Raw genomic sequence first — 144179 nt, 5'->3', positions numbered from 1 at the left:
AAAAGCACATACAATTAAATAAGATATCTCAATAATTACAAAACAATGCAAGCATTATATATAAAGAAACCATAACATGCAAATGTCAAACAAATAAATGATTGCTGTAAACAATAATATTTTCAGATGCTGGTGAAGATTCTCAGTCATCCAGGTCATGGTCATTCCAAAAAAAGGTAAAAAACAAAGCAACTGGACTTGTTTTCTGTAGTTGAAGACGTTTCGCTTCCTCTCCCGGAAGCTTTCTCAATGGGGTACCGCCAACGAGCTATTTTTAGAAACGTAACGTCACGATGACGTCACATCACGTGGTACGCAGTGGGGCAAACTCCGGAAACCCGCCGCTGTTTTGCTTTAAAAGAGACGTGCGTTAGCCTAGGTTTTACTCGTTAAAACGACTGCTTTTTCCAAATCTAAGACCATGGTTTTTAAACATTGTTGCTATGGAACGTGCAACAGCGACTCGAGGTACGCTGATCGGCCGCATATGAAGGATGTTTTCTTCATTACTTTCCCGAAATTCAAGACTGCCAAGGAGAAATGTGTGCGCTTGGTACACCGGTGCGGTCGGCCTACATATGTAGCAAGCATTTTGTCGGAGGAAAGGGCACAACCGAAGAACATCCTGACCCAATTCCAGCGACATCAAGTCAAGGTAAGAGTATTTTGTTGGCCGACATGTTAATAAAGAAGCGCCTGCTACCATGATCGCATATAGGCTATCATGGTAGCAGGCGCTAACATGATAGCCTGCTACCAGGATAGCCTACTCAAAAACATTTCAAATGAGACAAACATTAAACATATACCGATTCCTGCACGGTGATTGCAAACAAAAAAAACGGCCGACGCCGCCATTTGCGCCGCGCAGGAAAAAAAACAAAGCTTACCGTTCATCAACTCGGTTCGTTTTCCGATTTTTTAAGCCCTCGACACTCAAGCCATCGTTTGAGCTGAAGGTTGATGTGTTCTTCGACAGTGCGACCAGTAAACCGTGCGCCTGGGACATCGTCTAGGGAAAGTTTAACGGCTATAAAGTCGGTCATATCGCTGGTTCTGTTGCGCTTGTAATAGCTGGGTACTCCGTGCGTTCTCTCCTGTATGTGCCCTACCTAAGCGGCAAAAGGGCCGTTACTCTTGAGTCGGTGACGTCACGTGTGCGGTACCCCATTCAAAAAGTCTGGAGTAACGATGAGTAACAAGCTTTATACCATTACCAAACAAAGGCCTGTAATGGCTTAGATAACATGCAAATTCAATCGAAACAGGTCCACCCCTTAGTAATGGGCGGTCGTTAAAGCTGGCTTAATGGCTTTAACGACCGCCCATTACTAAGGGGTGGACCTGTTTCGATTGAATTTGCATGTTATCTAAGCCATTACAGGCCTTTGTTTGGTAATGGTATAAAGCTTGTTACTCATCATTACTCCAGACTTTTTGAATTGAGAAAGCTTCCGGGAGAGGAAGCGAAACGTCTTCAACTACGGAAAACAAGTCCAGTTGCTTTGTTTTTTACCTTTTTTTGGAATATTTTCAGATCAACTCTTGGCTTTAAACAAGCCGACAGTTTCTGTAGGTCTCAGGCAGGGCTGCACCTATGCCAGGCCTCTGAAAAGTATATCCATATGCACTTAGTAGATGGTTGGGTCTCTCTTGCATGAATAAATGTGCCATCAGCCTGTGGTTCTGCGTAGGTTAAGTGGAAGCCCAGATTTCTTTGATTGCTGCCTTCTGGTTATCTGCCTAGTTGGGTATGGTGTCTCTAATCTTCCTTCTGACAACAGCCCAGAGATTGTCTACGTGTTTCAGGTCAGGGGAGTTTGCTGGCCAATCAAGAACAGGAACAACCATGGTCTTTGAACCAGCTTTTGGCACTTTTGGCAGTGTGGGCAGGTACCAAGTCCTGCTGGAAAATAAATTCACCATCTCCATACAGCTTGTCTACAGAGGGAAGCATGAAGGGCTCTATGATTTCCTGGTAGATGGCTGCATTGACTGTGAACTTCAGAAAGCCCAGTGGACCAACACTAGCAGACAACATGGCACACCAAACTACCACTGACTGTGGAAACTTCACACTAGACTTCAAGCAATGTGGAGACTGTCCCTCTCCATTCCTCCAGACTCTGGGACCTTGATTTCCAAATGAAATGCAGAGTTTACCTTCATCTGAAAATGGGCCTTTGGACCATTGAGCAGGTCCAGTTCATTTTTCTCCTTAGCCCAGGTATGCCTTCGTACTTCTGTCATAAAATCTAAAAGTGAATATGAACTTATGGTCTTTTCAGATATCTTTCTTTAATAAGAAAAGTTTTAAGATCTTGCCAACACTGCATTTCTATTCACAAGTGGAAATAAAGTTCTCAGAACTCATATTTAGTGCTTGTTTCCTTTTTAACAAGGAATCTGAAAGCAAATATCAGAAAAAAGTACTTCTCTGCTGATCAGACAGGACACGGTCATGGATGGAAGGTGGTTATATAATCTAGAAATACAGTGTTTCATGAAAAGACCAGGCAACACAGCAGTTTGGAATGCCTTAACCAATAATACCAAAGCCTTTCGCTAAAGAGTCAAAGGGTTATCAATGTCAGCATTGCTTTTCTGTGCAGTTCGTTCATATATTCCGTAGGGCTTCTTTTTTTTTTTTTTTATCAATTTTAAAGTCTGACTGAAATTGTGACATATGAACACAGCTCTGGTAGCAGCTACGGTCTTGGGATGTGCTCACCATTTGTGAGCTTGAGTATAAAGAGTGATGTAGAGAAGAGCTGCTTGTACACCAATGGTGACTTATCAATAGAGGGCGCTCAGGCTCTGCCCCCATAACCAGTGCAGGAAGAAAAATGTGTAGACAGTGAAATAAAATCCTTAAAAATTACATCTGTTCTCATAAAACATGTCTGACTTAGTTTTTTATTTTTTGTGCAGGCCTCCTAATTTTAACACTATGGATCAAAATGGAGGAGACAAAAACAAAAAATAAGAAAATAGAAGTTTTCTGCAACAGGCAAGTGATGAGCAGATGGTATAGAGTTCATCATCATATCAAACCTCTTGGTGTTTAGGGCTAAGACTATCTGATGCATTTCAAAACCTTTCTGCTAAGGCAGTAACCTCTACTGCTGACCGCTGATGAACTGATATCTCTGTCAAAACTTTCTGACTCAGTTCTGCTGCAGCAGCATGTCCAGCAGTCTGACATATTTCATTGTGCAGTGACTGCAGTTACTATCATTTTGAGCATGTGTGAGATCTTCAACTCCGGTAGGACTCAAGTTGCCGTTGTTATGATGGTGACTCTGTAATACAGATATGTGTTTTACCAGGATAGTCAGAGAAAGAAATATTGTAATACCTTAGAGATCATGCAGATATTAAATCAAACAGCTCCACCAATGGAGCCTTGAGGAATCCCACATGTGATCTGTTTTTAGTCAGGTTTAAAATGTCTAAATGAAACAAGTGCAATCTCAGTGTTGCAGTGTGGTGTAGTGTGGTCAACCCATTGTGAGAATTGATTTGTATAATAAATTGGCAAATGTTTTAATAAACTGGTGGAAGAACACCCTTCTTTACAGTACAGAACTGTTCTATCAGACATAAACATTTCCAGGGTTGAAGACTGTCTGGATGCACTGAAGCTTCTGGAGAGCTACTGGATTACCAGACATGGAGCCGTGCACTGTTTGACCTACCACCTGAATGTTACCAGTGAAAATATCTGCAAAGTCACGGCAAGACTTGCTGGACAAGAGATCAGGAGGGGAAGGAGGTGACTGTCAGACTTGCAGCAACAGCACATAAGTTGCATGCATGTTTGGTGTTTTTATTGATTCCTTTTTTGTAGAAAGGTGTGATGAACGTTTAGAAATGTCAGCCCAGTTTATGTCTTTTGCTTATACCAGAAGTGATAGGCATAGTTAGTTTTGAGGGCTTCTTTTAAACCACCGCTTTAACACGTTTCAAAGGTTTATATGCCGTGGTGCTGCAGAAGCCAAGTTTTGAGAGTTATCTAACAATGCAGGTGTGAAAACAGCTGCCTCAAACACGTTTTATGTTTACCTTTTGTTTCCAGCATAGAGCACACTGCTATATGTTGAATATGTATAACTAATCTGTATTAGAACAACTTTAGCCATGACCGTTTGCATTATATGGTTTAATGGCAGCTGCAGAAAATGTACATTTCCCCTAAAAAGTGCTGCCTTTTCTGTTCCTCATGGTTAATGAAGGGTCCCCTCCTGGGGCCGGATGTTGCCACGGCAGCTGCGATACTTCCTCTCCATAATACCAACAAGCTACTGGGTGCGTTTCTGTCCAAAATAAAGATTCACGTTACTGCTTTCATTTGGCAATAAAATCATGTGGTCTGAATGGCCATTCAGAAAGTGTCTCTACATGGAAAGGAAACGAAAGGAAGAATTTAGACTCTATCTTTGTGCGTTACACAATTCTCCAGTAGAAAGTTGTTTCTAAATTTAGTTCAAGTTTAATGACTGAGAGGTTCTTGAAGGAAGGTTTTTCATCTAAAAGCTTTGCTATACACAGGAAGGTGGAGACAAGACCTCACTAACAGTGTCAGGAAGTTTTATCTAAACCTTTAATAACCTTTTTTTCCCGGGAATTAAGGGGAAGTGCTTTGGCAAGGCCTGGCTGTGATCAGCAAGTGCATAACATAAACCAGGTCGTGGAAAGATTTCTGCAATAACAGGCACAGGCCTGCTGACAGCACCCTGGGAAGTAGGGGTGGGAGAGGATCTTTAATTACACCACGTTTTGCATTTAGGGCGCAACAGTCTATAGCTGAGGGAGCTCTCCAGTTCTGCAACTTCGTAATGCACGGGGTGGCAGATACAGTCCAACAACAATGGTTTTTATGTCAAAGCCCATCTGTTTAAAACTGTATGGCTTGGGTCAAAAAAATTTTATATCCCTTCTGCAGATAGTTTGTATTAATTTTGGTCCAATCAGAATTAATTTCTATGACTTTCTCTCTCTCTCTCTCTCTCTCTCTCTCTCTCTCTCTCTCTCTCTCTCTAACACACCCACACACACACGTCCTTGTTTTAAAGTAGGGGCTGTGCCTTAACTTCAATTCATTTTCAACCCTTTCTATGGCCTAATTCTAACCTTTATCAGTAGATAACTAATCCTAATGTTAGCCTATACCTACTTCTCCCTCTTTGGAGAAACTAAACCTAATTGACACCTTAGTCATAAACCTAACCCCAGCCAAAAAAAGTGATTACCAAAAAATTTTCTCTCTTTACATCAAAGTCCTCACTTACTGGAAAAATGAGCAAAACGTTTTCTCATGCAACTTCAAGTACAAGTACAGACACACACACACAAACCTCACATATGCAATTGTGAATAGAAATATGGTGTTTACAAAATGTTAAAATTTCACTAGAAAACAAAGACGTCAAACTGTAATAAAAAGAGTGTAAAGACCATTGACTTCATGTCCACTTTTAGATTTTATGAGAGGAGTACAAAGGCAGCACCAGACCTCCAATAAACGCTGTTTAAACAAAATGGCAACATATGCAAAGCCGCAGCTTTCCTAACCTCATTCAAGGTACAGTTGTACAGAAATTAACTTAAAATTGCAAAATAAGTTGCAGAAACTTCCCAAAATCCATTTCAGACTATGTTAAAGGAAACAGGCACAGGGAACTAAAGTCTGGTTTCTCTGAGTGGAAAGACCCAGTTGAAGGAGGAATGGGCGATATTCCACCACTAGGTGGTGCTCAAGCTCTGTCTGTAGACCAAAACAAAGCCCAGCCCCTCTTTTCCATACTCACGCATAGCCTTCTATGTGTATATTTATAAAGGACAAAAACACAGCAAAACAGCCTCACCTTTCAGTAGAACATTTCAAGTGAAGAAGTAACTCATAACTTTATAATGCTGTCAGCAAGAGAGCATTTTGATCTGCTGGGGTGCTCTCCACCATGTTGCTCCAATGCTGCGCCGCTCTTACGGTGATATTTTAGGGCAGAGAGGGGCTAAGCCCTGAGTGGCAACTGTTCACATGCACATACATGCACGCATGTGCACGTACACGCACGGTCTGCTATATAAACAAGAGACTGGACAACAACGCAGAGAGCTGCAGTGTGACATCATGCCATAGTCCATCTGAAATATTACTTTCAGTTCTTCACATCATTATGTTTTAGTTCTTTATATCTAAAATATTGAAATTTTGTCATTTTATTAGGTTCTGCTCAGTTTAGTCCACATTACACTTCCTTTGTGTGTGGTTCATTAACTTCTTTCCACATTTGTCCTGAAACATGCAGCATCCTATGGAGGAAAGACATCTTTATTTGCCAATGCAATTGTACATTCCAATGAAATGTGTCTTCTGCATTTAACCCATCCCTTAGGGAGCTGTGGCCAGCTTGCAGCACCCAGGGAGCAAAACTGGGGCTAAAGGTCTTTCTTAGGGACCCAGTCTGTGGGGTTCAAACCGGGTACTTGCAGCTTTCTCAGAACACATGTGTGCTGCTCTAACCACTAGGCCCCCAGTCACCCCTACAATGGATTACAATTAGCTGCAATTAAACTGCTTATAAACAGCTGAAAAATCCGTACTGCTCTGTCACAGTCCTGCATCACTCCATATCTGCCCTGACTGCTACTCCGGTAAGTCAGAACATTGAGACCCCAACAGGCTGCTAATAATGAGGATTTTCAGGTAGGCCATCCACTGATGGTGCAGAGAAGATTCAAATAGACAATCCAACTTCCTATCTTTTCCGTACAGAGTTCAAGTCCCTATGGCGCATGCAAACTGCACTATACTTTGTAGCCATTGTGCTTTGTTGTGCCTCTATATTGCTAACAGTATAAGATAGCACATGGTGGAAATTACTGAGACCTATTTGTCATGGTTTGGAGTCATGTTCTGGATATGCTTGTTTACCTGTTGTCTGAGTTGTAGATCATCCAGCTGGGGGCGTGGTCTGGCCAGTGTTGCAGTCGCACCTGTTTGCTATCTCCTAACTCGTCTCAGCGTTTATAGGGAGTTGTCTGATGAGCCCTTGATGCGTGATGGTCAACCATGCTGGTTAGAACTTGAGCCGTCTCTAAAGCTTCTTTGAGCATTCCAATGTTCTCTTCCCAGAGCAAAGATCTGAGGAAAGACTCCCCTGATCGTCCCTCAGCTTCCCCGAACAATTGTTCCCTCTGAAGCCTCAGGTCTAAGACACTTAACTTATTGAGACATCTTTGGATTTTCTGATCCTCCAGAGTACCTCCTCTGTTTTCTCTGTCATTTGCTGCAGCTCCTTCACTTCTTAGTCCTCTCCCTGCCCGCTCTCCCTTTTCCCTGCAACCATGGAACACTCTTCTCCCTGGAAAGTGTGCAGCACCTCACCTCCAAGGCACAACTTCTCCCTATGATCCCTGCAGACACAGTAATCCTTAGTATGTCCACCTACCTTAGCATCTCCTACAGGTAGCCATGTGTTTTCCTGAGCAATAAACTGGACTTGAGTTCAAATGAGGAGGGGCTAGGCAGAAATGCTTACAATTCATATTTTCCAAATTCCAACATTAAGTCTTTTAAGTGGATACATCCATATCCATGATATAAAAAATGCATTGATATTCTGGTAAGAATCCACCTCCTTATTTCTCATATTTCAGTACTTTGAGCTGTCAGCGGTCAAACCAGCTCACTATCACCCCTATGAGGCTGTAATAACTTATTACATTGTTGGCAATCTGTTATTTAGTTTTATGACATTGGCCACAACTACAATATTGGTTGCTACATTCTTCTCTCCTGGGATAAAAACATGCAATTTGCATTTCTTTGCAGCTGTTTTGTGCTGCAACAGTGATGCTGTGTGAAAAGAAAAAGAAAAGGACAGGTTGTTGAGATAAGATCAATGTTTTCAAAACTGAATTAGTCTTCCAACACTATCAGCTAATGGGTTCTTAAGAAACTGCAAGCAAACATTAGAAAAGAGATTTCCCAAGCCTTTTCTATCTTTAATTTAAAATGTTTCCATGGGAACTAGAAACCCATTGAGCACACCTTGGGTTGTGACATGGGATATAAATGTACTGTACGATCACTGGTGTGTAACAGGAAGCTGTGCTGATGTTTTGAAGCTATGTCACTAAAGACTATGCAGATGGAAACCATGAAATGGTGAATCACAAGTTCCATAGCCGAAAGCGCTGCAGTTCTAAATGTGTCCACACAGCAGGCCTGCTGTCTGCTGTCTGGCCCGGGCCCGGGAGATCATCCTGATGGACCCCATCCACGCCATGCTCTGATCAGTAGAAAACTGACGAATGTTTAACATTTAAAGAAATTGTTGAGAAAGTCTTCTGCCTCCTTTTCCTCCCCATCCATCTCTTCCTGACTCCTCCTCCCGATTTCCACCTCCTGTCTGCTCCATTCTTATTATTTCTTTATTTTTCCTCCTTGCAACAGATGATGGTCCTGACATAGACGGCTAAAAGGGACACAAAATCAATAGGTTATAAAATACTTTCTCTACATAATTTCACAAAAGTCAGATCCGGTGTGCGTCAGTGAGGATACACCTGGTGGTAACATTAACCCACACAGACATCAATGTTTATCAGCCTAAGCTATCAAACCTGTTCTAATAATAACTTCAACCAGCAAAAATATACAGCATGTCTCTTACAGCATTTGAGCAGAGGACGCAAAGATGAAGGTGACTTTATCTATGCCTTGACGCTGATACAAGCTATATACTTGAGTCGTTTTGGCAAGATGAATTTATGATAGAATATTTTAAATGTGTCTAACAATAACTTTTCCACAATGAATATGAGTTTACTGTAACCTGGATGTTTTCTGTGTTTACTGTGTCTGGATGGCCCAACAAACCCAGAGTGAATATTACTCAGCTGTACTTGGCTGACTCTCAAGAAACACAAATCCTTCCTTCCTCCAAACACATCAAGGAGCAAATATTACAAGCTGTGTATATTTCAAAAATGAAGAAGGCTCCAGGAAAAGGAACACTAATCATGATGTCCCGCCAGTAAAACATGGTTTTCATTATGTGTCCAGTGTGAGCACACCATGTTCTCACCCTCTGCACAAAATTAATGTGGAAGAGATGAACAGACGCCACCAGCCCTCTGCAGTTTTAGTGCCTTGCAAAAGTATTCAGACCTCTGGACCACTTCCACATTCTACCAAAAACCTCTGAGGATTTTCCTTATTTCATATATTTTATATTTTATGTTATATGTAAATGAATCAGTGCATTTTTGAGAAGTGGAAGAGAAGTCATTGATGGTTTTCCACGTTGAAAAGTGAGACGTTTCTTTAAATTAAAGGAGAAGTCCGGTGAGCAAGGAATAATCAATGGATCACTATCTAGACCTAAAACTAATGTGTTTGCGGTGATTTAATGAATTTAGCGTTAATGAGTAAAAAAAATAAAAGTATTAATTTTCGTCGCGATCACTGAGTCTGGGAGCGGCCATTAATGACCAAATATGGTAACACCTCACTCCTGACGTCTTCTGGAAGGGACGTCACGGGGTGGTAAGCTGAGGGCCATTCTCCACGCTTTACAAGCTAATTTATACACATCTGCGATCAACAACAATTATTTGGGATTTCCAGAGGACTTCATCATGGAAATTTGCGAGAGCAATAGCGTACCGCGCACGTGACGTCACCGTCTCAAGAGCAACGCCCCTTTTGCCACTTAGGTAGGACATACGGGTAGAGAACGCCCGTAGCAACCAGCTATTACACGCGCAACAGAACCAGCGATATGACCGACTTTGCAGCCATTAAACTTTCCCAAGACGATGTCCAAGGCGCACGGATTACTGGTCGCACTGTAGAAGAACACACCAACCTTCAGCTCAAACGATAGCTTGAGGTTCGAGGGCTTAAAAAGACTGGAAAACTGGCCGAGTTGATGAACGGTAAGCTTTGTTTTTTTTTTTCCTGCGCGGCGGTCATGGCGTCGTCGGCCGTTTTTTTGTTTGTAATCACCATCCAGGGATCGGTATATGTTTAATGTTTGTCTTATTTGAAATGTTTTTGAGTAAGCTATCCTGGTAGCAGGGTATCATGTTAGCGCCTGCTACCATGATAGCCTATATGCTATCATGGTAGCAGGCGCTTCATTATTAACATGTCGGCCACCAAAATACTCTTACCTGTTCACTACTTGATGTCGCTGGAATTGGGTCAGGATGTTCTTCGGTTGTGCCCTTTCCTCCAACAAAATGCTTGCTACATATGTACGTGAATTTGGTAACTTTTTCCGGTTTGAACTGTTGTGTAGGCTGACCCCACCGGTGTACCCAGCGCACACATTTCTCCTTGGCAGTCTTGAAGAAAACATCCTTCATATGCGGCCGATCAGCGTACCTCGAGTCGCTGTTGCACGTTCCATAGCAACAGTGTTTAAAAACCATGGTCTTAGATTTGGAAAAAGCAGTCGTTTTACGAGTAAAACCAAGGGTAACGCACGTCTCTTTTACAGCGAAACAGCGACGGACTATGCAAGTTTGCCCTACTGCGTACCACATGATGTGACGTCATCGTGACGTTACGTTTCTAAAAATAGCTCGCTTGCGGTACGCTATTGTTAAAGCAACAATGCCCACATGCATGGTAGTTGGATGTTGCAATTGGGTAAAAGTGAAAAAACATTAGTTATTTCACCTTTCCGCTACACCACAGCACAGCCGCAGCAGACAGATTCAACTCACATCGTCTCTTTTTGGTCTCCTAGGCTCAAACTGCTATGGCTGTATTTCGTGAAAAGTCAGGTTGCGATCAAGAAAGTTTTCCATATATTCCAAATCGCTATCAAATGATGACGATAAATCCATGGAACTCCCATCGCTGTCGCTATTAAATCCATTACGTTCTGCTTCGCATACTGCACTAGTCGTCGCCATGTTGGATAATAGCACATTGTGACAAACACCAGATACAGCATTGGGACTTGCTTTTCAGCTGATATCGCACCATGACGTCACAAACTGGGAGGTGGCAGTACAGTTCTTTGACCAACATGGATGCCTCCAGTAAAGCACATTCAAATGAAAATTACTCTTAATTAAAATAACTTATTTATTGAACAGTATGTAATAATTTGATATTTAAAGTACTTTCAGAAGTTCGATTTCTGAATATGGCTGGACTTCTCCTTTAAGCCCCACGACCCTACCCCAAGCACAATAAGTCAGAATATTTCACAATATTATTTTATTTCCACTTCACAGAGATCGTTTTGCAAAGAACTATACATAGGAGTTATCCGTCTGTGCTGTAGAAGACCCCCTGAAGGGATATGGAGGAGTTCGGTCTCATATTTTCAACTATATGGACTATAAAGTCCAGCTGTTTCGGAGGTTGATGAAGGCTTTGTGGAGTCAAGCGGGGCTGAGCCTTGTCAGCTCGAGCCTGAAGCCGGCGCTGCCGAGGCAGTGGATGACACAATGGGTGCAGTTTCTCAGTGGTAAAGGCATGTTAGCAGTGTCATTGCTAACATAGGCTAATGTTCAAAGCAGGAACAAATGCTAAATACTATTGATCAATGCTCGTGATTCCAACTCTTGAGTCTGACTCTCCATGGAGGGCAAGTCTGGCTGAAATGCATTTACACCTGAACGCTGGGCTATGATGGCAAAAGTATGTATTGTTTAAACCAGGAAGATTCAACTGCAATAGCCACCGTACAACCATAGGAGGATTGCACTAAGACGATTTAAGACAAATTTTGCAGAAATGCACAAGTTAACATGGGAATCTAAAAACAAAAAGGCACAGTAACATTAAAGCAGCACCCTTAGGCCCAGGTTATACAGTTTATCAACAAGAAATTGGGGGCCTTCTAAATCCTGCTAAATGTGAAAACAGCACCATCTGCTGTTTGATCTGTACCTGCAGTCAGCATGAGTTGCAAGGGATTCTGGGTAAGCCTCAGAACAATGGTTTCACCGCATTGAAGTAGCTTAGCTAGGAATGTCTGTGGATGTATAATATTAATAAACTCCTGAAACAGTATAAAACCTAATGTAACTGTAGATTGTCTTTAATTTAAATGACTTGATAATATTTTCAGTATATCTTCAACTTATTGTCTATTCTAGGTCTCTGTATTTTGTTGATGATATTCCAGAGAGAGAACGTGCTGTTTGGTTTCATCTTTTGTTTTGACTGTAGGGAAGTGTGGGGGTAAAAACTTTTTTTTATCCCTTTTATAGTTTATAAAATGTGGCAATGGTGAACACGTCTAGTTGTTATAAACCATTTTATAGAATACTTGTTATAAAAAAATGAAAGGGATTCTGGGTAATATTCAGGGCCACGGCTTCAATGCATTGAGAGAAAACAACAAAAGTTACATTTTAAAGGCGTGAAGTTTTTTCATTCTTCAAAGGGGGGTGCAACAGAAAACATTAGTACCACTGTGTTACACAAACCCAGCACCATATTTATTGTTGTAAATCTTTGTTTTATTGTTGTAATAGATCAGAGATGTTTATGCAGAATTAAATTTTTTTAAAAGCTTAAATCTGAGTATTTATTGTACTTTGATGAGCAGAATAAAAAGTATTACTCATTCAATCTCTAATTGCCCACATCTGTCTTCACCAATCCCAAGAGTTAGTGTGACGCCACTGAAACCGGACAATGCTGGATTTCAGATTTACTTGTTTAGATTTCCCGACGAACGTCTGGGAAAGAAAACATTTCATTTTCACTATGGAAGAAGATAAAAGGGCCGTCTTTAATCACAGGCAGTGTCAGGGGATCTGCTTTATATGCCTTGCCTAAACCTATACTGTTGCTGTATGTTTAGCAAGCACAAACAGCATTCCTGTGTTAGGAGGACCCCACGTTTACATGATCCGAATCCTCTTCCAGACCACCCCAGAATTCAGAGAGCATCTGCATCTGCATGAGTTACAATACTTCCTGCGTTCTGTGACACGTCACTCTTCTGTTGCAACAAACAAGACAGTATTTATTCTAGTGCATTTTATTGCTTTTTATTAGTTATAATTCATATCGCTTTTGTCATGTTTCTGGTTACGCATCGGGGCAAAAAGTGCTGTCTCAGCGAGTGTTTCTGGCACCCCTTTTCTCTACTGACAAGGCACTATGTTCCAGCTTTTGTCTTGGTTGCATTACATTATGTAATTCCACATTTTTACACTGATATGAACTCTAAATGTTGATCAGGATACATAAACAAAGTCATATCAACACTAAAAAAGATTGATCAACCACAACGAAAGAAGAAATCCAATTTATTATAAACAAACATTTTGGCTTATGCTGTCATAAGTCACTTGTCACTAATCACTAGCCTGCTGCTGGATTTTCCAGGCTGGTCTGTCTGGTTTAAATTTCTTTATCCACTTTTTATGCCTAATGAACTCATCACTTTGTTAATGAATGACCCCATTTTCTTTCGCTTCACTTTTTTCTCCAGTCATTTATTATGGTTGTAATCTGACTTTTCTATTTGCAACCTTATCCACATGTGGCATTCACATCTCTAAGCAGCCAGGGCATGGGCATTTGATTGACAGGAATGAATTAATCTGATTGGATGAAAAATGACACAAAAAGCTCTGATTGACCATGGGCACAGAGGGCTACGTCCAGGGGGAAATCTCTAAGTATCCCATTTGAGACTGATATGAAGTCACATGCAAGCCGAAAGCTTCAGAAAATACACATGCATTAATGTGTTTGGTATCCCTCGCCATTAACAATATGGACATAGGCTAACAAAAAGTAATCCTAAATAAACCCAAAATAGAAAACTGAAAAATTTAAAGTCAGACAGATTTAATGACAGAACAGTTACTTTTCACTTATATTTACAGTGTCTATACTTATTTCCTGATATTTTGAATGGGGATGGTGCCCTGTTGTCAAGCCATCACTTGTCACAAGTAAAACTTGGGGCCATCCCTGTTATCACACGACGGCCGACAGCAAACAAAAACCAAAGTGTCCGAACCTGAAGCTGTAGCAGCAGAAAACAGAATTCATTGTTGTTACTGCATCACATACAGTGATTAACCATTAACCGTTTTACTAGCCTCACCCAGGGTGGTAGGATCAGAAAACCACTTATAAAAGCTGCTTGATCACATGAAGTAGGCTGAAAAAAGCTCATTAAGCAGTACATCGTGCCCCGATTTAAAGATAGTCAAGAACAGATGAGACATTGAAATGAATTATTCTGAAAAGAGCTACAAAGCCATTTTTAGGCTTTTGGACTCTATGGAGCTACACTCTTAAAACAGACAAGTTAAAAACACCTGATGTATTAAATTTTAACAAATGTGCCAAATTAGCTCAAGGATAACATGTCTTTTATGATAATTAATATTGTTGTGTTTTTAACATAACATGTTAGTTACTCAAGTAACATCTAAATTGAAAATGCACCCTTTTAAAACCCTTACTCCCTGTATAACAATTTTTTTTTATTCTCTTATGAAATACATGTACAACTCATAAAGGAGCTATTCATAAACAGCTGCCATGCCATCTTCAACATCCATCTGCTTTTCAATGGCAACATGTTTTACAGTGCAGTGCAGTCATCCAACAAGATAAAGGATTTTGTATCTTGGGTTCAGATACAGCACCTTGGTACCAAAAGTTGTACTAACATCAAAAGGATGCTAATGATGAACTTACAGAAGCGAGATCAGTTCATATCCTGTTGTTCTTCATACTATAAAAATAACCAAACTACAGAATATAAATTACTTCACCAAATGAGGGCAAAGTTCTGTGATCTGTTCTCAAAGCCAGAATGGAGCCGAGCCTGTACTGTAGACATGGCAACAGTGTGAAATAGATTTTACTACTAGCAGTGTGCGCATTGGTCATACTGATTTTCTTGGAGATAATAAAGTTATGATTATAGTTGTAGGTTTGTTATACCCATTTTAAAAAAAAAAAAAAAAAGCTAATGGCTCTGAAACATCTTTAAAGTTATTTCCTTGGATTTATGGGGACATATCATGCCTTTAAATCCTTCCTTTTAACAGCCATTTGGTGCTGGTCTGTATAAAGTGGAATTGCAAAGCTTTATTCAGAATTCCTTGTTATCGTTGCCCCACAGCCCCTCTTTTAACCCTTTGCAAGGTTTGTTTGACAGCAAGTCATATTCAAATACAAATGAAGTACTTCACACCCCGTCCCCTCCAAGTCGCAGATAGTGCCACTCTACCCCGTTCAGCCATTTTTGTAGTCTGATGGAGGACAGTGTAATGAATTATGTGGATTAGTACACATAACAACCAAAGATTTTAACTCATCCACTTGTAGCTTCAGCATCCTTGTATGTGAACAACAAAATCCCTGTGAGAATTTTTTTTTCCAGATTCGCAAAATTGGCGATCCCCATGAAGAGCAGAAGAGCAAGGTAAGACGGTCTTGTGCATGCACAGTTATTCAAAAAGGGACTTGGGAAAACTTCAGGAAAAATCGCTGACTCTACCTTTAAAGGACTTCCTGCTGTGCCTAATGGGTCGCAGCTGTGGGAGGCTGCACCCGCTGGGAGACAACAGCCCCCAAGATTGAACAACGAGAAAGAACAATAAATGCGAAACAATAGGATTCATGAGAGACTTGTAAAGCCAAAACTACTGCTCACCAACAAAAACACTAACACGGTCTTATATTTGGCAAAAACATCTTGATGATCTCCAAATTTTTTAGAAAACATTCTGTGGAACCACGAGGCAAAAGCGTTTTGGAAAAAGAACACCATACAAACAGTAACAGTAGTGCCTTAACTCTTTATGGTGTCATGACCTGAATGACTTGCTGTAGTTGATGGAACTATGAATACTATCTTCTTACAGAATATACTGTAGGAATAATTAGTTTTGGATCTGAAGCACCTCAAGCTCCCTTGGGTTATGCAGCCAAACAATTATACAATCCTAACCAGCAAGTCCACCTCTGAATGAGTTAATAACAAAATGTTTTTGATTTCAGTGGCCTAGTCAAAGCCTATGCATAAATCTGGTTAAAATGTTTTTGTGTGACTCTGAAATATGCCAGTCCAGGACTGATTAGGTTTAGGGGGTAAATATTCTTTCAGGAAGGTCCAGGTTGGATTTAATTGTTTTTTCCCCCTGAATTAATGAAACTATCATTTGGAAACTGCTGTTTATATACATTTGGCTACATCACATCACTGAGACTCAACTGGTAAACGTTTGAAACTGCATCAGTGATGCATCAAAAACCTCTGACTTGGTGTGGAGTTCAGTAATGCAATTGACAGTTGATTGGTCAAGGTCTTGCAGGAGTACTTTTTTTCTTCTGGCAAATATAAATCTGAGAAAACTAAGATCACAACAAGGTCCCTCAAGGCTCCATCCTCTAACCACAAACGTTCATCTACTTTCACTTGCCCAGATTATGAATTTGTAGGGTGAACCATCCTCTAAAGCAGCACAGTTAAATTTTGATCCATATATTAGCTCAATTTCAAATATAATAAATAATTATTCAGGTCAATATGTAGCACTTGCCAAGTATAGATTTTCCATGTGGGCTGCCCTTCTCAAAAAGACTAACCTATGTAACGTAAGATGGGTCATGAAGCTCTCTAGGTCACATGACCCATTCTAGGTTTTTCACAATACAACAAAACATATATTATACTTACCTGATCAGACATATTTTTGGTTCTCTGGTGGCGGATTTAATCTAGAGGGGTGAATGTGACTTTCTTTACAAGTAACTCCATGACTTCTCAATCTGCTGGTCCTAAGTGGTCTGCTATCAGATTCCAAAATATTGAGGGAGACTGCTTAATTTTGTGCAGTGTTGCCAGTGGCCTTTAGGGGCACTAAAGCGGAAGTTACAGGTCTGGTACCCCTAGTGGCTAAAGGTTACACGATGCTGCTTTAATTTGGACTCTTTGCTGTCTTACCAGCTTTAGCTAGCCAACTAAATTTGATTATTTAGTCAGGGCTGGGGAGAGTTCAGGTTGAATGGAGGGTCAGTAAATCACTGTACAATAAACGAAAGCATTCCTAGTAATCAATTTTGTTGCACAACATGCCAATCCATGTAGTCATTAACTATATTACATTTGTCCTGTTAAGAGTTAAGAGCACCCAGAGGCAACTCAAATATCCACTGAGAAAATGTGTAAAATTCAGAAACAAAGGCGCCTTTCAGGACTGAAGATTGAGGTAGCATGGCTAACCAAAAACACCATGTAACTCCTTCCAGAAGCCATTGTTTCATATTGTACCCATAATAAAAAAAAGGCCTTGTATTTGTAGCAAATTAATAGTTTTAAACAATAATTTCACTAATAATAAGGTTTTCTCTCCTAAATCCAACCAGAGTTTAATCTGAGCCATATGCTCTATTATTGGTTATACTGTATATAAGAGTACTAAGAAATCATGTGTATCAACCTATAATGGGTGTCACTAAGAAGTAATTCATAGTAGAAACATGTCAGAGTGTATGTTTGTACATGAGTGACCACCAACTGCTTGTGACTAACCAAATAACCAAACAGAACCTAAGCAACAAAAAGGATAGCTTTTACATTTGTAAACATTTCACAGTTTCATCCCTCCATCCATCCATTTTCTAATGCGTCTATCCCTTGTGGGGTCACGAGGGGTGCTGGTGCCTAGCTCCGTCCTGGACAGGTCGCCAGTCTATCGCAGGGCAAGTTAACAGTTTTATTTTCCAATCATCAGTTTTTCAGGAGAAGTCTGAAATTTTTAATTGGGGAATATTTAGTTTGAGGGTGTGAGGTGAGGTCACAATTAAAGGTTGACTCTCATCCAGTGTTTGGTGAGAGCTCCATCCTCAGGGATGGTCAGGGAATAAATCTCATGAGATCAAGTGTTCCATCGCTGTGACTGTCTGTTATCAATTCATGGAAATTCTCAGCAGTCATTGGGATCGACTCACCATTAGTCACAGGTGTTTGACATACACCACCATTCATAAGTTTGGACACACCTTTTCATTCAGTGGTGTGTCTTTATTCTTATCACTACCTCTGGGAACTCCTTCAGGACAGTTGGAAAGTCCTTTCAGTTGACTAACCTCATGAGGCTTACGAGAGCAGGCCAGGAGGGACCAAAGCAGTAATCAAAACAGGGGAGGGGGTTAAGTCCTTTTATGTTTCCTGTCTGGAAGTGTATCACTAAGAATTGCTTTCCTAATGCCATAGAGAGCCCAACAGATTTACTTTCATGAGTGCGGCTTTACTGTTTACTGTTTTTGTTATAGTGTTCCAATTAATATTCATGCAAAAAAAAAGCTTTATTGGATATTATTTTTGGGATCCTTTCAAATTCAATACACAGAAAGTGAAAGGGAAAAGAGAAAGAAAGGAAGGGAAAAGGATGAGACAAAATGTTAAAAGGAAGAGAAGGTGACAAAAACAGAGTGGAGGAAAACGAGAACACAATATAACGCCCTCTGAGACTGCTTCTACACCTGCAGAAAGAGAATTAGAGAAACAACTAAACCAACAGAAAAAGTATCACAGGTACAAAAAAAAACAACTTCTGATAACATCACTGAAAAATATGCCGTATTATTTAATACAAGATGTAGGCTAATTAGTGACAGGCAAAGCTAACTATATGGTTTATCTGTATATAAGTGTATCTGTAAACACCTGGATCCAAGTACTTGTGGGTGTTTGGAGAGTACGTATATGTAAGGTTTGTCCATAAGAAAAATGCTCAATAGTGGTTGTGAGGAGCCAAAAAAAAAAACCAGGGTGCCAAGGCAGATACCGGGGAAACCAGAACCCCAGACCCCCGAAAGGACTTCAAAAAGGACAGGAGCCCAAGAAGGATCAACACAGGGATAGCTGCATCCTCCATCCCAGAGAAAAGCAGAGGAGAGCTCCAGAACAAAACCTGTGTCAACCCAGTCCATACCACAGCACCAACCCCCCACCCCAAATCCATCCATCCAGAGACAGGGCCAGCACAATTTGAATGAGTCAGCCAACCAACCTGAGGCCACCCCATTAACTACTCATAGTTTTTGGTGTTTTCACTTTGTATTAGTAGAAAGTCATAAAAATAAGGAAAAGCCATTGAATGACAAAGATGAGTCCAAACATTTGACTGGTAGCATAATAGTATCATTATTTTAATTTCATGCTATTTTCCACAGCAACATGATCTCATGTGTTGTTATACTCCATACAATTACAGTACATGTAATTTCCTACACAATTAGCACACCAGCGGATATTCATCTTGAAGCCATTCAAACATCGTCCTTATGAACATATGCTTGTACTCAGTACACTGAGATCATTCAAGCTCACATTGATGAAGGTCTCAAACTGTCATTTGCAGCTGTTTTAGGATTTTACAATGGAATCAATCAACAACAAAAAATTGCTAGCTGTTTTTTTTTTTGTCTTGCTGAGAACTAAGGTAACATTTCCTTATCCAACAATACAGTATTGAAATGACTGCTAAGATGTCCCAAAAGTCTGAACGATTTAGAGAGAACAATGAGTATTTCTTTCTTTTTCTTTATTAAGTCCTTGATGTAATATCTCTTTATTCTAAATATGCAAAATAATCTCTGGCAACCAAGTTTAAAACACTGTTTTGATTACCTTAAGTCACTGGCAAATGCCAATGTCTTCCCATCCATTTTACAGTGCTGCAGAAATTAAGACATTTACTTTTTCATGGCACAGTAACTGTGTTGCAGGTCAATTCAACACATCTTTAGTGATGTATCCTGAGATCATTGGGTGCTTCGAGTCTCATTCTCCCCTTAGCGACCCAGCCAGGATTGATCAGATGGTTTGTGTCTGAATAGCTGGCGATGGCCCTCGGATACCCCTGCTTGATCCACGGCCATGATGATACCTTTTCAGCAGCTTCTGTGACGTGTTTAGTTGCTCATCTGATGTAAAGTCCTTTCGCTCCAAAAGTTTCAAGTGCACTTATGAGTGACCGGCTGTTGAATTCTCTAAACCCCACCTCAGTGGGAGAGAGTCCTCCACCTCTTTATACATACATACATTGCCCTCTTCCTCTCAAAGGAGACCAAATGGAGGAGGCCATCAACGCAGTATAACTAGCTTTTATGTTTCCAACGGCAGAAAAATCTCTGTGAGGAACCAACACGTTGGAACAGTACATATCAGATGCTTTCAAGGCTACACGAAGGAACCAGTGTGGGTATCTCTTGCCTCACTAAAAACTGACATCTCCACTTACAGCTGATGAGTTTACCATCATAGGAGAAACACTTGTGCTTGCTCCTTTTCATTAAGCTACAGTGGAGTTGTCTGTGGAGAAGAGTTTCAGGATCAAAGGTCATCCCCATAATTCAATTCAATTCAATTTTATTTATATAGCGTCAAATCATGAAACATAATAATAAAATCCATGATAAGGCATTTTAATAATAATAAAAATGCCTTATCATGGACTTGAGTGTAACGCTTCACACCTGCACACACACAGGCAACAATAGACCTCCATGACCAACTTAGGCAACAAGTCACTGACACGGCTTGCAATCTGGAGTCTTTAAGTGTGTTGACTTTATCAACACTTCTAGACCCCAGATTTAAATCACTTGGCTCTGATAGTTCCTCCAAATGCAGTGAACCAGTCAATAGACTGAAAATGGAATGTGCTGCCGTAATTGGGCGCACATTGACTGAGCCACAGCCTGGACCTTCTTCTCAGCAGTTGACACCCACTTAAGGCAAGGTATTTGTTTTATAGGTTTATTCGTGCTTTTATTTGGTTGCTAAGCATGTACTGATTTGTAAAAGATGACTATAACTAAAATGCCTTTTTTTTAGATAACCTGTGGCAGCCGCTGGATGATGGAGTCAGCAGGCACACCACCAATGCCACATCTGACATCATCATAAGAGTCCAGATATACCTGACAGAGAGTTTTCTCCCAAGAGCCCACGATCCTTAAAAATATTGGGAGAGCCAAAAACAAACTATCCCGAACTTCTTCCATCTGTCCCTATATCATTTTCATGATCACCAGCCGCTTCTGTTCCATGTGAGCGTGTGTTCTCAGAAGCTGAAGAAATTGTCTAAAAAAAAAAAAAAAAAAAAACAGCAAGGCTTTGGAAACAATTTTTTTTGCAATAAAAATCTTTAATAGAAAATCTCTTTGAATCGGTTACAATTCAATAAACAACATCACATCCACAAAACCTTCACTTCAGTTTTCACATTGCTATATATTTTAAAAACATCAAAGACAGTTTAAACTTAGACTGACATAAAATAATAAAACATGACATACAATAACTTAGATACCATTATATTACTGTATATGCTAGGTCATCGAATAAGTGTGTCAGATGTGTTTCACCTAAGTAGCCTGCAATGGTGTTTTAAATCCAGCAGGAAAAGTCGAATGTCTTCCTTAGGGTTTTTAACTGTTGTTAAAGGAAAATTGCTCCTAAAATAAATCAATAGAATTCATGCATACTTTAAATTATTTTAGGCAACTGAAAGTTTTTTGTTGTTTTTTTCTTTATCTCAGCATTGTGTGTTGTCTTGTGTGTTGGAGGTAATAATATAATGGATGGTTTTGTTAGTTTTTAGGAGTGTGTCCAGAATGTTTTTCATGATGGTTTGCTTCAGTTTTGGACTGGATTGTGGACTGTTTACTCCGGTGCACTAAAAGATTTCTTCATAAAGTGATTTTGGCATAAAAGGAACACAGAGAAGAAGGAAAACCATTGGCAGTTGTCTCTGTTTTTCTGTCTGAACAGAGCTTGTGAACCATGGATCCAATTGTAAAGTTACCTTTAACACAAAGTTGGCAGAAAACAATAAATGAGGCGGTTATCCTATGAAAGCCAAGGAAATATAAAAAATATCCCCATTAGGGTGAGCTTGGAAGCTGTAACTTCACAAGTCTTTTTTTTTTTTTTTTTAGCTTTCTCAGGAAGAAATTAAGTTTTGTTAGAACAATGAATGCAACGCGTTTTCTCTGGATGGTTGATGTCATTATACTGAATACATTTTACACAATATGGGGAAATGTACATAAAATAAAACAACTTAAAACAACAGCTGGATCTTCCATCCATTCATCCATCCATTTTCCGTCACGCTAATCCCTATTGGGGTCGCGAGGGATAAGCTGGTGCATATGCCCAGCTGTCAATGGGCAAGAGGCGGGGTACACCCTGGACTGGTTGCTAGTCTATCGCAGGGCAACACAGAGACAAACACCTAAGGAGAATTTAGAGAGGCCAATTAACCTAACAGTCATGTTTTTGGACAGTGGGAGGAAGCCAGAGTACCCAGAGAGAACCCACACATACACAGGGAGAACATACAAACTCCATGCAGAGAGACCCAGGGTCGGATTCAAACCCAGAACCTTCTTGCTGCACTGTGCCACTGTGCAGCCCTAACTGGATCTTAGTTGTTAGAAAGGACAGGGACTTCAAAGAAGAAAGCCTTGTTCTTTGTAAGGAAGGTCTTTAATAAGAACAAGTGTCTGAATAAGACAGGTAGGAGGAACAGTGGAGCTCCAAGGAGCAGAGCTGCTAAAGGTGGATGAGTTTGAGTATCTAGAGTTGATCATCTCGAAGCTGGGTGGAGTGTTTATCCAGAAGTATCTATCACTACAACCACTATCACTATAGTGGTTGATTTATAGACAGAGTTAAAGGTATCAAAGCTGAAGATTTGATACTCTTGTCAAAGTAAGGTCTGACTTGCATTACCTTAGATAAATAACACTCCAGCATAGCTTTTCTGTACATTCAAGATTGTAACATACTTTCCTTTTGTCATAGTGGTCTTTATTCACAATTAGACAGGAAATGGGCAGAGAAAAGGTGGAAAGACATGCAGTGAAAGGTCCAAAGGAATGTGAATAGAACCACGGATGGGCGTATCAGTGACTAATAGTTTTTATAAATGGTCCACCCGCTCTGCTGGCATGCCACACATAGGCTACTTTAAATCTTTTTTATGAGGTCAAAGTACTGAGTGCTTTAGCTTTCACACATCTTGTATTTCACATATGTGTGCTACACAAACCAGCGCAACTGCTACTATGGGGCTATAACAAGGCTTGATGTTCCACTGTTTCAGACCTGAATAACAACTGGTATTCAATATGCCAACGTACAAGGCAGGATAAGAAACACTGTGACACGGTGACAGCAGCCTTGGGATTTCATTGTACTGATCAGAATGAATTGGATTTGAAATTAAGTTTAGCATTTTGGAGACAGAGAAGCAAGATGTGGAGTGCTAAATAAGGAACTATTAAGCAGAAGGAAAATATGAAGACTGTAAAGAAAGTACAGTACATAGGGGTAGAAAAAGAAAAATCATTTCAACTATAACAATAAGGTTAGTTTGTACTGTTTAAATTAGGCTTTTTACAGGGCAAGTTTACTGATAAAGCACTTTTCAGTAATAAGATGATTCAAAGTGCTGCACGTGAACAGAAAAACAAACAGAGGAAAGAAAGCATTACGGAGACAGAGGAAAAACATTACAGAAGCAGGCACATTGCATTGGAACAGTAGCAGCATGTCTGATACAGTGTAAGACAAGTTGGACTAAAAACTTCAACACTGAAATTTAAAGGCAACTCCATACAAATAGGTTTTTAACCTTGATTTAAAGGAACTAAGGGTTTCAGCACCTTTACAGTCTTCTGGGTGTTTGTTCCAGATAAGTGGAGCATAACACCTAAATGCTGGTTCTCCGTGTTTGGTTCTGGTTATAGGTAGACCTGAGTCAGAAGACCTTAGTGGTCTGGAGGGTTGATACACTGATAACAAGTCTGTTATGTATTTAGGTGCTAAGCCATTCAGGGATTTATAGACTAACAGAAGTATTTTAAAGTCTATTCTCTGAGATACAGGGAGCCAGTGTAAGGACTTTAGAACTGGGGTGATATGCTCTACTTTCTTAGTCTTAGTGAGGACATAGGCAGCAGTGTTCTGGATCAGCTGCAGTTGTCTGATCCACTTTTAGGCAGACCTGTAAAAACACCGTTGCAGTAATTGATTTGACTAAAATTAAACTCATGGATTTGTTTTTTAAAATCCTGCTGAGACTTTAGTCCTTTAATCCTGGAAATGTTCTTCAGGTGATAGAAAGCCCACGTTGTAATTGTGTTTAGATGCTTTTGAAGGTTGAAGTCAGAGTCCATCACTACACCGAGATTCCGGGCCTGATTGGTGGTTTCTAGCTGAAGCAGCTGAAACTGTGTGCTAACTTTTGATCGCTCGTCTATAGGTTAAAAAATTATTACTTCACTTTTGTTTTTATTCAACTGAATTATTTTTTGGCACATCCATGCACTGATTTCTTCTAAGAATTTTTTCAATGAATGAATGGGTCCATAGTCACCTGGTGACATGGTGATGTAGAGCTGTGTGTCATTGCATAGTTATAGTAGCTGATGATGTTTTTTTTATGATCGGACCTAGAGTGAGCATGTAGATATAGGAGGGGACCCAGGATGGACCCTTGGGGAACCCCACATGTGATTTTTGTCATCTCTGATGTAAAGTTCCTTACTGACACAAAAAAGTCCCTGTCCTTTAAGTGGATTTCCAAGTTTCTTTAGATAGAAAAGTTTTTTAACCAACACAAATGATAAACTGAACCTGACTGCATTGTTTGATCATGAGAATCAACTTTGAATGTGTCTAACTAACTTGGAATCTGTATGTATGATTAGGTAGACTTTTTTGGTAAAATGCCTTTTCTCACTTTGGATATTTCTATTCTATAGTTTGTTTTTTGTAAAAAAAAAAAAAAAAAAAAAATATGCTTGAGACAGCATGTGTTGTGAATGTTTGACAAAATATAAACTGAATTGAAATTGAACTGAATTGGTGAACACAGAGCAGAAGCATCTCATGGCCATGAGAGAATTGTGATCAGATTGTGCGGATTTATGAAATAAAGTTCGATTAGAGTCCGATTTTATCCTTGTAGTTATTTTTTTGCTTCAGTTGAGGAATTGTTTCATTGCTGTTTGTGTGATGTGCTAACCTCATATAAAACCTTTGAAACACAACCTAATGTTTTAAATAAAATCCTGACAAATAATTCTCTATATGTTAACAGCTTGCCTATAATTCCCTCTAAGTGATCATTAACACAGTGGGAATGCTGCCAGATGTTCTGTGGTGACTACAAAGCATACTTAGTCAGCAGCCCTTCCAAAGAAGTGTGTTACACTCAAATTAAGTTTTGCTCTTATTGACTGCTTAGCTCTTTCCCCCATTTTTGCCCTTCAGACACATTTATTACACCATCATGGTATGTTTAACAGCAATGATCCCTTTGTGACTTATGTGCTTTTTAGGATATTTAGGTTGCAAGAGTGTCTTCAGCATTATTATACTGTCCTGCTGGTTCACAGATGTTGCTGGATAAATTACAGGAAAAAAAACATTGCATGCGTATTTGCCAAATGATAAAATAAGTGACCTCACTGTGTTGAAAACCTCAACAGTGAAGTTCAGCCCTGCTGGGTCTTATGACAGCACACCGATTAACTAGAATGAGTGTATTGTTTAACTTCTATCACATTATGAGATTACGTCACAAAACTTCAGTTTAATTTATTATAAACAAAGGTCAGCTGTTATGGACGTCATATATACCATATTTTCTCTCACTGTTAAACAGTGTAACTCGCCAAAGGAAATGTTAGTTTTCTCTGAGAATAACATACTGGAATTTGAGTAATTGAATTATTAATTTGGTTTTGATCCAGTTAATACAGGGAAATGTCAGGCAGTGTGACAGGTCATTCTGGTTGGTTCTTCAAAGGCACTGAATTCTGTGTTATGTTGAACTAATAACTGTTCTTTATGAATATCTGATGTCTACATTCATAACTATTACATACATCCCATAACCTTGTTATCTGACAAAGGTTTCTGTGTTTTTTTAATCAATGTATTTTTTGTGCTTCCTTCTTGTCCTTTCAGTTCTGTTCCAGAGGATGGCTTCTCATACTGAGGGTACTGCTGAAGGTTTCTTTCTGCTAAAAAGGAATCTTTACCGTCCACCATCACCATATGCTTGCTCGTGAGAAAAGTCAAGACAAGACAATGACCTGATGCAATGGGCTGGGCCTTCTTGAAGATATACCCTTTCTAAAATAATATTTAGAATTTAAACTGAACTGGAATTTATGTCTTTAGATATAAATCTGACTACACGATTGGGTTTGAAGTGCACTGATTTGAATTGAGTTTAGAGTGAATTAGATTCTATGTACCAGGACATGAAGTGGCTCCGCTTGCCTTTGAAAGTGTCACTTTTAACATTTGTTGTGAATTACTCAATTATCCAAGCTAAAAAACAAAACAATGAGCTGAAACTAAAGAGACAAAGCAAAAGGGACAGCTGTTTTTGTAGTTGTCAGACTGTTCCAATATGGCTTTACTGCACACAGAATGCTTTGCCTATTCATGTTGCTGGGTAAACTTGGGCTCTATCCGAATTCCCTTAATAATAGCTTGCAGTTCCTGTTCCTTGACCTTTCATGGGGTCAACAGTAAGAACTCTATCATGGAGAGGAAAGGAGCTTTAGCCTTCTGTGCCGAATTCAGACAGCAATTAACTCCAACGTCATTACATGACAGAAACGCACATGGATGATGGGAGTCGAATCTGGGCCAGCAGCCTTCTGTAAATGAACCACAACATGAGCTATTTTTTGTTGATTTATGTGAGGGGGCTGTGCTGATACGTCATGTCACGCAAAGAATTGTGCAATACCTTAAGGCTTCTTAGCGCCAGAAAGGGATGTTGCGGGTTTCCTAGGGGAAACTATCTGCGGGAGGAAACATACAGGCTTCTTTTGCTATCTCCTTCCTTACTGACTGTACTATTCAGACAGCAGTTATCATGGCGACAGCTGACGCACTTCAGCTTTGCCTGAAGAGTCCTTATTCTGTAAGGGTATTCAGATGGAGCCTTGTTCTGAATATCAGCACATAGTGTCCCGTTTCATCATTATACAGTTTTAAGATAACTAAAGGTAAAATGGCCAGTTTTAGACTGATGTTTAACTGAAATAAATCAAAATCGGGAGATCCCTATTCTAACTCTAACCCCCAGATTCCACATACTCTGTGCTTGCTCTGTTCACGTCCAACCGACGGAGCAACTATGTTGGTTATGTTAATTAATGAGAACGCTTCCACATTCTCCATGATCTCTCCAGATGTCACCATCGACAAACGCACTCTCCGTTGTTCACCATCAAATTACAGAACAACAACAATTTTCTGTTCTGGCCCGTCAGGTTCCATGTGGGTCTAGCTATACAATTCCAATCATAGCAACATCCGGTTTGTCAAAGTTAAATAATGTAAATAAAGATGGTTATCCACACTTTAAAAAAATGTTTTTTTAAATATTTGCGATAAAATTAACAGTTTTATTCAAATATCAGATGCAAACCACTCTTTTTGCACCAAATAAGGAAGCAGATTTTTCATGTCAACAATTAATTTGAAACGCAGCAATCCTCTCCAAATAGATGTGCATTCTACTTATCGCACATGCTCTCTTCGGGCTCCAAGGAACTAGTTGGAGTAAACGTGGATGTAGTAGGCTTTGCTTTTCACTGACTCAGTGCAGGCTGGAACGGATCGGACACCTACAGCAGCGGAGGATGTGGATTTATGGAGTAACTCCTCCGGCTGGTTCTCCTGTCGAGGGTGTGGCCACCCTGGCAGTAGGTTCACAGAGAAGGTCCTTTCCTACCTGATGATCATTATGGTTAAAGACAAAGGACCAAACTGGACCAAAAGATAAACGGTTATCTGTAGAGAAGAGCAGAGAGAGAAAGGTTAGTGAGCCCAGGTGGCTCCAATTAACTGAGGCCCACATCAGCCTGCAGTAACGGTTTCTTCTGCAGGACAGAGGAGGCCGTGACACCCCCTCCTTAAAATGAGGTCCCCCCCCCCCACAGCTTAACTTTGGCTCACAATCAAACAAATTAAATATTCCCCAAAATACACAATACAACTCCTGGCTTCAAGGGTGTGCTCTGTATTCTATGGCCAACTGTCCATCTCTCCAACTCAGCAGCCCTAGTACCTAGAGAGCAATTTAAAAGTAGGGAGACTGGACAGGCAGCAGGGGAGAGCAAAACAAAACAGATGTTAGTTCAAAGGAGCATCAGCAATAACAGTGTTTCTACCACTGTTATTGCTGTCTAATATTAACATAATAAGGTGGTAAAAACAAAGCCCAATATATAAGGCATTGGTTTGGGTTCTGCAGAGGCTTTAGGAATGTGAGGGGGTTCTGTTCTGGTCAGTGATGACTGTCAGGGGAACCAAACCAGAGCCAACATAGACTTTGAAGTGCTGTAAAGCCCAAATGAAACCTAATGCCTCCTTGTTGTTGATATTTATTGAATTTCTGGGAGAAGAATCTAACAGGTCACTCAACTCCCTCACATTTTTCCTGCAATAAAACTGCCTCAGACCCTATTTAACTGGCATCCACCAGTGATGGAGTCAAGGCCAGTTCTTCCGAGGCAAAGAACCAAGACTTTGCCCCCGAGGCCAAGGCCGAGACCAAGACCGAATCTTTAGAATTATGCTGCGTTCAGACCAAACGCTTTTTTAAGCATCAAAAAGCCATCCAATGTCTCAAGTTGGACACTCGTGCAAAGTCTGTCAAGTCCGTCAGAGTGTTGAGGCTCATTGGGAAGAAGTACCCTGTTCTTTTCCTCTGCTAGACTCTTTGTAAAATTGCGGATGAAATCAAAAGAGTGGCTTGACTTTATTTACTGAATAAAATTAAAGAAACCTCGTCGTTGGACGCTTCTGCGCTGTGTCTGGATTCACCACATAATTCAGAGGCGTTTTGAGTTTTATGAGTTTCACCACATACTGCAGGAGCTGCATCTAGATGAGTGTCGCTTTCAGTGCTATTTACATCTCACCTGAGTCCAATTTGACAACCTGCTGACCGGTACCGGTGCCCTTATCTCCAGCTAGGACAACTACAGGTACCCTATTTCAGCTGAAGAGCGTCTGTCCATCTGTCTCAGATTAGTGGCCATCATTCAGGAGGCGTGATGTTAACATTTATCAGTGATATGAGGTAAAATATGCCAATATGTAACATAACGGAGTCTCTCTGATTGTAATTGAAACCTGATACCCTTGATGCTCAAAAGGCGTTTGGTCTGAATGCAGAATTAGACTTTGGGACACTGTTTGGTTTTTTCAGCTAAAACTACTTCTGGGTATTAAATAATCCTCATCAAAAAAACTAACTGAGGGTCAGGGAGGAGCTTTCCAGTTCTTTTATTGTTTGAATGCCTGAATGCATGAACCTATGAATAAATTGTGTAATCTACCATATTTAGGATGCAGTAACTCTTTTCTGTAAAATCCCAGAACTGATTCAGATGGAAACTCAGTAGCTTCAAATCTTTTGTAGTCGGCGGTTTTTAATGCAGCACTTACTGTAGTTATGGTTTTATTTAGTCTTGTAATGTTTTTATTTTTTATGTTTTTAACATTGAATTATTGTCGTAATGTGTCATTTATGTCTGCAGCACTTTAAACATCAGCAATTCTTTTTAAAAGTGCTGTGAATAAATGAAATCTGATTACAAAACAATTATCTTTCACATCTGGGAAAGTCAACAGGCACAGGGGAGCCCACTTTGGGGTCCTTCACAATTTTCAGTAATGTAATGCATCAAACCTTGTCTACTATGTAGAAAACATACCTTAAAAAATAATATATGGATAACCTATATAACTCACAATCGCATGCAGTGTTTTATGACATATGTGGATTAGTGGTATAGCATCCCATTGCATTAAATGCACCACTCATCAAGCAACTGCTGTTTTGGAAGTCGATGCACATGTACACTTGTTTTCTGAGGGAACTTTAGCTAAGCAGAAAGCCAAGAGGCAGTTCTGACTGCGTTCAGGTGTCATGCCACAGTTATCCTCGGACAGTATTTCTACACCATGTGTCAGGACGCAGGAAGAGAGGCACTGCAATCAATGCATGCTGTAATGTAAATTAGTCTAACGGAGCATAAATCATCAGTTTTGCGAGCCATACTGATTCTCACCTTATGTAGGCACAATGTGCTATGAATCAAGGGGGGGGGGACGCATTTAGTTTGTTTGCTTGTTTTCTTGTGACGTGCATTTGCGGCGGAGATCAAAGGGAGGGAAAAATGTACATGGGTCTCGGACCGGCCTCAACCAAATTTTTTGAGACCCAACAGTACGAAGGCGAGCCCAAGACCGAGGCATTTCATTCCGAGACCGCAACCAAGACTGAGACTGGGGAAAAACAGCCTCGAGGCCTTTCCGGAGACCTCCATCCCTGGCATCCACTTGTAGTTTAAAGGCTGGCTAAAACAGAGTGCTGCCAAGACAGGAGCTGTACACAAAGGCCCTTTGTGTTCAGTGTCCCCACTGATGGGTTGGTCAGTGGAGACACTCAACACAAAGGGCCTTTCTGTTCAGCTCCTGTACACACGCCCGCTGACAGGGGGGCAAACGGGTCAATTGTTCCGGGCCCAGGACAGAGGGGGGGGGGGGGGGGGGGGGCAAAAACTGACACTCTGATCATTAAAATGGTGAGAGTGTTAGTCAGCGTGCTATTTAACGTTTTCTCTCTGGTGTTTCAGTGGAAACACAACTAATTTATCTTAGCACGTGAAAACCCATGAGCAACAAAACGACGAGCCACAGAAACGGAGAGAGGAGACAAAAGTTCTCTCATTGCCCTGACAGACTCACAGACTGACATCACTGACTGAGGCGTTTCAGTCCTCCAGAGAACATCCAGGTAGATAAGAGTGGTCATCTTCAGCAGCAGTTCATGTTACCTTTCAAAGTAGATATTATCAATCATATGTTACTGGAGCCCACACAGAAAATGTAATTAACACCTTGAAAGAACCCAGTACATATATCCTATTAAAAAGTGTTATTTAAGATAAGATAACATTAGCTAATCCTTTATTTATCCCACAACGGGGAAATTTATAGGATTAAAGCAACAGGCAGGTACACACAACAAAGAAAAAATTACATAAGAATTGAAAGATATAAGAGGTGGATAAGGAAAAAAACACTATGAACCTAACATCATTATTATTATTGTTTGATTGTAATAATAATATAAAAATCACAAAACCTGAAAGGTCAACAGTTTCATGATACATCAAGCTTAAATGTCAAAAGTATGGGTATCGTATCGATAGCGCCGATACTCACCCCATATTTACTTCGGATCGGATTGATTAAAAATTCCCGATATCGCACACCTCTAGCGGGGAGCTGGGGGAGGGGGGAAGGGGAGGTGGGACCCAGCGTGTGTTCGAGGAGGAGACAGAGAGAGCCATCCCTAGCGATAACAGAGACAGTGCAGGTGGAGGGGCTTACTGACCGATTGGATAGTTTGAGCATAGTCGCTCAGAGATTGATCACAGCGTTAATTTCAATGAGCCTGCGTTATGGCCAACAAAACTGACTGACTCTGATCGAATGAATGTTGTGCGTTTAATTGCAAAAAGGAAGCCTTTCTCAGAGATTCAGAGGGCAGAGAATTCCCAAAGTATTAAACATATTCTACTTCCTGCAATGGAAGGGAAAAAAAATTGTTAGGGACTGGTTAATATACAGCAGGTCCAAAAAGGCCATATTTTGGCTGCAGGATGTGCTTGCTGTTCTCTTATGAAGAAAAGATCAACTAGTACACTAAATTCAATAGATGGGTTGAAAATATCCAGTATAAAATACAGAGATTTCCAGGGCATGAAGTATACAGTTAAGTTGACTTTTTTTTGGTGTGTGTGTGTGTGTGTGTGTGTGTGTGTGTGTGTGTGTGTGCGTGCGTGCGTGCGTGCGTGCGTGCGTGCGAGCGAGCGTGCGTGCGTGCGTGCGTGCGTGCGTGCGTGCGTGCGTGTGTGTGTGTGTGTGTGTGTGTGTGTGTGTGTGGTGGCGGCAGGTGTATAGGGGGGGCCCAAAAGACTGTGTTGTCCCGGGCCCTATCAAAGCTGTCAGCTGGCCTGTACACATAGTATGGAGCCTCCTCTTCTTTAAAATATGTGATAAATTGTCAGCTTTTGTGGGATTCCTTTTTTATTTATTAGACAGGAGCATGATCACTGGCAGCAATAGGATGTATTACAGCATCTGAAATGTCAGACAGCAGCGAGCTGCTGATTAAGAAATAGTCCAAACAAGAGTAGAAATGATGGGCATTTGAAAAGTAAGTATATTCCTTACTTTTAGGATGAAGAGATTGCCATGCATCGCAAAGACCATAATCACTCATGTATTGTTTGACTACATTTAATGATTTCCAACTCTGCTGAGTCCCTGTTGGATTCAACCTATTTGCTCATTTAAACCAAAGCTGAAGTCCACTCCTACAAATAGAGAGCAATCCAGGTATTTTGAAAGTGCATAGAATAGTTAGAGAAAAAATGAGGGGTCATCAACATTTGGACCATATATACTGACAATATATAACTTTTGGTTATAGATATTTTTATTATTACGAATCTGCCCTCTGGATCTGTAATTTTGTCTAATACTGTAAAATTAAGGTTTTTGTGGATTAAAACTGCTACTCCTCTTTGTCTAGAGTTACAGCAGGCAACACAAACACATTGGGAAACGCAGGTGAGTTTAGATCACTTACAGTTGTAGCTGATTTATGAATTGCCTTTAATCTTTTAAGCTGGTTAAAACTATTGAACGTTTTCTCTCTGGTGCCAGCTTCATGCACATTTCATGTCACAAACTTTAGATTCACCATAGATGTGAGTGGGAAGCTGAAGTTGCAAATTGCATGTCAATATAGATATACATCTACATAGAGCCATGTGACATCATATAAAGTGCTTGCTATTGTCTGATCAACAGGAAAGAAGCAGAAGAATAAGATGAAAAAAGACAGAGAATTAGGAAAGTGCAGAGTTAGAAGGGGTAAGAGATAAACAATTACATTATGAAGTATATCTGTGTGTGTTTGTGGATGTGAGTGACAGTGTGTGTTAGTGTGAAAAGAGATTGAAACAGAAACCCATAAGAAACAGAAACCCATAAGCCAATCGTGACTTGACCTACATACAGTGCAAACGTCCTGCTGAGCTGTGCATACATTAAATGTATCGCTGTGTCCAGCTCTGTTCTCTTTTAACCAGTGTCACATGCTTTAAATTCACCTGTTGTGCTGCTATTAAAGCCATGGAGTGACCTCCTGATCCCTGAACAGCTGCCGGTGAACGCGATTTTTAACCTCATCACCTGAGAGCTTCAGCTGCTGTCGGAGAAACTCACTGTCACTTCGGCGTCCTTGCTTTGCCACTCTGGGATACCGGCGAAGACAAGGTTATCCCTCATACTTCTTGCCCGTATATCCAGAATGACCTCCCTCCTCTTCCTAGTTTCTCCAGACAGCTGCATCTTTCCATCGGTAAGTTTCCTGATGTCTTCCCTCACCGTTTGGTTCTCGCTGTGAGTGAAGCTAGATTTCTGGCGAATCCATTGACTCCCTCAGAGCTGGAAATTTCTTGTGGAGGACTTCTACCAAGGCAAGACAGGCATCCAAGCTCGTTAGCGTCTTCTCAATGGATTCCAGGACATCAGTGTAGCTTTTCTCGGGAGATATCAGAGCGCTGTTCAAGCTTTCTGAACGAGTGCGCGTTGATGATGGTATGTTTGTGTTTGTGGAACATTTCAGCTTTGTCAAAACACTCATTCACAAAGCTCTCCAGACTGGTTAAGGTCTCCTCGTCCAGTTTGTTTTATTGGGAAATATGAGACAATAGTTAATATTTAGACGTTACAAAGTTTTTTACGTAAATTTATTGGCTTGTTTTTACCTGAGTAGATTGAATTGTTTTACAAATATACCGTCATGTTACTTACATACAGCTCTGACGAGATCACACCCGCTCATCTCAGTCAGCCACCGTAAAGCTAACCAAACAAAGAGAACACATGCTCACTGCTCTCTCCTGCCAAAATGACCTAACCAACAAGTCCCCTCAACATAAGTTTGGTAACTCGCATCAAAATAAACAAAATCACCAAAACTAGGAAAACACAGCTTAACCACTAAACCAACCCATCAATGTAAAACAACAGATGCCGGCTAAAATTTAACGACCCCCCAACTTGTCATGTACTGAATGCTGAAGTGCTCAAAATGAAGTAAATAGATAAAACATTATGAAATTATTATTTACTTGAATAAATAAGAGGTACATATACAAAGTCCGTCCGTCCGTCTTCTTCCGCTTATCCGGGGTCGGGTCGCGGGGGCAGCAGCTTCAGTAGGGAGGCCCAGACGACCCTCTCCCCAGCCACTTGGGCCAGCTCCTCAGGAGGAATCCCAAGGCGTTCCCAGGCCAGCCGGGAGACATAGTCCCTCCAGCGTGTCCTGGGTCTCCCTCTGGGTCTCCTCCCGGTGGGACGGGCCCGGAACACCTCACCAGGGAGGCGTCCAGGAGGCATCCTTACCAGATGCCCGAGCCACCTCAACTGGCTCCTCTCGACGTGGAGGAGCAGCGGCTCTACTCTGAGTCCTCCCCGGATGACTGAGCTCCTCACCCTATCTCTAAGGGAGAGCCCAGACACACTACGGAGAAAACTCATTTCAGCCGCTTGTATCCGTGATCTCGTTCTTTCGGTCACGACCCAAAGCTCGTGACCATAGATGAGGGTAGGAACGTAGATCGACCGGTAAATCGAGAGCTTCGCCTTTTGGCTCAGCTCTCTCTTCACCACAACGGATCGGTACAGCGCCCGCTTCACAGCAGACGCTGCACCAATCCGCCTGTCGATCTCCCGCTCCATCCTCCCATATACAAAGTGAAAATGAAATTGTGAAATAGCTGAATGCTTAGAAAATTATCACCTCATTACTATGAAACATTTTTCATTCTTCTTTAAAATGTGCATGATAATACAAAAAGGTATGTCACATATTTTTTCACATTAAGATTATTATTAAGGCATTATTATTTAATTCCAGCAGTTTTTATTTAAACGTTTCATTTCATAATGTTGTTTACCCTAATGGCTTATTTATTTCAAAATGATAATTTTCAGAAGAATCGCTTCGCTTGCCAATCAATGTCCAGGGGTTGGACCGGCACCCCCATTGGCTGATCCTTAAAAAGTGATAGTTTTTCCTGGGTGCTCCTTAAATAGATTATATTGAGTGTATTTTGGGCTGCATCCTTCAAAGGTCGTATTTGTAGGGTGATTAGGTCACAGCGGGTGATGCAGACTGTAAATGCAACTGGGTGAAGAAGCAGCCAATCGTACAGCTCTCCCTGCCCTATTTTAATTGATTGGCAGGCGAAGGGTTTTTGTTGAAAAGTGTCATTATGAAAAAAATCTGCCATTAGGACAAACACCCTTATAAAAGATGTTTTATTTTAAAAATGACATTTTGAAATAAAAACTGTTTGGAGAAAAAAATTGGAAATAAAATTTATATAATTAAACACATTTTTAAATAATGAATTACATTTCACGATAATGAGGTGCTAATTTCATAAGCATTCATTAGTTTCACAATTTCATGTTCACTTTGTATGTTTATCTCTTTTTATTCAATTAGATCATGATTTCATAATGTTTTATTTATTTAATTCTGAGCACTTTGGTATTCCATAGCCACAGGCCAGCTCATAGCCCATGACATGGATGAGGGGAGATGAATTTTCAGGCAAGCAGATTGATTTATTGTAAACAACATATACCTACAAACAACTAAAATAACTAAGAAGAAATGCAGGGGCCCATTCTTCGTACGTTGCTTAAAACATCCAATGTCAAATGACACATTAAAGATGATATCATCGGACTAATCATGATCCGGCTAACTTGGTTCTTCGAACACCAAAAACTAAACCATGACAGAACACACCAGTTGTTTATGAGTAGTATGGCTGGATTGAGTTATCTGAGATAACTGCGTGTTCATATGTTTGTTTAAAAGGGGAAAGGTATCGATAGTAGAAACAATGATCAGCAACGCTGCTATTGGCTGTTCAGCATGGCCAAAGAACGCCCACAGTTTTTCTCCCAAGCAGAAGACGAGCTTTTAATGGAAGGTTATGCCGAATTTGAGTCATTAATTAAAACGACAGGGAACACCTCAAAGTCTGCTAAAGCCAGGAGAGAGGGCTGGCAGAAAGTAGCAGACAAATTAATGCATAAATACTGTCCATGGTAGATGTCACTTTTTGCATTTTAATAATTTCATATTTACTTTGTTTTTTTATATCAGAGCCTCCACAGGACCCACTAGAACATGGGAACAAGTAAAAGTGAAATACAAGAATATTCTACAAAATGGTAGCCTTTAATTATTATACTTTATTTTAAAAAGGCACTTGTTATGGCAACAGATCCAATATCGGTGTCATTCCTTAGACACTGAAAGTAAAGGACACGTGCAAACTGGGAATTTTAACAACAAAAAAATTCTTTATCTATAAAAAATGATGTTCTTCCTTTTCCAAGTCATACACAGTTTACACGGTAAAACTGTATTGCTCCGTGTCTAGATAATCCATCCATAGTTTTTTCTAATACAATATACGGCTCGACAGGAAGCAAGCCTTTCAAAGTAAAACTAAACTTCACAATAAAATGGCCTGAACAAATCTTCTTACTGAATATGATAAAAATAAAAAGCAAACCATCATACAAATAACTTAAATATTTTCTATTTATGGTTCTAACACCACTTTTTCCTCTTTAAAAGCCACTGTTTACTGATGTGTTTGTCTGTTTATAACAGCCACCAAGAAAAATCTCTCTACAATTACGCTGTCGCGCTGCGCTAAAGGATCCTGTCTATTGCGCAATAAGCGATTAATTCGAAAAACTCTGAAATTATTCTTCCACCTTCCGCAACAGGTTGCTGTCGTAAAAATGGACGACATGGCTACGGCAGACTTCCCTATCTCCTCCGCCTATAAAGCTGCGATCTAATCCTGTTTACATGAAATAAGCCTGCTCTCGAGCAGGTTTAAGCTTGCGTACATGTTTCTATGACACCAAGTCCAGGATGAGTTTTGAAGAACCAAACGATCCAAGATCATGCCAAATCGTCAACAATCCAATCCAGCTAACTGAGTTAGCGACGTATGAAGAACGGACCCCAGGTATGTAAAGATGTTGTGTGTGTGGATGAGTGAACCTTTGTATATAAATATGACGGAGTTTTCAACAAAGGACCAAACGGGAACAAAAGATTAACTGTTAACTGTAGAGGAGAGCAGAGAGAGAAAAAGGTTAGTGAACCACTGCTTAACAAGCGAGCCCAGGTGGCTCTGATTAACCGAGACCCACCCCTGCCTGCAGCAACGGTTTGTTCAGAGGAGAGACAGAGGAGGCCGCGGCAGTAACACCAAATAATAGAAAAACACTATTTATAGAAAACATGCTATTGGTGGGATAAATGATGAGATGACAGACAGTATGTTGAAAGAAGTGGAATTAGGTGAGACTAAACCCAGCAAAGGGGAAGCGCGCTGAGCTGCATGCAGTGGTCATGACTTTGAGAGGGTGTAAGTAAGTGAAAGCAGATGACGGCATGCTTGCATGCTAAAACGGCCCTGTCAGACACTTCAGTATATCTGCAATGCCAGGAAAACGGCCCGCGTGTGAGTGGGGGAATTTATGATGGGCTGACAGGGGAGCTTCTCTCTTATCAGGCAAAGAAATGTGGATTGTAAATAAGTTTGTTCAAGACCATTCTTCGGCCCAAATCATGTTACCGTATGCATATGTGGTGGGATTGCTTAAAGTGCATGAAAGTTTTGTTGTTCTTTTGTTGAAAATAACAAAATACCTCACGGATACTTTCTCAGCTAAATGGAAAACAAATGTGGAGTTGAAGAGTTTTCAAAACTTGCCTGAACCAAAAAAAAAGGTTTTGAAAAGAAGTCTCATTTAACTGTGAGGATTCCTTTCACCAGTGACATTGGAAATTTGCAGATTGTTAAATTGGTGCAGGAACAGTCAGCTTCAAGAGAAAAAGCCAAATGTTCCAGAGCCTCGTTTGCCTCTCAGCACAATATGTCTGAATGTGTAACAGCCTTTAAAGTCAGGGGTTCCCAAACTTTTCAGCCTAAGACCCCCCAAAATAATAGTGCCAGAGGCTTTGCTGAGGGGATTTTTTTTTTGTCTTCTTTTTTTTTTTTTGGAAATTCTGAGAATAAGATTGTAAAGTTACAACAATAAAGTCATCATTTTTGTAAGAATTGTTAAAATAAACTGTAGCCTTCACCCTGCAGTCTATATACAGCGATTTCAAAAGGTCTGCAAGCCCCTGTTAAAATGTTTGGTTTCTGCCACTTAATAAAAGACCATGAAGATCTTTTTCCTCCTTTAATGTTACATTTGTCCTGTACAGTATCAGTGAAATGGCTAACAAATCTCTTGAAGGGAAAAATTAAAAGTGTGCAACATCCCGCGCAGCCTCAAACCAATACTTTAATGCACCTGTTAAGTCAGTTTTAAAATTCTGTATATTTTAGTTCCCATCTAACATCAGTTAGAGCTTTACTAGGGCATAACAGAAAAATATGTTAAATTACAGACTAACAATGAGCCAATGTCATGTGTCCAGGTCATTAATAGAAAACAGTTAAACAAGACATGAATTGGTTTTTGTTTTAGTTTGGTTGGAATTTGTTTGTTTTCTGGGCGTGTCTTCACCTGCGGTGGAGGGACCTCATCCTGGCATGTCACTGTCAGGTGTGCAGACAAAACAGTCCCCAGGGATTTGCACACAGTTTATTGGTTCCTGGTATGGCTCAAACTAAGAGGCAGATTAAAGAGGGGTGATACTAGCCAGAGTAGATTTTTCTGCTGATACAGATTTTCCAGTAATTATTGGAATGGGTTTAAGATATTTTCAGTTTGTAAATATATTGTTTTGTTTGCTCTTTGTCTAGTGTAAAAAGTGTTGTAATTTTCCATTTTTATTTGATGCAACCCTAACAATAGTTTTTCCCAGTTTAGGTTAATTTGTATTTAAGCTGTTGTCATTCGTTCTTCATTGGTGGGTGCTGTTGGTTCTGTTGGTTAACCTGCTGGCTACAAAATAAAAAATACAAGAAGCATCCACGGATGTCACATTGCATTGTTTGTGACTGCCGTTTGGGTCCCACTTCCATGGCCGCTCGACCAGTTTGACAAGCACGTCACACAGACATTAAAGGTATAAAATAAATAAATAGTTCAAACAGGTCATCAGTCAGATTGTTGGATTGAAAGGTCCAGTAAACAGTTAAAGCTTCAGTCCTGATTTAAAGGAATCAACAGTTTCTGCACATCTCCCTGCAGATGAGGAGCATGAAAACTAAATGCTTCCTTCGGTGTTTAGTTCCTGCCCAGGAACACAGAGTAGACAGGTCTGCGATGGCCTGGTGGGTCTGCATGGGTCACACTTGACAACTCAGTGTACTTCAGCACAAAACCACCTCAAAGGAGTCTACAGAGAAGAGCCTGCCCCTTTTCACATTGTTGACACTGCTACCATGGAGCCGAAGGAGCCGTCCTTCTCCAGGTGCCTGTTGTAGGGAATGATAACAGTGATAACAGGTGAATGACAAACCTGTGTTTGTCATTCACCTTCAAATCAGTGCAAATCGAGCTGCAATCCTAATGTGGTTCCAACAAAAGCATTTTGTGAATTAGGCTAAAGTCACTGACCTGCATCCCCAGCACCATTACCACTTCCTTTATTTGTTCTGTTTGGCTGCAATCCTGCTCCAGGCATCTTTTTGGTTAAATTACAACAACTAAAAACTCCATCTAAGAATTTTTGCCTCACTCACAAAACTGCTGCAATGTTTGGTTCCAATGACCTTAGTGCCGACTTTAAGCTCCATCTGCCAGGGAAGAGAAGTAACTAGAAGGAACTGCTGAAGCTATAAACTGGACTCTGCACCACATTCGCATATTTGCACATTTGCATCATTGCATCCTTATCTAGCATTACAAATGCTGCCGAACTCCTGTTTCTAAAATGCATTCTTGCACAAATGCCCTTTGCACAATCATTTCTGCACATCCAAATAATTTAAAAAAATACTCACCTGTACACTGTGATCGCACAGTCTCTTTTTTTTGCATTGTTTACATTTCAATTGTTTACTGTTAAATCACTGCTGCACTTTATCCTGTAATTTACTGTAATTTACTGTAATTTTCAAGCTGTATGCAAACGAAATTTCATTCTGTACGCACTCTGTGCATACAAAATGACAAATAAAGTTGTCTAAGTCTAAGAAAACAGGTAACCTCCATTTTTTGTCTGTTTCCTTCCTTGTCTGTTTCCTTCCTTGTCTGTTTCCTTCCCTGCCACCAAAACAGCACCAGTCACAACCCGGCACCCTTTGATTTTGCTGTCATGTACCTAAATATACAGAAATAAGGTCATATTTTCCCCTAAATCATCCAGATTGCCTCATTGAAAGGGAAAAAAAATCAAAGCGCTCTCTCCTCAGTTGTGTTATTTTAAGGCTGGTTTTCCTTTGTGTGCTGTTTGAAAGTTCAAACATACACAGAAGTTTTGGTTGTTGCACATTTATCATGTACAGTTTGTGTTTTTTCCTAAAGACAAAAAAAAACAAAAAAACATGCAAACACTCTGGCATCTGAGGACAATTTGAGTCATCAACCTAACCTGGCCGTCTTTTTGGACTGTGGGAAGAAGCCAGAGAAGCAGAGGACAATGCCCAGCATGCCATCTTCTCATCCAAAGGCCTCACTAAAGGCAGGCCACCACCATTTACTTTCCCTTTTCCAAGATAAAGAAGAAAATAGACTCTTGTGCTCCATACAACAAATACTGTCGACCAGCTCGAGTTAGCATACAAATACAGACATTTCCTGCACATATTCCAGTATTAGTGAATGAATAAAATGCAGCCGAAATAGAGAAATAAAACCTTTCATATGTTGGCCCTGTAGATATTGGACTCACACATACCAAAACATCCACTGGGTGAAGTACAGTGCTATAAGACAGTACATACAGACATTGACAACATTGTCGGTACAACTAAAACCTCCACAGGTCTGAGACACCCATGGCCAGATGCACAAAAGCAGCCAAAGAACATGTAATCATTTAATTTTGATGATTATGATTTGATTAAAGAGACCCCAACATTCAGTGTCTCAGAAAATTTAAATATCACATTCAACCGAAGGACAGACGAATGTTTTCAGCACAAATGTCAGGCTTCTGAGAAGTATGTCCATTTCTATGCACTCAATACTTAGTTCGGCCTCTTCTTGCATGAATTCCTGCATCAATGCGCCGTGGCATGGAGGAGATCATCATGTAGTACTGTGTAGTTGTAATGGAATCCCAGATTGCTTTGACAGATGTCTTTGGGTCTGGTGTCTCTCATGTTCCTCTTGACAACAGCCCAGAGATTTTCTATTGGGTTCTGGTCAATCAATTGCTGGCCAATCGAGAACAGGAAGACCATGGTCATTGAAGCCACTTTTTGGTACCTTTGGCAGTGTGGGCAGGTACCAGGTTCTGCTGGGAAGTAAAATCGGCATCTCCATACAGCTTGTCATCAGAGGGAAGAATGATGTGCTCTAGAATTTCCTGGTGGATGATAGCATTGCCTGTGGACTTCGGAGAACCCAGTAGACCAACACCAGCAGATGATGTGGTACGCCAAACCATCACTGATTGTGGATACAACTTAAAGCAACGTGAATTCTGCCCCTCTGCATTCCTCCAGACTCTGAGGCTTTGATTTCCTAATAAAATGCAGAATTTACTTTATCAAGCCACAGTCCAGTTGATTTTCTCCTCAGCACAGGTAAGACACATGTAGCCCATGTGTATAGTAGCTTTTGAGGCACCGAGCCTCAATCCACTCCCCCAAATGCTTGAATGGATTTCACTTGAAAATCCTCTCAAGGCTGCGATGCTCTATGTTGCTGGTGCACCTTTTCCTACAACACTTCTTCCTTCCACTCAATCTTTTGTTAATATGCTTAGATACAGCACTCTCTGAACAAACAGCTTCTTCTGCAATGGCCTTTTGTGACTTCTTCCCCTTGTGGAGGGTGTCAATGACCGTCTTCTGGACATCTGTCCAGTCAACATTCTTCCCTATGCCTGCGTCGCCTACTGACCCAGACTGAGAGACCATTTAGAAGCTCAGGAAACATTTAGAGGTGTTCTGCGTTAAATAGCTGATCAGGGCGTGACACCATGAGTTTCACATAATGAACTTTTTAACAATATTCTAATATTCTGAGACACTGTATTTTGGGTTTTTATTAACTGTAAGCCAATTAGAGGAAACAGGCTAAGAATAAATAATTCTATGTGTAATCTATATAATACATGAGTTTCACTTTCTGAGATAGCTGGCAAAAATATATAGCTGGGTCATTAACGTGTGATATTAAAGTCTCACTGAGTTTAAATGCATCTGGAACAACTTGGAGGTTTTGATCCAAAAGAACCAAACAAGACTTTTGGATGGGAAAGAGTTTGGCGCACTGATAGCGCCCATCAACTGCAAGCAGACACATGTTGCTCCCACAGCAGTAGAACCACATGAGATGGAATCCAATAGACTGGTCAGCTTTAAGTCACCCTGTTGAAATCTGGATCCACCCTTTCACATGAGGTTGACCACCGTTAATTCTGCTTCCAATCAAAGTGCTGCAAAGAGCCAAGAAATGTGGCTATGTTGTCATTAGTATTTAAAGTTAGTAAACATAAGCTTTATTTAAAATAATACACAAAAATTGCAGATTTATTATGTAGGCTATTCATTATTTCTATGATCAACAGCAAACTGAGCTTTGAGGAGTTAATTTGTTTGTTGGCACATCTGAAAGCCACGTTGACGAGCCGGGACACTGTGAACGGAAGCTCCACATCTGGTTTTAATGCCGCTTGGATCATGCCTGTTGATTTGGCCCCAGCACTAAGCCAGCCTTTGCCGAGTGCCACGAAGGGGAGGAAGGGAACTGTTGGAAAAACAAGTGGAGTGTGATTCATGGAACTGGGACAGAAGAACAGGAAGATTTTATAAACACGGGTAAACGATGGTGGCAGATCTTGAAGGATCGTGAACACTTTTGGAAACAACATTGGAGAAACAGCGTTATTTTCTAGTCACAGTTGTCATGGTGTCAGACTGCTGGTCATGTTCTGTTGCTCTGCCAACCATTCTTGTTCTTTTAACAACACTCCTGCCACGCTGTAACAGTCTTCCAGTCCGAGTCTGATGGAGCCAATGGGGAGGCAGACACGCCCTGGATGGACGTCACGCATTGCCAGACTAACATGCAGCTTTTTCAGGTCACAGTCATGGAGTCCAGAATCCGAAATGTCACCACTGAAATGACCATACGCTGGTGGGACAGATGATCCCCTTCAATAGTGGGGGAGGTAGAGGTGCATATCATTAACCCGTACAGGCTTGCTGTTGGATCGTTGTGCTCTCTGCCTCCTCAGTCCCATCTGAAAGGGGATTCTCCAAAGTCAAAGATGTTGTTTCCAAATAGTGGAACCTACCATGTCCAAATATTGTTTCTGAATAAAAGATTAATAAAGTCACCATCCCCATAGTGTTCCTCATTTTAAAAAAAAAAACATGATTGTTTTAACATAAACTTGACCTGTTACCCAGACATTTAAGCACAGATTAGATCACTAACAATTGTCTGTTATTGTGAACGTGAATCAGAAACGATACCTCATTCATGTGCTGCATGGAAATGTATTCTGGCTGATTTCACTACTTGTATCTGCCTTCTATATATATATATATAGAAGGCAGATACAAGATACATATATATATGTATATAAACATTGTGGTCTTCATTATTTCATAAAACCGTGTCAGATGTGAACCTTTAGGAACAAACTTTTTGGGGGAGTATTGAAGAGATAAAATTAATAATATGAGAAAAAAAAGTCGTAGGTCAATAAAGTGAAAAAAAAAACACAAAAGTGATAATGGTTTGAGAAAAACGTCATATTATGAGAATTAAGAGGGAACATTTCCAGAATAGTCACAGTTTGCAGAATTATTTCACTCCTGGAGTAATATGGCCAGGTTAGATTATTTTAAATATTTTTATTCTTTAGTAGAATAAATTCAGGAGAATGAAGCTAAAGGGATACGAAAATAAACTTGTAATATTACAAAAACAAAAATACTACGAATACAAAGTATATTCAGAGATTAAAGTCCCTCTGATACTGTTTAAGTGACTGAGTAACTGCAGATTTGCCACATTTAAGATGGCGGACGCTCTGACGCATCGCAGCATAGGCAGAACCCGCCCAACCACGCGTCTACGTGTATAATGTCTATGTTAAGAGTGACTAACTCCAATGTATTATTTTCAGAGAAATAATTACATAATATTAAGAATCAACTGTCCTAAAAGTCATTGTTTTAAAATTGGTAAATCATCCCCTAAAACTCTATTTTTTTAAATAATATTTTATCTAACTTTTTGAGTTGCATTGTGGTTGTTCTAAAACCATTTAAAGCTAATCTGACCTCATTCCAAATTCTTTCACATGAACTTTGGTTCTCAAAGATCCTGGGGTGTACTACGACGGCACAGGGGTAGAGAGCACGACCCACAGACGTTGACCTTAGTCCTCAGCGCAGCTGCCCTGGGTTTGATTCCGGCCTGAGGTCCTTCGCCGCATGTCTTCCCCCCGTCTCTCAAACCCCCTTTCCTGTCAGCTCACTGTGTGAAAAAGAGGCCACTAGTGCTGTAATAACCCATAAAAAGAGTAAAAAAAAATCACTAGCCTAGTAGAGACAATTTGTTGGTTGAAATATATTTTACTTGACGTTGAATTATTTCTGTTAATAAATTTTTATATTTGAAGAGAACCTATTTATTCCAGATGTGTGCAGAGTTTGCTGTGTGAGAAAGCCCCAGAGCTAGAATATTTTTTTCTAAGGCCAGGAATATCTGCCCAAACTGGGCAGATATTCACAGGACAACACCTGACAGGCCAGAGGTTATTTGATATTAAAGCACCTAAATGAATTTCACTGCACAACAAATGTTTTAATTGAATTTCCACAACTGAATGAAACTAAAAGAACTAGTAATGTGTTACATAATTTTTTCTTATGCAGTTGAAAACTATTGGCTTTTTCCCATCCTTTGCAACAAATATCAGCATCCCATAGAAGACAATGTACCCATCCTCTTTTTGCTAAAGTTTTCTTCTTTAGTTTAAAACTTAAAAATGGAAGAAAATGGTGGTTCTTTTAAAGACGACAACACATCTCCTCATCACATCAAATATATCTATAGGAAGCGTCCGAAGCTCACAGCAAACCAAAGGCATTTCTTTATACTTCAGTTGTTTTAAATATACCCTGACAGGTCTCACAGGGTCCATTTTCAAAACCAAAAATATATTTCTTTGGTGGTTAAAACACAAATCTTACTGGCATGTGTTCCCAACAGGCAGAGGAAAACCACCTGTAATAACCTCATTGGCTCATAGTATGAGAAAAAGCTTCTACAGGCGGACATTCGTGGGACTTTTAGTGCGCCAGAGTTTTCAGAGGAACATCTTCCCACAGTCTGAGCAGGCATTCAGAGGCTTACTGAGGAAATACCATCCAGCGCAGAGCAAGGTGGGAGACATCCAGAGTGGGGGTCATGGCACAATCTGGCTTTTCATTAAAATGTTTTTTTTTTATTATTATTATTACTGGCCCTAGTTATCTATAGGGAGCCAAAGGAAATTACAATACATGAAGGATATTAAAAAGTAAAAGCAATTCGGACCCACAGAAAAAACAATATTGAAATGAATTTCACTTTTCTTCTTTCTTTTTCATTTATTTGACAGGAACAGTGACAACAAACATAGTCTCAAAATAAAGCATGTCACAGAAATTTATAGCTAATGCTAATTTTCCACTCCTGGTTATGGTAAATGGACTGAACTTATGTCATACTGACCACGCAAAGCATTTTACACTGTAGCCACATTCACCCAATGCCACCCATTGACACGCACACATTCATAGAACAGTCACTGATCAACTTGGGGTTGCTCAGGGACACATCAACATGTGACAAGGGGGGAGGGGGGGGGGGTGGTGGACGGATAGGACCCACAACCTTCTGATTACAACTACTCTACCCAGTGAGCCACAGTCGCCCCATGGTTGGCACTTCATACAAAGTAGAATTTACATACTACACTTTCAATTAGAAAGATATATAATCAAAAATGTGTAGACTTTTTATTTGTCTTTAACCAGTTTTTGAGCTTGGAAGATAAGATTTTAAAGTCAGGTTCAGTCTTGATGTCAGATGGTAATAAGTTCCAGAGCTCAGAGCCCTTAACAGAGAAGGCCGTCTCTCCAAAGCTGGTCCTGCAGTATAGTTTTCTACAGTCATGATTTGAGGAGCTAATACTGACACGGATGCTGTTTTGTCTCTCAACAAATGTACTTAGTGGGTCATGCACTAAATGTTTAGTGCACTTTTGAAACAATTTCAGGAAGCAAAGATTGCTAAACCTATCAAAACTCATGAACTTATATTTCTTATTATCTTTTTACCCATAATTTTGATTTGCTGGGTTGTGTAGTTAGGCTATGCGTTTGGTTGCAGTAGCAGTGGCTTGGGCCCTTGCCATCATGCAGTATGATGCAAGAAAAATAAATCATATTATGCATGTACAGCAGGGCTGCCTGGTTTGGTATGCAGCTTCTGATTAGTTTGAAACAGTTGAGGCTATTTTGTGTTGTTTTTGACATTTTCTTTATATGCTTGTCAAATTTAAGTTGAGGATCATAAACTAATCCAAGATATTTAAATTCTGTAAACGGAAGAATTTCTTTACTTTGTAAATGAATATTGCATCTTTCTATTAAATCAAAATGTTAATGGAGTGGTGAGAGAGCTGTGATTATGAGAGCTCTTTTCTGGTGAACAACTCTCACTGCAGCTCTTTATGATGTGCACCTACAAGACTACACTCAGGGAAAAAAGACGGAACAAAGGTGCAATGTGTTTCCTCAGAAATTAAAACAGACTTAAAACAGTAAACTGGAGTTAGTATAATGAGATTAAAAGAAAGGTCCTCTTACAGGTTGTTTTTTTTATAACTTGAAATCATTGATCTGCTTTAATGGGATTAACTATAGAACAGACCTGGTCATTCACAGCAGCTAGCCATAGGATGGTTCCCACTGTCAGTCTCATGTTCGGAGGCAAGTTTCTGACCCACATGTCAGAAACTCTCAGGAGATGACCATGTAGGTCTAAAATATTTATTGAGCACAATGTTTTAGATGGTTTCTTGGTTATTTTAACCCAAGCTTGATGGTTCACTGCGAGGAAGAGAAAGGGAGGGGAGTAGCGTGATTTGGCTGGAGAAAATTGCCAGAATAGAAATGAATGATTGGATCTTAATGTTCAGGCTTGACACTGAGAAGGATTGAGCAGAATCCAGGAAGTGTTATCTGTGTAATGAGCTGAGTCAAGCAGTGTTGTTACGGAAGATCGTTCCAGTGGAGCGTTGGAGGGGCGGACAGGAAGGAGCTTGGAAGGTCTGGGAGAAAGGAGCAGTTGCCGGTCATGAGGGTGGGTGGTTTATTGCACAAGGAGATCAGAGGAATGGATCCAGGTAGTCTAAAACTGAGCGGCTTCCCTCTGTGGAGCCCACCCTGACACAGTGCAACTCACATAAAAATAAAAAAGGCTTTAGAAAAAATTGAAACTTCTACTATAAGCTCCTTTCCTTGTCTATAAGGCTGGCTCCAGCTACATTATATTAGAAGCTCATTCCAGCCACTTGTATCGGGGGTCTTGTGCTTCTGGTTGCAATCCGCAACCTCATGACTATACGTGAGGGTCGGAAAGCGGACAGATGTGAGAATCAAGAACTTTGCTTTTTGACTCGGCTCTTTCTTCACTATACGTCAGACCAGAGTAGAGGCCATATGACGGGGGACCGACCCCAATTTGTCTACAAATGTCTTACTTCAACCTACCATCACTTGTGTGTCAAGAGACTAACACCTGAACCCTTCTGCTTGTCCGCCTTTTTCCAGTTTAGAGCCGTTGACTCAGATGCAGCTGAACCGACTCTCGTCCCGACTGCTTTACACTCGGCTGCAAACCGCCTCAGTCCCCATGGATGGTTATGAGTGACAGGGGGCAGCCCTGGTGGAGTCCAGCCTGCACTGGGAATAAGATCAACCTTGAGCTGAGAATAAGGACACGACTCCTGCTTTGGGTACACAGGGACCAAATAGCGCCTAAATGCCACCCAAACCTGTAGCACCCTTCACAAAATGTCTTGAGGGACATGGTTGTACACCGTCCCCAGAACGGCCATGTTGGCCAACAATCAAACCAGCATGTCCCCCCCACCCCTCTCTGTGAAGCGCTACATGTCAGCGTTTTTAGGGTAACATTGTTTTGAAACAGCGGTTAGCTCTCTGTGCTGTCTGCGGGTCGAACAGTTGACTGCAGACTGGCTATTGAAGCCACCAGTCAATCTGATTAAGCAGCAAACATTTCTTGGTAAAGCAGTGTTACTTTGTAAAGAGCTAAACAGCAAAAAAAATATTAATGTTCAGTGCATAAACACATTTTTATATTACATTATCATAGCTGTAGCACTCAACATATTATGTTACTTTAGTAGCTATTAGGTCGTGTATGCGTTTTTGTTTGTTTGTTTGTTTAAACATAGCGACTCGCTGGTATTTTGCCTCCAGCTTATGATGTTGTGAGAATCTGAAGTGCATGAACTCCGAGGTTCATGTAAAGACCAGGACCGGGAAGACCTCGGCTGAACCGTGGCCCGCGGCCGGGTCACGTTTTGTGTGTGAGAGAGAAAGTGGCCATCCTCATGATGGATTGAAAATAGTTTTTATTTTCCAGATTTTCCAATGAAACAGTCTAAAAATGACCCTCATGATTCCCATGTTTGTCTCCAATGATTAAGTACATTTCTGAAAACTGGGCTTTTAATGGTAGCGTGACATTCACCGCAGCTGTTGCTCAAGCTCTGGCACAACTTCTGGAAAGGAGAAACAGTAGAGTGGGAAAAATAAGGCCGTATGGTCAAGAAGAGCCATTGTGCTGCAGTGAATGCTCCCTTGGAAGTCATATTCACGCTATCCTGGCTGCCTAGTTTTGCAATTTACAGCAGGATATTGTTGCTCTGTCCAGCTGGACGCTCCAAGATTAGTTGCAAGTCAGATAGCACTTTTAGATTGAGCGTTAATTCATCTTTAAACCCATGCAGACTTAAAACAGTTCGGTCAGCAAGGCTAGCTTATGTCATTTTCCAGGGAGTATGTTTGCAGCGTGAAGTTTGACCTGTAGCAGTAATCAGAAGAGTACCATGGAGAAAACTCGGTGCAATGGTATAGTGACAGAGTTATTCAGGAAACGCTAAGACTGAGAGCAGTTTGCAGTTTTGACCTTCACCTGGAGTGCAACCCATAAAAGGGAGCTTTCTAAAGTTACAGCATACCGTGTTTTAGACCAGGGGACACCAACACGGTGCCCATGGCCACCAGGTAGACCCCAAGATCCTGTTCTAAAAATGTCACAACCCTCCAGTGAGCTGCATCTAAAATGTAATTTAATGTCCTTGCTCTTCGTTTGTAATCACACTTGCATTTAAAAAGAATAAAAATGACATTATCTAAAAAAATAAATTAAAAAAAAAAGCAGAAAAATGTGTTTATTTGTCATAAAGTTAAGATGAGCTCTGACTCTTCTAGTTCAAAGGTCAGTACAGGTAGCCCTTGGTATGACACAGTAGCAGTAAAGTAGCTCCCAGTATCTAAAAGCTTGGTGACCCCTGGTTTAGATTGTTTCACTGCCTTTTAAAGTAACCCAGAAGGAGGGAGCCTACATAGCTCAGAACCAGCATTGGAAAGAAAATCATTTCTGCTCAGTTGCTTCTCAGATTCAGTTATGTAATTGCAAAAGAGAAAAACAGGAGAATTCACTGAAAAACTACTTCTGATTCAAATTATGCTTCAAATCCTGACTCTGAATGCATGACCCCGAGTGAGGCCGTCAAAATAAGGCTGATAATGTCCCACAGTTTTGGTCTTAGCTACTTACTGTCTCTTTCTCTGGCCCAGTTTCAGTGCATTTACCAGAATTATTCATGTGGTCTTAATTGATCCCTGCCTGGAGTCTGTAAAAAAAATGTGAGCATTCCTTCATTTTGCTTCTGGCACAGTGAGCAGAAGCGATATTCAGAAGCTCCTCCAACCCACCGAAAGTCATGATCGGGCTTGATGAGAACAGAGCAAACACACAGCTTAGATGCTTCGCTGGTTCCCAGCCTGTGTCTCGGCTTCCATGTGATCCATAAGTTTATTGAGAAGTATGCAGAGTACACAGAGATGTAAACAGCTGTAATATGATAGAAATAAAAACGTCCCAGCTTCAGTTAATTCTTTTTGGTCATCTGCACAAGTATGGAGAATAATTGCTCTGATTTATTCTACCTTTATTAAAGTATGACTATCATGGTGAATCTGTTCAGAACTTAATTAAAGTTCACCATAAATATTACCCCAATACGTCCTCCCTGTTTTACTAGCTGCTTCAGGTAAGCTAACACAACAAACCCTTTTTTTTTTTACACAGAAATGTTAGAAACGTTCTGTTAGAATAAGGCTGATCAGTTTCAAAGACAGCCAGCAGGTAGCTGGATGAAGTGTCCAAAGTGTTTTTCCTGGAAGGACCTGCTGAAAAGGGACATTCATGGCTGAATTTCTTCACTCCTACAGTAAAACACTGGCTTCCAGCGTTGCTTTAGCTCAGGGATCAGCAAGCTTTCCGGCCCCAAAGAGCCATTTAGGAAAATAAATAACAATTTTATTTTTGATTTTAGGTTGATCACATTTTCATTATATTTTAATGGATAATCTAAAAAGCACACAGTTTGCAACATATTTTCAAAATAAATTACTTTATAAAAAAGAATGTTCCTTATACTGCTGGTGGCGTTCTTGGTTGAAATGTTATGCAGCTATTCCATGAACATACTGAGAAAAAAATGCAGAAGCTGTCAGTCTTTAAATACCCTTACATTTTTTAACATTGCTCAGTTATTGACTTTTTTGTTAAAGTAATTAAAAGCCACAGTGGAAGTGTCTAGAGAGCCACATGCAGCTCTGGACTCCTGGTTTGGCACAACATCCTTCGACACAAATAACTTGGACTGTGTTTTCTATGGGTTTCTGCCAGAACTCTATTTAGCAACAATGAGTTTCACGTTATGTGTTTTTAACACATCTATGAAAATTGATTATATTTAAGGCAATAAAAATGATTAGATCTCATAACAAAACTGTAAAATGCTTCATATTTTGTATAAACTCAATGTTCAGGGAAGTTTCATCTATGTGTGATGTGATTATGGTATAGTTACTTTTTTCTTAATTGAGAATGCTGTTGACTATGTGACAGAGCATTATAATTTATTTAAAAAAGGTCATAGTGGGTTTTCAGTATCCACAAAAGCTTTAAAGCAATTTCCTGCTGTTTTACCTCATGAGTGGAGCAGATTGGGCTGGTGTGGCATCCATTGGCAAATGTCTGTATTATGTGGAGAGACTCCTGCCGAAGCAGTGCCTGGGGTGTGTTGCAACCCCAGATGTAGGGCTTGTTGTGGGAAGAGTGATGAGCGTGCATTCTGAGACTGGTCCTGTTAATGGAAGATTTAGACCTCTGCAAAGCCTCCACTTCCAAGTAAGTTCAAACATTACTAAATGGGGCAAACTTGGAAAACTTCAGCACAAAGGAGGCCACAGCTCTACTGTTTTTCTTATTACTCAGCAGAGCGTAGGTTTGTTTTTGCTGCTCACTCGGCTTTCTAACACAATTATAATGTCACAGGTATTACATCTGCACTGGGATGTTTCTTTCACAACCTGAAGGGTATCCAGACTATATATATATATATATATATATATATATATATATATATATATATATATATATATATATATATATATATATATATATATATATTTTTCCTATCTTGTTAGCAGCATTTGAGAAGCCATCTAGTTTAGCTACTTTAGTTTAGTTTTATTTGTATATTGTATATATTTACTTATGCCATCTCAAGGCACTTTAAAACGTCAATTCTAGCAATCGCACAGACCGGTTGGTTAAAAGGTTTTCAATCGAGGGAACCCCAGGAGATTACATCAAGTCATTGACTTGCAGCATTCACTCCTCCTGAAGGAGCTTGAAGCCGCATGCTGAGAGACTCTTGCTGGTGCAGGGCCTGGACTGTGGAGTATTGATAGGTTAGGAGGTTGTAAATGTTTTTGATATAATTTAGCCACTGATATCTTCAACACTCAATCCCTTCAGTACTGTCAGAAAACTCAAATGAATTCCTACTACTGGTTCTCAGTGTGCGTCTGCATTGGGATACAAAATGTAAATTTCAAACATGACAATCAGAAGCTCTCAAAAGAATACAGACACAAGAATACAGACAAAAAAATACAGACAAAATGTCTGGGATTTTTGTGCGAGTCTATTATAAAACTTTTTTGGGGAAAAATAAAATAAATTGGGGTAAAAAAAACACAACTAACAAAACAAAGCTGGCTGCATAACTGCGCACACCCACACACTCCTTTCATTCCATTTCAGCAGCCAGCCTTTTTGGATTCAACGGCATCAGTTATGCTGAATCTGGTTCATTTGAAATAACTTTCAGCTGTTACTGCCTACAATGTTTTCCACATTCGCTATCTGTAGCCAAAGGGAGAGTTTGCAAACAGGCCACAGAGGGAAACGGCACAGGAAAACAATCATCAATGTAAGGAACAATAGTGACAATAGACTAGTTAGTTCTCACTAATATGTCACGCTTCCATGAAAAAAACTTGGTGTTTTGTGGCACAATTCCAAGAGGCAGCTGCACAGTGGTGTGGTTGACAGCGCCGCTGCCCTGCAGCCGGCATGAACCGCAGCCGGCATGAACCGCAGCCTTTGGTCTTCCTGCATGGAGTTTTCATGTTCTCCCCATGTGTGCATGGGCTCTCTCCTTCTAACGTCCAAAAACTTTATGTTTTAGTAGTAAACTGGTCTCTCACAATTGTCCTTGGGTGTGTGGGTTGTTTGTCCTGTGTGTCTTTGTGTTGCCCTGTAATGGACTGGCAACCTGTCCAGGGTGTACCCCGCCATTCAGCACAATAACTCCTGGAGATATGCTATGCACCCATAATTTTAAACCCACATGTAAATGAATTTGTGTTATTGCACTTTTTTAAAAAACTCTTTTAATGCATTTGTTTGTTTTGTGGTCGACTTGTACAGGATAAGTGCCATGTGATTTGTGTGAAAGTTTGGAAAAGGATTTATCATGATCCTGTTTTTAAATGAGCATTTTAACTGGGGTGTGTCCCACCGTATGCTGCGTTAATGACCACAGATCAAGCCATTCATTTGGAGATTTCTATAAAAAATATCTTGTGTTTGGTGTTTAGAATAGATAAAGAGAGTCCCTGAGGTTCAAGAACCAAGATTTTAGCATAAAAACCCAGTGTCTTAAACACTTTGGTGATGGGAGGAAGCGTTTGTCAGCCAAACCTCGCTCTGAGGAACATTGTGTTACACTACACAGACAGCTTGCTGGTAATTCAGTGGCAAACTAATTCCAGAGATCCACGATTCTGTGGTCCACATTTCAATAAATGCATTTTGAAGGAATCTTGGTCTCTTTCCTTTGAGGTTTCAACGACAATGGCCCCTTTAACAGGAAGAGTTAAAGCAGCCCAGTATGACTGGAGCAAATCCAGATTTGGATAAGGGAGAAGCTGGCGCTGCAGGGCTACCCTGGATTTATGAGCTTGAATATTATTGACGGATTTCATTATAACATCATAAGCACTGATATTTAATGGCCGCTGTGGTGACACAACTCACATGCCAAAAGGGATGTGTGGACAAAGACATATTTTCCCCCTCAGTCATCAGCTAATAAAACCTAGACGAGGTTAGGAAGACTGAGAATCTGGCACCTCAGCCAGTAGGGTGAAGTTTCCCAAGGCCTTGAGATATGTTGACTAACAAGCGCTGAAAAATAATGGCCGCTTTTTTTGTTCTAACCAGAGCTGGCACACACACTGGGACCAGCGATCAAGGCCACATCCCGAAGAGGCATCGGCTAACAGGGTGGGACCCTGGCCGATAAAAATACCCAACAGGTCATTCTCTCCGAGTCTAAATGGCCTATTTGACGTCTCCGAAAAAAAAAAACACACGAACACAGAAAGGACGACACATTTGTGTTGGCAAGATGGAGGCTATTTCTCCTGTGACTCACGGAAATGCCGCTCAGGGTCAGATCAAGATTAACGAGGAATAATTTTGACCTTTCAGGTGACAGTTTATTTGCTTTCATTGCGCTTCGCTGTACCTAAAAACGGCAGGTGTTGTCAAAATCTGTCATTTCCCTAGCAACACAGGGTCATGTGTAACAGATATTTGTCAAACATCCAGTTGTTTTCTTCCAACAGAGAGGCTGTTTTTTTTTTTTGAAAGCTCATATTTCAGATTTAATCACAGGATTTCCACCGAAGGTTCATGTTCTGTGCGTGTTTATGTTCGGGGTCGCTGGAAGATGTCCCAGTGGAGGGATCGGCAGCCTGTCCCAAGGCTGACACCGAGAAATGCAAACCGGCACTTATGCATTCAATTACAGACCATTTAAAGTCATTGATTAACCAAACAGGAATATTTCTAAACATTGTGGGGAAGCGGGAGAACCCCAGAGAACACCCAAGAAAAAAAATGGAAGAGTAAAAAAACAAACAAAGGGATTCTTCTTGAAATAGCAAGATACTGGACTGAAAATGAGAAGAGAAAAACGGTCCAAAGACAGATTTACTTTGAAAAGCCTGAAGAACAAAGGCTCAAGAACAATCAGAATATTTAAGAACAAGGATAATAACACTGGACCATACAGTGTTTTGCAAAAGTATTCATAACATTCTGAACCCTTGAACCTTTTGACACTGTTACCTTACAGCCCCCCTCTGTGACGTGTTTCAGCTGGGTTTTATGTCAAGTGTACTGCAAGACTATGAAATGAAGGGATCCACCTGTCAACAAATTTTACAATTAATAACCTGAAAACTGTAAGGGTTCTGTTCTATTTATCTTCCATAAATCAACACTCTGAATAACCACCTTTCACATTTGAGTTGTTTCTTAGCTTGTCAAATCTACACGGATACCTTTCTCCATTCTGTTGTTCTGGCTCAGTTAGATCAGAAGTAGAGCGACTGTGTACATCAACTTTCAGTCTTTGCCACAGATTTTAAATTGAATTTAAGTCTGAACTTTGAGTAGGTCGTTTTAACACATACACATCCTTTTGATCCACGCCATTATCTCTCTTTCTGCGTGCTTCGTGGTCATTGTCCGGCTGGGTGGGGGGCGTACAACGCCGTCTTAAGTGTTTTAAAGCTTCTAACAGCTTTTCTTCCAGTACTGACCTGTATTACCCTCTACTCATCTTCCCATCCGCTCTAACCATCTTCCCTGTGACCAGCTGAAAAAAAAGCATCCCCACAGCATGATGCCAACCTAACCCTGCCTTAAAGGTTTCCACACAAACCCCAACGGTTTCTTGGTCTTCACAAAGCAGCTGGATTTATATTTGCTTAAAATGACATGCAGGCAAATACAAATCAACCAACACGTTGCAATGGATTTTATTTTAGGGTATCAGAGTTGAGGTGGTTGAATACAAATGCATAGACACACACGTATCTACACGTCTCTGTGTTGCTCCAGTGATGGATTTTTGAGTTTCCTTCCTTTCGCCCTTCGATTGTTGGGAACCTCACCCCTGCCTTTCTGTACAGGATCAAACGTGTGCAGAAAACTGACCGATTAGATTTTTTTTTTAATTCCATATTGCACAGAATTGTAAAAACATTAATAAGAATAATAGATTTTTGATTCAAGACACCATCTTAACCAAAGTCAGACAAGTGGATGAATCGTTATTTGGATTTTTTTTTTCCCAGCAGTAGGTTTCAGGATGAGAAACTGAAGATATAAAGTCAGTCCTAATGTGCTTCCATGACACTAAAGAGGGGTTTCTGGTTACCTGTTTTCCCATTTTGCTCAAAAATTAGTAGTTGATGATCACTTTTTTTCCTCTAAGCTTTTTTTCATCATTATCTCTGAAGAGACAAATGTCCTGTGTGCTGATAAACGAGGGCAAAGCACTTGAAGCTCTGTCTCTTTCTGCGAGAGGATTGTCCTGTGAGTAAAAAGGATGTAGGCCCTTAAACATCATTGTTTGGGTCATGACGTCAAATCATGCGTATTACTAATAAGTTGTCACTTTACATTTTTTTAGTCATTTTCAGCACTCATACTCTATCTACGCACACCCGATCATTGGTCAGTGACACACATACCAGCTAAGACGTAATTCCTGGTCCAGACAGAAGCAGCTGGTTACAGATGACGGCAAAAGCCAGCCAGTAATGCTCCAGGGGACTTTCTCCTCTCGTAGATTGCTTCACATTGACTTTTTTCCACTGCGATCATGAAGCAGAGCTCATCCCGGCTGCCAACTCAAATAGTACTCACTTAGGAACAGGACATCGTCAGAAAAGAACACAACATGGAAAAGGTACCGATGGTGGGTGATCCAAGTTACAGAGCTCTGGTTTTCATGCAAACAATCTGTTGGCCTTATGGTGTCTATAACTCTGTTAGATGCCATTCATCCACATTAAAACAATAACTTACAGAACATAATTTATATTTTACAGTTATATATATTTTATTCAAGCCACATTATGTCAATTGTAATAGGCTCAACTTTGTTGTGTCATGTCTAAAAGAGAAAAACTTCATCTAAGATTTATAAAACAACAACACATCGTTCTTTGATCTCTCTCACACGTGCCAATGTCTATTCCATGCAAACTGTACAGTTCTGTGAATTTTATTGCGTGCATCAGTGTATCAAACAATGGAGTGTTTCTGTGATACACTCACGCAACTAGTACACAGCAGTCTATATCATCTGTGAAGGGACTGCTATCTGACTATTTGACTCAAAAACAAGTCTTATTAGGCGCTAAGGACTATTTTCATGCTTTAAGCTTTTCGGGAAGCGTTGTTGGTCAGTGCAATCAACTGATTTCAGGGGGAAACAGGTGTTGTGCGTGTGACGGATAACCTGTGTGACTTCTGAGCCGGTGTCTGTCTCATCAAAACTTTCATCATGGTAACACATAATGACAAATTGTTGATTCTTGATGAATGAGTTAACCAATCATTGGCTATAGATACCAGACTGAATTATTTCTTCTTTTAACTCATTTCAGAAAGCCAGCAGGAGTTAGGAAGCAATGTGCCGGCAGACAAGTTTTCTCTCCGGCATAGCTGCTGAAAATAGGTGAGGCGAACCGTCTGCAGTGTAGCAGCAGCGGTCATGTCCAAGCATTTTAAATTCAAGTGATATGTCAGCACACCAAGCAGATATTTCAGGATTACATAGCTAACTGTTTGTCTAAAAACTTTTTAAAAGTTACTTTTATGTCATGGGATAGGGTAGGCCACGAAGGATATACTGGACCCACCTTCAAATCTGGGGCAAAGTAGGACACGTTTGTCGGCCGCATTTGAATGAGCCTTTAAAGCAGTTGTGAACTGGGACAGCCTTCGTCAGCTCAGGAAATTCCAGTGTGGTACCATGACAGAGCTGAGCAACCTCCCAGTGTGAGGTGGCCAATTTTCTTCAGTCTGTAGCCACAGACTAGCGAGCTCTAGAACAATGCATAGAATGGGTGCAGTGCTATGTTTCAGTTGCAGTAGTATGAAGCTCGCCATGTCTCTCTCTCTGGAACCCCAGTGGACGAGTAAGGGTTTAGTAGTTGTCTGTAGAACGGCTCTTGCCCGACTGTAATGTGCCAAGTATGTTTGTTGAAGAGGGAATCTTGGTGTGAATTAAGATAATCATTTTTCAGCCAACAGACAGGTTGTAAAATGTTATGATTCTGATTCTGAAGGAACTGTTTGGTGATAGCCCCTTTTTTCTTCATCATGAATGCACAAAGGAAGGAAGTCCTGATCTCAACCTGACAGAACACCTTTAGGATGAGGTAGAGTGAATACTGTAAACCAGACCTTTCTCATCCAACATCAGTGTCTGACCTCTTAAATGCTGTTGTGGAAGAATGGTTAAAAATGCCCATAAACACACAGCTAAACCCTGTGTGAAGCCTTCCTAGCAAACTTAAAGCTGTTGTAGCAGCAAAAGGAGAAACTGTTATGAAAAGCAGGCAACTCAATACTTGTTTTCAGTAAAGAGTTATTTTTTTTATTATTCTTTGAAAATTTTAAACTTTACCTACCGTCTGAACATGTTCTTGTTGTAATCTAGTGAATTCACACTGATCTTCCATTTTCATAAGCAGCTTTTCTATTTTAAGACGAAGCCACTGAGTCTCCCAAAGTTTCTTTTTCAGGAACCAAAACCAACAGATCTTTTTCTACTTCTGTTTACAGTTTGAGTTCTGACATTATTGACCTTGGCATTGAGTCTGTGCTACAAAAACAAAATGATGACTGCAGCAGAAATGTGAAATTCAGATTTAAAACCCAATAGAGGGTGGCCTTAAAAGAGGGGTGAATATGTGTCATTCACCGACTGTTTTGCACTAGTGGCCTTTAGCTGACAGGAAATGGGGTTATGTGTGTGTATGTGTGTGTGTGTGTGGGGGGGGGGGCATGCAGCAAAGATCCACAGGCCAGGATTGAAACCTGGGACAGCCGTGTCAAGAATGGGTTGCGTGTTTTACCACTGTACCACCACTTCTACATCACCTCAAAAAAAAAAAAAAAAAGATTTCTACATCAACTAAAACAGTTGGAATAATCCATGTTTTTTACCCATCCTAACCTACTTCAACATACCAAACATCTGAGTTTACCTTTCACTTTAAATCAGCTCCATAATTTATGTGAATGAGAAAATACATCTCAGGTTTGGCCACAGCTCTTAAAAATACTTCTACAGAGATATGCATCCTTTTTCTTTAAAAGGCAACAAAAAAAATTAATGTACGAGCTTGCTCTTCTCGCATGCCTTCATTTCACAATTCCTCTGTAGGCCCCTGACAGGCTGAAGATTATAAACAAGATGAAATACTCATAGGAAGAGTAGTGAGTAGCTGACGGGGGAGCAGGCCAAATATGCCCAAGCTAAACATCCACATTTTCCTGAAGCTGTCAGAAAGAAACAACTACAACCATAAGACACTTTGAAGCTGCTGCTGCTGATCTAGATGCGTCTGACTTGAGTAGATCCAGTGATTCAGGCCGGCTTCACAGTAACATGGATGCTTTTTCCCACAATTCTGATGCATTTGCACGTTTTCTCCACATGAAAACGTACTTTATGGTGGAAAGTAGGAAGAAGTTCATGGATGAAAACAAAAGGTTACCAGAATCAAAGAAAATATGAGCTGCAATTGTTCTGGAGGAATCACCACACAACATCGGGCAATCAGTACCCGTGCATCCATTGCATCCATTGAATGGATTGGAATCTCAAAGTCAAAGTATCTTCATTAGTCTCCCTTGGGAGAAATTTGCCTTGGATACAAGGATGAGCTGCATTGTACTACATATTCAGTCACTAATAAAAGGAGTCTCAGTAAAATAATACATAAATATCCATGCCTGTATAGATGCAGGAGGAAGAGGTATCTGTTAAAAAAGGTGAATGTCTAACTGCAAAGGCATAAAGCTCTCAAAACCGTTATTATTCTAAAACAGAGCCGAACTTGGACGAGAGCAATGAAATAACACGGATCAGCATGGTTGGTCTCATGGACAATTTTTCCACTAGAATTTGACTCATGAGCAGGTTTATTATTTGATCATAGATTATGAATTTGCAACTACCATGCAAATATCAGAGGAATGGACCCCAGTGGTTAGCACTGTCGATCCAAAGCAAGAAGGTCATGGATTCAAAATAATTTCAGTACATGTTCTCAACATGCATGTGTGGGTTCGCTCTGAGCTGCCTGGCTTCCTTCCATTGTCTAAAATCCTCCATGTGAGGTTAACTAGCCACAGTGTTTGTTTGTGCGAGTGAATGGTTTTCTGCCCTGTGTGTGTGTGTGTGTGTGTGTGTGTGTGTGTGTGTGTGTGTGTGTGTGTGTGTGTGTGTGTGTGTGTGTGTGTGTGTGTGTGTGTGTTGCCCTGCTGACCTGTCCCGCTAGCAACATCCACAGAAACGCTGCAGTGGTAGAAAGGTTGAACAAAAATGGATAAATATCTGTGAAAACATATATTATATGCACTGCAAGGCTTGCTAGAAGTCTGCCGATCTGGATGGTGATGGGGTAGACCAACAAGACGCCACAGCAGCTAAACTCTAATCTGTCTTGATACAAAGTTAAGTGTACAACTACAATAAAAAAAAATCACAATTTATTTTGTATTAAAAAATCAATTTCCTATCTATGTACACTGTAAAAAGAAGAAACTTAAATTAATTTCTTTAATTGGTAACAAGTAATTGAGTTGATCCAACTTCATTTATTTAGTTCATAAATTGTCAAGTTAAACCATGGCAAATAAATGTAATTCAATTATTTGTTGCCAACTGAAGCAATTAATCAAAGTTGCTTCAGCATTCTGTTTGTAGAGTTTAGAAGAATGTAAGGATGAAGGCAGCCCCTTTGCACATGAAAGAACTCTTCTCACATTTTTCCTTTTCAATTAATAAAAATTACTGGGTAAGAATCTGGAGCGATTAAGGCATGAAAACGTCGCAGGATGGAAGATGAACCCTGGCCTCCATGGTTATTGGTTCCATCTATCAAATATAGTTGAGAAAAGAAAATAAACTACACCTAAACATAGAATTTAATTACAAATCTACTAAATCCCAGTTTTCCAATTAAAGTGTATTAAAGCCATAATCAAAATTGATTAGTATTGTTGTTTTTAATGAATCTATTATCATATCTCCAGATGTTCTTTGGTAAAGCAGTAATCCCTCCTTGTCCGACATGACTTCACTGTTCCTCCCCAGTGATATCAGCCTGTTTTAAGTTATTGGCTCCACTCTACAACAAAGCTAGAGTTGTTACACAAGATTTCCACCTCGTTATCTTTGCCAAATGTTGCTGCCACCCTTGAACCTGAGGGACTGTTTTTGTTCAAATACGCCTATTTTATCAGCGCCCAACAGAAGCTGGTCCTGACAGAAAAAGGTGAATAGCAGGTTTCCACTCCTGGTGTTTATTGTATCTTTTCACTCCCAGAAACAGCGGGAAGTTGTGTCAGAAGTAGATGAAACAGGAGTTCAGAGGCGATACTGGATGAAAATGGGCCTCACGCTAAAGCTGCTCTATGGACCCCGATGATTAAAGCAGGTTCTTGAGGGATTCAAATGGCAAGTTCGAAAATTGTTCAACTACAGACCCATTTGAGAGGTGCTGATGCTACTGTATATTGTTTTTTAAAGTAAAACAGGAACAGTGCATCACATCATGTGAATATCTCAGCTAAACAACGTTCATCAGGCTTAAAGCCTTCTTAGATTTCATGATAAAAGATCCAAATCTGATTTCTTGGTAGGGCCAAAGGTCCAAAACAACTACTGACTATTTTATTTATTTGGCTTGGAACTAACAAGCAAAAGAAATAAGACTTTATGTCAGCTGTAGTTAGTTTTACACTCTACATTACAATTAAATACAGAATTGGAATTTAAACTTAATTTTGTCTTCATCCTAAACTTATCCGAGATCCAGATCCAGCGAGTTCTGGGTCTGCCCCGGTGTCAGGATGTGATTTTTGGAGTTGGACCCAAATGCAGACAGGGCGGCCAAAGCAGCTCGATGAGTTAAAGAGTTTTTAAGAAATAAGAAATGAGAACTTACAGCTCGGCAAAGAATAACAGTAGGCATGGATGTGAACAGGCATGGCACGGGAAACAGTATTGACCCGAGTGAATGAAGTTGAGGGGTATAAATATTGCTCAATATTGCAGGTGAAAACTGATTAACATGAGCAGGCGGAGTGAATGAGGCGGATAGGGAAGCAGTGGCTGACAGCGGAGCGAAACCATAACTGGGACTAAACCGAGCCACAAGGACAAGAGTCCATGTAAAAGTGAACACGAAAAGTAAAGAAATGCATTAACATGGAAGCACATCTAACAAATATGAGCAAGGAGGAGTGAACTGATGGCAACTTGCTCTTGTTATTAGCTTATTTTATTGAATTTAATGATTTAATTACTTGTATGGTTACTATGTTTGTAAAATGTTATTGTGTTTTAGTTGCTGTTTTGTTTTATCAAACAGGTCTCTGTTCAAAATGAATGAGAAAACCTGTATAAATAGGTTAAAAATAGGATAAAAAGGTTAAATAAAAAAATAAGAATAACATAAACTGTGCTGTAACCACCTAAACAATAAATGGTGCTATAGCGACGGCAACACATGCCATAAAATGTCCGGGTATGATGACCCTGCCCACACTGAGGTGGTCCTCCATTGTTGGGGAGAGTGGGGTGAGTTTTGCCAGTTTTTACTTAAAATGACTTTAAAGCGAGACCATCACAGTAATGCTTCCAACTAAAATATGTACATATATTTCAGGATGTGATGCATCCATTTCTCTACCTTCTTGGAAAAACCCAAGCAACCGATTTGGACTATGATCTCAAGAGCTTTCCAGGAACTCTTGCCATCAGCAGCTATGGAAGCGTTCAAGACACTCCCAGCGCTCTGCCAAACCACCGTTTGCCTGTCCACCCTCCAACGTGCTCCTTGACCAACAACCCACCGCAAGCCACCGCTCAGACGATTGGTCACAGCTCCCTGTGCGTCGCCTCACTGTCACCCTGGACCACTCTACTCATCCATCCTAAGAGTCAGCCTCTGAAACATTCACACAACCTACCTGCTTGCTGTCGGTGCTGAATCATACATGCTTTGTCTTTTACAATCAGTGACCAGAGCTTTCTCTGGCTTCCCCCACCATCATTTCCACACTCCTTCAAGAAAACCTTTAAAATGTGTATTTTAGGTTGTCCATATGTAGAGTGCCAACGATCACAGGGAATTAATAATAATAATAATACATTTTATTTAAAAGGCGCCTTTCTAGACACTCAAGGTCGCCGTACAGAAGGGTAAAAAACAGAATGTCAGGAACAGAATCAAAACAAAAAACATTTAAAAAATAAATAAAAAATAAATAAATACCGAGGCTGGGACAGGGAAATTGATAATTAAAGAGAATAGGCGGTCTTAAACAGATGAGTTTTGAGTTGTGATTTAAAATTTTGAAGTGAGTCCGTGTTTCTAAGTAGGGGTGGTAGAGAGTTCCAGAGGCGGGGGGCAGAGCGGCTGAATGCTCTGCTCCCCATGGTGGTGAGACGGGCGGAAGGGACAGACAGGTGTAAAGCAGATGAGGATCTAAGAGCACGGGAGGGGGTGGGAATGTGCAGGAGGCCTGACAGATAAGGGGGGGCTAGGTGGTGAAGGGCCTTGAATGTCACCATGAGAATTTTATATTGAATGCGGAACTGCACGGGGAGCCAGTGAAGCTGTTGGAGGACCGGGGTGATGTGGTGGATAGAGGGAGTTCTTGTTATGATGCGAGCAGCTGAGTTCTGGACCAGTTGTAGTTTATGGAGTGATTTCTGAGGAAGGCCGAAGAGGAGAGAGTTGCAGTAATCCAGTCGGGAGGTGACAAGGCTGTGCACAAGTATGGCAGCAGTGTGTGGGGTAAGGGAGGGACGGAGGCGGTTGATGTTTCTTAAGTGAAAGTAGGCAGACCGGGTAATGTTATTGATATGGGATTGAAAAGATAGGGTGCTATCGAGGATGACACCCAGACTCTTAACCTGGGGGGAGGGGGAGATGGAGGAACTGTCAATAACAAGTGGGAAACTGTCAGTTTTGGAAAGAGTTGATTTGGTGCCGATGAGGAGAACCTCAGTTTTACTACTGTTTAATTGAAGGAAGTTTTTGGTGAACCAGGCTTTTATTTCACAGATGCAATTTGTGAGGGAGGTGGGGGGAAGAGAGGACGATGGTTGTGTGGAGAGGTAGAGCTGGGTGTCATCAGCATAGCAATGGAATTGGATGTTAAATTTGCGGAAGATATTGCCAAGGGGAAGGAGGTAGATGATGAAGAGGAGGGGCCCGAGTACAGAGCCCTGGGGCACGCCTGAGGTGAGGGGGGAGGGGGTGGATTTGAGGGTCTTCAGTTGAATGTACTGAGTGCGGTCAGAGAAGTAGGAAATAAACCAGTCCAACGGAGTGTTAGTGATGCCAATGGAAGAAAGCCTACTGAGGAGAGTGGTGTGACAGATGGTGTCAAAGGCTGCACTCAGGTCGAGGAGGATGAGGATGGTGAGTAGTCCAGAATCAGATGCCATGAGGAGGTCATTGGTGATTTTGATGAGTGCTGTTTCAGTGCTATGGAGTGGCCGGAAACCAGACTGAAATTCTTCATACAGGCTGTTGGCAGATAGGTGAGTATGGAGCTGGGAGGCAACTGTTTTTTCAAGAATTTTGGAAATGAAGGGTAAATTGGAGATAGGACGGAGGTTGTTGAAGTTGATCGGGTCGGCACCAGGTTTTTTTACAATCGGAGTGATGGCAGCAGTTTTGAGAAGTGTAGGGACAGTTCCAGTGGTGAGGGAGGTGTGGATGATAGCGGAGATGAGGGGAACCAGAGAGGGGAGGCAGGTTTTGACAAGTTGTGTTGGGAAGGGGTCCAGTTGACAGGTGGATGGTTTGGATTTCCGAATGAGCTCTGTGATTTCCGAGACAGTGGGAAGATGGAAGGAGGAGAGCGACTGTGTAGGCGAGGGAAGATCTGGTGAGGTGCTGAGATGAGCCGTTGATCCAAGGTTTTGGTGAATGTTCTTGATTTTTCCTGTGAAGTATGACATGATGTCATTGCAGAAGGAGGTTGTATAAAGGTGCGGGGGGAAAGAGTCCTTGGGTTTGATAGTATTATTGAGTATAGAGAAAAGTGACTTAGAGTTATGTTGATTGGCAGTGATTAAGCTCGAGTAATACTGTGATTTAGTGCTGGCAATGGAGTCCTTATAGTGAATAATGTGATTATTGTACATTTCTTTGTGTATAGTGAGACCAGTTTTTCTATAAAGTCTTTCGAGTTGCCGTCCTTTGGTTTTCATGCGTCGGAGATTTGGGGTGTACCAGGGGGCGGAGACGGAAAAAGAAACAAATCTATTTTTTAGTGGAGCAAGCGAGTCAAGGATATTATGGAGACCAGTGTTGTAGTGGATGACCAGGTCATCCACTACTTAGAGAGGGAGAAACAGAAAAGACATTTTACTCTGTGTCAGAATGGTAAAACAGTATATGGACTGAATTTATATAGTGCTCTCCCCAGTCATACTGACCACCCAAAGTGCTGTACACTAGAGCCACATTCACCCAATGGCTCTCACTAACACATTCATACACCGATACGCAGCTTGGTAGGCAACCTGGGGTTAAGTGCCTTGCCCAGGGGCACATTGACATGTGACAAGAGGAAGCTGAAGTCAAACCCACAACCTTGCGTCTGCAAGACGACTACTCAACCCATCAAGTCACAGTTGCCCCAACAGAAGGGACAAGAACAGTGTTCTTCATGAAATGGAGCAGGGGTTCGGTCTGGATATTTACTGATATTATTATTATCCTACTCAGCTTTCATTATTGCCGTTATTGATGAAAATGAAGGGAACTGGGGTTTTATCTGGGCTTGGACTGTGTTTGAAAAGACTGCTGGGTTCTTGGGATGATTGCAAATGTTGCTGTTAGCAGCTGGTTTTCTTTGTTTGTGCACTGTGTCATTTTGATGAGGTCAACAGAATAGATACATGAAAATGAAAACGGCCCCTTTTTCTTGTTGTCATGCCTCACAAGTCACAAAGTTTTAATTACTCCCGTCAGTGAAGAATGATTAAGATCAGGTTAGCAAATTTTAAGGATTTTAGATTTCTAAATCAAATGCACTCCTCATTTAAAAAAAAGCTCTAAATCTGAGGCTGAGTATTGTGTGTAAAAAATATGTGGAAACTACAAATACGTATTAAATAGGAACTTTACATCTCCAGAGCCTGATGGTTTCTGGGTTCATTCCAGTTTTGAGGCAGTACAAAATGCTGAAGCTCCATTGAAACCCAGACAACCAAAAAGTGAATATGAGCAATGGTTGGATGAAACCACTTGCATTGTTCAGAGTGTCCCAGGGCAGGGTGTAAAAGGATAAACTTTATTGCATTGTGATAAAGCTTAAACTGAACTGTTTAAGACTGCAGACCATGTTGTTACCGTTCCACAGACTGGACGCTTGTGTCTTGTCTTTAGGGGTGAAGGGAAAGATCTGAGATGTGACGTAGTGAAACCCTGCATGTATCATCTAAGACAGCTGCCTAAGGTTGAACGTATTCTTGTAAAGCAGGACTTTGAGACAGTCATCCAGGCTACGACTGGATTACTGTAACTCGCTTTATTTTGGTGTCTCCCATGCATCCCTTTCCCGCCTTGAGGTGGTGCTGAACGCAACCACTCTTCCAACGCCGATCATCCTGACGTAAATGTTTTCAAACTCTTGGGGGGGGGGCTTTAGTCCCTGCTCCAGTCTTTTCACATGGCGAAGGACCGCTTCATTGTGTGGGAAAATAGGGTGCGGCTTAAATCTATCATGGGTGAGTGAGGATTTACCAGAAACTCGTTTCAACCAGGACAAAATTGTATGTTTGGATTTTCTGCTTATTGCGCTGAAGGTCAACTTTCCAAAGGAGCAGATGTTCCCACAGAGTAATGTCGTTTTACTGTTGCTTTAGGGAGTTCACGCAGCGACATTTCCATACAGCAGGGACATTTTCCATTCAGGGACATCAATTAAGATGTCCTCCCTTATCAAGCTCCTCATTTGTCTCTGTATCTATAGAGCAAATCCTCAGAGAGGGAAGTACAGGATGTGTGGAGAATCTTTCCCTTGACCTCTTACATTCAAAATTTCTGCATGCCCTGCAGTATGGAAAAGACATGGATCACATGTAGACCTTCAGACCTTAGGTCCGCCCATGTGACTTCCAATGTAGATGTCTGAGTACGGGAAGGGACAGTGTGGCCTCCCAAATACAGCTATAGGGCAGGGAAGGACGGAAACACGTTCAACAATGTCAAAAACTAAGCTGTGGAAGTGAGAGGTGGATCCACCGCCCCCAAGAATTACCTAGCACTCCTGCAAAAACAAGATACGCATTGTTTTTAAGAAAAAGGTTTATTTTTTTGTTCAATCTTTTTTTTTTTTTTGGATTTGTTATCTTCCTGAATAGCAGACTTCTACACTAATATTGACGTTCTTATGGTATCTAAAAAGCAACATAACAATTACCTGACCTAATGTTATTAGAGCTGTATTGACTTTATTAGTCCTGGTGTAAAAAAAAAAAAAACACACACACATTAAACATGTACAAGACGCTAAAGACCATGGAAAGGAAAAATAACTAAATTAATGTGTGGATAAAAGCTGACAGCCATCTTTCAATGTGGAATGAGCGTATTGTTGTTCCTAAGGTGAAGGGAAGTTCAGAAAAGGTATGTATGCCTGCCAAGATGGCCTCCCCTCTGAGGCACAGTTGTTTACTACAGCAGGAGGGAACATTCAAGTGCTGTTTCTCTCCATTCATATGTCACTGATCAGGTAGGACCGGCAAAAGCAGAGAGGAAACCTGAGAGGGAAACAGCATGAAGGGGCTTCATAACGAGGAACAGGGGAGGGTGTGTTTGTGGTGCTCCAAACACAATAATATTTCCCTTTTTGTCAAAGAGCCAAGATGGCAACTTTTGGGAGGTCATAAAAAAAAGTCACTGGTACTGCTTCTGTAGTGATATATTGCCAAAAAAAAGATATTCTGAAAAAAAAAAAACAGTATGCCTTTACACCAGTGGCGGAGCTAGAATTTTATCTTTGAGGGGCCAGAAGAGGCCAAGGCTATCTCTGGGGGGCCCATAGACTATAAGAAGGAATTTGTTTCTCAGATTATTATCTGCAATTGTAGTTTGCAAAGATTACATATGTACTCTATTTAAGTACATATTAGGCACAAAGGAGATTCGACAAATATGTAGCTAATGTGCAGTTTATTAAAGACATAACAAAATAAAAAATTCATACACAACTTGGCATATGTTTATAAGTATATGTATATACTGTTTCATCCACTTCACAGTGGTCACAGTTCCATGTACTATGCTTTTCTTTTTAATTTTTAAAGGTCTACAATTAAGTCCTTTGTGTTCAAATCTTCGTGTTGTTATTAATCGTATTAATCTTTATTTTATTAATCTTTCCTCATTTTGGCTTCTTCTTCCAGCACTTAGGGAGGCCAATCAGATTTCCCCCTCTTGCCCCGCCCCTGAAATACGCATAAAACAACCTTCCAACGCAAAAATTAGAAAACACAAGACTTTTACATTTTTAGATCACAATTACATGGAAATCTGAATGAGAAACTAATGGGTGCAAGGTGCTTATCTCTATTAGTGCGTTAGTCCAACCGTCCATCAGTCTGCACATCGGCCTGCCCAAACCAAAACCAAAAAGAGAATTTGCTTTTCATTTATTCATTTATTTATTAATTTTGTTTCTGTTTTTTACACTATGGTTCAAATAGGTTTCTACAACAATGACCGTTGCACCCTTTCAAGACTTCATTCTGATATAAACCTGTGCCAGATTTTCTGGCCAGATCACTTCATAACACTGATCTTATTGGTCTAGAGCCAGGAGCCTGTTTTTGTACTGGTGCTTTGGTGGTCATTGTCTTCTGAGATACACATTTTGAAGGGCAGTTCCTCCTCAGCATAAGGTTTCATGACCTCTTCAAGTATTTTGTATCTATTGAAACTTATCCAGACTCCCTGGAATGTGATAAATAGGCTTGATAGTATGAGATGCATCCCTCGGCCATTCTGACCGAGCCACAGAGCTTTGCGGTGCACTAAGGCTTGAAATCCATTGAATGGGTGTTGTCCCACACACTCTCTGCAGCCCCTAGGTCCAAGAAGAACAATCTGGTTTTCATCAGTTCAGAAAATGTTACGCAATTTCTCCAATTTCTCCTCCTGCAAATTGTGGCCGCTTTACCCCTTGTGGTTTATCAACAATGGGACGTTGGGACAGTACTCAGAGATAACATTTGCTCACCCTGGATCATTAGCTGGTTCTTCCTGGAATGCTAGTTTTCCATTTCTGTCTTTTTCACGTCTTTTTGGTTTTGGACCACGTCTTTGAACTAGCAGTTTTATTCTCGATTTTGAGAGAGGAATGCTCTCATGTATACGTTTTGCTGCCTTCGAGCACATGTTTACCATCTTTTTCACTGAATTCATGACCTCATTGATCAAGCTCCATACTGCTGTTAGTTTAAACACCCCACCACCTCCCTCCATCAATTAGAAATTCAGTTACACACAATCGCTGCATGCATATGATTGGTCTTTTAACATTTCAGCACACAGCTTCAGCTTGAATGCATTTATTGATTCCAGGGACGATTTCCGTCCACAAGCTCTTTTTCACCTGCATTCCCGATGGTAAAAGTCAGCCTAAGGAAAGAAAATAATACTAAAACTACATTTTTACATGAACAGTATAAAAATGACCATCGTTTTTGCAATAAGGCTATAAAGCTGAAACGTGAACCTATTAGTAAACTATTTGCCATGTAGAAAATGAATCTCTACCAAAACCAGTGACTGATCAGAACAGTGATGCTGGATTGTTATTTTGAACATACCTGTATGTTTAGTGTATTTTGGCTGCACACCCATTATATGAATCAGTTATGTAAATACCATTAACTATCTTCTTAAAGTGTCACGAAAAGCAGTTTCACCCTTTCCTGTAGATCTTAGAACTGTACTTCTTTTAAGTAAATTTTATGCAATGGTCAGCTGCAGTGAGAGTTTAATCATCAGGAAGGGGGTGCATCTCTCATTGCTTCTGGCAGGTGATAACTGAAGTTTGCGATGAGTGTTTGATTATAGTATTCAACCCCATCCTTACTTTACTTCCTTCTTCTTCCTCTTCTTACATAAAGGACAATAGCAGGAAAAGTAGCTAACGCTGACATGTGCCAATAAATCTACATTTGGATCTGAAGGCTGTCCTCCGCTGTTGGGCAGGCATTAAATCCAAGCACACAATGAAATGAGACATCTACATGTGATTTCCTGTTAGTCTGATGTGATGATAGAACCGAGACGCGAGCTTGAGTCCTTCTGTTTGGCTCGACCCAGCTGTGTGTCGAAAACAGGCTGAGAAGAATCTGCCTCTGTTTGGGAGAGAAGGCCTGAGATTCCAGCCATTTAACTGTTGAATGAAGCAAACTGACTAGAATGCAGAGTGGATCGCGTACCGACATGGAGTTCTCCAGGTATTCTCCAATATAACAAGTAATGACTATTACAGGTCCCATACTTACAGCACAAGCCTGTTTTTATGCTTTGCAAAGTTACTGCACACAAAAGTATTCACCGTCATTGAACTTTTTGACTCATTACAAACACAAACTTAAACTGGAATCTGTGATAGACACAAACAAGTAGCGCATGAATGACAGTTATTTTTCTGCTAACTTTATGCCGGTTCCACCTGTTTTCTGTGCGGCGCATGCACCAGCGTCTGTGCGTCGGTGTGAGGTGCAATTTAGGATGCTGAATCGGAGAGAAAGCGAAAAGATGGTGCAGAGAAACTGCCACAGCATGGCCGGCAACAGCTCCGGTGTCTGATGATGATGATGATGGCGGTGGCGATATCAGTTCTCACAGCGTCAGCAACATGTAGCTGAACCTGCAGTAAGCTAGGCTGCTTCCAGAACACTTAGGCTATGTAATGAACAGGTTAAAGCAACCTAACCCCTTGGTAAATCTGATAAAGGACAAAGCACCAGTAGTGTTGGCTAATGTCCTATTGCCAGGTTAGACTGCACTGTAAATGCAGATGACTTCAGCTAATGTCCTTAACATAGATAGAAACAGAGACACACAGTCTCTACATCTACGGTCCTTACCAACAGCTGCTAAAGACATTATGCACACTGACTGGATGAGAAAATAAACCTAGGTTGACAGTTTAATGTCTTCCATCTGAACTAAATAACATTGAACATGAGAACACTTTTTAAAATGACCATTCACCAACATAAAAACAACAACAGCACCCCTCGTGACCCCAATAGGGATTAGTGTGTCGGAAAATGCATGGATGGATGGATAATAATAATAACAATAATAATAATAATGCCTTCACTTGTTTGTTACAGGAGAAGTTCTTTAGGAGTTCTTTTGGAGACAGGAGAAATTGGTGATGCAGATGTAAAGTGGTGAATTGCAGTCAACCTGCATGATGATTCCATTTCACTCCATATTAAACTTTAATCCGAGAACAGCTTGATCATAAGCTTTTAAAACCGCAGTGTTATTCATGCTTGCACTGGTAACACATAACTGTGTAAAAGGACCTTCAAATTTTTAAAAATGCCCATAAGCAATCTTAAATAAAGGTCTGCACAACATTTTATCGGGATTTAAACCATCACATTCCTTTCCTCGATGATCACCGGGGTGACCTTTCCTTCCTCCTGGTATCCCTCCCTCCTCTGAACGTTCAGCTGAATGCACAACCTCAGAGGAATTTCAGTATGGAGTACAGCTGTCATCCGACAATTAAAACAGCAATCCGGTTTAATTGTTGACATGCTTTTTTAATGTGTGCAACATATGTGCTTTTACTTCTGATTTACAAATTCAATAAACGCCTCTCAGTGACATTTTCCCAGTTTCCTTGCTTTTTCTCTGTGGTTGCCACTTCACCATGATGAAAGAAAACGATCAGCTAACTTATTTATATACATATTACCAATCATTTATGGTTGAATCTGGGCAGGTAGAGGGCAGAACATGAGGCGGAACCAGGTACGCAAACATTTAGGTACAGCTGTTATCCATAAAGGAAAATTGTGCATGCTGGTGTGTGTGTGCGGATTGTTTTATAAATGAATGAAGTTTTTTTTTCATACGCTGTTTTGTTTTTTGGGGGGCATATGCACACTTTTAGTATGAATTCTATGCAAAGTCCTGGGATATTGTTGTATATTTGATCTAATATTATCGTCTTTGGTCGGAAATTCTATGAATTTATGGAACTTGGGGAGCACAGTTTTTAGTTCAGCGGGGTTAATGTCTCCTGCTTCAATCACAGCTGCCTCTGGATTGGCATTCATCTGGCTACTGATAAAGCTGCGTAGCTCTGCTGGGGTTAGTTTAGCGTTAGCTTTGGGCTCAGTGTATGTTGCAGTAATAATCACAGAGCTGAACTCTAGCTAGTTTAAATGGTCTGCACTTAACTCCTAGATATTCCAGATAAGGGGAGCAGAAGCATCCGATTGCATTTTGCAGCTGTGCACCAGGTGTTGAGGTGTTACTTGGCAGTATATGCGATAATATTAGTTTCATCAAAATTAAGAAGTCTCGAGATTTATCCCTGTGAGGTAAATATAATGACTGGTAGCCTTTGAATCATCAAAGCGAGTCCATGAACATTAACTTGAAGTCTCACTTTCTTCTCTGACTGTAGCAAAGTCATTGACAAAGAAAGTCTCTGTGTCTTCGGACTTATCAAAGACCTCTCGTTAACCTTGGGATGGCTCCTGTAGCTTTGGGGGAAGAGTGAAGCCATACTTTTTATAAACCTTGTTACATCTTCGTACCGGTAACCATCCCAATGTCAAGCTGAAAGGAAAAGTTGTCGATAAAATAAGTTTTACTAAAAATATTAAACTAGTTTTTAGTTTGCATTGTTGTGAAAATTGGAAAGGTGATTTTGAATGGAGACCAATCTGATGAGCAACAGCGTGACTCTTGTGAGAAATTTTCTCTTTGACTGGACTTAAATCTATCTGGACTCAGGCAGCTGGCAGAAAAACTCTTACTAATAATCAGCTCAGCTATCTATCAGGAAGCCTGTTTGCCTATGTTCCCCTGTTTTTCTTGGACATTTTGGCACGACAAAGGTTAATTGTGATAATGTCCCCAAGGCTAATTTCTTTTAAAAAAAAAATCAATCCTATATTTGAGATAAAGGACAGGTTACCTCTTGTTCCACATGAATTCCAGCCACAATGTTTCTACTCCTTGATAACCTTTGTTTAGTTGCACATTTTCTACGGTCTCTCTGGAGTTCATCAGTGTCAGGGACAGTTATAATCTTAGTGTTTTACATTTAACTATCTTTCAGATTGAAAAAGGGTGTAATTCAAAAACTGTTCTAAAAACATGAGAAGTTTGAGTTTTTATTTTATATTCTGATTTATCTTCGATTTTGAGTTTCCTGAATAAACAGAGCAGACCAGCAACAAAGACAAAGAAGCTCCTGGCTTTTCTGGAGGATGATGTTTTTTCTGTTTTGTTTTTTTTTTTTCTTACTTTTTTTTTCTTTTTTTTTTTTGCTTGTTTAACCTGAAAGCTTTAAACAAAAGCCCTGTGGAGACAGTGTTTCCTGCCATTGAGGGTTTGCCAGTACCCCCTCTGCTCAGTACAGGAGTGATGCTGTCATCTGCCTCACGTTGTGGAACATGAGAACCTCCAGGGTCACCAGCGCTAAGACAAGATAGGTGGGAAGCAATCCTCCCTGACCAAATCATTCTCCTCAGTACATACGCTTCACAGTTGAATGATCTGCTAATCTATTAAGCTGTTTTAGCATGCACTACATTTTAAGTTATAGGTTGCAGGGCTCTTAAACAGAAAAATATGGAAAACTGGAAAATATATATCTGATGAATATGCTTCAGATTGCCTCTGTGTTTAGCCGTGTCTCCTTTCTGGATGGGGCCTTTCATGGAACTGTTGCAGCCATATGAAGGCTCTTTGTTTTTATGTCACATAGAAAGTAGCCCTGGCTCACTGCCTCAACATTTGGCTGTGTCACCTTAATGTATAAGGCCATTGATGGATCTATTGTTTATGTTTGGTGATTTTCTTATGGAAAGTACTCCTAGCTTACTGCGCCTGAACTTGGCAGTGCCTCAGACTCCTTCCAGGAGAAGGTTACTGGTAGAAATGTTGCTACCACATGTTTGCTCATTGTTTTTCTTTCACACAGAAAGGATCCTTGGCACGGTGTTTCTCTGTTTAGCTGTGTTTCTTGCCTGAAACATGGCATCGGTTGAGATATCACTGCTATAACTTCTCTGAGCAAATTTTTTTATATTACCCAAAAAAGGTCTCTGCAGCTCTTTTAATCAACATTGAACACTGAACGTTTGAACTAGATCAGTTTATTTTGTTAAGGTGGCTTGAGATTGCATTTAATGTGATTTTGTGTTGTATAATTAAACCAAATAGATTAGAATTACCCCAAGGAGTGAACCAGTATTGCCGTTAAACACAGTAAATAGTATTATATATATATATGTATATATATATATATATATATATATATATATATATATATATATATATATATATATATATATATATATATACAGTGTGCGATTTGCAAAAAAACCGGGGGGTCGGGATAATTTCAAAAGTTGTATTAATGAATCAAAGTTTTATTAATAATGGTTAGCTAGCAGGTGCTCTTTCAGGTAGCTAGCTAGATCCAGTAGGTTAGACTTTTGTTTTTAAACTTGCGCCATCTACTGTCGGGACTCAGGAGTGGGTATTAATTTACTTTAACCGCTTTGAGCAGAAAATGTAATAATACTCTTTAAATACAAACAACAAAATTAATTTACAAATGTGAAGGACACAAGGCATGTATTAATATCAATTTTGAAAAATCCATCATATTCAGGGGTTAAAGCAAAAACAATCAATTTGACTGAAAACATTTTCTAGTCAGCCCATTTATTCCTGGGCCGTGGACGTCATGCCACCTTAGTAACCTCATTTGCTTATTGTAACAAGTCTACTTTAACCAAATCTGACATTTCCATTTACAATTCCTGTATCTCTCTCACCTTCCAGCTTCAGAGCCTTTGCACCATCAAGGACAGCCCTCTGCATAATCTCCTTCACTTTCCACATCCATAACATCACCTGGTTAACTTTCATATTTGCAGCATCAAGCAAGTTCTTCCTTCGCACTTTTGCCAAACTGGTCCACAGTCCACTCACCTTTCCACCTTACAATTTCAAAACCCTCCATGGACTGCAGCTAATTCAAAAGACAGCAGCTTCATCATTACATCATCTTCTTCACACCTGTACATTAACTCTACTGTAACATTCAATATAAATCAATCCTAAATATTCTGTGTACCCACCTCTCGCTCATTGACTGCTGGAGATGGTCAACAGCCCCTCCACGACCTTCTTTGTTACAGAAAAGCGCAGGTGGAATAATATTTATGATTTTTTTTTTTACTTTTTCCAGAATCAGACCCAGTCAAACAGATACATCGTTTCACATTCCGACCCTCCTTCTTCTTCTTAAAAAAGAAAGCGTGTCATGCTAAATTAGCCGAGCTACAGCGTTACTCTTTCAGTTTTAAATAAAACATAACAGCAACAGACACACTTATCGAGGGAAGTTGTTGTCAGCTGTTTTATGCACTGAACTTGCTGACCTGCTGGTTTACATAAATCCAAAGAAAACCTTTGACTACCGCTACTTTCATTCATGCATCTGTGGTCAGATTGAGATTTTCTTTTAAAAGTTAAAATGATTGAACACCGATAAACCTCAGACTGGTAGATTTCCGCTTTGCAAAGACCCGCCCTACTCTCCTTCTGATTGGCTAATGTCCTAGCTCTGCCAGATTTCATTGGTTAAGCACAGCTTCTGTTTAAAATCTTGAATACAAAGTCTACACACAACATTTTGCGTTCATTTTCCAAACGACGAAAGTCCCTCACAGCGACGTAGAACTTTAACCCCTGGTAATATTACTTATTCAGATCAGAAGGGGGAAGAATGTATCCCCCCCAGGGATAAAACATGAATGACCTGAGGGGGGGACATCACAACCAGGGGGGGGGGGGAATCCCCCCCATCCATCCCCCCCAGCAAGTCGCACCCTGTATATATATATATATATATATATATATATATATATATATATATATATATATAGATAGATAGATAGATAGATAGATAGATAGATAGATAGATAGATATTTTTTTTTATCTGCTTGCTGGTGCACATTCACAACTTGAACTGTTTTTAATCCTGTAATTCAGATAACTAAAGCTAATGCTCATAAAAGAGTACATTCATTTTATTTAAAATACTGTAAGATATAAGTTAAGGTCTGATGCTGTTACAGTAAAAAGAACATTTCAGAAATGAAAGTCTTAGCAATGGCTTTGGTATTTTCAGCAAAAACGACTGCTTTGCAATTATCTCTGTGTTGCTGTGGATGTTTACATAGAGAATAATCACTTCCTAGGCAAAGATGAGAGCGCTTGTGGTCACGTGTGTTGTGTTCACTGTTGTGGGTGTGGTTGGCTCTGGATGGCAGACAAACCAAGTGGTCCAACATGGGTGTAGGTGCATGAGGTCACATGTGAGGTCACAGATGAGCTCTGTTTCCTTTCATCCGTCTCCAAAATATGGAAACGCCTCAGTTTTCCTGCATGGCTGAACTATGTGATTTCAAACAGCGCAAAACACACATATGCCTCCTTTACACAGACAACCGCTATTAAGCTGGCAAACTGTGAAAGCTCCAGATTGACAATAATAATAATAATTTTCAAGCGGGACAAAAGCAAGCGCTACTGTGAGTTTATGCAGATTCCCACTGTTTGCCTGAGCCAAGCTCCAAGTCGTTGGAAGAGTTGAATTTCAGAATAGCAAAATTAAGAAAAGACCAATAAAACGAAAATATTAAACTCTTCCTTCTCTTTTTATTCCACTATATTTGGACTGAAATGGAGGATGATGAAGTTCAGAAACTGAGTGGTGAAGAACCTACTAGTAAACTTTTTAAACTTTTAAAGGAGTGGTGAAATTACAAAATGTAAAAAAAAAAAAATTTGCACAGTAATAGTTTGTCATTGTATAAACAATTTCATATAACTGATATTGTTGGATATGTAAATTCTCCAAAGAATATATATATATTTTTTAAAATAATGTTGCCTGTTTGTAGGGGTTGTTTTGGCAGGCCAGATTTCCCTCCTCAGTAAAAAGGGTTGGGTACGTTAATGATATGCGGCTCTACCTAGTTGACTTCACTCTTCACTGATTGGCTCCATCCATATTTGGGAAACTGGTCTTATGTGTGAGCTTTGGGTCGTGACCGAAATAACGAGATCCCGGATACAAGCGGCTGAAATGAGTTTTCTCCTTAGTGTATCTGGGCTCTCCTTAGAGATAGGGTGAGGAGCTCAGTCATCCGAGGAGGACTCAGAGTAGAGCCGCTGCTCCTCCACATAGAGAGGAGCCAGTTGAGGTGGCTCGGGCATCTGGTAAGGATGCCTCCTGAACGCCTCCCTGGTGAGGTGTTCCAGGCACGTCCCACCGGGAGGAGGCCCAGGGGAAGACCCAGGACACGCTGGAGGGACTATGTCTCCCGGCTGGCCTGGGAACGCCTTGGGATTCCTCCTGAGGAGCTGGCCCAAGTGGCTGAGGAGAGGGACGTCTGGGCCTCCCTACTGAAGCTGCTACCCCCGCGACCCGACCCCGGATAAGCAGAAGAAGATGGATGGATGGATGGATGGATGGATGGATGGATGGATGGATGGATGGATGGATGGATGATGGATGGATGGATGATGGATGGATGATGGATGGATGGATGGTCTAATGTGCCCCCACACACCCTCACTCCCTCCATCCACACCCCTGTTTTCTGCGCAACACTCACAACTCCATATTATGGTATTATGGCTGGTGGAAGTATTTGTGTTGGAGGATGTCGGACAGGTGAGACCAATTCGGCCAAAGGCTTTAACCTGGCAGTGGAGAGCTCTCTGCACAGCTGCTACAGGAACGTCATGCAGCTGGCAGCGTAAGAGCCAGCGGTTTAGCTGGTCACTCAGTCAATCAACCAGATTTTTTAGTTACAAACACACCTTCCTTACATTTGGCATTTATGTGTGATTCTGGAAAAACAGGCAAAAATGTGGTTGTTTACACACTGCATCGAAATTAACATTAATAAATCCTTGAAATTTATATTTCTGTGTGTAATAAATCTGTAAAATACTTGTCAATGACTATGTTCTCCCCAATATTCCCAAGCCTGCATGTAACATTACTAATACAAGTTGACATGAAAGAACAATTACAACTTGTTCGATTGCAACACATTCCAGAAAACCTCTCCTATTTTTTTTATATGTGGGGTCCACGCTAGTTTACAACCTCTACTTCCTGTTTATTGCTGCCATGCGTAACGTCAACTTCTGATGAATTTACTCCTTGTGTAGCCTGGTTAATTTGCCCCAAACCAGTGGATGGAAACAAGCCTTATTAGCATTTTCCTTTTTACAACATTTTAAATGTCCGCTCGAAATTCACATGACAATGGGATAGAAACATATATTTAATATATACATGCCATATATATATATTTTTTATGACTTGTCAGCAAATCTATAAATGTACTTACAGAATCTGAATTAAAGATGAGCTCACCTTAGGGCAAAATTATATTAAGGTGACCAGACATTAGTTAGATTCTATGGCAGTAAAGTTATTAATAAAAGTAAAACGAGTGGCTGCTATTGCCCAAGACAACTTCATCTTTCAGTGTTTTGTGGTTAATCAGTATTACTGTGGCTCACTGTTATTTTGTTATTACCATGCGATAACATTTTAACCCCTTAAGCCCAGGGTGTTTCAGGAGCAATTTTCACCTGAAATGACATATCTGATATAAATCAAGTACAGCTCCAAAGTTGTAAGTGTAAATGTAAATTTTAGTATTTGTGTGAGGCCAAGGCATTAAAGAATATTTTTCAAGTGGAACCAGTAACGCAAATGTCACTATGTCTGATTTATAGGTGATTAAAGAAAGAAAAAAATTGATTTTCTGAGCATTGCCTAAATATATTTCAATATAAGCATGTCTGTGCAGCAAAGCATTTTTCTAACAGGGTCAGCAATGTTTGATAGACAGTTAAATTACATCTTGTGTGTTTAAATTGCTGTAAAACCAAAAGAATTTCTGAAAACAAATTAGGGACTTGTTTTGGAAACATTAAAGCCTCCTCCTTGGAGATATTTAGAAAAAAAAGGGACAATTTCTGACGTACTTTTAAAGCATGATAAAATGGGTGTGGTTATGCTCACAGCAGTACAAGTGGGCTCAAGAGAGGAGAAAAAGCTACTAGCAAGGACTTTCTGCTCTCTCTTGATGGCAAAATGAAGTTCACTGGCCACATTTCCAAAGATAGTCTGAATACACGCTTGGACATCAAGAATCTGTTTTTTTTTTGGTTTTTTTTTGTAGGAAAAAGAATTTAAGAATTTTTACCTGTCACTATATGTTACCATAGTGAACTATATATATATATATATATATATATATATATATATATATATATGGACACTGACAAAAGTTTTGTTATTTTAGCTGTTTATGAAAATATATTCAGGATACAATTATATAATCAGTATGGGTTTAAACTGTAGACGGTCAGCTGTAATTCACAGCTGAGAGTATTTACATCCAAGTTGAAGCAAGGGTTTAGGAATTACAGCTCTTTAATACATAGCCGCCTCTTTTTTAAAGGGACCAAACACCTTCTTCCCAGGAAGTAGGTGTTTGTGTTCATAACCCTGCAATGTTATTAAGATTTAGCTACGAAAACGACGCGCATGTAAGAGAAACATGCATCCATAAAGGGAGTCTCCAGGAACATGAGAATGCATTAAAGGAAGAGCAAATAAAGGTACGACAGCGGTGGCATAATGCTGAGCTCGCTCAGTAGTATTCCACATTATTGTGCCCTTTTCCTGCTCTCTACCAACAGGATGAGGTGGATGCTCTGAGCTTGTCGCTGGTAGTCGGGCTTCAAGTCCCTCCCTGGGAGCAGGAAAGAAAGGGCCATCAATAAGAGAAAGGCCGAGCGGTGTAGGAGAAGGTGCAGAGCTTTAATGGAAACCCTAAAGCTTTTATTTCCTATTGGACTGTAGAAGAAAGCGGAACGAATGGGGCAAACATTTACTTAAAAGGAAACAGCGTTGCTGCTGACTCACAGACACCATCAAAGTCCTACCAAGAGAAACATCGTTGGCGCCAGACTTTCTTTGGTTTTATTGCCAATCTGACTGATGTGTTGGCGTTTATCTCTGATAAGGCTAATGCCCGCCCTACTCCCTCCACGTGAAAGTCAGAATGTCAAATACTCATAATAAAAATGTTGATTATTTTTGTTTCTACAGCATGAACAAAGAATGTACTTCCTCACATCCCCTCCACCCCCTTCCATCCCACCGCACCCTTCCAATGCCCTCAAATAGCTTTGGACTCAGCAGCTTCTGGGGGCGAACCACCTCCCCTCTGTGTCATGATTCTCTGATATCAGCGACATGACGACTTTTTGGGCTCATGACAAATTGCAGCAACAACCTGACGTGGACGGACTTCATCCGCCGCTGAGTCAGAGGAAATTGATCGGGTCGGATTGGTTTCCGCCAGGATGGTTTGACCAATCAATCGCCTTATAGATCAAGGAGAGTTTGGCGGACCAACGTGTTTATGGAAGGTTGTCATGGCAGGTTTCTGCATCCTGTGGCTGTGAAGGAAATCTGTTCAGACTTCCTTCTCCCAGCTTCCTCCTTGGAGACGCGGCACCTTCCCTCTGAGAAGAAAGGTTAATATGCTGAATGCTTTACGAGTGATGACTGATTTGTACTGACTATAAATATGTCTAGTTCAGTAGCTATTTCTGGAGCCCACCTTAAGATGATTGCCTATATGAGTCAGGGTCTCTCCTGGAAGGCCGTTTTGTTACACTTATCGTTAAGCATGGTTCTATTGTTACACACACATCAGGGACACACCAGGATTCTTTTCTTTCAAAACTACAGCTGTGTAAATTTGAGGTCACTCCGGGTAAGTATGGAATGCTCAACATATAGCTCTGATCTTAGAAGCTTAGTGTCAAGGCCCGAGGAAATATCTGGTTTGCATTAAATATTCAACGTCTGGTTTCTGAACTCGTTATTTGTTCCTCCGTCAGTAAGCATTTTATATCCCAGCACTTAAACGTTGGCAATTTTTTTTTTTTTTTTTTTTGTAAATAGGTATCTTCACGCCTCTCGCCTATTGAACGCCTGGAGATAGGCACCAGCACCCCTCGCGACCCCGTGAGGAATAAGTGGATGGATGAGGTGTCTTCATTATTTCTTTGGATAAATCGTCGTAAAAATGCTCAAATATCATGCCTAGTTAAATCCAATTGTATAAGGTTTTTAAGAAGCTTTGGTATTACAGTCTATTCCCATTGGTTTAGGTTCTGATCCGTTCTGGCCCCGTTGGCGTTTGGCTCCTACAAAATGACAGATCCGCCTGATCAGCTGTAACCCGTGTGTCTGCTGTAGCTCCACCAAGAACAGAGGAAACCTTTGCATTTGGAATTGGTCTATCAGCTGTGGAGAATCCTTGGCTGTTCCCTCACTTTCCAGGTGTCATCGCTGTTTCAAAGCCCTCCTGGCGGACTTACAGCCGGCTGATCTACGGCTGGTAGGCCCAACCAAGGCAGCACCATATACTGCAGAAACAGGGGCATTGTTTTGCTGATGAAAACAGCCTCAAAGATAACAGCAGTGGAGAAGTAGTAGACATGTTGGATAACAGAGCTATGTGTCCCACAGACATAAGTTTCAGTATGTTGTTTCAGTTTTAGTTTTGCTTTTTGTCGCCGCTTGCCTGAATAGCTTGTTAGCTTCCACCACTCAGAAAATGTACTTTCATTTTCATTTACAGTGAGCCAAGTGACATGTCCCTCCACCACAGAAAAGGGAACTAGTATTGGTATCAACTTCGCAAAACCTTTTCACAAAAAATCTGAATTACCCTTTTAAATTGTTAACATCCCTCTTTCAGACATGAACTAACGCATAATAGGTCCCCCTTAGCACGCAGCTTCAGTCGCTTCATCTAGGAACCACTGATCAGGCCCAAATCTGGGAGTAGTGATGGACTCAGACCTGAACCTCCAAAAGCATCTAAAGACAGTTACAAGGTCGGCTTTCTATCACCTGAAGAACATTTCCAGGATTAAAGGACTGATGTCTCAGCAGGATCTGGAAAAACTAATCCATGCGTTCATTTTTAGTAGAATTGATTACTGCAACGGTCTTTTCACAGGTCTGCCTAAAAAGTGGATCAGACAGCTGCAGCTGATCCAGAACACTGCTGCCCGCGTCCTCACTAAGACTAAGAAAGTAGAGCACATCACCCCAGTTCTAAAGTCCTTACACTGGCTCCCTGTATCTCTGAGAATAGACTTTAAAATACTTCTGTTAGTCTATAAATCCCTGAATGGCTTAGGACCTAAATACATCACAGACTTGTTATCAGTGTATAAACCCTCCAGACCACTAAGGTCTTCTGGCTCCAGCCTTCTCTGCAAACCTAGAACCAGAACTAAACAAGGAGAAGCAGCATTTAGTTCCTATGCTCCATTTATCTGGAACAAACTTCCAAAAAGCGGTAAAAGTGATGAAAGTCTGAGTTCTTTTAAATCAAGATTAAAAACACATTTGTTTAAAATTGCCTTTGACTGTTCTAGTTAAACTGTTCTACTGTTTTTAAATGTTCTTTTTTGCTTCTACATTCTATCCCTACTTGCTTTTATTCTGTTTTATTTTCCTATATTTTAATCATGTAAAGCACTTTGCATTGTCTCTGTACTGAATTGTGCTATATAAATAAATTTTCCTTGCCTTGCCCCTTTATTTACTGAAAAGCTGGGGAACAACATAACAAAAACAACAAATGTACCAAACAGGAGATGGTGAAATGATTAGCACCTATTTAAGGTCAGTCACCGATTTGACTTCATGTTATAGCATGAAACTGTGTGTGCTTAAAATATAGCTTTAGCTCTTTTAATATATCTGTGGGGAAAAAAACTCAAAATAGGATTCTTTTTTTATTTTTCCCAAAATGAAATAAAAAAAATTGTCTCATGTGTTCATGAGCCGAATACAAAGGAAGTTCCCTATAAAATCCATTGTCCTTGAAGGGTCACAGGAGGGGCTGGTGCCTATCCTGCTGACATTGGACGAGAGGCCAACGGCAGTTGGAACCAGTTAGCTTTAAACTCATACCTATGATATCATTTTCAGGCGTTTTTTGATCACATTAGTCTTTTATTAATTAGGATGCCAGAAGCTGATACGTCATCAGTTCTTGCTGATTTCTCCTACTTAAACATGACCTAAAATAACAGGAAGCGGGGTTAAAAGAGAAAACGCATCACTATCCAATCTAAACAAGTTCGCGAACAAAAACATTAACATCAGTCATCCTGGAGAGGGTTACAACGCCATCTAGGGCTTTGGGACGCTAGTGAACCATGGTGAAACCCATGATTAAAATGAGAAGACGTGAAACAGAGCGGAACTTTCTAAAATTAGTCCTAGAGCTCATCGGCGACTTGTCCGGGTCGTTACCGAGAAACACAGAACGCCTATGGAACAACAGGCCTCACCTGCCTCAGTTAGGCTTAGAGTTCACGATTAATTACAGCAGAGAGCCTGGGCGACAACGGCCGCCGTGGGAGAGCTCAAAGGTCAAAATCATAATATCTCACATTTAGAAAAACATCTGGATGTTTTTCAAGACAGCTGGAGATAGGCACCAGCACCCCTCTTGACCCCATGAGGGATAGACGTGATGGATGGATGGATGGATGGATGGATGGATGGATGGATGGATGGATGGATGGATGGATGGATGGATGGATGGATGTTCTCCAACACTTTGGGGGAAATATTCTGTGAACTGGGAAGCCAAAGAAGAAACGCATTAGAAGGCCTCCAGTTTCATCTGGTGTAAAAACCTCCACTGCCTTTCAGAAAACCCACATGACACCAGCAGCTGTCAACTACTGTTCATCAACAATAGTTGAATGTGAAATTGAAAATATGTAAACTGACAAAATATTTCTATTTGTGGAAGAAAAATGCTGTTGTGACTGCAGAGCCCTTTCATCCTCATCACTCATAAACTTGAGTTTCTTTATTCACTTTCTCTGCTCTTAATCCGATCCCAACTGGGACTGAGTCCAGCCCGTGAGTTTCCCATCAGACTGGATCAGAGTGGGATATTCCTGATGAACTCCTAGTTTGACATCAGAGCTCTCTTTCTGGATGAGTTCTCCTCCCATGACATCTGGCCGTACAGTCACAGAGAAGGCTCGGATCTGCCGGGTGGTTTTTGGTGAAAGGTGATTAGGGGTCTGGATATGTCATCCAATTAAAAAAATCGCGCATTTGAGCGTGCACACGTTGTGACGTGTGTGTGCGTGTTTGTGGAAATGTGTGTAGGCTTGTGTGTTTTGATGGGCAATACAGTGGAGATAAGGCCTCTGGACGGGGTGGGGGTTGAGCAATCTGACCACGGCTCCACATTCTGGCCAGAGCGGAACTTCCTTCCTTGCCTGATCCTGCACAGAACAAACACTCCGAGGCTTGTATAAATGGGAGCTATGGTGAGCCGCCAGACTCTGTTTCAGCTTTGGATCGCCGATCAGAACCGTCGATACGACCGCAGGTCCTAAGTAGAAGCCATGCTCTTTTTTTCCGCCAGCATGAATCTGATCACTCCGACGCTGTTTTTCTGCGGGCTTTTCCTGCAGGAAGCTGCCGCCTCCCAGCGCGCTCGCTGCTCCGGGGATCTCTGCCTCTTCCAGCGGTCCGCGGGCTTTAACGCAGCGGAGAGAGAGTGCCAAGAATCGGACGGACAGCTGGTCCAGTCCGGCGCTGATGACCAGATGACGGCGTTAAAGCGTCTGATGATCGACGTCAGCGGGAGATTCTGGCTGCACGGTGGCCCGAACTGCACCGCCGTGTCTGGGGGGAGGGGGCGCAATGTCACGGTGCTGTCCGAGCCGTGCCGAAGCACCTTGGACGGCTTCTTGTGCCTGTACGACCCCTCGTCTGTTTGCAGCGCCGTTCAGAGCGCAGGGGGCAACTTTGTCACGTACAGCACATCCAGGGGCTTTGTCGTGCTGGATTCGGAGACGTTTCCACCGGGGACCCTGGCCCTGGTGGTGCCGCGCAACGCTCATTACCCAGACTCCAAGTATCTGTGCCTCTCGCACTGGTTGCAGGCTCCGTGGACCTGCGAGGTCCTGGAGGGAGGCTGTGATCACGAATGCAACAAAACAGCAAACACCTGTATGTGTCCGCCCGCGCATTCGCTCCATCACAACAACATCTCCTGCGCGGAGCCCACGGGTGTCCCGTCAGAGATCCAGGGGTGCCCCAGGGGCTACAAGCTGGCGGCGGACGGGCGGAGCTGCGAGGACGTGAACGAGTGCGCGGACGACCCTTGCATAGAGGAGGGCGAGCACTGCGTAAATCTGGATGGAGGGTACGATTGCCGGTGCGCCGATGACTTTATTGAGGAGGACGGCAGGTGCGTAAACATATCGATCTGCAGCTTGTGCGAGCACATGAAGTGTGACAAGATCAGCGGGGTGTACCAGTGCGTTTGCAACGAGGGCTTCAGGGTCTCCCCCAGAGACCCCACCATGTGCGAGCGGGACTGCCAGAGAGAGTGCCCCGCCATCTGTAATCCCAATCCGGATCTGGAGAAAAAGGACATGCAGCAGTGCTTCTGCCCCGACAACTACATCCTGGACATCAGAGAGGGGACGGCCACCTGCTACGACATCGATGAATGCGAAGCCCAGGCGATGTGCGACCACCAGTGCGAGAACCTGTTCGGCGGCTTCAGGTGTACGTGCAGGAAAGGCTACACGCTGCAGGGGAAAGAAAAGTGTGTCCGGCTGCAGGGGGCAAGTGAGGAGGAGGAGGGGGAGGAGGAGGCATCGGGGTCACCTCCTCCGATTCTCGCTCCGGCCAGCACACCGATCAGCCTCCAGCCGGCCGCCGTGCCCTCTTACGTCAAGACCGGCAGCGTCCTGGGCATCACCGTGTTCCTGGGGCTGTGCGTCGTGCTGCTGGTGTGCGTGGTCAGAACCGCCGCGAGACGCTGCGGCAGGTTGACGCTGAACTCCCTAAAACCCAGGGACATAGACATTTTCTACCTGCAGCAGATCACGACGGAGACCTACAAGAGGTTATCCTTCGACAAGCCGTTTAAAAACGAGCCGCAAAGAGTCTGAGGAGGGCGCGGCGCCTGCGCAGTTGGGATGCACCGATCAGCCTTTTCTTTCTTTGCTTGAAAAGGCCCGATTTTCTCTCTTAAAACCCCAAACCAAGTGCAAGAAGAACGCAGCTCTGCCTTAAACCTCAATGATTTGCTTCATCCAGTAACAAATGGATTAGGTTTACCCAGCTTACATGTATTTATGATGGTTTAACTTGACAACATATAAACTGAACAAATGAAGTTGGATTAACTTCATTCAATTACTTGTTACCAACTGGAGCAATTTCTATAAGTTGGAGCTGTAAGCGAGTTCAATGATAAAGGTAATTTTGGATTAAATAGAAAAGACAAAAATTACAAAGGCATGCTCCTCACCATCACACCTGGCTGTTATGAAACCCCAAAAAAGCATCAACGCACATCCTAGTTGATGCATCTGTAGACCAAAGATGAGTTTTTAGCTTTGTTGTCTTTAATGATATCATAAGCCTTATTAACAAGCTATTACTGACCAGAGCTGATCATGTGGAAATTGGCCTATTTTGATCTCGGGCGGACTGATCGGTGCATCTCTAATATCCTCTTCTGATCTGATGCGCTGGTGTCTGCCGTCGGAGACAGAAAAGACCCCAAAGCTACTTTATAGGTCACACCGTAAAGCCGTCCAACACACGAGAGAAGCGAGAATGAACAGCAATAAGGTCTTTGTAGTTGTTGTTGATTTTTTTAACGATAGAATTAAAGCTGTTTCTGTGCGCCATAAAAAGGAAATATCGGTTTTCAACCAGAAGACGCTCTGATCAGCCTGAGTAATGGTACTGTACAGTCAGGAGAAAGTCCTGCTTCTCCACCACGCCACGCTCCCTCGTGTTTGTGAAGCTGAACCTGTTTTAATCCTCCGACAAAGTCACGTTTAGTGTGAAGCTAAAAACAAAAGGCACTGGATGTAGAAAAAGGAACAAAATCCGCTGCTGCTGTCAGCTGCCTCAGACGTTTGCTCTGGATTTACGGACCTTTGACACAAACAGGGCAGATCTGATCACCATTGGGAGAGGACCGCGTCAAGCAACCCAGCATGGAAACAGAGCGGACTGATGACATGTGGGTTAAATATAAGATAGTATTTATGTCAAAAGGCGAACTTTGGGCTGATTTGTGCAAAAGAGATTCACTCTGTGTGACAAACAACCCGCGAACTGAACATCACCAGCATCACTTGGAGTTCTTCTGAATACTCAGAATGTACAGTCTGTTTGCTGCTACGTATAACTTCACTGTTTAACGGGCTGATCCTCACCGGTCATCTTCATATGAATGTAAAAAAAAAAAAAAGAAAAAATTTAAAACTGTGCTGCTATATTACAGCTGCAAACATCTGGTCTGACAGACTTACGGCAAGCCTCGTTATATTTAATCATGTTTACACTGTTTCTCCACTAGAAATGTCTATAAATGTCTATGAATTTAAGTCATTCAAGAAAAGGGGAATAAAGATGAAAAGTTGTCCATAGTTGTGTACGTTTCCATATGTGTATATTTCATCTGGAAAACAGGGAAATAAAACCACTCTCCTTAAGTGTATCTTTATTGGGTTTTGATAAGATTTAATGAAAAAACTAGGAAAGAAAAATGGTTGAACTCGGGGTTACGGGGCGGCAAAATAAAAAAATTAATTTTTTTCTGTATAGGAAGAAGGTGAACTAAACATGTCTTCAAAATGTCATGTTAAAATAAACATACAAAAAAAAATGAATACACCTTTTTAGCTTGATATCCATAAAACCCCTGAAGAGAATTGACTTTCTCCCCCACAATAAAAAAAAAAACTCATTCTGACACAAGTGACGGGCTTTGATGTGTATGGCAAGTGGTTTGTGTAGATATTCACTAGTCTTCAAATCAGCGGTTTTGTTTCCCACTAAGATCCAGCAGTTACGCATCTGCACAAACTGGCTCAAAGTATTGTTTTAAATAGTGCAAAAGAAAAAAAATATTTCCGTGCCACTTTTTACCAGCGGTTGGCTCTTTTGCCTTGCAGTAAGGAGCAACAGTTCTACTAATGAGCAAAAGGTGTTGCGCTAAAATTTTAAGCAGTCGACTGATGGCACCTAAGATTTGCACATTTTTCTTTAAGCTTTTATGATTCTACAAGTGAACTTGTTCACCCCTAGAATAACTAATAGCATGACAAGTTAGATCGTGTTTTTTTTTAATTGTAATAGTTAACTGGAGTCAACTCAAATTTCACTCAAAAACCATGAACCAGGCCAGTTTCCCACTTCACATTAGCATTTCCTTTCCAGTTCGTTGGGTTAATTTCATTTTGTATTTTTTTCCAACTACTAACCGTTAGTCATAAAGTACGCATTTGAGGTGACAGATGTGATGGATAATGGATCTCAACTATTTACACAAATGCTTTGCCATACTATAGAGTCAACGCAGACTGGGGGTCGGTTGGGAGGGGCCATGGCATATAAGGGGCAGTGGGGGAAAAGCCCCAGTTGTGCGTAAACGCGTGAAAATCATGCGTAAGTGTGGCTGTGGTGAGTTTGGAGTGAGTCTTTTCCTTCCTCCGCTGAGCCCTAATATGGAGTTAGGGGCTTATAAATACCACCTAAATTGTTCTCCATACAAACTGGATCGCGCAAGAACTTAAAGGGACACACAGCCGATATTCCAACATGAACGTTGTAGCGGGGTTGTCTGTGTTGGTGCTGGTTTTCCTCCTGGGGAAAGCTGAGAGGACAGAGCGGAGTAGCGGCTACTGCTTCGGGAATGCGTGCTTCACCCTGTTCCGGGATCCCAGCACTTTCGCGTCAGCGGAGACGCTCTGCGGAGACCACGGCGGTCACCTGATGACGGTGCGCACCTCCGTGTCAAACGACGTCGTCTCCGTGCTGCTGGGGAACGTGACCGGGAGCTTCTGGATCGGTTTGCACCGCCCGAGCGGCTGCCCGGACCCCTCGCAGGAGCTCCGCGGCTTCCGCTGGGTGACCAAAGACGCGGGGAACGACTTCACCAACTGGCTGCCGGGCTCCGACAGCAGCTGCTCCGCTGCCCGCTGCGTCTCCGTGAGCAGAGAGGAGAAGTTCAAATGGAGCCAGGCACCGTGCGACCAGCCCGCCGCGGGCTTCCTCTGTGAGTACAGCTTCACGGAGCCCTGCGCTAATCTGTCATACGAACCGCACGAGTCGGTCATCTACTGGACTCCCTACGGGGTCGAGGTGGAGGATATGCTGTCCTCCACTCTGCCGCCTGGAACCGTCGCCACCCGCTTCCCATCTAAGACCAAATACATCTGCTCGTTCAGCCAGTGGCTGCGAGCGCCCTGGAGCTGCGAGATCCACGAAGGCGGGTGTGAGCACCTGTGCGCCGTGGACAGCCGCAACGCGCCCCTCTGCTACTGCCCGCCCGGCCACACCGTCGACCCGGTGAACAGCGTCTCGTGCACGGCGGGGGGAGCGGACGACCCGTGCGCGGCGCTGCGCTGCCAGCAGAGCTGCCTCGCGGACGGGTCCCGGCACCGGTGCGCGTGCGAGCACGGCCTGCGGCTGGCCGAAGACGGCCGGTCCTGCGTGGACGTCGACGAGTGCGCGGACGAGCGGCAGTGTCCCGGGGAGAACTTCAAGTGCGTGAACACGGCGCTCAGCTACAGGTGCGTCTGCGAAGAGGGCTACCGGCTGGTCGATGGCGCGTGCGTGGACACGGACGAGTGCGTGCTCGCGCCGTGCGAGCAGCACTGCGTCAACACGGCCGGCGGCTACGTGTGCTCCTGCTACGAGGGGTACCGGGTGGACGAAAAGGAGCCGAGCAAATGCAAACTGCACTGCGGGCGGGAGGAGTGCCTGGCGGTGTGTGACCCCCACGACAGGTTCCAGTGCTTCTGCCCGGACGGCTACTTGGCGGAGGAGAGGAAAGACAGCACCGTCTGCATAGAAATTAACGAGTGCGAATATTCTTCTTGCGACCAGGAGTGCCGTAACACGTACGGCAGCTACGTGTGCTCCTGCCTTCCAGGGTTCAAGCTAGTCGACGAGTACAAATGCGTGGAGTCCGGCGGCGAGGTCACGGACAGTTCGCCAGCGACCTCCACGCCGAGCATCCCCACGTCACCCGGCGTCCCACAACCCGAGCCGACCCGGCGGCCCTCGGCGGTGACGCCCGGGGGCCTGGTGGGGATCATAGTGTGCACGGTTCTCCTGGTGGTGCTGGCCGTGTTCGCGGCTCACCTGGGACTCCTCCGCAGAGGGAGGAAGGAGAGCGCCGCGGGTGAGCTCAAAGGTGCCACGGAGGAGGAGGAGGAGGAGGAGAGCCACGGCTTGCAGAGACTGAGCGACAGCCACCGGGACAAGGTGGTGTAGAGGCGGCTTGAAACGAGACGTGTGAATGTAGGAGCCGAGCTGTCGGAAGGGACTAATGTGAACTGTCGCCCCGAGGCTGAAGTCTGGGGAGGATGTAGCACAGCCATGCGCAACAGCAGCAATAGGAAAAGAAACAGTGAAGAAACAACGGTTTACAAACGATTTACGCCCCCCCCCCTTCACACACACACACACACACACACCACCACCACCACCCTCCACACTCACACATACAGGCTTCCCCATGTGATGCCGCGACAAGAAAGCTGTTTACAGTTTTTACTTCGATAATAAAAATGTTACATGAACAGAGAAATGGCATTTATGACTTGGTTTTTTTATTTGAGCGACTTCTGCCACCCGGTCCGCGGAGACTGGTCGGCTGCGCCATCTGGTGGAAAACACACAGAGTTGCACGGGGCTAATACCCGGCCGTCCATTGGCCAGGCCAGGCCGGAACAGGGCAACAGAGAGACGCCCAGGACAAACACCCACGCACGCACGGTCACATCCTCCTGATATTTAACAGTAACCACTATCAGTCAGGGTCATGGACTGTGGGAGGAAGCTTCCGCTGTTATTGTTTAATTTAGCCCCGAATAAACAACCGTAACCTGAATGCGTTATCTTGTGATTAAAATGTGAATGCATTGGTCTATTACAGGGGTCTGCAGCCTGTGGCTCTTTGGAGCGTCCACAGTGGCTCTTAATAACTTTGGCAACAAATAATATTTTTATTATGTTATTAAAAATGTAATGATGATAATAAATGCAGGTTTTAGCAGTTTTTTCTTGGAATAATTGCTTTTAATTTTCACAACAGAATGATGCTAAAAGGGCCAATAATATTTAATTAAAAATGTATATTTTTTCATTATGTTGGAAAATATGATTTTTTTTTCATCACTATCCACAAATATCCCGTCCATCCTCTTTTTTTAAACCTCAAAATAGACCTAAAATGGCACTTTTTTAGTGATGACAACATATTTCCTACATACTTAGACAAACTTTATGCATCGAAATTTCGATGCATACAGTTTACGACAATGTAATGGGATTGCAATTAAATAAGATAACATTACAATATAAAGTGCAGCAGTGATAAGGGTGTAACAGTGCAGGAGAAAAACAGTTTTTAAAACAGAGTGCAGAAGAATGTTCAGTAAACCTTTGTCAAAAATTAGAACTTGTCTTTCTTCAAAAGGGCAGGCAACATTTATGGCTCTGAACAAGTTTTAATTCAGGTTAACTGTAGGCAAAATGGCTCTTTAGATTGTAAAGGTTGCAGACCCCTGGTCTATTATAAAGCGGAGTGGGGGGGGGGGGGTGATTGACATGTCACAATACCTGTTCACTCCTGTACAGTAATTGGCACTATTTAACACAAATCGTTGCAATCAATCAACTTGAGGGAGAAGTTTACTGTACATAAAATTAGAGAATAAACAAATTATCAATCAAAAACTGCACAAAGAATTGCAGAGAAGATGACATGTGGAAGAACAGGAAAATTGTTTTATAGGAATAAAAAGGCACAAAGCAGAGGACAGATTTGGGCATACGGACCTGATTATAACTATACTTCATTATATTTTTTAAAGTACAAAAGTATGGTTCAGGGAGAGGTAACCGCTGTGGGGAGGATGAAAAAGTAGAACTTGTTATATTGGTATGTCTGAAATGTAAGCATGAAAGAGGATTTAGCCTAGAATTTGAAAAGAATAAATAAAAGTTTAACATGTTGAGCACATTGTAAATTAACTTATAGAGCAAACATAGAAATTAATATAAAAATGATTAGTAGACACACATTTTTTGAGTATTTTTAAATACATATATATTGAGTGCAATTTTTTTTTTTTGATGACATATATCTATTTTGATTAAACTAGGGAATGAAGAAGAGGAGCCAGAAAGAAATCAGAATTATAAATAAAGAAAAAGATGGGAAAATTCATTTTCTAAACAGACCTGCAACTTCTTTGTTTTTGTCACCCTCTTCAAGGTCTTGTAAGTACTAAACTTGAGTGAGTGGATCTGTGCGCATGTTGGCTCACTGCAGTTTAAGAAGAGACCTATTTATTTAAAAAAATATATGTTTTCCTCTTTTTTGTGCTGTAAATGTGACTTAATGGTCTAGGCTGGGGTAAGGAATTTTTTTTTATTTCTCATTGCCCTCCTAAAGGGGAAGAGTTAAGAAAGTATTTTAGTTGTTGCAGTACGTTGTTTTAAAGGGGTACTTGTGATGGTGATGGTGAAGTTGGTTGTTTTCCTAATTGGATCTGGTTTGATAACCTCTTTCAGTTATCAATCAAACCCAATTATCTATCTATTCTGGTGGATCCACACACCCAAAATAGCCTTGTCCCCCTGGTAGCCCCCCATATTAAGAAGTCTGGCTCTGCCACTGCATATCAGTCCCATATCAGGGAGGAATAAAGAAAAACCCAGGGAGGAGAACTGGTTACTAATACGTTCAATAGCTTCAGAATTACCCAGTTGGAAAACATACCTTTGTGATAACTTTCTGATTGGAAAACGATGTCTCCCTTTGGTATTATGTGTATTATTATCTTTACAATATACCTCATACATACAAAAATATACATATATACTGTATGTGTACACACGTGTTTTTTTTATTCTCATTTCATCACATTTTCCAGAGAGACTTGTTTGATAAAACAAAATAACGACAAAAAAAAGTAAAATTATACAAACACCATGATAATACAAGTGATTAAAACATTGGCTCAATTGAATATGACTTAAAAAAAAGAGCAAGTTGCATGAGAAGATCTGTCTTTTTGTCTGAATTAAAGTGTGTAGTTTCAGATCCTGCTGTAGAGGATTACAGGTTGAAGGAGCAGAGTACAAAAAGTACCCCCCCCCCCCCCCCCCAAGTTCTGATCGTTATAATGAGCCCTGAAGGAGAAGAGGCCTAAGCGAAAGGTATGAGAATAGATAATGCAGTAACAGTTTAAAGACAGCTTTATAGATGAAAATGTAACATTGCATGAATCCATAGATTGATAACGACGGCCAGTTGACCTGAGAATCTAAATTACAGTGGTGAGAGATTTATACCCTGTTATGAGCCTTAATGCTCCATGATAAACAGCATCCAACATCTGCAGAGAGGCGGCAGCTGCATTCCTTTACAAGAAATGATTCATGTGGTTAGTAGGTACAGCTCAAAATCCAGACCTTTTTCAGCAGGAAAGATTATGTTTGTTACCCTAACACATAATAATGAATTGATAATTTAATTGAACACACTGGTCGACATTGAAATAAAGGAAACACGCTTAACTCAATAATACATGAACAGACATACATGTCTGCCTTAAATGTAGAAGTGTATTCGGTTAGTAGCTATAACTTAAGAATGTTGTAAGTGTCCGTTAAAAGCCGAGTAGGTGTACATGGGCTTGATCAGCAGACAGATAATGCTTGTTAAGGAACGTGTGGAGCAAGAGAACTGAGGTTTTGAAAACTTTAAGACTCAGTGAATAAATCTTTTTTTTTTAAATACATTTTTGATTCAAGCACTGGTGTTCTTTTAACTGCAAACTCTGCACACATATGGAATTAATGAGAGACAACTTCTCTTCAAGTTCAAGAATTTATTAACAGAAATAAAATGAACATCCAGAAAACATCACTGTATAATTCTGTTTATCTGAATTAGCACTATATTTCTATCAACAAATCCTCTCTACTAGGCTAGTGAAACTTGACTAAACTTCTAAAAAAAATGAAGATAAAAAAGAAGCTAAGGAACTATGTGTTAGGCTCAGAACAGGTGGACCCAGAATTCAAGGCAGACAAACAGAGTTGTTTAAACAGTTTATTGAACTCAGAAAGAGCTCGGGTGGCATCAGCGTCAACAGGTTAGTGACCACGTTCAGCTTTGAGTGCTCGGACACAAACATGTAGGTCACTAACCTGGTCTTATGTTCAGTTCTGGTCCGGAAGTAGAGGTAGACGCTAGATGGCAGATAGCCAACCCGGTGCGCGGTTGCCGCTCAGTGAGTTCCCGGCGGAGCTGTTGCGGAGGTCGGAGGACAGACAGAAGGTCGGAACCATGAAGGCAGACGTGAGCAGGAGGAGCCGATGAACGAAGCCAAAGCCGAGGTCGGGGACGAAGCTTATGGTCGATGCCAGATGATCAGAGAGCTGGTGTGGTGCCGAAGGACAGAAAGAGGGCAGGCAGGCTCGGTAGTCAAAGAACCAGTGACGTGCAGTCAGGGGAGGCAAGTGAGGCCAGGCCTCACTTGTCATCGTGGAAAGAAAGAAAATATATAATAACATAATATAAATTTTGTAGGGCTGGGCAACGATTAAAATATTTAATCGCGATTAATCGCATAATTTGCCTGATTAATCGCGATTAATCGCATTGTATTTACAAACTCCAAGAATGAATTCAAAAGTAGTGTAAAGAGCACTTTTATTTTAATGTTCTGCTGCCATATGAACAAAAGTGTTGTAACATTTGTAGCACTTATCAGTAACACATATTTAGTGTAAAGCTCAACTTAAACATGTAAAACAAAAAATAGCAATAATAATAAATTAAAGCTTATTGCCACTGACAGGGAATTCTCTTTATGGGGAAAAAATCTTAACCTGACTCCGCCAGATAGATTTGCTCCGCATATCCATCTGGAAACCTTCCGTTGAAGTAATTTTGGGAAGGGGCGAAAATACTGGTTAGCTGATTGGCCTATGTTGGTGATAGACGGGCCAAATGAACCAATCAGATTCGTCGTCACTCTGTTACGAGCGACGACGAAAACACAACCACAAGCCAAGCTACTCTTGCTGCTGCAGGTAAAGGCTCGTTAGCTCAGCAAAGAAATACTCTGTAATTCCGATAAAACTTGCTCGATAGCCACGCTAACGCTAGTTTCATCGGCTGAAGCCGCCATGTTGTTTAGACTGAACTGACGCGCTTCCCGTTGCGTCACACCTCAACCCGCCTCAAAGCCAACGCTGATTGGACGTTCGTTTGGTGAACGGCTCCAAATTTTCTTTAACGGAGGGTAGCCAGACTGATCTGCGAGTGAAACCTTTAAAGCTCGCGAGATCAGGATGGTCTCACGAGGCTAAAAAAATCTACCAAAAACAGGCAATTTCTGAGCTAACAGCAGGGAGCAGCATTACCATTTTATGTTCAATACCAAAGTTTAACTTGGCAGTGGTTACAACTAACTTGTTTATGTCATATTCGATGCTGGAAGAACTTTAAACTGAAATGCTTGCTAACTCGATATGCTTGCGTTTATTTGACGTTGACACGCGGTTTTTTGTTGTTGCTTTCTCACGTGCATATAGTGAATGGCAGGGAAAAACAGGCAAAAACACATGGATACTTTGAAACGCGAAGCGACTTCACTGACGGCGTCGATGTAGACCCCGCTCCACTCCGCACAAAACTTGTTCCGTTCGCCAACTCACCGCCTCGCCTAAGCAAATTCCTGCGGGAAACACCGCCTTCCGCATGTCGGCTTTGTTTTTTTCCGGCCAGCACTTTTCTTCCTCTGAATCCGAGGTTTGGCTGACAGCGAGGTTATTGGCGCATTATCGCCACCTACTGTTCTGATTCAAACCCCTACACCGCAGCAACAGACCTTCACAAAATAAAAGCATGTGAGCAACATGCGTTAATGCGCGTTAAAGAAAATATCGCTGTTAATAGTCTAATGAGTTAACGCGAAATTAACGCGTTAAGTTGCCCAGCCCTAAAATTTTGATTCACTCAGTCATTTGTATTTCTTTATCTAATTTCCTCATTTTTTATCATATTTTCTTTAAAATCGCAGACTTTTCGCTATATTCCATGTAAATCCTTGGAGGCGCTTGATAGCGAAGCCGGTGAGGCCGCAGCGAGCTTGGCCTATCCTGGGATTGGGCAATCCCATGTTACCTGCGCTGGCTTCCATTCTGTGATGCATCTTCCTGTCTCTAGATCATAAAATTGTTCAAACAGTTATGAACTGATTTTCCACAATTTAATATATATGGATTACGAACTGTGTTTCGGTCATCAAACTGTGAGCAGGTAACATGTTTTCGTGCGCGGCTGCGCGATCATAAAAGGCAAAGAACTGGTTGTAGGGGAGGCCGACAGTTCCTTGGCCTCTAGACAGGGGGCGCTCAAGGAGCACCGCTCCTGATCTCAAAACTGTAGAGTCACAGAAAGTTATGGATTATTAGTGAGTTATGCTAAACAAGTAAAGCACTAAAAAGACTAAACATACAGCCCGAACAGGACTGATCAAGGAAGGCTTTCCTCCCTGGCAGTGATCTCCATTGAGACTGAGAGACTTTTAAAACTGAAGAAGATAAAGAGAACTTTTACTGGAAAATTAACGATATTTTTGTTCAGAAGGAGCGCCGCATGGAATTCATTTATAAGTAGAGGTAAGACAGCGATACTTATTCATGTTTTGTTTTTGTAATGAAATGTGCGTATTGTGGGTTATAGTTTTTTAATGTGTTACAAATGCAGAAATCCATCATAACTCATAAACTGTTACCAATCAAATGACAAATAATTTTGGGTTTTTTTTCATCAAAGAATCAATATTTTTTCCATGTCTCTTGGTGATTTGATTTGGCTCAATCAGTCTACTTCAGCACTTTGCAATGAGTCTACTCTGTAGAGTGTATTTATTTGTAAATCTGACTCTACCGCACGTCACTGCAAAGAACGGTTCCGGTCGGTACACAAGCAGCAGGGGTCAGGCAGGTAGTCAGGTCAGGCAGAAGTCAGGAAACGGGTCAGGCAAACAGAATGAGACGGGAACAGGCAGGCTCAGAGGTCGAAAGGCAAACAGGTCAGGATCAGGAATCAGAACAGTGAACGCTGGAATAAGTCTCACACTAATGGCTCAAAATAATCTGGCACTGAAGTCTGGTCTAGAAGTTGGTTATATGCTAGTAGGAGCAGGTGCAACAGATCTGAGGTGATGAGCAATGGGCGGAGCTAAGCAGGTGTGTGACATGAAAAATTAGACCAGGTAACAGTGCCGAGATCATGACACTATGTACACACAAAAGAAACAAAAGGACAAATAAAATGGTTATAAACCATCATTAGAATGATTCAGTGGCTCCTGGTTCACTGCATATCTGAGTTAAAGAACTAAATTTCTTCTTAAAGAACATGGAATGGGGTTAAATTAGCTTAACTAATTTAAAACATTTGGTATGTGTTTCCACCCATTCACAATGCAAATCCTGAGTGAAACAACACATTCTTTGAGAAAATAACGTTTTAAAGAATGATTTGCTCAGTAAAAATTATATCTTTAGGACCCTTGATTTGATTAATGCAATTATTCCTCCGGTCACTTAATTGTTTTTTTTCTAAAGTTATACCAAACACCATTAAATCAACATAAATATTCCCTATTAAAGATGTACTAATGCTCATAACACTATTGAACGATGGTGGAGTGAAACAAAAACAAGCATTATGTTTAAAACAAACCGTAGTTGCATTTACTTGGGCCGTGGCACTAATGTTTCCCAGGAAGCTAATAGCACTATGCTAGCAGACATTAGGCACTAATTTAAAAGACTTTTAAGTTCTATTTGGTCGTAATGAGCAGACAGGACAACAAAAACATTAATACCCCATTGGTATATAAAATCCTTTTGGAAATAAAGTTTGATTAATAAGTCTGTTAGCTGCAGCTTGTTCATCGAGCCACAGCGGCAGCAACAAGTGCAGCCTAACACTGGGTAGGTAGAAGGCAACACCTCAGAATGCTCTCAGCATTATTAAGCTAGTTGTTTTAACAGCGTATAATTCACTAATGCCCATATCTTTGTAGTAGCTTATTTAGCAAGCTTTTTTTTATTATTCTTGAATATTCAAAAAGGGTCAAATAAATTTGACTGTATTGCTGATGTGGTATAAGCTGTTTGTGGCCGACCAAAAAACAGTTTGGGCCAATCACGTTGCAGTATTGTGATTTAAGGCGGGCATACTCCTGTGACGAAACCAATCTCTGCCAAGCCCACAGCTGAACCAACATAAAGAGCAGCGCAGGAGGACGCACGCCTAGCTGCTGCTATCACATCTGTTTTGTAAAAATCCACGACTTCCTCTTTGAAAGAACAGCAAGACATTCCTTCAGTAGCTTTCCTTGGTGTGATTTCTTGTGCTGCAGCTTACATTTTGATACCATGATTGGCTAGAACCAACCTCTGGTAGGCAGACACCGGGTGTTGCTTTGTTCATTCAGCTTAGAAAGTTCTGCTGAATGTCCCTCCTTTCCCCAAACGGATTCAATGGGAGCAGTCCCAGATTGATAATGTGCAGAATGGAGAGTGCTACACATTATCACATGGCTTGTCAGGTTAACTGCTACTTTTTTCTGAATGACCCAAGTTTAAGTAATTTAAAAAAAGACTTTCATTGGTTTTTAATCTATAGTGGATCTGTAAAATCTGCAGATTAAACTCAAAGAATGACGGTTCTCTTAGAGCATTATAGACATAGACATGGCCATGGTGGAGAATCCCTCCCCTGTCTTTATTGGGAGTGTTACTGCTTGTTTAAAACATGAGGAAGCCTGCGAACCCATCTGTCAAGAAGTCACTGGAGCCCTGACACAGTGACATTGTCCTCTGTCATTTAAACGTCCGTGTTGTGCTTTAGACACTATACCCACAAAAAGAGAAGAGTTTGTGCACATTGGCCGGCATTTACAGAGACAGGAAACTGTATGTTGTGTATCTGAAAACTGTCCTTTCAAAACAAACATCTGTGGAACACACCCGGAAAAACACTCCTGATGACTTCAAGCCCGAGCTTTTGCAGAAGTACGTAAACCCTCACATGTGGATGCAGGTGATGCTGAGGGTGCAGTGAGTGAAGGTGCTGAAGATAATGAAATTAGAGTATTGCCTTATTTAACAGCAAAACTTGTTGCCCGGTTGCTGCTTAAGTTGAAAAGCATATTCAATGTACCTCAATGATGTACTCAAGAGGTAGTTGAAGAACTACGCTTTATTTTTTCTTCAGCTTCGGGTCTTGTTGTACTGTCATGTTTAAAGAAGCATAATTGTTAGGTTAATGATGGGATCATCTCAGAGATGGTGACAGACCTGCAGTATGTGAGTGCAACCCAATTGCAATAGTCCTAAGGTCCTCTTTCCACCTCCTATAAATAAACAAAGTACTTCAAGTAGCATAAAAATTGACACAAAAAAATAGGTGGCCAGAAACGCATTTCAAAATCAATTGTATTATTGTTTATTGTGTCCTAGATATATTAAAAGGTAGCTCTTTGCAACTCTAATCTGTTCTAATGGAATACTATGTCAGATAATAATAAAATAAGCAACAATCTAAATGTAAATTACAACTGATGCAGTTATGTAGTGTAAATATCAATGTACAAGCAGTTCAACATTGTTTTTCTTATTTACAGAACAATTCTGTGGAGACAACCATACCTTGCTTAATGCTGTAAAAATCACACATCACTATATACTTCATAGTGACAGAGATTTTGTTTGCCTACTGACATTGGTGGATGGCAGGGACCAACAAAATGACAACACATTGAGACAAAAACCAGTCACCAGCCCGTCCAACGATCGTCCCAGATGGAACAGATGTCCTGACAGATGTGGATATTCCCAGATCCTGTGCCTTGCTCATGGAGCTGATATACGCACCCAACCACAGCTACCCGAAATGACTGAGAAATACGTTTGAAGTGTTTAAAAAAATTTTTTTTCCTTGTGCTGGATGATCTGAAAACCAGTTCTAATGTAATCTTGCTAAAGATGACTTGGTTATTCTCCGATTATAGTGGAAGTGTTGGACTGTTGTTTGCAATGTTTTGTTTTGTAGCATGTTATACAGTAGGTGTAATGATGAGAGTTCAGTAGAAAATAATGCCCTTCTGATAATAAGAAGAGTTTAATATGTCTGATCAGCATGGCTGTCAAAATGTTGGGTGTTTTGACACAGTTATACAGGGCTGTTTTATGTCATTTCTTTAATTGACTGTTTTGTGTACTACTGAGATGCAGTAATGTTTGAATAAACATTTTGATCATTAAGCTGGAAATTGTAATTTAGTCTGACTTAGATAAATAGGTTAGTTCTAAGAAAAATAATTTGCATAAACATTTCAAAGGGAAAATAGGTTAGATTAACTGAAAGAAGTATTTTTTATGAGATTAAAATTAAGTTGGTTCAACTTAATTAAGCTTGTAGAGGACAAAGCAAATCACGTTGCCTGTACTAAGGTAATTGATTTTCGTTAACTAGAAAAGTCTTGTCACATTTACTCAATAACTTTTAAAAATCTATGCAAATTGTTCCAACTTTGCTTTTTTTCATGTTGATTAAGCACATAATTTTTTAGGGTGTACACAACATCACAGTACTCAGAGGCAGGAAGGTCATTTAAACAAGATGCTTCCTTGCACTGAAAGACAAGCAAGATCTATTTCTAAAGAAAACCTTAGTTTTATCTTCAATTTCTGTTAAACCCTTCCAATGTGTGATTGTCAATTTTTATGCCAAGTAACCAATATGTTTCAGTATACTCTATTTGCGTACCTGTCAATGTTTCTATGAAAGGAAGAACTTGTGTAACTTTCATCTGTTTAGCAAACAGATGAAGCAAGTCAGACTGAATGGCATCAAACGCAGACTGCAGACACTCAAGAACAACAGGTGCCATTTTTGCATGGCGGTAAACTAGTGTCTCAAGCACAGAAATGAGTAAAAGCATTCGTAATGTTTCTATTGACATCGTTGGCATAAACTGAAAACCGATTTGGACTTAAAATGAAATCCCTGTGGCACACCTTTTCTGATGTTTAAGTGATCTGATGATGACAGACCACTGTGTGGCAGACACTGTCTACGGTTTGACAGATAATTAGAAAAGCACCTTCCAGCATTCTCTGATAAACCAACAACTGACAGCTTTCGACAAACGTATAGTTTGATCTCAAAAGCTTTAGACAGGATCATTGGAAAGAGCTGCACAGTAGGGATTGCATACAAGGCTTCAAATATGTCAGGTACAACGTTTGCAGTTGATAGATAGATAGATAGATAGATAGATAGATAGATAGATAGATAGATAGATAGATAGATAGATAGATAGATAGATAGATAGATAGATAGATAGATAGATAGATAGATAGATAGATACTCGATTTAATAAGAGAAACACAGTTTGAGGGTTAATGAAATTTATGTTTATTGTTACTTACCAGGTACTTTGAATCTAACAAACAAGCCTCATTGAAAAACATAGGCCTATTTCTCATTTATTGAGTATTTTATTGTTGTTGTTGTTAATGATTAGAAAAAAATTGCCCTAAACACTCTGGCATACTGCACACTGGTGTAAATGGTATAAAGAGAAATCATAGCATGGAATGGGCGGCTCATTATTGGTTTTCTTGCTCCTGTGTGCTGGTGTTTGAAGCCTTGGTGCTCTCTGTGATAAGGGAGCAGCCTTCAGAGCCGTCCCTCCTGTTCCCGGGTGTGTTGCAGCGTCTGCAGGCGGAGGAGGAGGCTCTGCGGGCGGGGAGGAAGCAGGCACATGTGGGCTGCTACTGGAGCCGCAGAGAAAAGGGAAAGCTCCAAGAACAGGAGAACCAAAAAGAGGAAGGAGAAGCTTCTCTGGTCTTGAAGGAAATTGCGAATTTCGTGTGTTTTGAAAGTAGAGCAGGAAACCAGGCTTTCTAAACACAAACACACACACAGAGGCAGAGGCTCTTTGGGGAACCTGTTTGCTGGGAAGAGGCGTTTTTATCAAAGTTTTCCACCGTGAGGGATTTCTATCACCGTCTCATTCAGCACCGAGGTAAGAGACGAGTCCCCGCGTCCCACTCTGGCTGTCCGGCGACGTTCTCCCGCATGACGTCGCTGCTCCGCGGCTACTTTGAAGTCAGTGACGTCTGTTCACGGACTGATTCAGGCGACCCCCACAATTACGCAATCTAACTGCTAAAAGGGAGACCTGAACAAGGACCAGGGACAATTTGGGAAAATACACGGACGGTAGACAGGGTTTAGAGAAAAAAAAAGTCTAGACTATAAAAGATGTTTTAATTTATTTCAAAATTGTGCAATTCTTCTTGAATCATAGTTTTCATTTGTATCTGACATATAAGGCAGGAAAAGAATGAAAAGCCGTTTATAACTTTATTTAAGATATCACAGCGTTTGCTGCGTGCTCGCCTGTAGCTTCTTGAGAGCACGACTGTGGTACCTACTTATATCTGAAGGCTCCATTCTGCTGTGTCGTCCTCGTCGTTCTCCTCTTGCTCTGGGTCAGACTGGCTCCAACACGTAAGGTGGAATGGAAACGTCTTCCGCTGACATTTTTAAAATAAATTTGAGAATAAAAAAGTTTCTCTTGTATTCGCCGCATCAAAATGTCGTGCACTGATTCTTGAGAGTTGGGACAAAACACGTTTTAAAAAACTATTTTTAAAAATACACACTATATCAATTAGAGTTATATGTTTCTGCAGAGAAAGGTCCTAGCTATTTGACCATGTAAACGAACAGGTTCTAAATAAAAACACATTTTTAACAAATAAACATGTTTCCCTTCAGAACTGGATTTGTGTCAACCCCGTCAGACACGCTAAAAAGTATACAATTTTAATTCTTCCAATCATACAAGAATCTGAAGTAGGCTATATTATAATAATGTTTAATTACTCTATGTAAAAAAAATACAATATATAAACTTAAGTTGTGCTTTCACACTATTTTGAAAACTCAGATTTCTAAATATTTGCGTTTTCAAACTTTGATTTTAATTTCAATATTTTAAAAACAAATTCCTTAAATAAAACATAAGAGGATGTAGATCAGATGGTCTTTTATTACAAAAACAACATAAACTGAAGGAAGAATATTTTTTCTCCCAAAAAATTAACAAAAACATACATCCCACGCTGTTGACGAAGATCTGACGGTGTTGACAAAAAATGTGTGCATTGCTGATTATTGAACAGATTTGCTCTTTGAACACTACTACTAAAACTACTTCTTGTTATTAGAGTATTTAACTTACTGTAAAGCAAACTATAATAAACACATTGCGCATACACTGTTTCTATTATAAATTACACCGTTTCCAACTATCAAAAAGAACAATAAGGGAAACAAGGGGCCCTCCTTTCCCTCTGTTTTCATCTGCCTCTCCTATACCACTTCCTGCTCTCCATCTTCTCTTCCACCTGATCTTCTCTTCCGTTCCTCCTTCGTAAGTACCCATTTACTTTAAAGTGGTGTGTGTGTGTGTGTGTGTGTGTGTGTGTGTGTGTGTGTGTGTGTGTGTGTAAGCCTTCAATATATTTTCTTTCTCATTTTGTTTCGTTGCTTTGTTAACTTCTTAAGCTCCTCTTTCAAAGTTTTTATTTCTCTTGAATGCAGTTTTCTCGTTTTATTTCTCTTCCTTTCCTGCCTGCTGTGTCTGGCATTGTATTCTTGAATATCCTGATCTTGCGGACTATCTGGTGGGGTGTGTGCCTTCAGCACTGCATCTTCATTGGATCTTTTCTCTCTGGACCTTTCCTGTGCCTCTCTCCAATACTTTCTCCAATTTCTCTTTGCCCTGTCTCCCATCTCATCTATTTCTATAACTTTTTTGTCTTTAACTCTCTTCTTACACCTTTGTCTTTCCATCTTTTGCATAGCATGCTTGCTCTCTTGGTCACTGTATAATTTTTCTCTTCTCTTTTGTTGGTACTCTCTATTTCTTCTCCTTTACTCCTCAAGTGACAATTTCTGTCCAGCCATTTTTTCCTACAATACAAATTGAAATAAAGAAAAATGTACTTGAATGAGACCATAGAATCAGATTTTTATTTACTTGATATGATTGATTGACTGATGGATGAATGGATGGACGTAAAATCCTCTAGGTGCAGTATGTAGTTTTCCAGATGTTGTGAAAATCTACACAGAGGCATTTCTCTATCTCTGTCTCGACATATATAAACAAGGTGCGATTTGCTGGGGGGGGGGATTCCCCCCCTGGTAGTGACGTCCTCTGGTCATTCGTGTTTTATCCCTGGGGGGGATACATTCCTCCCCCTTCTGATCTGAATAAGTAATATTATCAGGGGTTTAATGTTCTCCGTCGCTGTGAGGGACTTTCGTCATTTGGAAAATGAGCACAAAATGTTCTGTGTAGACTTTTTATTCAAGATTTTAAACAGAAGCTGCGCTTAACCAATGAAATCTGGCAGAGCTAGGACATTAGCCAATCAGAAGGAGAGTAGGGCGGGTCTTTGCAAAGCGGAAATCTACCAGTCTGAGGTTTATCGGTGTTCAATCATTTTAACTTTTAAAAGAAAATCTCAAACTGACCACAGATGCATGAATGAAAGTAGTTCAGTGCATAAAACAGCTGACAACAACTTCCCTCAGTAAGTGTGTCTGTTGCTGTTATGTTTTATTTGAAACTGAAAGAGTAACGCTGTAGCTCGGCTAATTTAGCATGACGCGCTTTTTTTTAAGAAGAAGAAGGAGGGTCAGAATGTGAAACGATGTCCCGGTTTGACTTAACCTGACAACAGCCAGCTGCATGTATCGCTCCGCCTAGCTCCACTCACATACATCTGGGACACGGCTCATTGAAAGTGATTTCCCCAACCAAATTTTTGGTCTGGCCAATCAGGACGCAGGGCGGGTGTTTCATGGATGTGACGTAGTGGAGAAGCCACCGTGAGATTCCAACAACAATGGCGGCTCGCATCGAGGAAGCAAGCGTTAGCATTGATGCTGCTATTTCTTCTGTGTTGTCCAATCTATCTGATATTGTTTCATTAAAAGAACATCAGAGAACGGCTCTGAAGGCTTTTGTTGGTTAAAACCATGTTTTCGCCCTTCTCCCGACCGGATTTGGCAAGTTTTGTTTTCCGGGGCGCGTACGCGGACGCGCCCCGGAGCGGTTAGCGGTTAGCGCGAACCATATTGGGAGGCCTTTAGTCCTCGACGCGGTCGGCCCGGGATCGACTCCGACCCGCGGCGCTTTGCCGCCTGTCTTCCCCCCTCTTCTTAGCTTCGGTGTGACCACTACAGTGTTTCCCGCAGGAATTTGCTTATGCGAGGCGGACCGACTCGCGGAGCGGGGGGGGGGGGGTGGACGACACCTTTTCCGCAGCCGCCTCGCCAAGATAGCGCTGCGGGAAACCTGCACTACAGCCGCAAACACATTAAAAAAAAAAAAAAAAAAGGTGTTTTTTTTTTTCCGGCGTCGGTCTCATCAGCGTCACGGGTTAGCTTCGGTGTGACTGGTTGAAATAGCACGTCGATAAAGATGACAGACAAGTGGCTTATCCAGTCATATGCAAGGAGTTTTGATAAGGCCCAGCCTTCAGTAAAGGCAATTCCTATGGCCGTGTCCCAGATGTATGTGAGTGGAGCTAGGCGGAGCGAGACATGCAGCTGGCTGTTGTCAGGTTAGGTTTGACTGGGTCTGATTCGGAAAAATTAAAAAAAAAAAAAATCATAAATATTATTCCACCTGCGCTTTTCTGTAACAAAGAATGTGGTGGAGGGGCTGTTGACCATCTCCAGCAGTCAATGAGCGAGAGGTGGGGACACAGAGTATATAGGATTGATTTATATTGAATGTTACAGTAGAGTTATTGTACAGGTGTGAAGAAGATGATGTAATGATGCAAGCTGCTGTCTTTTGAATTAGCTGCAGTTTATGGAGGGTTTTGAAATTGTAAAGTGGAAAGGTGAGTGGACTGTGGACCAGTTTGGCAAAAGTGCGAAGGAAGAACTTGCTTGATGCTGCAAATATGAAAGTTAACCAGGTGATGTTATGGATGTGGAAAGTGAAGGAGATTATGCAGAGGGCTGTCCTTGATGGTGCAAAGGCTCTGAAGCTGGAAAGTGAGAGAGATACAGGAATTATCAATGGAAATGTCAGATTTGGTTAAAGTGGACTTGTTACAATAAGCAAATGAGGTTACTAAGGTGGCATGACGTCCACGGCCCAGGAATATATGGGCTGACTAGAAAATGTTTTCAGTCAAATTGATTGTTTTTGCTTTAACCCCTGAATATTATGGATTTTTCAAAATTGATATTAATACATGTCTTATGTCCTTCACATTTGTAAATTAATTTTGTTGTTTGTATTTAAAGAGTATTATTACATTTTCTGCTCAAAGCGGTTAAAGTAAATTAATACCCACTCCTGAGTCCCGACAGTAGATGGCGCAAGTTTAAAAACAAAAGTCTAACCTACTGGATCTAGCTAGCTACCTGAAAGAGCACCTGCTAGCTAACCATTATTAATAAAACTTTGATTCATTAATACAACTTTTGAAATTATCCCCCCCTCTGGTTTTTTTTGCAAATCGCACACTGTATATAAATATATATATTAAAGTGCTGGCAAAGTTACACGTAACACAATTCTAAGCAGACCACTGCCTGCCCATTCTCTACAAGTCAGATGCGTATGGTTAAATAATGTAATGCATGCTATGTATGTGCATTTATGTGTAAATAAAACCCTGAAATATCAGTTTAACCCCTCACTATATGCACAAATAATATTATATTCGCACATTAAGAGGTTATTGGTGGTTTTGTCAACTCCGTCAGCTTACAGGTAAATTCCGTCAGCAATAGAACCTGACGGAGTTGACGTCTGATGGAGTTGACGTAAGGGTATGTATTTTCCTTCCAAAACATGTATTCTACACTGCAGCTAGGTAGTTTTTCTCAGTTGCTAGCTGTCCCAATAACCTCACTAAAATGCTTAAATTCAATCCACTACGGTTTAAAAAAAATATCTCAACAGAAATATAGTATTGACATGGTGCAGCTGTGACCATAGGAATATTGACATTGTTTGTCTAAAATATAAAAAAAATTTAAAACGTACCAGAGCATGTGTGGTAATGCTGCATTCACCACAGGCAGGGAGATGAAAAGGGGTCCTCAGAGATATAGCTGACCATGCTATTTCCTGTATTAAAGAGCTTTATGAAAACATCTGACGGAGTTGACAGAAACTGAGGACACAACTTTAATAGGCAGATTTTTATGGAAAATATTGTTTGATGTTTACTTCATGCATTGTTTTTTATATTTATACTCCCTATTTTTTATTTGATATTTATGTTTTCACTATTTTAGAGCTTTTTTAAAGTTTATTGGGATGGTTAATATTGTAACCTTTTGCTGATGACAAGTAAAATAACATGGACCTTCTAACCAAACACCATACATATAAACAAATTTTCCCCAAAAAGATAAAAAAGTTTACTCTAAAAATCCGATAGGTATATACAAATCCTTTAGATTTAACTTTTCAAGTATGTCAATAATGATGAATTTATTATTTTTTGCTATAAATTTGATTTCTCTATGTGGGACATGTTTTGTAGCCTGACATGGTCATACCCAATTCTAGTCAGAATTTGAGTCTGATACTGCTCCATAGAGCTGTGATTATGGGGCGTGTTTCAAACGAACCAGGAAAAAAATTCCTCTTCACTCAATTGGATAGACCTACAACCAATAAGAGCAACGGAGTGTGTGACGTATGTTAAGCAACGCATAGTTGTTAACGGAACTCAACGGTTAGCCTAGCATAAGAAGATGAGCGTTAACGATTTTTGCCGGTGTTGCAAAAAGAATGTAAGGATCCAAGGAGTCCTTCAACACACAAACCTGTCGATATCTTCTAGAACAGACCTAATAGAAGAATCTACACACCTCAACTCTCCAGCGGCAGCCATCGTTGTTGTAAACGAATTCCATCCAAGCGCGCTTTGGTGACGTGGTTGATTACGTTACTGTTGATCATCTGTCCATCATTGTATAAAGCCCGTCCCGACAATTTGATTGGCCCGCCAGATATTGGGCGAGCATACTCGCGTTACTATTGAGCAATGCCAGACCGAACTTCCCGACCAAAAACGTTGTGGGCGGGACTAAGTTCGGAATGGCACCCAGGCTACATGTTTCGTTCCGGCTCTCAAGAATCAGAGGCTGCTGATGATGGCTTACAGGAGGGGTCTCTTGAGCTTCAACCATTGCAATTCCACTTTATATAGACCCCAGCTGAAGGATTTGATTGTGAAAGGGAAGGATTTAAAACATAATTTTTTGCCCTTTAATGCATAGAAATGAAAAAATACTATAGTGAGGGTGTATTAATGATGCTAAAATCACAAAAAATTCTTTCAGTGCTTATTTCACCCTTATTTCCGGTATAAACCTAAACATTAACCATTTTTCCAACACTGTGAAGCGGGAGCTGCAGCTGTAATCATTTCCACGGTACACATTTTCATTCTCATATCAGCTCAGGGCAAACAAATAGTGTTGCACTGGGGGCTTGATGAAATGTGCAATTAGAAGAGGGAAAGACAGGCTGCTGGCGTGGACCATGACCCTGTCAGAGTAAACACTGGGACTGTTTGTCCTTCATAGGTCGGGGACAGAATGTGGCGGTTGGTCCTTCCACTGATCTGCACCAGCTTCTACCTACAGGTGGGTGTCTAAAACTGGCCTCAACTGGCACATTTTCTAGAGATCAAGTATACCGTGTGTACAGTTCTATCAATCCTCAGTGACCTTAGTTGATTATGGTTTCAAACACCCGTCCTCCTATGTGCTCCAGGTTTTAAAAGTGGGATTTTTAGTGCTGAAAAAGGAAAGGAACAAAAATCACCAGCATTCTATGTTTGGAGCTGATGGAACACCAGGAAAAGAAAATCAAGCATGGTTGTTTTGCTATAGATGAGTTTATTATAGTTACAGGGCAGCAACCACCATGTGGAGCCGATTGAATTCTACTGAGAAATATAATCTAAAACCCTAAAGATCTAACATTTCAGACATATACTGGCATACACATACGTCCTTGTTTAAAATGCAACTGAAAACCGTGCCTTGACTTTCATTCATTTTCAACCCTTTCTAAGGCCTAACTCTGACCATCACCAGTATATACCTAACCCCAAACCTAATTGACAACCTAGTCGTAAACCTATCCCCGAAAAAAAATGTCCTCGATCTACATCAAAGTCCTAATTTTGGTGGTAAAAGAGGGAAATTCTGTTCTTACTCAGCTGCAAGTACATTCAAACACTCTCACACAGATATACGTGGAACAACAAAGCCAGAGTTGCAAAGATTTGGTGGATCTTTTATATAAAATCCAAACATACGCTCCAAAAAATCTCTGTCAACAACAAATGTTCAAGTCATCAACAGTCGCCTTCATCAATTGCATCATCTACGATCATGGCTAGACAGGACCTCAAGCTATTCTGCTAACATTGGAGCCTCCGTTGCTGCTGCTGAACTGCAGCCTGTTGAGTACACAGTGTGCAAACTACCTGATCCAAACTAACACAGACTCGTCCATAAAAGTGCCACCTTGTTCTCTAAATGGTGATCCCACTGGCCACTATCAGCCAAATCCTCGCTCTAAATCACATGCATATTTAGTGTTTCTTTAATCCATCAAATTATATTTTGCTTGAGTAAATTGCATCTATACACCTGTGCATTTTCCAGCTGTACTACACACACAAACGTGCACACACACACTTAAACACAAACGGACAGCATAGCAAAATAAATGTTCGGATATGAGGCTCTTAAAGTTGCTGTAGATCGTTGGTCTTTAATCACGCCGAGTTGCCGCTTTATTGCGAGGCATTGCAGAGGGTCAGGCTCTGCTCAGTCCGGCATTATTTACAATCGAGGTATGAATTAAGCAAACCGGCATTATGATAGATCTGCAATACTGTCGCTAGATGTCGTCACGTCTGTTTATATTTCTTTGATCGCGGCTGAGAAGGGATTATTTTTTGGCTCAAAAAGGACCATCAAAACATGATCAAGATGGAGGCTTGGTGTATATGATCTTATTTTATCATGATCAAACGGTTTTTGGTCTTTTTTATAAGCACATTACGTGGCTATATACCTTTAAGATATACTTCAGTTTTAGTTTTTTAAAACGAATTTGTCTATTAACTTGTGAGCAGTCTGAAAAACTGGAATACGCAGTTGCTTGGTCCTGAATTCTCTAAATTAATGTATCCTTTCTCTCTGCAGCCAACTACTGGTCACCAAATATGCCAGTTGTCGGGACAAATAGCCAACTGCGCTTCAAGGAACCTCCACTGGGTCCCAGCTCTGCCTCTGGACACCATCCATTTATATTTGGATAGAAATTACATCAGTGAGATCAACAGAACATCCTTCAGAGACTTGGAGGAACTCCAGAGATTAGACCTGGGAAGCCAACATGTAGTCGTCACCATCAGGAACGACTCTTTCCTGAGGCAGAGAAAGTTGACCGTGCTGATTCTTGGACAGAATGTAGGTCTTAAACTGGAACCGCAGGCATTCGCCGGGCTGGTCAGTTTAGGAGACCTCTGGCTGGATTACTGCTCTCTGAACGACTCCATACTGAAAGAAAGCTATCTAGAACCGCTTGTGTCGTTGCAAGGGCTCAACCTCTCCTGGAACAACATAGAGGCACTTCAACCCGGCCTGTTCTTTTTGAATCTCACAAAGTTTTCACAGTTAATTCTTAAACTGAACTCCCTCAAGAAAATATGTGAGGAGGACTTAGTTGGCTTCAGGGGGAAATCTTTTCACCTCCTCGACTTGTCGTCCAACAGCTTCTTCCGATCTGAAGTTGACTGGGCGAGCTGTGGAAACCCTTTCAAAGGGATGGCCTTCAACGGGCTCGATATCTCAAGCAGTGGAATGAATTTGGAGAAATTAACGCTGTTTTTCAGAGCTATCAGGGGGACTCCAATTGCTCATCTCAAATGTTCTGGAAGTCTTGGAAAAGACTTTTCCTATAAAAACATTGAAGATCCAGATAAAGACACATTCCAAGGCCTTGAGAACAGCTCGGTCAACAATTTTGATCTCTCAGGCAACAGGATTTTTGCTTTAAAGACTGGCGTCTTTAGGGCTCTGAAAGATGCAAAGATGATCGATGTCTCCAGGAATAAAATAAATGTAATTGAGAAAAATGCCTTTATTGGTCTGCAGACCAATTTACTGCGTCTCAACCTGTCATCCAATTTGTTAGGGGAAATCCTCTCCCAAACGTTCAGCGGTCTGACAGAACTTCTTATTTTGGACTTGTCTAACAACCACATTGGTGTGCTGGAACACAATGCCTTCAGGGGTCTTCCCCAATTACAACATTTATACCTAACAGGAAATTCTCTGCGACACATGGAGTCTCCCGCGCCGCTGCCTGACTTAAATTTCCTCCTCCTGATAGACAATAAGTTGAATTCCATCAGCGACCTCACCAGCTCGTGGAACAACAGCGTCTATTTAGACATTTCAGGGAACAGGTTCACAAACCTGGAGGACGTTTATGTCGTTCTGACTCATTTCAAGCGTCTGCGGTACTTTTTTTATGGGGGCAACTCCATTTTGTGGTGCACAATAAATCAGGGTGTCTCCATGCCTCGTGATAATAGTTTGGAAGTGTTGGACCTTCACGCCTGTTCCCTGCAGATTGCTTGGGCCCAGGGGAAGTGTGTTGACATATTTGATCATTTGCAGAACCTGCTTGGTTTAAATATCAGCCTCAACGCCCTGATGGCCCTCCCTCATGGGATCTTCAGGGGTCTCACGTCAATCCAAGAAATCGACCTTTCAACCAATGCCCTTACCTCTCTGGAGACCAATGTTTTCCCAGCAAGCCTGAAATGGCTCGATCTCTCAAACAACTTTCTAGTCTCTCCCGACCCGATGACCTTCTACTCGCTCAGTTTCCTCAAACTGTCAGAAAACCGGTTTCACTGTGATTGTACTCTGGAGGGTTTCCTCAAGTGGCTGTACACGACCAATGTGACCTTCCTGAGCCAAGCTGAGCAGCTCAGATGTGAGTTCCCAGCTTCTGTCCACAACCTCCCCCTGCTGGAGTTCGCCACCATCATGGAGCCGTGTGAGGACGAGGAGGAGGCAGTCCAGGCTCTTCAGTTTGCTCTTTTCGTCTGCTCTGCCCTCCTCGTCTTCAGCCTCACACTTGGCGGGATTACGTATGCCCGCCTCAGGGGGCAAATATTTATCATCTACAGAAAGATAGTCAACAGGGTTCTGGAGGGCCCCAAACCGCCAGCCCATGAGGACGGCTGGCAGTACGATGCCTTCCTGTGCTTCAGCAACAACGACTACAGATGGGTGGAGGCCGCGTTGCTGAAGAAGCTGGATAAAGAGTTTTCAGAAGAGAACCTGTTCCGCTGTTGCTTCGAAGCCAGAGACTTCCTGCCAGGGGGGGACCACCTCTCGAACATCAGGGATGTCATCTGGAGCAGCAGGAAGACCTTGTGCATCGTCTCCAAGGAGTTTCTTAAAGGTGCTGTTTAATGTGCAATTAGAATTGGGGGGAATGGGGGCTACATGTTAAACCTTCTGTAGCACTTTGTTAACGTCCAAGAAATAAACAAATCCGCCACTGCTCTGTCAACGTCACACCCACATCAGACTTTTAATGTTGGAGACAGATTCCAGAGAGAGCCCTCAGCTCTATGTTCTCACTTTAATCCAGCTGTTTGGGTAAAAGCTCATAAGGACTCCCATTCTCTCGTTCTTAAACCCAGCCCAGATGGTTACTGCCCTTGTTTACGCTAAAAGAAATCCAGGTGGCATAACCCCAGATATTAAAAAAGAGCTAACAGATTTTTCCATGTGATAACAAGAAAAGCTTACAGTATATCCAAAGAGACAAATGCACAAATCCTTCATTAATTGTGATTTTTATTTCAGAAACAATGAAAACAAGAAATTTCATCTTTTGTTCCATCAGTAAACCAGACCCCCTACATCAGTCTCGTTTTCCAGACAGCAGCATGCTTGTTACCACGGTCCGGCTGTTGTTCCTCTGTCGTTTTTGGTTCTGTTCATATGAGTGGAGACATTTTTGCCTCTTTGCAGACGGCTGGTGCTTGGAGGCGTTCACTTTAGCCCAGGGCCGCATGCTGGAGGAGCTGACCAACGTCCTGATTATGCTGGTGGTGGGGAAGGTGTGTATATGAAGCTGGCTTTGGTCCTGTTAAATTGGGTTAATAAAAAACACTTGCTCACAACATACTTATAGATGTGTATCTCCATAAATTATTGTTACCAGATTGATCTATAACAGTCATTTATTTCAAAAAGTGAAACTCATGTAGAATTACTGCACAGAGTAATATAATATGCTTCAAGCGTTTATCTTTTTTTACAGCTAAACACAAAATTCTGTGTCTCAGAAAACTAGAAAATCAAAAATATTCAAAACAAAAATATTTTATACATAAATGTGTACCTACTAGAAAGTGTATAACTGTACTGTACAGTATTTGAACTCGTACTCTTATTGCTTGAATTCCTCCATCTGCCTCAGGATGCCTCCCTGCCACCCTGCAGGCTGAACCACAGGCAGAACTCTGGTGTTTCAGCCTGTGGTTCTTCTGAGGTGTAATGAAAGCCCAGGTTCCTTTGATAGCGGCCCTTTAGGTCATCCGCATCGTCGGCTCTGGCGTCTCTCACCTTCCTGTTCATAAGGCTCTGTTTTTCAGTGGTTTCCGTTATATCTTTCTGAAAGGACTTTTTTATGTGAACATGAATACCTTCAACTCAGAAATATTCCCTCTGAGTTATGGTGTGCCCCAAGGCTCAATTATGAGTCCTGCCTTGTCTGCGCTGAGTGGGCCCAGAGAAAGTGCTCTGGGCCCACTATTCTCCTATTTTAAGGCCAATGTCAAAGCCATGGTGTTTATCTTAATGGTATCCCCGAAACTGTGGAGGCAGATAAGTGCAGTGGTCCAACTTAGCTTTTTCCATCTCAGACAGCTTGCTAAGGTGAAGCCATACCTTCCACCTTACATTTGTCTCCAAATAAAATGCAAACTTTACTTTTATCTGAAAAGATGACTTTGGACCACCGAGGGTCATTCCAGTTATTTTTCTCCTTAGCCCAGGTCGGATGGTTCTGACGTCTGGGGTTCAGGAGTGAACGGATGACATTCTTTACCTTTTTTTTTTCTACCACAGATTTTCCACCCACCCAATTTTCCAACAACAGGTTTGGACATGGGTTCTGATCTGATCATGAATCGTTTACAGCCTCCCAGATGCTAAGTTACACTTGCGCACGCCTTAGCTACTTTGAGATGCTGCTGTACTATCGTGCATACTGCATATTATCTTATATTATTGTAAACATGTCATATTATCAATGATTGTGCAATATTTACACTGGTGTTTGTTTTTTACTTTAGTCTTTGCCATTTCTAATAAAACTCATCCACTGTTGCTTTAGAACTAACTTCGGATTAGTTCAGCTTATTTCCCCCCCTTACTACTAATTTTGTACAGCTCTGTGTCTTTGCCACCATCACGCCCGAATTTCCCCATTGTGGGACGATAAAGGATTTCTTATCTTACCTGTTACAGCACTCTGTGATCACCCAGCTTTTTAGTGGTAACCTTTTGTGGCTTACTCTCATTCTGTAGTGTGTCAGTGAGTGTCAGCTTGACAGCTGTGAAATCGGCTGTATCAAAAATCTTATTTAGTTTTTTTAATGCAATAATCAAAATGTTTAGGAAACTGGATGTTGTGTTTCCTGTCAGTGACAATAACAGAAATAAATGTTTTAAATGGATGACTTTGAGTAATGAATAATATCTAACTGATACGTTTGACTTCTATTTAACAAACGTTTCATACTTTCTCACTGAAGTGCGCTTGCATCTCCCGTTGTGAGATGTCTGAATGGTGCTGCTGCCATCTGACTGACCGCCTGCTTGTTACAACCCTGAAGGTCGCTCACTACCAGCTGATGACGTGCAATGCAGTCAGAGCCTTTGTCCAGAGGAGGGAGTACCTCACCTGGCCCGAGGACCCTCAGGACCTGCAGTGGTTCTACGAGCGGCTTGTCTCGCTGATTATCAGAGATACCAAGGTGAAGAAGTTTCCCGTGGACAAGCCGGAGTCTGTGCAGCCTGAAGGTGGACCTCCTGCCAAGGACGAGCTTCCGCTTAGGAACATCACAATCGCTGCCAACTGAACTCGGCGCTCAGCGTTAAGAAAAGTCCAATAATGTGAAGGTAAGTTCTTGGCTCTCTTACGTTTAAGATAGCAACCTTTGTCAAACCTAAACCCCTTACTGAATTAATCCTACCATTAAATGAAGCTAAAATCAGGGTTAAGTCAAGACCGCAAAGCTTGAGCTCAACATATGAAGACCTTAACAGACATTAATTCAGCTTGTTTTTGTATTTTATCCAACAGGGATGCCTTCCTGAGCCAATGAAGCCCACCTCTACTCAACACGCACTATGTACTTCAGTTCAACTTGATTTGTATAGCACATTTTAGCAGCAAGGCAGTTCAAAGTGCTTTAATGTAAAGACTACTGAATTTTGTGCAACAGTAAGTTTAATTTTCTGAATTATGTGTCAGAGCTTTCCCAATCACATTTTCTGTGAATAAAATGCAATTTAGTTCAATTTTACAGGTTATCTTTGTTTTGGAATAAACAAAAACATGTTGAAAAGATGATTCATGTGTTAAATTACAAATACAATTGAAATTTCCCTAAATGAAAGGAATTTTGTACCACAGCCAGACAATTAGCATTTCCTGTTTCAAAGGCTTTTAGAGAGAATTACAGCAGGTTCCTGCAAAGCATCACTATTTACAGAATAGAGCTTTTAGCCAGACCTGGCATCCTGTCATCACCTTTAGGACCAAAAGGTGATCTTCAAACAGGGCCACTCCCTGTTAGAAGACTGACTACAGGTCTACCGTCAGTTACATTTCCGTGATGCCAGAGTTGCAACGTCTTCATCCCAGATCCATTTAGTAGAGACAGCTTTGTTCATCCGAAGTTCTTTTGGGTATCCTTGTTTATTCGTGAGTGTATCAGTGAGCCCACACATGAAAGGTCTCAGGAGGCCTTGCTGCCCTCACAACAGACAGGACAGAGGTCCTAAACAATCTGGAAAGGTCCTCCTCTGAAAAGACCTTTGTCCCTTTCCTCAGCAGTTGAAACCTGGAACTTTTTGTAAAGCATCAGTCTTTTTTGTTTTTCTTAAATGTTGTCTTTGCTGCCCTTCTGGACAGGAGGAAAGTCTCTAAAAGATGTTTCCCTGGAGGTCACCATGTTTGACTTTGAGGAGAATGCAAAAAGTGCCACAATTAAGCATTAAATTAATAAGCTATTAGTCGTTCAAGGCATATTGAAAAAAATAAGGGGACATAAATACCATGAATTAAAAATGCAGTTAATCAAATCTGTCATTCATTGAATGAAATAATTACCTGCAGTGTCTATTATTTATAATATAATTCATTACACTGTAAAATCCTGTAAATATTTCAGCATGTAATGAATTATTTGATAGTTCCTGTGCTGCTGTGCTCCAAGCAATCACCTTTGCTGTCCCAGACCCTCAGATCTGTCTGGTTAACCTGGACTATAAGCACAGAGTAACTTTGATTGGAAAGGCTGATAGATAAAATAAATTTCCATATATATATATATATATATATATATATATATATATATATACACAAACACATTTTTGCTTCATGTTAGAATTGTACAAATACATAAATAGTTTATTACATTATGGCACATTTAATCCTCCTTGGGCACAGGTTTTTGGTTACAATGATTTTTTGGGTAACTTACTTTCTCCTGATGCAGCACCACCGCTGCCACCATCATACCTGGAGTAGTGAAGCTTGTAAGAAGGGTTAGTCCAGTGGATGATGATTTTCTTCAGTATTTTAGCCACTAGATGGCAGAAGCTGCCTCTTTAAGCGTTCCTTGTGGGATCTGAGTGAAATCTGCCATGCTGTTGGTTTTATGGAGCTTTCTGATCATTTAATCGTTTAATCTGATTCAGATAATGACCATGGTAAATCCACACCATCATGTCAGAGAGAAAAACTGCCTCAGTACTCAGCGCTGTTGGACAGTGGGACTGGGGTGAAGCTGAAGGGGTCAGCCGGTTTCCTTCCAGTCCAGATCCATCTGAAAACACGAAGCTACTGGGTAGTGGGAAGCTTCCGGCCCTTTGGCCCCGGTCGCCTGTATCCTCTCAGCTTTTATGAGCCAGCTGCTCTGAACATTAATAGGGCGAGTCTGTGGACTCGGACTACTTATACACTGAGGACAGTCCATTAATGTGAACACATGCAAACCCAAACATCTGTCCAGACTGCTGCTCTAGAGCAGTCGTTTCTGGTCTCTAGTGAAAGTGAGGCTCATTGAAAGATAAAGTGCTCAAAGATTATTTGCGCTTGTCAAGAGGCAAATGCCAACACGGAGCACAGTGAAAATCTTGCATCCATCGGTAGTGAGGCCCTACCAAACAGAACCTTGAACCCGAACCACTGGGTGGCTGTGTAACGCAGATGGCTTCTCAGTCCAATCAAAGCAACGAAGGCCGACAGCTTTTAACTGCAGTTCCAGAGGGCTGTGGAGCCCCACACTGTCTTTAGTAAGAACTATGGAAAACAGTTTGAATTTCCAGATATTATACCTTATTCTATAATCTGAAAGAAAAAGATGAAAGGCTTTTTACACTGATTTATACATAGACAAGGATCAGTTTGCCATATCACAGCTTTACTTACTGTCTGGCTCAACAGTGAAACACTCATCCATCCATCGTCTATACCTCCTTATCCTAGTGTGTGAGGCAGCAGGTCCTGTGTGTCCATCAGAGATACAAATGGTCATACACACACACGCATACTCCAGGCAGAAGGACCCCAGACTGGGATTTGAACCCTTGGTCTTCTAGCTACAAGGCACCAGAGCTTGCAACTGTTCCAACGTGCAGCACATTTATAACATACTCAGCCAGAAAAGGTACCTTCTACAGATGTTTTGACCCACAGATCTTTTTACTACTGGCTTTTAAACTGAACTCAAGATCCTTTCAACTGACTCTGATTCAGATGCCAAACAAAGCATTGAAATAATTTCTTTGGTCATTTTCTGGAACAAAGATTTCACAAACTGGGATTTAAAAGATCTGCATCTACTCCATGATGTTCCAATCCAGGTGTTTTTCTAAGTATCATAGATTTCAACTAGTTTAAGTTTCTCTAAATGCCAACAAAAAGCACAACAGGCCATAAGGCACTGCCAACGTGGGAACCAGCTGCAGGCCTGCATTTCATCATTTGTGAGATTTGGGGGGGGGGGGAACTAACAAAATTAGATAATAAAAAACAACTACAGTATCGGTTTGTCTTGCACTGATATGTCCACAAAGATGAAAAAGGTACAGAAAATTCCTAATCTTGGAAAAGTAGGGAATTTTGAAATGGAAAATCTGTAGGATTCCCATGGACAAAGAAAAAGCCATGCGTTATAGAAATAATGGAAAAGTGATGTGTGTTTGGAAACTAAAACGGACCCAGATGCAGCAAATTTATTTTATATATTACTCAGACATGTCAAATTAAAAGTCTGCTGTGGCCTATCATCCACAGGTAGACCCAATAATAAATGGACTTCAGGCTCTAAATGTTATTGGTTTTTCATTCTTAAACAGGGGTACCAAAACTCACTTCTGGAGTGAGACTGAAACTTTTCCTCCATTTCTCACGCTACCCAGATAAATCTCACACCAAATAAGGAACCCGCCTGCAGTGAAAGCCAAAGTCCCCCTCCACAGTGACGGTTGTGATCAGTCACCCTGAACCCAGTGGTAATGAACTAGTCCTCTCTCAGGTCAGATCTCTGCAGCTCTTGGTTCTGTTGCCTCAGCACCACCGTGTTTCAGCTGGATCACACAGCTGTAGGATCACTCTCTTGTTAAGGCCATTGCTCCTCTGACTCAGTCTGGGTATCTGACACATCCTCCAGTTTACAATAACCTCCTTGGTTCCATCAGCAAGTCGTATCCATATTTTCCAGGATACCCATGTGTCTGGCAGCAGTCAGTAGCTTGCAGTGTTAAAAGGAAGCATTAAAGTATCTCAAGAGGGCTTCCGATGTTCGAGAGCAGATAAACATATGGACACAATGGCATCAGTTCCTTAAAGTAAACCACACAGTACTGGCCACGCAGATTGTTTGACTCTTTTCATGACCAAGTGAGGTACCATGGCATAATGGAGTCTGATTGGCTGCTAACTGTTCTGCTGTAAACCCGACAGAAAACCTAAGGAGTGTCTGGAGGAAGGTGAGAGGCAGCTATCAAAGCAGCCTGGGCTTTCTGGGCACCTCAGCAGAATCCCAGGCTGATCCCCTCCATGCCATGCTACATTGATGCAGTAATTCTTCTAAAAAAATAAGTCCAATCAAGCAAAGATGCAGACTCTGAAAGCACATGGATATGCTTTACTTTTGGATGACTGGCACAACTCTTTTTTTTTTCTTAACTGTAAATTCCAGTGTGTAGGTGCCTCTCTGTGATTGGCGGATCCAGAAGACGGATGAATGCGGATTGGTTACCTTGCTGCAGATTGCCAGTCACTCCTCCTCTGCTCCTCCCTACCAGCCAGACCTTTGCAGATGTTGGGTGTCTTTGTGGACACCCAACATCTGTACACCACGCTGAGGTGCTGAGGGTGGGTGCCTTTTCATTTTATCCTGGTTTTCTCATGTTCATTTGAAGTTAGGGAGGCAAGTCGCTGTCATTTTGTATATTTACATGTTAGTTTGGTTAAAAGTTCAGTCAATTTGGCTTAAAGCTCACCCTGAAGCTACACCCGATTCCCTCCCTTCTCAGTGCTAAACCAAAACACTTTGTAAATAAATTATTGTGAAGTGTGTAAACTGCTGCTCCTTGAGGTCTGACGAGGATGGATCACCTTTATATTGTTGTCTGGCCACCCCTAGACAGGCCATACGCCGTCATTTCTGTATCAACAATTCCTTTTCATTGGTCTTATGTAATATTTAAAATGTTCTGAAAAACTGAATTTTGAATTTTCCTGAATTGTAAGGAACATATCTTCAACACATATGCAGAAATAAACATAAAAAAGTGTTGCTCCATGTGGAATAAATCTAGGTTTGTTTCACAGTCTGAATTGAAATAGTGAAATAAGCTCACTTGTCTGTTTCCTTCTCATTTATCGCCATGCAGCTGTGCATGGCTTCCTGTGCCTCCAGTGGCGCAGTCAGGAGGCCAACTGTCCACATTCTGCTTCAGGAAGCCTCAGTTTAATCCTTGGCAGTTTGCTTACAGCCAGACATCCACCGTTTCAGACCATGCAGTTTGCTACAGAAATGTAACGCTTCACCATTAATCTCATATATATATGGATGTTGTGAAGCTTCACTAACCAACAAGGAAGTCAACCCAAAATGAGGCTGAAGATACAGCTAAAATGATCTGTACAACACCAATTAATTACCAAGCTTCTCAACTGCCCTGAAAATTAAACGCTACTCTGATCGTGAATCTGGATCTCCACCAGAACGTAATTTGAAAATTGGAAGCAAATGTTTACCCAGTAAACAAGCCCTGGAGCTCGGCGGCGGCCTCCTCGCAGCTATTTCAGGCCTGTGGGTCCCAGTCAGACCAGATACGCGCGTGCTGTGGAGAGATCCTCCCTCGCAGGGCAGTGTCATAAACTCTGCTCCACGGCCACAGCTAATATTTGAGCTCTGTTTAAGCAAAAATAATTACAGGCATGCTCATGCAAGGAACCTCCAGAGAAGGGCATTCGTCTTCACTGGCGTGACTGAGACTGTCGGAGGCAGAGCTGTTTGGGCCCAAATTAGATGTTTCCTTCAGGAGGCATCGAGCAAGCCCAGCGTGGGGGTGTTAACGTCTGTCATGCGTTTTCTGGGAGCTGTTGTGTGTGTAAGTTTGTTTTGGGGTTGAGGGCGTGATGGCGAATTAGAGCAAACTGTCAGAAAAAGCACAAGCAGTACTTTTCCTTTCTTCCTCCACTGCTGAAGGGAGCGGACCACAGGATGAGGAGCATTTCTGCCTAAGGATTTTCTTCTTTCTTCGTTCCTGCACGTGTAGCGCTGCAGCTGTTGATTATTTTTGTACTAATCGATTGCTTTTCTGATAATTCCATTAATCTAAAAAGAGATGGTCTTAGTAAATAACACATCTGAATAAACAAGCGTTTTGAACTTGAAGAAACAACCATTTATTGCACATTTTAAATGCGCTGCAATTGTGCCGTGCCACCGGAAAGCCAGCCAACAAGTCGGCAGAGCACAAACGGATATAACAGAAGAACGCCTTAAATTTCTGAGAACATTAGTGTCAGGGTTCCCTGTGTATCTGTGCCCTATTCTGCTCCGCAGGTGGTTCTAGCTGGCGAGGGGTGTGGCCCACACCTGCGATTCATTTGGAGCGGCTTCTTAAGCAGAGCACCGACAGATGGAAGACGCCAGAATGTTAAACCAGTCGTGTTTTTGTGCTTGGAAGCACTTACCTCTTGACACTCTGTCCGGAGAATCCCACCCGCAGCATCACAAGGCTCAGATCTTGCTCTGGCGACTCCCCCCTTGCTCCCTGGATGTTACCCAGCCGGGCTTGTGGTTCCCCTCCCGGATGCTGCTGGTTCCTCCCTTCATTCAAGTTAATCCAATCTGTCAACCCGCTCAGCAGAAGCTCGCTCTGGGTCCCTCGCCAGTTCCACCTGCTGCCCTCCAGCCGCTAGCCACTAACCAACAGGGGTAGGATCACAGGGTCCTCTTGCCGCTACTTCCTCCCGGTCAGGTCCGCCAGCTGAGTGGTAAGCTGCGCAGGTTCTTGTATTTCCTTGGTTCGTTCAATCGTAGTCATTTTTCTTTCCTTTCCCACAGTACCTCCCGCTCGACGCTCACACCTCTCCTTCGGTGTCTCGTCGTTGTATCCCAGCAGTTGATTCCTTCAATAAAACATCTTAAAACTTGTGCCTGGCCTCCCGCTCGTATCCGCATATGGGCAAAACAATTGAAAACCATGACAGAGGAACCTTCTGGCCAACAAAGTCCAGCGGATACGTCGCGGCGGCAGGCTGGCCGCGCAACAGGAACAGCTGCAGTCACTGGGGTTTAGCAGTAAATTCAACGCAGAGGAACAACTCCAGGTACTCACCGCCCAGCTTAGCCAGCTCACTGCCTCGCTTGCCGCGGCAACCCAGCCTGTCACTCAAGCTCCTGACACCCCGCCTACCTGCAGCGCAAAGCGCGGAGGACAGCAGTTTGGCCCGCCTCCCGGAGACACGTCACCGTGTCCGGAGAAACTTTTCCGGGTGACAGCGGGGATTGCGGAGGTTTTTTATTCCAGTGTAAACTAGTTTTTAATCGTTCTCCCCACAACATTTGCTTCAGATCAAGTTAAGATCTCCTATATATTACGACTCTTAACGGGGCCAAGCCTTCAGATGGGCAGAAGGCCCGTTTCCCTGACTGTGACTCGTTGGCTGCTCTTTTCAGGACTTTATTACAGACTTTAAGACGGTGTTTTCGGCAGAGTTAGACACCGATCAGCAAGTCTCGAGTCCTTCTCGGTTTAAAACAGCTCGGTCGACGTGTGTCAGACTTCTCCATCGAGTTTCGCACCGTGGCAGCAGCAGCAGGTTGGGAGGGCAAGCCCTTAAAGGCAGCATTCTTTCAGGCTCTGGATGAGGGTCTAAAGGATGAATTGGCCCGGGTTAAGGATCCCAGCACGTTCGAGGAGCTGGTGACTTTAGCTATTCGTCTCGACTCCCGGCTACGTAGTCGAAACCGGGCTCGTTCGGACAGACCGTTACGGTCTTTTGGACCCCCGGCACATACGAACGGTTCTCAACGACGGGAGGTTACTCCTCCACCTGAGCCCATGCAGTTGGGACGGGTCAGTCTGACTAGCGACGAGCGCCAGCAGCGCTTCTCCAATAACCTGTGCCTCTACTGCGGAGGCGAGGGTCATTTTGTCAGGGAGTGCCCGGTGCGGCCAAAAGACCGGGTCCGCCGTCAGTAGCGGGAAGGACGGCGGACCGGTGTTCGATTCCCACCCCCAACATGAGTGACAGCCAGCCGTCCTCGCGTTTTTGTTTACCTGTTACACTAGTCTTTAATCAGGATAGTATTAGTGTGTCGGCTCTCGTAGATTCCGGCTCCGATTTTAATTTAATCGACCTAGAGATGGTCGAACCGCTCCGTTTACCTACTAAACCATTATCGGAGCCACTCCAGGTTTCCTCCTTAGATGGGCTAAGACTGACTTTGATCACCCCGCCGGACTGAGCTTCTGGAAAGTGACAGTATCAGGCAATCATCGGGAACAGCTCTCGTTCTTTGTCTTTCCCGTAAAGCGTTCGCCAGTGGTTTTGGGTTTAGCCTGGTTAGCCGTTCACAACCCGCAATTTAAATTGGGCTGAATCAAGGCTCGAGTCGTGGTCCCACTGCCTGCCACTCTCGGTGATTGCAGTCTGCGCTCCCGGTTTCCCACGCCCCGAGTTCCATCTCGGGTCCTGTGGATGTTAGTGATCTTTCTCGCGTCCCGGGTTGTTTACCACGATCTGCGAGAAGTATTTAGCAAGAGTCGGGCTAGCTCTCTACCCCCGCACCGTCCTTATGACTGCGCCATCGACTTGCTGCCCGGGGCCCCTCTACCAGCCAGTCGCCTTTACAACTTCTCGAGGTCTGAGCATCAAGCGCTCGAGCGTTATATAAGAGAGTCCCCTTTCAGCGGATTACTCCGCCCCGTCGTCCTCACCTTTGGGGCTGGCTTCTTTTTTTGTGGGAAAAAAGGATGGGTTCCCTCCGACCTTGCATGATTACCGGGGACTAAACCAAATAACCATTAAGAACAAGTATCCACTTCCTCTGTTATCTTCTGTGCTTGAACCAGTCCAGGACGCGGTCATCCTCACCAAACTCGACCTGCGCAATGCTTACCATTTAGTTCGTATTAGGCAAGGAGACGAGTGGAAGACAGCCTTTAAGACCCCGCTAGGTCACTTTGAGTATCTAGTAATGCCTTTTGGTTTGTGTAATGCCCCGGCTGTGGTTTCAAGCCTTAGTAAACGATGTCCTTCGCGACTTTCTTCTAAACGTCTTTGTTTTCGTCTATTTGGACGACATTTTGATTTATTCAAGCGATCTTGAGCAGACACAAACAGCATGTTCGCTTAGTCCTGCAACGCCTCTTAGAGAACCGCTTATTCGTTAAAGCGGAGAAATGCGATTTTCATCAAGCTTGTTTCCTTCCTCGGTTTGATTTTTAGAAGGCGGACGAGTCAGATCAGACCCTGAAAAGATCAAGGCGGTCGTAGAGTGGCCAACCCCAGAGTCCCAAACAACTCCAGCGGTTTCTTGGGTTTCGTCAATTTTTAACCGGCGTTTCATTAGAAATTATAGCCAGATTGCCTCGCCCTTGCACGCGTTAACCTCTACCAGGTCCCTACGCCTGGAGCCCTAAAGATGAGGCCGCTTTCGTTGATCTCAAGACCCGGTTTTCTCAGGCCCCCCATTCTTATTCACCCCGATCCCTCTAAACAGTTTCATCCTCGAGATTGGACGCGTCCGACACCGGGGTCGCGCGGTCTTATCTCAACAATCCAAGGTTGATAACAAGAACCCACCCCTGCGCCTTCTTTCTCGCCGGTTATCCCCAGCCGAGCAAATTACGATGTCGGCAACCGAGAACTGCTGGCCATTAAGTTAGCGTTGGAGGAGTGGCGTCACTGGTTAGAGGGATCCGAGCAGCCCGTAATCGTCTGGACAGACCACAAAAAACCTTTCATACCCGCAGTCAGCCCAATGCCTTAATCTCCGACAAGCCGCTGGTCCGTATTTTCTCTAGATTCAACCTCACTATAACCTACAGACCCGGATCCAGAAATGTGAAACCAGACGCTCTCTCTCGCCAATTTTGCCCCTCCAGAACAGGAGAGAAACCAGCACCAATCCTTCCCCCCCTCGTGCACCATTGGGGCCTTACATTGGGACCTGGAGGATCGAATCAACCAAGCCCTAAAGCTCGATCCAGACCAGGTACTGGACCCCAGGTCTTAAGTACGTACCCCGATCTGTCCGATCCCGATGTCCTACGCTGGAGCCACGATTCCAAGTTTTCCGCACCACCCCGGCATATATAGGACCCAGTCCAGGTTTCCCGCATTTTGGGTGGCCATCCTGGACCAAGGATGTCCGAGAATACGTCCTAGCCTGTCCGGTTTGCGCCCAGAACAAACCTTCGACCCAACCACCTTCCGGTCTATTACATACATCCACTTCCTATCCCCAAGCGTCCCTGGTCCATATAGCCTTGGACTTTGTTACCGGTCTTCCCACATCCCAAGGTATGTCTACCATCCTTACAGTAGTAGATCGCTTCTCCAAGTCCTGCCACCTCATTCCGATCCGAAAACTACCTAATGCTCTCCAAACAGCCCAACTCCTCATTAAACACGTGTTTCGACTCCATGGGATCCCCACAGAGATCCTCTCTGACCGGGGGCCCCAGTTTGTCTCCCAGGTCTGGCGGCACTTTTGCTTTGCTCTCGGTGCACATTACACCCTCACTTCTCTGGATATCACCCACAGCCAAACGGTCAAACCGAACGTATGAACCAGCAACTAGAAACCACCCTCCGCTGCCTCACCTCGTCATCCCCAACAGACCGGAACAAATTTTACCATGGGTTGAGTACGCCCTCAATTCTCACCTCTCGTCATCCACCGGACGTTCACCTTTTGAAGTAGCCCTAGGTTATCAACCTCCACTTCTACCCTCCGATGAACTCCAAATCCCCTTCGCTTCTGTCAACGAATACATCGCCCGCTGTCAAGATATCTGGAAAGCCACCATCTCTGCACTTTCACCACGCACCGCAGAGCAGAGCAAGAGATTCGCCGACAAACGCCGCAGAGCAGAGCAAGAGATTCGCCGACAAACGCCGCAGACCACACCGCATCACCCCTATCACCCCGGTCAGAGAGTCTGGCTGTCTTCCAGGGACGTCTTGTCAGACTCATCCGCCAAGAACTCGCTCCCCGGTTCACCGGCCCCTATATTATAGAGTCCATCATCAACCCCTCCTCCGTCCGTCTGCGTCTGCCTCCTCACTCCCGTGTGCATCCCACCTTCCATGTCTCCCAAATAAACCGGTCTTGGACAGCGACCTGTGCCCGCCTGCCGAAGCCCCTCCACCTCCCCGGATGATCGGAGGCCCCGCGTTCTCAGGGTTGTGGACGCCCGTCGTCGAGGTAAGGGCCACCAGTACCTTGTCGACTGGGAGGGTCGCAGCCCTGGGGAACGATCCTGGGTTTCCGGTTCTGCAATAACAGATAAGGACCTGCTAAGCAGGTTTTGGTCAGCGCAACCTAGCACGTCCTCGTCCGGGCCGCCAGGAGGCGGCCGTTGAGGGGGGGGTAGTGTCAGGGTTCCCTGTGTATCTGTGCCCTATTCTGCTCCGCAGGTGGTTCTAGCTGGCGAGGGGTGTGGCCCACACCTGCGACTCATTTGGAGCGGCTTCTTAAGCAGAGCACCGACAGATGGAAGACGCCAGAATGTTAAACCAGTCGTTTTTTTGTGCTTGGAAGCACTTACCTCTTGACGCTCTGTCCGGAGAATCCCACCCGCAGCATCACAAGGCTCAGATCTTGCTCTGGCGACTCCCCCCTTGCTCCCTGGATGTTACCCAGCCGGGCTTGTGGTTCCCCTCCCGGATGCTGCTGGTTCCTCCCTCATTCAAGTTAATCCATCTGTCACCCGCTCAGCCGAAGCCCGCTCTGGGTCCCTCGCCAGTTCCACCTGCTGCCCTCCAGCCGCTAGCCACTACACCAACAGGGGGTAGGATCACAGGGTCCTCTTGCCGCTACTTCTCTCCTCCCGGTCAGGTCCGCCCAGCTGAGTGGTAAGCTGCGCAGGTTCTTGTATTTCCTTGATTCGTTCAATCGTAGTCATTTTTCTTTCCTTTCCCACAGTACCTCCCGCTCGACGCTCAGACCTCTCCTTCGGCGTCTCGTCGTTGTATCCCAGCGGTTGATTCCTTCAATAAAACATCTTAAAACTTGTGCCTGGCCTCCCGCTCATATCCGCATGTGGGCAAAACAATTGAAAACCATGACAATAAGGATTCTCGTTTTATTGGAAAATGCGCAACATCTGAGTTAAAGTTATGGACAAGTCACTCGACGCTTTAAATGACCACACCAGAGGTTTTAAACCGGTAAACTAAGTTTAAACTCGGCCTGCATCTGTTGTTGTGTGTGTGCATCTTAAATGCAAAATGTTTATTTTGTAGATTTGGCTTCATTAGCCTATTGCTGAGAGGGTTATTCTTCTCAGCACATGGCATGCTTCAGAGTTTGTATACTCCAGTTAACGATTCCATGACTAAATTAGTTGACGGCTGTTTGAATAATCTATTATTCAGCCCTATTTTTAGGTCACACTCGCAATTAACAAGGTTCAGAAACCTTCATGCTGAGGTTTAGCAAGCCATTCCTAGGTCATGGAGATATACCTCTACCCAGTTCTTGGTCTGCCTTGGGTTTCTGAACTCAGCAGGACGGATCCGGTGATGCATCCAGAGGGCGTCATGATCAGAAGCTTGAACCTCGTTAACTAGCTCTTTTAGATACAGAAGCAGTGGTTGTACTGGTTGCCCTGGATGAAGGAACAAACTCATCTCTAGAGGAGCTACCCGTCAGCCCTGACTGCTTTGGCTGTGAAAGGCTCGTCTACGCTGAAGGTCAAGGCCTAAAGACGCCGACAGTCACATCTGTAAAAAGCAACGGTAAAACCCTAAAGATCCCAAACCTGACTCCCTCCTCTGTATGATTATGCCTTGAGGTCCCGTGAGTCCAGAGAAACACGAGGACTGGACAATCAAACTCCTCTGACCGATTCAGAAACTCTGAGAGTAAAAGCCTGCTCCCTGGTGCTACAGCCAAGATTAAAGCCACACTGCTCCCTCTGAATCCAAGGGTCAACAATCGGTTGGAGTATCCTTGCAAGGCTCCACACAGACACAAAATAACTTGACTTTGAAGAAAACTGAAGTCAGAGGAGCTGAGGAACTAAATGTAGATAAGACTCAAACTTCTCCTTACCCCACGACTGAATAAACTGCATGAGGAAAATGTCTGACCTGTGGAATCAGCTCAGAAAGCTAACAGTTTTCAAATGTGCACCACTGCAGCTCGTTTATCTGTAGAAAGGAGCAGAAAGAAGATGTTGTTACCGATCAGTGACCTCCACCTACTCCAGTCCATTAACAGTATCAAAGGTTTTACTCTCCGACTGCAGAGGCTGGATGAATCACACAGCCAGGTTTTGGCTGCTGCTGACCCCTGAGCTTAAGATCTTTCTGCCACATTTGACGTACCGAGACCAGGAAGAAACAAATCACGGCCAGAAAAGGTTCCTTCGAAGGATCACAGGCAATCAGGCAGCTGATTTTGGTCCAGTTTTGCCCTTTCCCGTTCTGAAGGCACAACTCATTTACAATACGACTTTGTCATAGTAGCAACCACCAGCGACGGCAGCCGGCTTGGTTCTTAATGTGTTCTGCTCCAAAGCGATATCTCTGAGTGCACTGCAAAAACAGAACCAAAAATAGCAATATTTTCTTGAAATTAGTGTGAAACCTTGAAAGCTCGCGAGATCAGGATGGTCTCACGAGGCTAGTTATGTGATGGACTATAGTTGTGAAGTTAAATGAAGATTCTGTTCAATTCATCAAGACCTGCTTTTTGGTGTTGGGTTGCGGGGGGCGGGTTCGAAGCAGGGAAGACCCTGGACAGGTGGCCAGTCCATCTCAATCTGTTCCATCTATTAACCCAACGTGGAAATAGTACACACAACCGTTTACCAGGGAAGCAGCCAACAGGCTCGTGGTGTCTCTGGAGCAGCTGCAGAGATCAGTAACTCAGGTGGGAGTAGGAAAAAGGCCATGAGAAGGCTGTTTGGCACAAGACACACAGCAAAGTATGCAGACTGCCTGGAAGACAGCTGACATGGCACCTCTCTGGAAGACAGCTGACATGGCACCTCTCTGCACCCAGGCTCCACTGTCACTGTGAAACAGAGGGACACCGTAGGGCCCGGCCCTAAACATTCAGAGATAAAATGAAGTAGTTCAGACTTCGGTTTTTTTGAGAATCTGAGGTAAGACTTGAAAATGCATGTTAATATAATATGATTGATTCTGACTTTGTAAAGTGCCTCAAGATGACATGTTTGAATTGGCGCTATATAAATAAAATTTAATTGAATTGAAATTGAATTGAATTGAAGTTAATAGATGCTCTATCCGACCTGGGCCTGAGCTCTTCTGCAAAACAATGCCACCAACATACTTCCATCAATAATTACAGCCAAAGCCGGTTCTGAAAAGTATTAACTTAGGAGGGATGAATCAAAATGCACACCACACTGTTATGTTTCTGTGTGTGGATAAGGTTGCATCGGATCAGGATGCCCCCATGGCGCCTCCCTTAGGGGGGTTTTCAAGCACGTCCCACTGGGAGGAGACCCCGGGGAAGACCCAGAACTCACTGGAAGGACCATTTAGTCTGGCCTGGGAACGCCTTGGGGAGGAGAGGGATGTCTGGTGGCAGCAGAGGGGTTATCCGACCCGATCCCGGAGAAGCAGAAGACGATGGACAGATGCTGAAACCATTTATTATCTCCGTCCCACTTTACAATTATACACTATGTAGTGTTGATCTATCACATAAGATCCCAATAAAATACGTAGAAGTCTGTGGTCGGGGTGTGAATAGTTTAGCAGGAAACTGCAGTTCAGACCCTGTTGGGTGTAGCGGTGGTGCAAAATGGCTGCTGGAGAAGTAAAATGGTCACTTTAAAGCTTTCTGTGTAAAAAGATGTAAATATTCATACAGTACATGACACTAGGGACATGAAATACATGAGTTAAGCACAAAATAAGGACAATATTCCATAGCAGAGCTGGCACACCCAGCACCTACTAGAATTGCACAGAACTGTGTCAGCCATTTTTGGGTTTTTAACCACGCATCAGCACAAGCTTTCAGAGCAGGGCGGAGTGTTCGCGGCAACAGGAGGCTCGCTGGCTTCACCTTTTGGCACGTTAAATTCTGACGCCGAGCTGCACCTCACTTTCAACGTCCTGCTGAAACAGTAGGGTCTCTTTGGGGCGGCGGGGGGCGGCCGCTCTCTTCTGGAGCTCCGTTTGCACCTTTTGGCGCTTTGCTCCCGTGTGACGGGAATACTGTTGGGCCTCTCCTGGTTGCCAGGGATTTTAGCACAATCGGCGAGTTCTGCAATTGCGTCTGTAATAATGATGGATGCAGGATTTGCTTCACAGCAGTGTTCGCTTTCCTTCATCCTGTGTTTGTCATGACGGGCGGTCTGTGCAGAGGGCTGGCACACCGGCCGTTGGGCCGTGTCGGGGCTTGGGAGCTCGCCTCCTGCTCCCCTTCAGGATTTAAAGGTTTTGTTACTTTGTCCGCAGTCTGCGGAGTAGAGCCTTGTCCGGAAGCTTTGCTGCTGTCCTGGTGTGACGCCGGTTGGACACAGTACTTTCTGAGACGGCAGGCATGGGCAGGTCCCTGCCTGGGGCCCACTGGCCTTCCCTGTGAGCAGTGATGGAACTGAGTGAGGGGGCAGTGGACGTAGTGGACACAGCAGTCCATGTGTGAGTAGGCCGGGTCCACGCTGGGCGCTAACAGGGCTGGGTTCTGTTTGATCCTGGCATTGCCTGAGAGATGGAGGAGCTGTGGGGTGGGAGGGCAGGACGGGGAGTCCCGGGAGTGCAGGGACGCGGGGCCCACTGCTGAACAAGCTGAGATGGGGGATCTACACATGTACAGTTGTAAGTGTACTGGCAACTGGGTGGGGTAGGGAGGCCGTTTTCTGGCTGTGTTCTGTCTATATCAGTGCTGCGAACATGTGGAAAAGCTGCGGTGTGGTTTGGATGAGGAGGGACTCCGTTACAGAGCCGAGAGCAAAGCTCCTCCTCCGTCTCCTCCTCCTCCTCCTCTCCGGTTTTAACTTCGGCCTTCTGGCAGGAGGCCAACGGCTCCAGCTCATAGCGCTCTGCCTCCCTGCCCCTGGCCCCCAGCTGATACTTCTCCTCGGGGGGTGGGCATGCGGGCATGTCTTCGCCAAATGCTTGGCACTGCAGCTTCTTGGGCAGAGGGATCTAACCACAGGTGCCCTGGGGCCCCAGGCAGCAGCACATGCACTGGAAGAAGAAGGTGGCAAAAGCCCAGCTTATGCACATGATGAGCATCATGAACGTGCCCAGCTGGGTGTAGGCTAGGACCGTCGACGGCATCATCATCGCCCCAGCAACAAAGGTTGTCACCGCTGCCATGGCGATGGCGGAGCCCATCCGGCTGAGGGAGAAGACCACCTTCCCCTCCCGGCCGGGTTCTGGAGCGAGCCTGAAGGCCACGCCGTAGTGGACAGCGAAGTCCACAGAGAGCCCCACGGCAACGGAGATGGTGACCGACTCCAGGACGTTCAGCTCCCAGCCCAGAAGCACCAGAGAGCCCACGGTGACAAAGATGGTGCCAGCAATAGACAGGATGGCGTACAGGCTGATTATGACGTTCCAGGTGGTCAGCAGCATGACCCTGAAAGCCACGGCCACAGACAGCGCCATGGCAATCAGCGTGCCGCCCGACAGGCTATCCTGGAGGTCGTAGAACTCCAGGTTGCTGACAAACCAGCCGTGGCTAAGACCTTCTGGGGCGAAGCGCAGCTCCTCCGTGATCCAGGCGTCCACCTAAAACATCATCATGACGACAGGGGGGACACGTTTAGTCAAAGCATGAGCATTATCACACAGGATCAAAACTTTAAAGGCCACAGGCACAACCTCACGGTAGAACTGGTACATCTTCTCATACGCCAGGGTGAAGAGGTACGTGCTCTGGAACTCCAGAACGATGGCTCTGATGGTGTCGTTGATGTCAAACCGAGGTCCGGGGGTCTTGCTGTCCAGATGGTAGCTTGTGCTTCGATCCAGCTCCATGATGGCTCTCTTGATGCACAGCTGAAACACGTCCTTCTTATAGGGAAAGTAGACTGACTACAGCAGGGGTAGACCGAGGTCTCCTCACAGTCCTGGTTCTCCATCCACTGTTACACAGACAGACAGAAGACATGCTGTAAGGCAACTCCTCAGGGATGGGCCGGTCCAATCAGAGCCTTGCAAAGCCGTCACATGATCCAAACCTTTTACATACCCACTGTATTTTATCAGAATGTTATGTTATAGACCAAAACAACGTAGTACATGTCTTTGAAGTAGAGGGAAACGGATAACTGGCTCTGTTTTTGTTTAAATAAAATCACCTCCTGTATTCGGCCTCCCTGTTTCAACACCATGTTGAAAACAATTCTTTCAGGATATGTCCCCATAGCTTTGCACATCTAGAGATTACGCTTGGCCGTCGTTCATTTTTGAAAAATATGTCAAGTTCTGTCGCACTGGATGGAGAGCATCTGACAACCAGACTTTTCAGGTCTTACCAGATCCTCGAGTGGATCCAGCTGTGGACTTGGACTGGGTCTTTCTAACACAGGAACATGCTTTGATCTGAGGTAAGAAGCTGAACTCTGTGCCAGTCTCAAGTGGTTTGCAGAGTCTGATGGGTTTTCTCTCAGAATCGTCTCATGCTTAGCTCCATCCATCTTGGAATAAACCCTGAGCAGCTTAAATGTCGCTGTTGAAGAAAAACAGCCCCGTATGATGCTGCCACCAGGGTGTCTCTTGGACTGGATGGCATGTTCAGGGTGATGTGTGATGGTGGTTCTCCCCCAACAAGAGTTTTGCATGTTAGTCAAAGCATTTCATTTTGGTTTAATCTGAGCAGAGAACCTTCTTCTATGTGTCCCTTACCTGGTTTGGGTCAAACCCTAAGCAGGATTTATTTTGGCCTTCTTTCGCCAATGGCCTCTGTTAGTTCTGCCCCAGGGCAGCTGTGGCTTCTGACATAGCTCACCACCGTCAGGGTGTGAATGTGTGTGTGAATAGGTGAATGATGTAGTGCAAAGCGCTTTGGGGTCGTGGGACTTGATAAAGCGCTGAGTACAAATGATTTGCCATTTTCTTGCAATCAACAGCCAGATTTGTGAAGTGCAAGAATAATAACTGGCCTGTTGACAGATTAGTTGACCTGAGCAGTGGATCTCAGACTGACCAAATTACGCGGTTCTCCGCGGTTCTGTCAGTTTAAGAAGATGGACAAACCTTGGTTGGTTGGGAGCACCTTCTATAACCATCAGATTCTATTTAGGGTACTAATGTAAAAGATCTGAACAAAAATGCATGAAAGGGTTTTAAGATTTTTCTTTGTATAAAACTTCCATTCCAATTCTCAATCAAGTTCTAGTCTGCAACGTTTTACTACATAAAATTCAATTTAATACATTAAAGTTTGGTTGTGAAAAAATGATGAGCTGTGGTACCGACCTGTTTGAAGGTCTCGATGAAGCAGCTGGTGAAGTCCTGATCCTCCGACTGAAAGACAAAGCTCTGGTTCCTCAGCTTCTGGCAGAAGTTAAGGATCCACAGCTGAGATGCTGGGCTGGCTATGTTGAAGCTGCTGTCCAGCATCAGCTTCCCCTAGTTCTTAGGGTTCAGGGGATCCCTGTTGTCCTCGGGTGTAACCCCCCCAGATGATGGTGATAGGCTGCGTGGGCTTGGAGCAGGCGAACAGGTTAGGCAGGTAGTGCTCACCGCGGCGGGCAGCCACATCACCATCAGGATGTAGTTGACCAAGATGGCCGTGCTGGCGTAGACGCCAAAGCAGCGGATGGCGGTGATATTGCTGACGTAGTTGCCGTAAAAGGCGGCGGCGGTGGTGAAGCTGGTGACGAACATGGAGAGGGCGGCATGGTGCAGGGTCACACTCACCGTCTCCGACAGCTCGGCGTGCTGCTTGTCGAACTTGGTGTAGTTCCACACGTCGCACAGCACAAGCGCGTCGTCTGCCCCGATCCCCACCAGGATGATGAGGGCGGTGAGGTTCATGAACGGGAAGAACTCGAAGTTAAAGACCATTCGGTACAGGAAGTAGGACACGATCAGCGAACTGATGATGGCGATTATGGTTATCAGCTTGATGAAAACCGAGCGTGTGTACACGCACATGACCAGCAGGACTATCACTATGACTATAGCGGGGTACAGCGTGTCAGTGAGCAGGTAGTCCTGAAAGAGGTCGTGTTTGATCCCAAACTCGATCCCCGTGACGGTGGTGACGCCATCTGACGAGTTCCAGTTCTCAAAGTTGTCCAGATAAATGTTCATCATGGACTCTCCTTTCTCTGTGGGCAAGAACAACATGCTGTACCTGAGCACGGGAGGATGCTCCAGGCTCTTTGGGCTCAGGAAGTCTTTGTCCACCAGGAAATGGAGGATCTGGAAGACGGCGTCGTACTTGGTGCACTTGCGGGGCACGCTGGCACATTTCAGCTGATCTTTGCGCCACAGCGCCATGTCCCAGCAGTCGGGTACGAGGGTGCCGTTGTGGTAGTACTTGGCGCACGAGCGCAGGGTCTTGAGTGTGTGCGACACGTCCCACTCTGTGATCTTCTGGCAGGATGACTTGTTGGTGAGGACGGCTATGTAGTTACCCAGAGTCCAGCTTGGACAACAGGAGACGTTATTGGTGCGCTGGAAGAGATTCAGGTAATCGCGGTGGGAGCGCACCTGTGGAACACACAAAGAATAAAAACAGACTAAAGGTAGGTAGAAAGGCAGCGAACACTAACAGCGTACCCATGGCGAGGCTTTAGTGGGCTTACCCTTCTGTTGTCCTGATTGCACATGGATTTGATGGCCTGAATGTTCCACAGACTTTTCCCCTCGGCCGATGCAAACACCAGTCTGGAATAGCTGTCACCTGCATAAAGTTACAAAAACCTTTTGACTCCACGAGGAAGACACAAACAATAACACCTCTCAGCCAGGCCTGATTCTTCCCAACGGCTTTTCACAGATCTAGTTTTGAACACAATTTGTTTCTACAGCGGCTCGCAAAAGTAAACACACCCCCTTTTTTCACGGATTTTATTAGCCAGATGAACACAAAGTAGCAAAAATAATTGGAAAGTGGAAGAAAATTTACTTTTTAAAGCAGAAGAATCAGAAAAGTGGCAGTGCATCTATATTCAGTGTCCCTTAGCCAACACTGTGGAATCCCCTTTCACTGATCCACAGCTGCAACCCTTTGCTGCCATGTCTCTACCAGATTTGTAAATCTACAAACTATTCTTCTTTCCTATTCTTCTTTGTTAAATATCACAATCTCAGTCTGACAGGATAAATATCTGTGAACGGCCTTTTTCAGGTCTTTCCACAGATCCTAATGTTTAGAGTTGTTATCCTGCTGGAAGGTGAACCTCTGCTCCAGTCTCAAGTCTTTCTCAGCCTCTAACAGCGTCTCTTCCAGGACTGCCCTGTATTTCCCTCTGGCTTCCTTCCCTTCAACTCTGACTAGCCCCACTTCCCTCGTTAAGGACAGCATCTCCACAACACGGTGCTAACACCACCATGTTTAACAGAGAGGACGGTGACTTCAGCATGCCGTGCTGTGTCTTCAAGCACACCTTCGGTTTTGCATGTCGGCCCAAAGGTCATCTGAGGACAGCATCTTTTGTGTCTGTGAGTTAGCTTGGGACAAATTCCAAATGGGACATGTCGCGGCTTCCTTCAAACAACAGCAAACAATGACTAAGTCAAGGTGATAAATTGTTTGGGGGCAGCGCTAGAAGTCAGAGAGTACCACGCAAACAATAAGCTGCAACTAAACAGAAGTCAGTCCACTGTCACTGGTCTGCTGCTGGATTGTCCGTTCCAAGACCATTTATCCGCTTTTTCCTCCGATGAAAGTATCATGAAATGAGCATTGTGGAAATATATAACCGATATCACCACCGGTGCGTTTTTGTTGTAGTCTGACTCTTCTGTTTGCATTAAGATGTTTGATGACATTCACAAGCTGCCAGTGTTGTGACTGGAACGATATGATGAATGACTCTGATTGGATGAAGAATGATTGGCCATGGATCTGTCTCAAAGGCGATGCCTTAAGTAACCAGTGACCAGTATGGAAGACAAAAGTAACATGAATGCATACACACTCATCTGCCCTGCTCCGCTCGGCTCTTGAAAGATTAAGCCAACTAAATCTAAAAAGAATAATTCTTATTTTATGAAAGACCAGATGTGATAGTTACCTTCTTTCTCCTGTAACCTACGTTTACCATGTCCACACTTTTTCACAGCAGCACCATAGCGCCCTCTATTGACAACCTACCACTTGTTCTTATGGCTGCAGATTATTTCACCCAGCTCTGTACCTCTGTAGCTCATCTAAGCGTCACCACTGGCCTCCGGCTGCTGCTCTGATAGTCTACTCCTGCCCCACCTGTTCATTTTAGGTGGACGACCATGTCTTGCTAGTTTGGCAGCTGTGCCATAATCTCTCCATGTTCAGATGGTGGACTGAACATAGCCCTGGGAGATGCTCAGAGTTTGGGATATTGTTTTAGACCCTAACCCTCATTTAACCTCTTAAGATCTGAGAATGGTACTCTAAACATTTAAAAAGGCTCTCTGATGCCTAAAAATGGTCCGTTTCTCTTCCATAATATATATTTGAAGTTCAAAACTGATCAAAGATATATGTTTACTCCTTTTCTAAGGGGTCAAAAAGCCTAAGTTTGGACCATAATTCCTCGGGTCTTAAGAAGTTAAACCTCTTCCCAGCGCTCTCCCTCACCTGTCTGCTGGGTTCCTTGGTCTTCATGGCACTGGTTGTTCTCTAATGTTCTCTAACAAACCTTTGCAGCCAGAAGCAGAACAGCTGGATGCATACCGAGGTTATATTACACACACGTGGACTCTGTTTACTAATCAGGCCTCTTCTGAAGGCGATTGGTTACGCTGGATTTATTCAGGGGGATCAGAGGAACAGGAGCTGAAGACAAATTTATGCCATAAGCAGAATGAACAGTTTCCCTTCCACTTCAAAATGATGCATCGCTTTGTGTCGGCCTATTACATAGCTCCAAATAAAAGATGTTTATGTTTGTAATCTGACAAACTGTGGATACGGTTTAGGGATGGGAAAACCTTTGAGCAGCACTGTACCTAAAGCTTAAATTCTTTCTCCTCTGGATGTCTAATTTTACCTGGTACGTCACAGAAGAACTCTTTACTGAAGTCCCACTCAACCTCCCGTTTGTCTCTTTCCAAGTGGTCCTCTGGCCATCGAGGTTCTTGGTGACTGGAGAACAATAAGAGCAGAATTACATCATTAGATTACAGGTCAGGTTACAGGGGCTGAACGAAGTTCAGGACACTTTTAGCAATGATGAAGGTAAAAGAAAAAGGAAATGGGATGTAGTCCTGCTTCAACAAAGTCATTCCTGACTAATTGTTCCCATCAGATCAATTTAAAATTTGGAATCAATTCGACTGAAGAGAAAAAGGCACAAAAAGGCATCATAGAAAGGCGTCAACTAAGGCCAATAGACAAAGAGGAGATGACTTAAGCAGAGAATAGACAAGGAATGAAAAGCAATCCAACTACTGGAATAAAAAAAACAACACAATGAAGGGATGGGTACCTTTCACATTTGAACCGATACGGTACCGATACCCGGTACCTAAAAATCAGTATTAATAAAATCTCTAAAACCTTAAATTAAACAAATTTATTTCTCAATATATAAACTTGTTTGGTTCTACAAATGAGCCTTATTAAATCATTTATGAATTTTACTACACTGCCTGACTCCACAGCACATAAAACTATGTTTTACCAAAACAGAGGCACACAGTGAACGAGGTGAATAGTTCTAGTGGCACAGTTTCAGAGAATTTAAAAACCTATATTTCTTTGTAATTCAGGGCAGGATGCATTTGCAATGAGGGAACACAGAGATGCTCTCCTCTCTGCTCTGACTACAGGCGAGTTAGACAGCGTTTGTAGGGAAGGGCTTTTCAGCAGAACTCGCCGCTGCCTCAAGACAATAACTCCAGAACGATTGTTACGTTCATGGGAAGTCACTGATAACAGAAGAAAGTCGCTAGATTTTTCGCTAGTTGCCTTTTTGAACAAAGGTCGCTGGGTGGGTCTGAAATGTTGCTGGTCACTGGCAGCAGTGACCAGGTGCTTCCTCAGATTAGAAGTATTTCCCGCCGCTGGCCTCGCACTGCGCGTGACAAATATTGCAGCAACCGTAATCTGCAGCGCATTTTGAAAAGCAGAGACAGAGCTTTCTATCAGCCATGCTTGCTTTGTTTACTGGACCAGCGGCTACTGGAGTCATTACGCTTTTGTGCGTGCAACGCTGTGTTCATGTCTGGCATGGTAAATCGGCCACTCTTCCACTCCCTCAGTGTCACAATGGTGCGTTTAGGTACCGTTTGATTTTACATAAATTGGTCATGGTGTAGTACGTGGTTTTGTGGGTATCTACAAGAGTAGTCTGCTCTATATCCTTCATCATATACGGTGCTGTGCTATTTTTGCTCAAAGCACAGCGATACCCAAAACACTCTTAGTCTGCACTTCTTATGACCCCAGCTCAGTGGGGGTAATAATGCTGATTATAATGACAGCAGAATTCTGCTTCACCATGTTGTTCCATGTGACCAGTCGCTGGCCAATAGCAGTTCCCCGAGGCTCAAAACCCTTTGGGGTGAGAAAAATAAAAAGAGTAAAACAACTTCATAAAATAAATAAATAAATAAAAAAAAGCGGATGCCAAATCAGATTTATGGCATGAGCTAAAAAATTAAATAACAGCAACACAGATGCAGAAAAACAGACTCAGCGTGTCATTTCCCACCAACGATGAGCAAACAAAAGGAAACCCAAAAATATCTCAAACTTTTTTTTTGGGGGGGGGGGGGGTAAAAACATTTAAATACTTCCCAATGTAACTTCTGAATCCCAGAGGAACACGATGATGCTGTACTTACTAGCAGCGGGTCAGAGAAATCAGGTAGGTCGGGTACCAGGACCCCCACCAGGGCGCAAATCACAATTAGCACCGTACACACTCCCAGCACGACAACTGGCCAATCGGCTATCAGCTCTGAATTTCTGGAAACACGACAGAAACCAGAATCCGAACGGATCCAGCCTGCCGTGCATCTCCAATCAGACACTTAGAGAAACTTAGAAGGAGGCAGCCAAAAAGACGAGACCAATGGACCTAACATTGTCAAAAGTCATTCTATGATTTTTATGTTGGGTTAAAAAAAGAGAACTGAATCTAAAACCTCCATCTTGTTATTATTTGAGGCATTTCCTTTTTTATTTAAAGTGATATTTTTGGGAAGTCTCCACCTTCCCCTATGAACAGCCTGCAGTACAGAAGTGGCTTCCTCTAAACTCTCTTCATGTTCTGCATTAAGCTGCAGGAGAACGGACAGATGAGGAGATCCAAGCTGCCGGTTACTGGAGGCCAGGTACCGGGAGAAATACAACTCCCTTTTTCCAACTCTCATGAGTCACTGCTGAGGAATGATGGCTCCAAAGAGCAGTGATGGATGGATGACAGGACCAAAGGAGAGAAGGGGAGGAGGAGAGTTTCGCAAACCAGAACATCGACAGAGGAGAAACAGTTTTTTGGGGGTCTTACCTTTGGGGAATCGAAAGGGCCTTGATGGGCTGAAAAACAGAACGAGGGAGGTAAATCAAGTTTACATCCCTAAGTCAAAGCAACAGCCAATCACAAACAGACCTGTGGAGGCTTTAGAAAAGAGTGCACAGACTGTCCTCAGCTCTGAAGTCTGTTCCAGCAGGAGCACACGGGCTGGGTTCTGGATGACTTGAAACATTAAAGCTGACGCTGCTGTCAAAAACAGAACAGAACAGATCTAAGAAGAAGAATCTCCAAAATGTTCTTACTACATCTTTATGAATCTTCTCTGAACTTCAAACTGAATCTGTATAGGTTACATAAAGTCCATTCATGGGCTTGACTGGCCTATAGGGGTGGGCCATATGGCCTTTAAATTTCAATCACCATGTATTGTGGTTATGTTGTGATCATTAAAGACTACTTACAGCTTCTTGGAATCTTTTTCAGGTAACCGTGTGGCTGTAACTGCATGTCAATTATTGACCAATAAAATGTAAAAATTTGAAAATACAATATTAAAACAAAATTTGAAATAGGTTTCACCAGGACACTGGTCACGGAAAGAAATTAGATTTTTATTACACAGTAACTGCTTTTAATTAAAATTTTGGATTTATTGATATTTATTGATGCTCCTACAAAACCAACTGTGGAGAAAATAATAAATAAAAAAAACAATCCAAAGCAGTTTTGAGGGTTTCAGACACCACTAGTTGGAATTTATTGTTGTCAAGATAATCTAAATTCTTATCATGACAAGACATTTTTTACTAAAACAATAAAACAATACAATAAAGGCCAAGCCCTAATGGCCTAGTCAAAGCCCAGTACTAAATTCAATTAAGAATATGTGGCAAGACTTGGAGACCTGACTCTCACTGATGCTCTTCATCCAATTTGATCAGGCTTCAGCTATTTTAGACAGAAAATGAGGAAAACTCTCAGTCATCTGCAACACTGGGATAACTTTAACCTGACAGACCGGCAGGTAGAAGGGAAGTGAAATATGCTTCAACAAAGTATTGTTTCCTGAGACTAACACCGATATGGTTTCTATTTACTAAATAGACCTTTGAAGGCACTTGGATGCAATGGATTTGGGGGTGTCAGAGTTAGTAGCGCTGAATTCAAATGCACATCACACCTTTCGGCTTTGAATTTGTGAAACCACGTGCTGTCTTTCTTTTTCTCAACAATTATGCACAAATTGGTACACGCTAATCTGTTGCATAAAGTCAACACATTCAGGGTTACAGCTTGACGAGACTAATTGTGAAAATGTTTAAAAAGGTATAAATAGTCTTGCAAGGTACTATAAACCTTTTAGAACAGCCCAAACGGATCATGCAGTAACAATGCAAAGTACTGTGAAACTTTACTATCTACTACCGCCTCCGGTAGCCCTTCATGACATGGTGGAGTTGACCCCAAAACACCCCCACCCCCCAAAAGGGGTTTTAGCTGCTCGGGATTTCTCTGGACTTCTCGTCAACTCCTCCACAGAGCAGTAGAACGTATGGATGCTTGAGTATTGGGGAGTGTGTGTGGTGTGTGTGTGTGTGTGTGTGTGTGTGTGGTGTGTGTGTGTGTGTGTGTGTGTTTGTTTGTTTGTTCTTGCGTCAGAGTGAGGACCATCACCAGTTTTTAACCAACAAAGTGAGGTCATTTGGGGAAGTGAGGACATTTTCCTGGTCCTCAATTTGTTTTATATAGTAATGAGTAATGAGCACCATAACTCTGAGTTTTAACATTTTGGACAGTAGATTTCTTTGCTATTTAAAATATGTAAAAATAATAATTGCTGTTATGATGAAATTTATGACATCCTCAGTTAAAATTATTACACAAACCTTTTTCTATAAATTAATCAAAACAAGCTTTTTAGGACAGTACAGAATGATTATTGTATATAAACAAAATATTTTTATACCAATGATAACTAAATTAATATTAATTATGCACAAAATCTAAAAAGGACCCTAAACAAAATGCACCTAGAATAACACTGAGTGCAAAATCATGGCTATTTTTACTTAAGAAAACATCTCAGACTTAAGTCAGAGCCAGCAACCAGTGAGTGATCCCTCTTCGACCCTCAACTTTGCAACATTCACAACCTGCAGATGGCCCATCAAGCTATTATCCAATCAGAGTCATGCATGTGGATTCTGCAATGTGCAAGAGGAATTCATGCTGCAGATTAGGAACAACAGTTGTTAGGCTCTGCTAATGTCCACAAAAATGCTTTGTTTCTAAAATAAACATTATTCAAAGTACAATTGATTATTTTGTTAAAATTATTAATTTATCAGGGGGTAATAAATCAGAGCCCCACAACCTCAAGCTTTCATTTTTAGTACAGCATAGGTTTATTGTTCAGTGCATTAATCAGTAAAACACAAAAAAAAAATTTTGTTTTCAAATCTTAAGTACATTTACTTCTTAATTACTTAAAATGTCAAAAAAGTTGGTTGAACTCCTCGGTCCCCAACACTGATGGTAAATACCTTTTTGGTAATTTAATTCTTTTGCAAAATCTGAAGTGGTGTTTTGTGTGTCGGTGACACCTAGTGACAGAAAATAAAAACGTTATCTTTCTAAGTAGCTCAGAACTACCGGTCCTCGGTCCCTTTTACTCGGTCCGTAGGTCTTACACGAATGTGTGTGTGTGTGTGTTTTGGTGTGTGGTGTGTGTGTGTGTGTGTGTGTGTGTGGTGTGTGTGTGTGTGTTTGTTTTGTTCTTACATCAGAGTAAGGACCATCACCAGTTTTTAACCAACAAAATGAGGTCATTTTTGGGAAGTGAGGACATTTTCTTGGTCCTCACTTTGTTTCATATAGCAATGAGCTCTACTAGCCATATAGATGTTACTTTGTCTTTTTTATCAAGGTCCTCATTTTTTATGTGAAATGAGTCTGAAAGTTCACAATTCTCTACTCACTAGGTCCCTCTACTGTATAGTTCTGCAACTGCACTCAGGTTTCCACCAAACTGGTTCTCTATTGCTCCCCCTATAGTGTTCTTTTGGCACTGCACCCAAATTGGACATATCTTACCTTAATTGAATGCCTTTTTCAGTGATCAGTTTTATTATTTGATATATAGACAGTACAATTTTATAGTGTAGGCAAAACATAGATTGAATAAGTATCAACTAAATCTGTATTTTTTGGCTTTATGCATAAATAAAAATAGTTATATGCCTTCAGACTTATTTAATGCCCAGACAGGGAACATGATATTCAAGCTGGACATGATGTTGCAATTTTTTTGTAATATAATTAAACAATGTGTAGATTGAGTCCTGGAGAAGCAGGTAACAGGTAGACATGAAAACAGACTACTAACAGCGGGGATGATGGGCTTAACGGGCTGGTGACAGGCTGAAATCAGAGCTCAGCTCATTAAGGCTGCTGAACTCTCGGGAGGACCATTGAGCAGGAAAAGACCGTATAATTTGAAACTTGTACTGAGAAACGGTAAGAACAAGGTTGTATTCCGCATTACCAGGAGATGCTAACTGTGAGATGAATCAAAATTCTCTACTGAAAAGTGCCTCAAAAGGAGGAAAAACCTCAAAGGTCACAAAAGGTCAGCAGTCAGATTAGCCTCGATCAGTAACAAAGCCTCACCAAATCTGGGTCAAAACTGAACGTTTGACCACAAAGGGATCTAGTGCCATTTTCTATGGGTTGATGACGCTATGGTGGC

General features: G+C 42.2%; 4 protein-coding genes across 4 annotated transcripts; 3 read left to right on the top strand and 1 right to left on the bottom strand.

The window, feature by feature from the left end:
- The first annotated feature begins 84591 nt into the window (after positions 1 to 84591).
- On the top strand, positions 84592 to 88007 carry LOC105923196 (thrombomodulin). Its single transcript, XM_012859092.3, has one exon. It carries the CDS (start codon positions 84948 to 84950, stop codon positions 86508 to 86510), a length of 1563 nt encoding a protein of 520 aa, XP_012714546.2. The 5' UTR covers positions 84592 to 84947; the 3' UTR covers positions 86511 to 88007.
- A 917-nt stretch (positions 88008 to 88924) lies between these two features.
- Positions 88925 to 91015, top strand: LOC105923195 (thrombomodulin). The gene has a single exon (XM_012859090.3). It carries the CDS (start codon positions 89182 to 89184, stop codon positions 90859 to 90861), a length of 1680 nt encoding a protein of 559 aa, XP_012714544.2. The 5' UTR covers positions 88925 to 89181; the 3' UTR covers positions 90862 to 91015.
- Positions 91016 to 102398: 11383 nt separating this feature from the next.
- Positions 102399 to 116816, top strand: LOC118558392 (toll-like receptor 5). The gene is made up of 6 exons (XM_036128973.1): positions 102399 to 102725; positions 109346 to 109405; positions 110984 to 113261; positions 113840 to 113928; positions 115711 to 115996; positions 116181 to 116816. Exons 2-5 carry the CDS (start codon positions 109358 to 109360, stop codon positions 115954 to 115956), a joined length of 2661 nt encoding a protein of 886 aa, XP_035984866.1. The 5' UTR covers positions 102399 to 102725; positions 109346 to 109357; the 3' UTR covers positions 115957 to 115996; positions 116181 to 116816.
- Positions 116817 to 130151: 13335 nt separating this feature from the next.
- disp1 (dispatched homolog 1 (Drosophila)) lies at positions 130152 to 138095 on the bottom strand. Its single transcript, XM_036128970.1, is given in 10 exon segments — positions 130152 to 131214; positions 131217 to 131600; positions 131603 to 132581; positions 132675 to 132880; positions 132883 to 132937; positions 134274 to 134474; positions 134476 to 134540; positions 134543 to 135515; positions 135611 to 135708; positions 138002 to 138095. Coding segments are annotated over 9 exon segments (3255 nt in total). The 5' UTR covers positions 135635 to 135708; positions 138002 to 138095; the 3' UTR covers positions 130152 to 130846.
- Between the last annotated feature and the right edge of the window lie 6084 nt (positions 138096 to 144179).

This window comes from Fundulus heteroclitus, unplaced genomic scaffold (assembly GCF_011125445.2).
Source record: "Fundulus heteroclitus isolate FHET01 unplaced genomic scaffold, MU-UCD_Fhet_4.1 scaffold_127, whole genome shotgun sequence".
Lineage (NCBI taxonomy): Eukaryota > Metazoa > Chordata > Actinopteri > Cyprinodontiformes > Fundulidae > Fundulus > Fundulus heteroclitus.
This window is presented reverse-complemented; position numbering and strand designations above follow the sequence as displayed.

Coding starts and splice junctions, on each gene's coding strand:
- LOC105923196 (XM_012859092.3), top strand. CDS start 84,948: ATGCTCTTTTTTTCCGCCAGCATGAATCTGATCACTCCGACGCTGTTT.
- LOC118558392 (XM_036128973.1), top strand. CDS start 109,358: ATGTGGCGGTTGGTCCTTCCACTGATCTGCACCAGCTTCTACCTACAG. Junction 109,406..110,983: donor GCACCAGCTTCTACCTACAG/GTGGGTGTCTAA, acceptor TTCTCTCTGCAG/CCAACTACTGGTCACCAAAT. Junction 113,262..113,839: donor CTCCAAGGAGTTTCTTAAAG/GTGCTGTTTAAT, acceptor GCCTCTTTGCAG/ACGGCTGGTGCTTGGAGGCG.
- LOC105923195 (XM_012859090.3), top strand. CDS start 89,182: ATGAACGTTGTAGCGGGGTTGTCTGTGTTGGTGCTGGTTTTCCTCCTG.